The 142,763-nt window shown below is 48.5% G+C and overlaps 1 protein-coding gene across 2 annotated transcripts; it reads right to left on the bottom strand.

Moving 5' to 3' along the window:
• Window positions 1-25,407: 25,407 nt before the first annotated feature.
• ZBTB7C (zinc finger and BTB domain containing 7C) lies at window positions 25,408-129,501 on the bottom strand (the record flags this gene model as incomplete). 2 transcript variants are annotated; one of them, XM_084225122.1, is made up of 4 exons in its annotated part: window positions 25,408-26,044; window positions 31,478-32,671; window positions 99,285-99,342; window positions 116,307-116,358. In XM_084225122.1, the coding sequence occupies 4 exons, from the start codon at window positions 116,356-116,358 to the stop codon at window positions 25,408-25,410; spliced, it is 1,941 nt and encodes a 646-aa protein (XP_084081248.1). The 2 variants fall into 2 exon arrangements, with proteins under 2 accessions (XP_084081248.1, XP_084081249.1); XM_084225123.1 differs by lacking the exons at window positions 99,285-99,342; window positions 116,307-116,358 and adding an exon at window positions 129,434-129,501.
• Between the last annotated feature and the right edge of the window lie 13,262 nt (window positions 129,502-142,763).

Below are 142,763 nucleotides of genomic sequence, written 5' to 3'. Positions count from 1 at the left end.
TCCAATATTACACAAATCACTGTCATTTCAGACTGGGCTGTTGGAAGATTTCAAAACAAAGCCAAAAAAAAAAAAAAGAGGAATCAGTTCCACAATGAAAAAAATATTGACAAAAAATAAAACTTGACAGCTCTTGATATAAGCCTGCTGTGTCTGTCCTATCCCCTTGGCAAAGCAGACTTAAGAAAAAAACACTATTCAAAATAATAGGCTAAAAGCAAAGTTCTGCCTTTCTGACCCATCATTGCACAAACTGGTTGGTGTTTGTGGTATAAAGTACAGTGCTTTCATCAGATGGAATGGAGTTAGACATAATCCTTAGAAGTGACATCCCCCTTGAGACATTCAAAGCACAATGAGAAGACCTATATATCTGTTCTTAATTTACACTGTATGATTTTGATGAGTAAATTATTTAACTGCCTTACCTTAATTCCTAGTGCCTTTGTGCACATAAACCCAGTTGCCCTGAGTAACCAAAAGCGTAATAAATTGACAGACAACTTGAGCACAATCAGACACTCAAATTTTTAATTCCTTTGCTGCATTATCTGGATTGATTTTGTACTGAAATTGACAGGAAACTTTCATGCACCCAAATGGGCTTTTCCTTCCCCAATTCTGTTTTTCATTGCATAGAAACTTAGTGTTGCCAGCATTTCTGTTTTTCCTCAGATTATTCCTTTGTCCTTTTTTATTCTTCCAAATACTGCACCATTCATCTGCCTACATCCTTTATTTTGGATTAGTTGATTAGAAACACATTTATGGTAACCCCAAATAAGCCATCATTAAAGTGAAATAGCCTTGTTTACAAAGAGATTTACACAAGTTTATCTCTATTGACTTAAATAAACAAGTGTAATTTCTGAGTAGGCCTGGGGTACAATATCTTTGTTCCTGAATTAATGGTAGGCCTTGGTCCAGGAAAGATTTGAGTATGTGTTTAAATCTATGCAGTGAATAGACCAGTGGGACCAGTCATAGAAACAAAATTCAGCATAAATGCAAGCCTGGTAAGATTAGGTTTTTTATCATCTTTATTTCTTTTTTAGTTTGCTTTTTCCAGGAAGCTAACATTAATTCATTACACTGAAATCTGCAAAATAATCAAGAACAAATAGTTTGTGCCTCTCTAGGAAGGATCAAAATAAACCAATTTATGATGTGATCAGTTATTGCAATACAGTCTGTTTCTGTTTTACACTGTGTAAGATGCACTATGCTAATTAAGCATATGTTTGTATAGATTAGTCTCAATGAGATTTACCCCAGTTCTCTACACCATCTGTGCAAGATTGGTAGCCGAGTTGGGAGTGATCTCTGTATATATTGTCTATACTAGTTGAAGAAATGTTTAGAACACTTTGAGGTAGAAGTTTTCTTTATGTTATTATTGGTCTAACAAATCTTCATGGATTTTGGCCATTCTCCTTGTGTTTTCAAAAACTAGTGATGTATTATATTATCAATTTTAAAGTTTTGATTAAAAGTTATCGTCTTAAAAGATTTATTCTGATGGGCTAAATAAATCTAGCAAGACTTTAAAGGACCTGACAAATCCTTTCTTGCTTAGATTCATTTAGAGATATAAAACATATATTACTGTTAAGCAGGTGAAGATAACACAAAATAAAAGTGTTGCCATAAAAAAAATTAGGCCTTAAAAATATAGTGGAACTTTATCACTACAAAGCTGTCATGTTGTTTATTTTAGCTCTTGGCATGTATCATGATGAATAACTGATGCAAAAAAAAAACCTGTCTATCCTTCTCATGCTTGCAGCCAACTGATAGTTTTTCTGTGTAATCCCCAGGGAAGCCTGTGTCAGAGCCTCCATCCCTGGCATCCTGCATTACCAGGGGCTGATTTCCTTGTCTAGGGTGACAGGAGAAGGAGCTCCTTGCTCTGGACAGCCCTGGAGCAGTGCTGTGACAGCCACTGTGTTTATGAGGAGCTGGTGAGAACACAGGAGTTATCCCTGGCACTGCTGGATGGTGTTAGAGTCAGCTGGCTGTGTCCTCCCCCAGTTTAGGATCAAGCTGGGGGTGGGCACCTGTCCTCTCTCCAAACTCCACTCTGCAGAAGTAAGTTTTGCCCTGTTTTACATGTAGGAGGTGTCTTGCTGGCCACACAGACCAGATCTCAGCAGTATGTGGGCAGTCATTATCCTCATGCCATGTTCTGCCTGCAAGAGGTTAAAAATTAATATTTTACCAGAGTCTACAAGTTTACGACTAAGATGGAGCATCACAACCATTACAGTATGTTGTTCACTTCAAAGACCAAATAATTTCCCCAAAGGATCCCTTTTTGGGCCCACAACCTTTGCAGCTGTGAGCTGTTGCAGGAAAGGCAGCTCAGCTCTGATGAGAAACTTGGGCTGAGAAGGATCCCCTATCTGCCTGGTAGGTTGGTGTGGTGAAAATGGAGGCCTCTCTCTTTTATCTTCATGCCATCAAATCTTGTTATACCTTTTTGTTGGTTTTGTTTTGTCATACTGATGTCTTTACATACAAATCTTTATCCCATGTAAATATTTGGCTACTGGGAGTGAGACACCTCAGTGGGTCTTTTTCTTAAGTAAACACTCTAAACCAAGTTTCTTTGGTCTTTCCCTGCTAGGAGGATTTTCAGACTTCCAGGTTTATACCAAACCTTCTTTACCTCTTCAGTTTTCTTTTTAAAGTATGGACATTGAAACCGTGAACAGGCCTTTAATTAATTTACAGTGGTACAACAGTTCTCTGCCTTTGTTCAGTTGTCATCTGTTTATGCATTCAAAGGCCCCCTTTCCACTCTGGGCTACTATGTAAAACTAGGAATAGATACAGTGACCAGTAAATTCTTTTTAAAGCCACTGTTTTCCCAAACGCAGTCCTTGCTCTTCATGTTGAGATGTGCACCCCTGATTCCTTCAGACAGCTGTCTTAAAAACACCAATTCTGAATGACTACACTTACTGCACTGTGCAGATTGTTCTGTAAAAGTAATTTGTCAATATTTATGAAACATGGCAGTAAGAAAAGACTCCCAGCCTCCAGCCACAGGCAAGGACAGCTTTTGATTTTTCAGATCTCCATGCTTACAGGTGAGGAAAGGTCAGACAAAAATGAGAACTTAAATGATTTAGAGTGGTATTGCTCGTGGAAATGGAAATGGAGAGGTGTGTCTTCTGGTATATGTGACCAAACCAAACCTGAAACTGCAGTCTGGCAGAGTCAGCTCCTTCATGCAAGTTTGACACGGCTGCAGGCAAGCAGATTACAGATCATACAATTTTATGAAGCAGAGATAAGGAAATCACCGCATAGAGGCTGCTAAAGTCAGATTCTGAATTAATCAGCATGTTGATATGTGTCACAGCAGGGAGCAGGGCAAAAATGAGCTACAAAATATGAAAACCTTGGAAAACGCAGGAGATGACACCATGGACAATAAAAAGGAGCAGCATCTGAAATAGAGGCAGTGGTCTGCACAGGGAAAGAAACAAAGGAAGATGCTAATATTCAATGGTCCTGCTTTATGTGTTCATTCCAAGATACATTGCTTTCCAAGCCTGCACAAAGAGCAATCTGCAGCAATTCGGAGACTACAGCAACAGAAGAAAAACAGTAACAGCCTTCAGAAGGAGCATCTTGCTCTCATCCACTGGCTTGAAGATTAAAGCAAAAAAATCCAACCAACCAACCAAAACAAAAAAACAGTTTGCACCTCAAGCACTATTAAGACATTATATGGGAAATATTCCAAGGACATTATGTCTTCTTCGCAGAAAGAATGCAAGTGTCTTTCACAAACTTAAAAGCTAAATTTAAGATTTAGGTAAAGATTTAAAGCAAGTTTTTTATTTTGGACTCAAGGATCCACATTGTCCTCTGTGTGTAGTTCTGACATTAACTGTGCTCAGTGTAACCACAGACTTCTCCTTAGATAAGAAAGGGGATAGATGTTTGTGGTTTGCAGGGCAGAGGCTAAGAATTTTGGCCCAAGCACTCGGTGGGTGATTTTATCACAGTACAATGCTTTGGAGGACCTTGAATTGGGTGCAATTGTTCAATTTCGTGTATGAAGCTCAGCTGAACTCTGGCCCACCAGTGAGAAAAAAGTCCCTTAGAAGTTAAAGAAAACAGAAGAATCATCTGGAAAGCTGTTTCCAGGATTCATCTATAGTTTAATGAGAGTTGAAAACCTCTTGATGGAGCTCAGTATCTCAGGGTTTGAGTGCTGTAACCAGCATAGTGTGGAGTTCAGGGTTGGCTGGCTACCCAGGCCCTGGTGGATTTTGCAATGTACCAAACTTGGCAGGTGATTACACTGTTTGGGGAGGAAGAGAGTCAGGGAATGTCAGTCTGAACTCTATCCATTCTTAAGAAACACCATGGAGACATGCCTGGAGCAGGTTTCAGTCCAGCAGTCACTCTGTGCAAGGAAAGTGCCCAGCACAAGCCCTAATGACTCTGCTGATGGGCACTGACAGCCACAATGCTCTGTGTGAGAACTGCCCTGTCCTGAAAATGCTTAGAGAAGTGACAGCCAGTCACCTGGCCTTCTTTCTGATCATCCATCCCTGGATGCTATCTTCTCATCCTTCAGCTGATGTTCCTGCTGTTTCTCCTGTAGTTGATCCGGAGGAGAAGCACCTGCAGTCTCTCACCTGCCACGTGTCAGTGCCAGACAGCTGATTGTCAGCCTACCCGTGGAACTGTCTAGACACACTGATGTGCTGTCAAATGCACAAAGTTAACAAAATGATAGGGGAGAATATTTTCCCTGTGAATCCTCTTTCAGTCATGATCTCACAGGTTATTTGTGTCAGTGGCAAGTACAACATTTTCAGATGAAGACACAATTTGATGAATCAACTCTGCCTCTTTAAGATGTTCTAGGGTTTGGTTGGTTTTTTTTTTTTTCAAAAGTCCATCCCTGTCATCAGCTCCAGTTTACACAAATTCCCCAGGCACATGCAATGCTGTAGTTACAGGTAGTTTGCACTTATTTAACAGCTAATGTCAGTAGATAGTGGTCTCCTGCTGCTAGATAAAGCCAGAAGAAAATCTGTGACAATTTACACTCGGAGTACATTTAAAAATTAAGGCTAGTGGCTTGGAAAAAAAAAAAATTTAAACAGAACATCTCTTCTTAGCTTGCTTCCCAGTGAAAGGTGAGGAGCAGAGAAGAGTGAGAGAATTATCCCAGCACCATTTATGATCCAGATAGATAGGACTGTCCCCATGAATGAATCCTGCCATTCTCCTCTCCTGTCTTTTTGCCCTTTTCTGAGCACAAAGACTTACTGGCGTCTGATATGGCTCAAGTCTGTGACATGACCCAACTACAGCCTCAGCTGTTGGCGAGGCTGCCAGGTCTCTCACAGAATGCTTTACATGGACGATCTCTGTGCTCTGAGCCAGGAGCTGAGTTGCATGGCCGCTATCTGTAGCAAGAGCAAAGCCTTGAGGAGGAAGATCAGGGGAACAGGGCCAACCTCATTCCCATGCAATAATATTTGTAACAGGGTTTTGTTCTATAAGACATACAAAAAAAAAAAAAAAAGCTTTTGTGGGATTTACAGGCTAGGCCTGTGCTGGCTTTTGAGAGTGCCTTGAGGCTATCTCCAACACCAAATCCTAGCAGACAGATGGTTGGATGCACTTCACCAAATGTTAGAAGTTAGACATCAAAGTCCAAGTTACTCATCCTAAGTTTCTAGAGGACAGTTCATCTGGCCTGTTTTAGAGGTTGTTTTAGGGTGAGATGAATAATGATAGGAATTCCCTCTATTTTTCTGCTCTGACTATAAATGTAGCCTCTTAACTTTTAGATACCTCAGGCTACTTCTAGTCTGCAAGGCTGGCTCTGGACACACAGCAGAGCATGAAGGGTTTAAACCTGGAACCAGGTCTGAGGCTGGCCACAGCAGTCTCATTTTCCCCCTCCTGCAGCAGTGTGAGCAGATCAGCAGAGCATGGTGTAGGTGCCACAGCCAGAGACGCAGCCGGCGTGGAACCAGCAACACCCAGACAGAGCCAGACTTTCCGCTTTCCAAACAGGGCAAGCATGTGGAAAACGTTGCTGCAAATGGTCCCTGGCCTGACCTACATCCCAAACCATGCCCAAAACTTGTCTGCAAAGAGCATCTGGCTCAGGGCCCCACCTTTTCCTGGACTGCAGCAATCAGAGAGCATGGACAGCAGAGCTCTGTGTGTTGAGCTTTCTCATCTGCATCTGCTTGGTGCTGGGATCAGGCTGAGATGCCCCCAGGCTTTGGCATTTTGTTCTGCTGCACAGCAGACCTGACATCCTTCTTGGAGCCACGTGGAATTACCTTTCAGTAGGATAATACCTACCCTAGGCAACAGGCTGGGGTGCAGAGTTGGGGGTTTTGGTGTTTCTAAAGGTTTCAAGCTTGGGTCTGCTTGTCAGGTTTGGGACTTTTGTTTTGTTTTGATTTTTTTAATGTACCGAGGAAAAAACTTTGCTGTCCCAAGCATCCTCAGTACAATCACAAGATGAAGCCTCAGTTCTCCAAAGGCAGGCATGATAAACTCAAAAATTAAAATACAAATCTGTTGACTACCAGAATTTCTACCTGGTGTGTAAATCTCTGGTGTAACACCACCGTGCCCAGCATAGCTGTATGACAGGGTCAGGACAGCGATTGATCTGGAAGCTGTGGAATTCCCTTCCTTGCTGATCTTGCACAACATCACTGCTTGCCAGCTGTTGCCTTTGCCTCCTGTTCTTCATCCTACAAGTTTTTAAACAGCTTTTTAGATTATTGTACATTTGCATTTCAGTGTGTTCAGAAAGAGAAGACTAGGAAACTTCAGTAAAATTTTTTTCACCTTTTGGTTTTCTTTTTTTTTTTCCATTTTTGTACAGTTTAATATCTAGATGTCAGGTGTTCTTCTATAGGGGTCCTGTGGAGGAATTTCTGATTATTTTGCTGCCCTTCATGTCAGTGGACAGCCATCCCTATCTGCCAGCTTTGTCACTGACAGCAGCTCCATCCTGCACAGGATGAGGGAGCTGGTGTGTTGTTACACCTCATGTAGACCCCCCCCCTTCACAAAGAGCCAGTAATTGTTAAATAAATTATATGCTTTATTGTCCGCATGTTAATAACTCTAATCCCACCTCCAACTACCACGTTTAGAAATGTGATTAGGGAGGATTATACCTCACCTAATACCTAATCAGTTGTCTGTTCCTGGCTGGCCTTTTATTTCCACACACGCAACACAAGGGCTCTAATCAAACATCTTGCACGCACGGAAAATGCCGAGCGAGTTAAAAATCAGTTGAGTGAGAGCAGGTAGCAGCTAGAAACCAGACGTGACTGAAACACCAACCAGTGTGGTTACAGCTCTGGGCAGCACCCAAACTCACGCCCTGAGCATTTGTTTAGGCTGATGAAAAACCAAAAGGGCTGGAGGTACATCTCCACAGACTGGTTTTCTGGTGGTTTTTATTTTGTTGGGGGTTTGTTTTGTTTTGGTTTTGGGTTTTTTTTTGACAAAATGTGGGTTGGGTTTTTCCCCCCTCCTCATACAATTATTGGTTTTATTTTATTTTAGACAGGAAAACATCAATGCCTTTTCCAGCCATACTAATGAGCAGGCTGCTGAGTGCCACAATTCAGAAGCTGCCCCTACGAGCTGGTGCCTGAGCACAACTCCTTGCTCCCTCTCTTGATGTGAGGTTCAGTTGCTAGGATGTGGCAGCGAACATGAAGTGACATCCTGCTGCCCCAAAGTAAAAACTTGGGACCCTTTTTGTAGGTGAAGTTTCCATGGGTGAAACTGCAGTGAGGAGAGTCATGGGACTGGATGCCTTTCCCCTTTGACTGTGCAACCTGAAATCACAATCTATTCCACCTTACCAAGGAATCACATCCACCTTACCTTCACATCACACAAGCACCCAGAAATAATCACCTCTTCCCCTAGCAGAGACAAGGGCAGACAGGCAGCACCTCGTGGAGTATATTAACACCAAGAGAATTGGCTGAGAACCAGTAGGGTCTAGAAACCCCCTTCCAAAAAGATGAAGGACCAAAAAAACCTTCCCTGCCATAAATTGGCATAACCCTGTTAGCACTATGGGAGCACCTCAGTTATCCAACTGAGGTTTAGCTCCTCTTTGTTGGAGCCTCAGCACTGTCTGCTTTCTCCTCCCTTTGATACATCCCCACACCCAGCAACAGCTGGGTGGGCAGGCAGAGCCAAAGGGACCCAGCAACTGGGAACAGGGGTTAGAATTCATCTCCAGTAGCTGCAATCCAAGAAAGAAGGTTTGTCAAATTTGTGTACTTGCTGTGTACTGAAACATCAGAAGGACCTGGAGCTGCTGGAGCCAGTGCAGAGGAGGGCACGGAGATGCTGCCAGGGCTGGAGCCCCTGTGCTCTGGAGCCAGCCTGGCACAGCTGGGGCTGCTCACCTGCACAAGAGAAGGCTCCAGGGACACCTCAGAGCCCCTGCCAGGGCCTCAAGGGGCTCCAGGAGAGCTGCACAGGGACTGGGCACAAGGCACGGAGGGACAGCAGCCAGGGAATGGCTTCCCAGGGCCAGAGGGCAGGGACAGATGGGATATTGGGAATGAGGAATTGCTGGCTGGGAGGGTGGGCAGGCCCTGGCCCAGGATGCCCAGAGCAGCTGTGGCTGCCCCTGGATCCCTGGCAGTGTCCAAGGCCAGGCTGGACAGGGCTTGGAGCAGCCTGGGACAGTGGAAGGTGTCCCTCCCTACCCATTTGGAATGAGGTGATCCTTTATGTCCCTTACAACTCAACCGAGTCTATGATTCTACAGAGATGTTAAAATTAAAAATCACATTTTCAGGTGGTTTCACACTGCTGGCAGTTTTTGTTTCAATGAAGTTTGTTCTCTTTTGTTTTTAGTTTATAATTACAACACCGTGCTGAGATCTGAACTGCTGGGAGCCTTGGGGAACCTTGGTGCTGTTGGTTTGTCTAAGTGTTTGTTATCAGGAAAACCAGGGACTGTGTTTAGGGTAGAGGAAAGGAACAAATATTTGGCAGAGAACTGACATTATGTCCTGAACATCAACACAGATGCAAATCAAAGCATGATCATGGAGAAATACTCAAGGATTTAGCAATTCTGGCTTAGAAGGAGGATTTCAGCCATGTATTCCAAATCTCTAATCTTGAGTGAGCAAGTAATCTAAATCCACCTAATAATAATGAATGAAATTATAGCTTGGCTAAGTAATTACTCCCTTTTTGTCTTCATATCATGCAGAATAGATATATTTCATGAGCCTTCATTGGAGCATTACTTTACATTGCAGTGATTTTAAATATTGAATTTTAAATATTGAATTTTAAATCTGTTCTCCTGGTTGACTAAAACTAAACTTTCTCCCTGTTTTTGTTTTCTAGTGTTGAAAAAAACTGCACTGTATACCTGGGTTAATGTAACCCCAGCTGCTCCCCTACTAAACCTCTGTCTGTGAATTTGCCAACTTGGCTGCTTCAGAGCATTCCAGATGGGGATTGGGTTTTGAAAGGACACAGACCTGTTGTGGTAGAGGCTGCAGCAGCCACCTTTCTGATGGACACTTGGAAGTCTGATCTTACACAGTCCAAAGATGCTGTTAACGCCATTTCCACAAGGCAGCACTTGGAAATTCCATCTGAGGACAAGACAACACAGTGAAAGTGGAAGATGCTTTGCTAGTGGCTAAGCATGAGGCTGAGCTTGCTTATGCCTGGACACAAAGGTAGACTAAGTTCTGGAGTCATCAGAAGAAGGGGAATTGGGGCATATCTGAAGATGCCCCTTCCCTGTAAGTGCTCCAGGCCTGGATGGATAGGTTGGAGCAACCTGATCTAGTGGAACATGTTCCTGCCCATGGCAGGAGCATGGAATGAGATGATCTCCAAGGTCCCTTCCTGTGATCCTGTGAAGAGGGGCATGAGGTTCATATGAGGTGTTGTTGCAGCACAATGTAGCACCCTGTCAGCCGGTGGTGCAGCTCTGCCTCTCCCTCAGTGCAGTCCCACAGCACAGATGGGCTCAGCCCTCTTGCTGTCCCCTACATGGTCCTGAAGAGCCTTGGATGGATGGGAGCAAGTGGAAGCTTTTTGGAGATTCCCTGTGGCTGAGCAGAGAGAGGCAGGGATCAGAAAGGCACTGATCTATTGTGGGAAATTTAGGACTTTTGAATAACTGACTAATATAAGTAGAAGCCACTTATTGTTTACATTACACACGTATTTATAGATTCTACAAACTACTAAGTACACACTTCTTCATTGGTGCTTTTGTTTTGCTCTCTCATTTTCTGCTTCCATTTCTTAGCATCTGTGATTGGTTATAGTCTAGATGTTTCACACTTGTCTGTTATCTAGTTTTTGTTGGTTTAGTATTCGATTTTTTAGCTTCTTCTTTCTTAATTTAGCACAATTTATGTTCTAATAGCTTTGACGAATTCCTGAGGCTTTGATAACTAACTTAGAAGCAGGCTGGCTGGTGCACACTACGGCCTAACCCTTGGCAAATACATTGGAACACTGATCCGAGCCTTGCTAGGGCAGGCGGCCGCCTGACTCTGCACTCACTGCATTCTGGTTTATGCTGTGGTTTATCTCAGAAGTGATTTCAGTGTTAGGGAAGAAAAAAGAACCTGTAACCCCAAGGAGTCGGCACTCAAGGGCTGTGCCTGTGGCATGGTGCCTCCTATGGCCATCAGCTGCTGGGGAATCATGGAGTGGCTTGGATTGGAAGGCACCTTAAAGATGATCCAGTTCCAAACCCCTGCCATGGGCAGGGACATCTTCCACCAGACCAGGTTACTCAGAGCCTCACCCAAACTGGCTTTGAACCCTTCCAGGGATGGGGTAGCCACAACTTCTCTGGGCACCCTGTGCCAGGGCCTCACACCCTCACAGGGAGGAATTTTTTTCTAATATCTAATCTTACCCAGCCCTCTGTCAGTTGGCAAGCATTTCCCCTTGTTCTGTCACTACATGTTTCTGCAAAAAGTACCCCTGCACCAAAATCTAATACTGCAGTAAGCTGGCACACTCACCCTTGCCTCAGCCTGAAGCCCCTGTGCAAACCACAGCCTGCTCAGACAAAGAAAGAGAGGTGCTCACCCTCTTCCCTGTGATGATCCACTTCTCCCCATGCCCTCCAACCTGATCCCTTGGGGCAAGCTTTGAAGGCTAGAGTAAATGGGAATTAAAAATACTGGAGGAAAAACTGAGGTGGGGAGGCAAACAGCATGGATGAGGTCAGCAGACTTGGGAGATAGCACAGTTAAGAGTTTGGTGTTCAGGCCCTGACACATACCAAACTTTTGCCTCAAATCTGCTTCACCAGGACACCAGCACATCCTCCTGAAGGAGCCAGGAGTGTTCCAATCTTCCCATACACAGAAGATGGCTTTTAAGGCCATGTCCAGGAGGGTAGGAGAAGCTGAGGGCCAACACACTTCAGCAGCTGCGAAATTACCTCTTCTGTCACAGAAATTTCCAGCACAAAGACCATCTCACAAGCTGCCTGATAACTCTCAACACCAAGTAAGGGAAAGAGCTGCCCACTTTGTTCACTTCTGCCAGTGAAAAGTGCTCTCCCAACAGCCTCCAGGTCTGTCTGCTTGTGACTGATCCACAGGTGGCTTTTTAGCTATCATACTTTTTTTCCTCCTCTCTGCCTTTGCAGGAGACAAAAATTCAGCTGCTGGATGAATCCTGACCTGAAAATTTGAGAAAATGCATGGGGCAGGGGGCGGGGGGAGATCCGACACACTTGTGCCTTCCTTGCACCTGCAAAGAAGGAGAACAACACCAGCATACTTGTACTTTAAAAGAAAAAAATTAGAAAACAGAGAGATTCATTTTCCCCACTGTTATTTGTGTTTTGCTCCAGCTGTCTCTTGGATGTGAGGATGGGTGTTAGAAGCAAAGACCTTTGACGGCTTCAGGACACAGCTCGGGCTTGACCCAAGCGCAAGCAACACACAGCAACAAACACAGGGGCCGCACTTAGAGCTACCATAGCACTGCCAAATCAGGAAGCTGAATCCTGTTTTAGGTATCCACATCCAAAATCCAAGCCCTAAGTGTTATTTTTCAGCCAGGGCTGGCATTTGCCATCGTCTGTCAGACACTGGCCAAACCACCCGAGTCACTGCAGTGCCACCGTTCCCCACTGCCCCCTCCACACTCAGCACTTGTGCTTTATCTAGCTTGGGTTTCTTCTGCCATCCCATGGCCTGCTCACTCCACACCATGATCCCACTACTGCTTTTTGCTTTTAGTGACTCTGAAAAATACATGTACTCCCTGCAATTGCCCACCCACCCCTTCTGCGTGCTCTGAGAGGATTTCTGCCGGTGCTGGATGGTACAGAGGACACTCTATGGCAACTGGGACGTGCTGGTGACCTCCCTGCAGACTGTAAGGTCTGGATAACCAGCCTTCAGCTTGCATTCTTTGGAGCAGTGTTAGCTTCTGCAGAGGCAGATTAGGCCTCAGTGTCCTTCTCTCCTCACTCAGTCCGTTCTTTTAGCCTTGGTTTGATATCAGAGCCCTCCGTTCTCCAGAAACAGCAACGCTGGTGCCACAAGAAGGGGGCCATTCCAAGGCTGGAGCCTATTTCTCAGTTGGTTAAAATAAATAGATTTTTCTCCTAAGACATAACAGTTTCCACTGAGGGTGCCAGTGTCCCCCACAACTGTCCTTTCTTGGAAGAAGAGAGCTATGCAAGGGCATTGCTATTTGTCTAGCCATGTGTTTTACCTTCTCACTAATGAAAACCATCCCTGTTTTTCCTCTCAGAAGCTGACGGGCTCCCATCCCAGCTCGTCTTTGAAGTTACAGTTTCTGACTTTCTCTGTCTCTCCCTCCTACCTACCCTCCTCATTCTGAAGTGAGGGATCATCCAAGGGACACCAAAGTGTGCCTGACTGAGAGCCCTTCAGCTCTGCTCCAGAACGCAGGCAGACCAGACTGATAAACCAATATGCACCATCCATCTCCAAGGAAAAGGCTTTCAAGCCCACCCAGATCCCATCCTGGGACACAGCCCACAGCTGTGCAGGCTCTCAGGGAGGTGGGCAGGCAGCTGTGCCCACCTCAGGGACGGAAAAACTCTCAACAACAGCTCTATCCTCCTCGGGAATTTTTTTTTCCCCTGGGGCACAAATACTAATAATATCCCAAGTGCTCTTGATCATCCTTGTGTGTCTCTTCTAACTTAGGATATTCTATGATTCAAATACTCATCAGAAGCCCACAGCCTGGGGAAAAGTCACTTTGGGAAAGAAACTGCAGATTTATAGTAAAGTTTGGGAGGTTTTTAGTCCCTGATGCTCAGGGTATCTTTCTAAAACCTTCTCCTCCAGCTCAGCTAGGAGTTGAGTTGTGGGTTCGACACAGAACCCGTGTCTTGGCAGAGGATTTCATGAGCCACCAAAGCCAGAAAAACTGTCTCTGCAGTCAGTTGTGTGTTTTATTGTGCATTAGATGTTTGTCCTAGGACAGAATGGGTTATTCCTTGGGAAACCTCTCACCACCACACACAGAAGTAACCTAGATGCCAAGGCACCCTACACAGAGAAATTCCATGTTTTGTGTTACAGGAATCTGAAGAAATTATTACAATGATAGAAAAAAACAATAAAATGTTTGTCACAAACAAAGATTATGGCTCAGTCTTGCTCCCTGGACATGGAAGGAAGCAAAACCAGGCCTTCAAATTTCAAGGTTCTGGCGAATTTGTGACATAAATTATTCATTGTCCTAAACAAAGTAATTCCCTTATCTAACTCATCTCTACTTGCTGGAGCAATAAACATGGCTGTAATTAATTCTGGTGCAGAAGAGCCAATAAAATGAATTATGTCCCAGAAACCTTTCTTCTGCATCCTATTTTAAGACCAGTAACAAAAACACATTGTCAGAAGCTTCTTTCAGACAGACCATCATGAATTATAAAGACACTGGAAGACAACATGCAGATGCAGATGCAGATCCTCTCAGGCTTTGGTCCTGCACCAGCAGAGACAACAACAGCTCTGTTCTCTTGCCTTGACTGAGCTCAAGGCTTGCATGGGTAGGGAGGGACACTTTCCACTGTCCCAGGTTGCTCCAAGCCCTGTCCAGCCTGGCCTTGGACACTGCCAGGGATCCAGGGGCAGCCACAGCTGCTCTGGGCACCCTGGGCCAGGGCCTGCCCACCCTCCCAGCCAGCAATTCCTCATTCCCAATATCCCATCTGTCCCTGCCCTCTGGCCCTGGGAAGCCATTCCCTGGCTGCTGTCCCTCCCTGCCTTGTGCCCAGTCCCTGTGCAGCTCTCCTGGAGCCCCTTGAGGCCCTGGCAGGGGCTCTGAGGTGTCCCTGGAGCCTTCTCTTGTGCAGGTGAGCAGCCCCAGCTGTGCCAGGCTGGCTCCAGAGCACAGGGGCTCCAGCCCTGGCAGCATCTCCGTGCCCTCCTCTGGACCAGCCCCAATGGGTGTAGGGCCACAGCATGACTCATTTATCCTTATGCTCAATATTCCCCATATCTTCCTGAGCAAGCAGCTCCTTACTTTTCAGCAGGCACCATGGTGCCACATCTAGAGCCTGTACCTGCTCTCCTGACACTGAAATCACCTCCCCAATGCCTCCCTCCCCTTCTCCCCTTGCAAATCCCTCCACATCCTCAGAGCCATAACAGGAACCAGCATGCCAAACAACACAGCTAATGCAGCCTCTCACACCAGGCTCCCTGATCAGGGCACAGCAGAGTCTCAGATTAAGTGATAAGCCCCACCGCAGCCCACAAAGATGGATAAAGTCACCATTTCCATTTTACAAATAGAGGAGCTAAGGCAGAAAGATTAGCTGCCTTCCCTCAAGGAGCCTCAGGCCTGGACTCAGATTAAATGAGTTTCTCTCTAAGCAGGGAGATGGCTCAGGTTACAGCTGTGGGCTGTAAATCATGGAGAGCCTGGTATAGGCTGATGGGAGAGAACATATGATAGTTTATTAAATGTAATGAGGCTTAGGTCCCCAGTTTTGTTTGTAGCCAATACCCTAATTTGTCCAGATAAATTGAATTTTCAGATCACAAAGTGTCTTTTCAAGCATTTTCACCAGCCTCTTGCATCATGCTGATATTCTCTCTCTCTCACCTGTACTTGAGCTGCCAAAAATGCACAAAAACCCCACATTCACCCCCACAGTGTGGTGCAGATCCCACCCTCCTCTCTCCCTGTGCTGTGGTATTAGCAGCACACCAAACAACCCCAAGCTATTTAGGCTGCACCTGTGGATCTTCAGCTGGTGGTGTCCCTTATTAGCCCTTCACCCAGCACCTGAGAGCTCTGAATGCATCCACAGCCTCCTGCCTCTCTAACCTGCTGTTCCGTGCAGAGAATGTGTCCTTTCCTACCGGGCTGTATCCCATCCTGGGTGTTTAAATGTGCTGGGATCCTCAGTGGGGATTGGTGGAAGCTTTGAATGCTGGGTTCAGGGGACCAGGAGACTGATAGGCAAAGTGGACAGGGTATGAGCAGGGACATATTCCCCTCCTGCCAGTGCAGAGCAAGCAGCATTTCCAAAGTGTGGTTATGTGACCCATTCCAGATGTTTAGCTGGAGAGGGATTGCTCTCCCCTCAACTGTAGGAGGAGCTGGAGCACCAGTGAACACCTCTGTGAGTGTCTGACCTGGATGAGCTGAAACCCTTTCCTCCATCCACCCTGCTGCTGCCACCCAGGCAGGCTATGCTCCCAAAGTGCATCAACACCCAGCACCCCCTGATTTCCACCGTGACACTTTTCCAAGCTTGTTCGTGTCCTGAAAATCCACTTCATAATAAATTTTGTAAGTGCAACCTGCTGCCGAACTGCTTTAGAGAAACACATTGCCAAGTGCCAGTGGTGCCCTCCTACACCCTGTTAGCATCCTCCTGCCCAGATTTTAGCTGCTTTATGCCAGGGGCTCGTTTCAAAAGGCATGTGATGCCCTTCAGCATGCCCCCAACACCCTCTGGTCCCCTTGTGCTGCTGCTGGGCACAGAGACATTCACCCCACGCCATCTCACAATCGCCGGCGTCCTTCCCACACCTCCGGTCCCTATCTAAACCCTACCTGCTCCCACGTGCTGGGATGTCCCTTTTCCTCGCCTGGAGGCCCCCCAGCACCCCCCTGTGTGGATGGAGCATATGGCCGGGCATATGGGGCCTTAATGCAGCAGCTGGCACAGGCCGGCACAGGATTTCGCTGCAAACAAGGAGCCCGCGTGTGTGACATGGCCACATCCCCTGCTCTGGACATCCCTGCCCCATCAGGGGGGTTGGTGGCAGTGTCTGCAGCCCCTCCCTGCTGCTGGGATTTACTCTGATGCTGCTTATAGGGACGTCTGGGAAGGAGTTTCTTTCCCCACTGCCATTTGGAATGATGCTCGTGTTTCATTTTCCCTCGCTGTCGCACAGGTGCTTCAGAGCATCACCAGGGACGGGGGCGTTTACCTCTGGTGGTGGGATTTTTTCAGGGCTGGGCTGTTGGCAGAGTCTCCTTCACCCTCGGAGGCCAAACCTTTATCACAAATGAAGGACAGTCCTGAGCCAGCCGGAGCCGTGCGGGTCCCCGGCGGCTCCCGCTGCTCTCACCGCTCATCTTGGCATGGACTCCTCTCGGTTAAAAACGCCCTCTCTTGGTTACTTTCTTTTTCCCTCTTGCTCCAAATTTCATCCTCACCAGCCGGATAGCGATTTGTGCAGTGGCCTGCTGAATCAGACAGGGGTGCTGAGACAAGGAGATGGGGTTTCCTAACATTTAATTTAACACGCTGATGGAGCTATTGCCAAGGCCCAGCACTCCCCAGGGATGGTTTGCACCTGTGTAAAGGGCAGGCCAGCAGCACACACACAGATACCTGTGTGCTGCAAGGGCACTGTGAATAAATCTCTCTGCCTCCCTGTGCCTCAGTTTCCCCTCCCAAAGGAGAAATTCTTTTGTCTTCTATATAAAAGCTGGTGAGGGTAACAGCTAAATGCGTATTAGATATATGTACGTCTGTGAATGCATTCACACATATATAGGGTTGTATTATATTATTATATTAGCACGTTCATACATATATTTGGGTTGTTGAATCCATCTGAAAGTGTGTGTGTGTATATATATATATATATATATATATATATATATATATATATATATATGTACACACAGACACAAATATGTGTACATATATTATCCAGCCTGGCTGTTTCTACTCCAGGGAAAAAGCATCCCAAGTGCTTGAAGCTACAAATCTCTGTCACAGGCTGAGCTGATTGAACATAAAGAGCACTGGGCAGCTGCAGGAGGAGCTCATCTGCATTTGGTCTGCTGCTGCAGCAGTGATGTTTGCCCCTAGCTCACAGAATCACAGAATTATTTAGGTGGGAAGAGCCACTAAGATCATCAGATCCAGCCATTCCCCCAGCACTGCCAAGTCCACCAAACCCGTGTCCCCTGGTGCCACATCTAGACATCTTTCAAGTCTCCTTTAAATCCCTCCAGGGATGGGGACTCCACCACTGCCCTGGGCAGCTGTGCCAGGGCTGGACAGCCCTTTCATGAAGGAATTTTCCTCATATCCAACCTAAACCTGCCTTGGCACAGTTTGAAGCTGTTTCCTCTTTTCACCTGGGAGCACAGTCCGACCCCCCGGCTGTCCCCTCCTGTCAGGAGCTGTGCAGAGCCACAAGGGCCCCCCTGAGCCTCCTTTGCTCCAGGCTCAGCCCCTTCCCAGCTCCCTCAGCCTCTCCTGGGGCTCCAGCCCCTCCCCAGCTCCGTTCCCTGCCCTGGACACGCTCCAGCCCCTCAGGGTCTCTCTTGTCCTGAGGGCCCAGAGCTGTCCCCAGCACTGGAGGTATGGTCTCACTGTCTTCCCATGGGAGATTTTCTTCCATCTCCCACAGAGCTTCTGTTAATTCTTAATTTTTCTCATCCAGGTCCTGTTTGAATTCTAATCATCCTAAATTTGGGGGTGTCACAGCCTGGCTCACACCCCTGCAGCAACACCCAGGGCAAATCACTGCTCACCTTCACTTCAGATCCAGGATCTTGTCTCAGAAATGTTGTGAGGACTTTGTATTTCCAACTGATTTTTCAATGAATTTATTATCAAACCTCCAGAAACGTATTGCCAAAGCTGCCTAAATGAGAAGCCCATTTCTGAGAACTCAGAGGTGAAGCCTTAAATATTTCCCCAGCGATGCAGAACTCCAGCTAACGTTGCAGAAGCTGGTCCCACCGAGACAACCCTGTCCTGTTCACTATGGAAACTGAGTTAACAGCTACCCCTTAAAGACAGGCAGGTTTACAGCCATCCCTATAAGGATTTGCCAGAGGTTACCCAAGAGCAGAGGAAGGTTTTAGCTGACAGACAGGGTCTGTCCTTAAAAACCTCAGCCCCTGCCTGGTCTGGCTTTGCATCTCCTGCCTGCAAATTGGCTGCCTGAATTTCAGATGACCCCTGGGGCTCGAGGCACTGCATGAACTATTAGGAAGCCCGATCGGATTTGTGACATCTCAGTCAGTGTCATCTCTGCAGAAAGAAGGAAATAAAATAAAACTTCAGGGGTTGCAGTTCAGCACTGCTGTTTGGCTTCTTCCTTGGCATTTGCATTTATGGTTTTTAGTCTCAGTTCCTAAGGAAATGAGCTTTATATAATTGCATAAGATTTACATTTAAAACCCCTGCTTGCCCAAACTGAGCAAAATTATTAGTGGTACCAGGAGAGGAAGGGGAAATATAAGCTGAGGCTGCACTGGGCATCAGATGGTCCAGTCCTGGCTTTCCCTGCAGGAATAATTCCCTAAAAAATCAGGGTTCCTATGAGGCCACCAACAATTGTGGCACGTTCCCAGCCTCACTGGCCTTATCAGTGGTGGTTAACTGAGATGTAAAAAATTCTTCAGAATCAATGAATCATTTAGGTGGGAAAAGATGCTTAAAAATCATCAAATCTGACCATTAAACTCCCTCTGGATGTGGCTGAGGTTTGTATTTCCTCTTCCTGGCAAGCAGACGTGGCTGGGTGGGACGGGAGGTGGTGGAGGGTCCTGTGTGTCCTGGTGCTGCTGAGAGCCCCAAACAGCTCCCGGGTGGGTCCCAGCCCTCTGCGGTCCCCGGTGTCGCTCCGGTGGCCGAGCTGCCTCCAGGCCACCACACGAGGGCAGCCCAAGTTCGAGTGTGCAGGAGCCGAGCGAGCAGATGCGCCGAGACGGGGAGGAAACAAACCCCCAACAACGGTACCCACACACAGAGCATTTAATTGCCCCGCACAAGATTCCATTCGGTCGTCACGAGAGGCTGCTTCTCAGCCCCTGCACCCTCGTGGTGACAGCCCAGATGTGAAGGGTACCACGTGAAGGGTAACCCTGGAGGGCCACCACAAAATGCTCCATCATCCTGCTCATCATCATTCGATGGCAGAATCACTTATGTTGGAAAAGACCCCCGAGACCACCAAGCCCAACCAGGAATCTGATGCTGAAATCCGAATTCCCCAGCCCCAGAGCAGTGCTAAGGACACACGAGAGGCTCAGTACTTCAGGTAACAGTTTATTTTCTCCAGGGGTGTAAGATGTGCAGCAGGTACGTGTACAGGACCGCCAAGAGGAGTCGCAACCAAACAAGAGACTGGAACAAAGAAACCTAAACAGTATCCTGTCCTACAGCAAATAGTGCAAGTCATGTAAAACATTGGTTCAACATAGAAAACACGGGGTATTTCCAAGCCACAGGTATTTTCTCTCCCTCTGCTGGAGATCCCAGAGGTGGGGCTGGGAGGTGGCATGGGGATGAGTTCACTCGGGCTCGGACTACATAGGGTGTATCTTCTACAAGAAGGGATTTTTCTCAGTTCTTCCCTTTTTGTTTTTGGCTTAGAAAGAAACACAGGTGCACACGGTCAGAGGTACCAAAAGGCAATGGCAGATCTTAAAAACCCAGCCACGGGTGACCTGCTGCCAAGCACATCATTTTCTTAAAATGAAATGGCTGGGGTCTTGCTTCGTGTACTCTCTTACTTTAAAAGTTTCCTCTGCAACCACACAATATTCCAGCTTCAGGGCACCGAGACTGTAAATAAAGCACTAATCCCCTCCAAAATGGATGGAAAAGGACAGGGGGACATAGCAGGTCCCAGGGGGCTGCAGGCAGAGCACAAGCAGAGCAGAGACTGGGCAGCATTTGCAGCCTCACTGGTGCTGCCAGGAGTCCTGCTGACACATTCAAGTCTAAAACATTTTAGGCTGCGCTTTGCAAAATTATTCCCTTTATTTTTTTCCTGCAGGTGACTGCCAAATGGAAGAGCCTCTCACTTCCCACACTGCAGGCTTTTTCTACCCTTCTTAAAACACAAATATTTTTTTCTCTATGTAATTTCCTCCTGCACAACTGCAGGAAGAGGCTCTTGCAATGCTCAGCAAAAGGGTTTCAAGCCCAGGGAAAGGTTTGCCCATCCAGCTCCCTGCCCTCGTGCCAGGAGATGCTCCTTTGGCAGCAACACCTGGTCGAAGCAAACGCTGCTGCGTGCGCAGCATCACCCCGGTGCCGTTCCCCCTGCACAGCCCGGATGCTCCAGCAGATAACAGCAGCTGTTCAGGAGCAAGCATGTAGCCATATGTTGTTGCTAACAAGCATTTACTGAAGCCGGTTTCTTCCCATGATTCCCATGTGTCTGATTAATGCACAGCTCCTCCAAGCGATTTTTAGGATTTTTTTTTTTTTTACCCTCCCCTTGCAAATCTATCTCTTTTTTATTTTGTTGTTGTTGTTGTTGTTCTGGCATTATAAGCAAACCAGAATGTGAGCATAAAATGGGGTTAAAAGCCACAAGAGCTGAAAAAAAGAAGTTACAGGTGTATTTAAATAGCTAAAAAGTAATCCACACAATTTTCATATGGGGATTTTTGTGCTCAAAACCACACAGTTTATGGGCTGACCCTGCCACGGTCTCCTGTAGGCTGCAAGCACAGAGGAGCTGCTCAACAATCAGTCACCTGCCCTGATAGAGGGATTGGTATTTCTTTGTTCCCAAGTCACATTTCTTGACTATGCCTGCAGATCTGGACCCCTGCCTGAGCACCTGATGCTGTGGAGTCCTTCTCTGAAGTGTAAAGGAAGGAAAATGACCTGTGGCTGTAAGAACTTGGGAAGTTTTACTGGGATTGTAGCAGGGTGTATGACCCATGACCCTGAATCCCTGGTCCCCAGGCTTGGGAGGTTTGCTACAGACCTTTATTTCCCATAGTGTTCCCAGTTAAAACAGACTGGGAAGAAATCAAGCTGCCTGACCTGGGTCCCTGGGCTGTACCAGCATCCCATCCTCTTGGGAAAGATTTTTCCAGGGACTGTCCCGTGAGCTGAGCAGAGAGGAGGGAGCGGTGCTGGTGGGAACATCCCTCCCCGTGGTTAACCTTATCTCAGTGAGCTCTGGGAAAGCACAGCACGCTGGTAGGTAGCAGAGAGGTGCCCAAAGGTGATTCATCCCACCCCTGGGAGGTCCAGCGTAGGTGGGGTGAATCACCCTCCATTAGAACCTGCCTCCCTCCAGAGCCAGGATGGCTTCAGAGGCAGGCTGGAAATCACGTTGCAGGTTGCAGGACAACACGTAGGTGTCTCAATAGGCTCAGGGTACCTGTTTACTTCACCTCCAAATGGCTGAACAATGTGGGATCAGTCCCATCATTCCCAGCTGGAGCTTATCTTCCAGGCTTTGGCACCTCATTCAAAAACAGCAAAGGAATTCTGCAATTTCTGTGCGACCACATGAATTAGAAGGCTCATGTTTGTGTCATTTGTGTTCATATAATCATAGAATCATCAGAAGATTTGAGCTGGAAGGGACCTTTAAGGGTCAATTAGTCCCACCTCCTGCCACGTGCAGGGATACCTTCCACTACCCCAGGTTGCTTTAAGCACTGTCCAACCTGGCCTTGGACACTTCCACGGATCCAGGGGCAGTCACCATCTCTTTAGGCAACTTGTTTGAGTGTTTTGCCACCCTCATTGTAAAAAATTTCTTCCTTCTATCCCGACTGAATCTTCTTTCTTTCAGTTTAAAACATCTCCTCTTGTTCTATCACAATAGGCCCTGCTAAAATGTTTGCCCCATCCTTTTTCTAAAATGCCCCTTGAGGCCCTGGCAGGGGCTCTGAGGTGTCCCTGGAGCCTTCTCTTGTGCAGGTGAGCAGCCCCAGCTGTGCCAGGCTGGCTCCAGAGCACAGGGGCTCCAGCCCTGGCAGCATCTCCGTGCCCTCCTCTGCACTGGCTCCAGCAGCTCCAGGTCCTTGGGCTGTTGGAGCCAGGGCTGGGGCAGCTCTGCAGGTGGGGTCTCAGCTGAGCCCAGGGGCACAGGGGCAGAATCCCCCCTGCCTTGCTGCCCGTGCTGCAGCCAGGCCATGGGAGCCAGGGTGGGATGAACCAGAAGCCACCACACCATGAGCAGGGACAGAACTCTTGTCCCTCCAGGCCGAGGTTTGGTGCTCATTACACCCGCCCTGGTTGGGAAACGGGAGCAGATCCCCAGGAAGGCACCTTCACACTCAGCTGGGCTGCCACGTGGATACCTGTGGCCTGGACTCACCACACAACACCAAAACGGGAAGAAACAAGAGTTTTCTCTAATCATCCCTCTACACCCCAAAAGATGATCACTGCCAGCGCTCAGCTCCCTCCGGCCCTACCCAACCCAGCGCCAACGCGGGAAAATCAACCTTAACTCCATAATTGTCATCAGCATTGCAACGCCAACAGCCCCTCGGGCTGGAGCCCATACCAGCCCAATCTTTAATTAATAAGTGATTTTTCTGGCTTTCCAAAAGGTGCCAGACAAGCATCCACAGAGCTGAGGCCACATGGATGGCTGTGCTGGCAGCTCAGCAACCGCAACGGCTTTGCCTTCTCACCATGGCCACAGGCAAGAGAATCAAGTCCTGCTAATAATTTAAAAGCATCAATTAATACAGTTTAATAAATACATAAAATGATCTAGTCTCTTTTTTTTCCATCCGCTTTTTAGCATCAATCAAAGTTAAGGGTGATTGTCCCGTGAGTAACTAAGGCAAATTTGTTTGTGTACGTGTGTGTTCCTCTCTACTTTTTTGTTTTGATTTTTTTCCATTGTTTTGTACATAAAGCAATCACATAAAAATAGTTATAAATAGAAAAATTGCAAAGGTTTATCCCCACTTAGACATATAGGAAAAAAAAAAAAAAAGAACCCAACCAACCTAACAAACAAACCGAGACAGAAAAAACACCTTGCTTCAAGTCCTTGCAGATCATACAGTACTCAGCATCTTTGGATATTTTACAATGACTCCAAATCGTAGACAAAAAAACACCTGAAGGAACCAATCATCTGCAAAACGTCGCTTGTTTAAGAAGTTGATGTGGATTAAAAAGAAAAAGTTTGATGCAGTTTTAAGAAGATTTCTTTTTCTTCTTACTTTCTTTTTTTTTCTCTCCATTGACTTTTGTTGCATGTGGAGTCTTTAAGGATTTCTTTTGGGAGGAGGAAGCCGAGTGTTGGGCAGTTCCTTGGGACCATTCTGCTCTGGGTGGTCTCAGAGCAGAAGTCCCTCAACCCTGCTGAGGGCTGTGGAACTCCTGACTTCCCTGTGTCCCCTTCCTTGCCTCTGGTGGGCAGATTCTCATCCAGTCACCTTGTCACTGATGGAAAAACCAAAAACCTCATGAACCCGCGCTCCTTGCATTCCCTTTCATTTTGCTGACGTTAAAAGGTCATAGTAAAAAGAGAAATAAAAAGCCCCAATTTGTAACATTTACATTTCCAAGTGTTGGTTTTGTGTAAAAGAACCACTGCAACCCACCTCAGCCAGGGTGGAACTGGGATCCCACCATGTCTGCCTCCCATGGCTCCTCATCCAGGAGGAGCCATCAGAGGCAGCTGGCCACCAAAAGCCTTTATCCTTCAGAGCAGCTCATGGACTTGGGGCTGAAGGAGGTGGACAGGGTGATTCCAGCCAATTGGCCACTTTTTGTGCCCCGAGAGAATTACCAGATGGGCTGGCCAAGATGAGGTCTGCAGGGATGCTGGGGAGTCACCCCAAACCTGTTGGCCCCCGTGGGTGACTTAACTTGGAGTACCCTGTCATATGCCACCACCTTCTCTTTTGAAACAACTATAGTGAAGAAGTACATTTCTGCTTGCTGGCAAGTAGATGACATCACCATCAAGACACCACTAGTGAACTTCTTTTCCACAGAGATCCCTTGAGACAAGCAGCAGGGATATTTGCACACCCAAATTTTTCCCACCAACACTGCAGATTTGGGGACACGCGAGAGTTTTGTAAATTTTTCTCATCATTATTACGTAAGAATTTGAGGGAACTAAGGACAAAGCCCCAGACATTTCAGAATGGTCAGCGGCAGCGAATTCTGACTCTTTGGTTTGAAACGACTTTTTCATTTCAAAATTCCCACTGGTTCATTTTTTCAAAGCAAGGGTTTAATAAAAGCTCAGTATCGAAATATTACTGATTCTTCCAAAACTCTTCCTTCACCTTTTCAAGCAACTGAAGTTAAAATACTCAAAATAGGCTTTGGTTCTCCTTTTGAAACTTTGAAATAGCTAAAGAACCAAAATAAGTAAAATCCCCCTTTTCCACCCAGCTTTGTGCTAGGTGTTCGATCTCCTTTTTTTTTTTTTTTTTTTTAATTTTTTTTATGTTTTTAAGGTCCCAACTCATGCTGCAGGTCAGGGCTTTCACCAGCCCTGTAAATCTGATATACTGCTGGGAAAGGCAGTGGCCAGTATCCTCCCTCTCCCAGTAAGGCTGCTAGACCTCCCCTTTGTCCCTTGTAGAATAAATATTGTAGCCAGACAAGGGAATTAATTAAGAAGAAAAGAAAACAAAACCAGAAAGAAAACAGAAAAGTCCTTTTGACCAAAAGGGCCAAGGAATACAACATAACAGACCCAAGTCTGGACGGCTTGTCAGTGTCCAGTGAGCTCCTGGTGTGGGAAAATGGGGAACATTTCCCCCAGAAAAGCCATCTCATGGTGATGGCCGAGCCCCGGACTAAGGCAAGTGACATTTTTGGGGGTGTTGAAGAGAGCAGCAGTCCTGGCCTGGTCTTCCCAGACGGAGCCATGAGTGGAGGGATGGGACAGGGAGTGCCTGACGGCCCCAAAGCCAAGTGCAGAGTCTAAAGTGCCGGTGGCCACGGCGCACAGCACCTGCCCATGCCCTGCTCGCCCCAGGGATGGCCTCGTGCCCCACGTTCCCCGGCAGGCCATGGCAGTGAGAGGACAAAGAGCAGCTCGGGAACCTGATGATGGAGAAGGGCGGGTGGGAGCCCAGGGGAGCGGGCTGCCTTGCTGGGATGGGAGCAGATGCATGGTGGGACCGGGCGCAGGTTTAGTTGCTGGCCTCTGAGATGGGAGCCACGTGGCCAAGCCCCGCCAAGCCACTGAAGCCTGTGCTCCAAGGGTCAGGGAGAGGGAAGAAGGGTTGGGCAGTGAGGTTTTCATTGTGGCCCAGGGCGAAGGCGAAGATGCCCGCGTTCCTCTCCATGTCCATCTGGGCCCTCCTGAAGAGCTTCATCTGGGTTTCTTCAATTTGGCTCTCCAGCTCCTGCAGGCTGAAGGGGGTCTTGGCCCCGCTCAGGAAGTGTTTGGGGCTGGGGCCGGGAAGGCACATGGCCGTGCTGCCGAGGTGGCTGCTCATCTCCTCCAGCGTGGGCGGCATCACGAAGCTGCTCTCCACGGGCGGGCCCCCGGGCGCGAAGAGCAGGCCGGCCGCCCGCCACGCCGCCGGCTTGCGGCCGCGCCGGGGCCGCGCGATGCGGCAGCTCTGGCGCTTGATGTGGCGGTGCAGGTGGTCGGAGCGGGTGAAGCTCTTGTAGCAGAACTCGCACTGGTAGGGCCGGATGCCCGTGTGGATGCGCATGTGGTTCTTCAGGTCGTAGTTGTGCACGAACTTGGCGTTGCAGTGGATGCACAGGTACGGCCGCTCGCCCGTGTGCTTGCGCATGTGGATTTTGAGCTTGTCCTGCCTGCAAAAGAAAAGGCGCTTGGTCAGGCGGTGTGGGCCGGAAGGGTTTGGGATTGCTCTTTTTGGGTTGGGCTCCCTGGCTGGGATCAGGGTGATGGGAAGGTGGGGAGCTCATCATGGGGCCTCTCCCAATGGATGGATGGCCTTGCAGGCTGATGTTCGCATTCGCCTCCTCTTTCCCGGGCACTGAAACATCATACACAGAAGAAACCTGCACATCAGGAGTTTGCAGCCCATCCCAGAGAGTTCAAAACAGTTTAAATTGGAGGGGGAAAAAGACCCCGCTGTAATAAACCTAAAAACCACAGAATCATTAACACTGGAGAAGACCAAAGATCATCAAGTCCAACCAGCCAAGGCCACCACTAACCCATGTCCCCAAGTGCCACATCCACATGGCTTTTAAATCCCTCCAGGGATGGACATTCCGCAACTGCCTTGGGCAGCCTGTGCCAGGGCTGGACAGCCCTTTCAGGGAAGACATTTTTCCTGATTTTCCAAGCTCAGCTTTCTCTGGCTGTTCCCTCTTGTTCTGTCCCATGTTCCCTGGGAGAAGAGCCTGACCCCCACTAGGCTACATCCTCCTTCCACATATTTGTAAAGAGCAAGGTTCTAAATATGGGAATATATCTATACATAACTAAATCTGGGATTATTAAATAAATACAGCCCTGTTCTGGCTGGCAAATAAGGAAATCAGTTGGGATTTGAGAGCCTGGAAATGCAGGACAATACTGCCTAAATTCAGTCCCTCTTGTAGCCGTTTTTCCTCTCCTTTACTTCTTGCACTGACCACATGGTGTCTCAGGAGCTTTCTTTTGGAGCAGGAGCAGCACAGAGGGTGATGCTGCCCGAGGTGCAGCACCCAGGCATTCTGTCCTTCCCTGACAGGGGTCTCCAAGGCCAGCACACGTCCAACCTCCCACACAGTTTGGGGAAGTTTTTTAAGTCCAGCTGTGAAATAGTGTAATATCCATCCCAATGGCGCTTATTTACAAATATTTATATATGTATTTTTTAAGGGGAACATCTAAAAGCAAGAATATTTTCCCATACAGGCAATCCAATCACTGCTTTTTTCCCAAAAAAGAAATGTTTCCTTCTGCAGCCAAAAACCAAAAAAACCCCAAAATCACAGCTAAAGAGTATGATTATAAAAAGTGAAGCTGATTATGGCCTGACTGAGCTGAACACTGCTTCCCGAGTTGCACCAGCGGTGTACAAGTAAAGAGCAAAGTGGGAAAATTCATATGGCTTTCCAAAATTATTTCAGTAGGAACCCTCCAACATCCTACTATTGAGGCTAAAAATCTGCAGAACATGTGGAGTAATTTCATTATTAGATATAAAATATATATTGTATATTACAGGTATGTCATATAAAACTATATGGTGTATTTTAATATAAATAGTAAAGAACATATGATTTATTATTGGTTTAAAATATAATTATATTATAAATTACATAATGTAAGTATGTATTACGATGATTTAATTTATATAACCTAAAAACCAGACAAAAATCTGTTTCTTATGGCAGGTCAAGCCATCAAAACTTGCAAGGTGCTGCCTCTGAACTAGTTTTTGCCACCCAGCCCATACTGAAACAGTTTTTGATGACATGCCCAGCAGCACAGAGGTGTTGGCCACACCTGGGCTGGGCATCCCTGCACACCAGCCCCTCAGGATCAAGGATACAAAGGAGTATCCCTAGCAGAAGAGTGACTTCACCAGATGACGCTTTATTCCTCTTGGGAGACTGATCCCAGCCTGGCCCTGCACCTACAGATTTTTTAGGGAGACATGAAAAAAAGGCATCACTCAGTCCCTGCGCCAAGCTCAGGGCCACTTCCCACTGTGGCACTTTTAAAGCTGGTGCCACCCCGAGGTTTTCACAAGGGTGCATTGTCTCTGGAAGGGCTGGAGTCAGTGCCCAGCAGCAGACAAAGCAGCAGCAGGGAGATTTCACCCCGAACGGCGAAGTCGCGCACGGATGGGCGTGGGGGCTCGTACTGCAAAGCGGGGAGAGGTGTTAATAAAAAGCAGAGCTGCCGACCCCACCTATAATTTAATTTAAACCTCTGTAGGTAATGTTTAACCTAGCAGGATCGCTTTTCCTAATAAACACGCTGCGTGCCAGGACTGTATAATGTAAATACAGGCAAAGCTCTTTTCAGGCTGTTACCCATCTCCGGCAGCAGACGGGGAGAAACCCAATCCTCCCTGCCCCGGCAGCATCTCCGGGGAATGCAAGGGAGGTTTGTGGCTCCACCTGGAGCTGCTCAGAGGCTGGGGGGGTGCGGTGCCCTGTGGTGAAGCACCCCAGGGGGATGTGCCATGGGAACACGGGGTCTGTGAGCTGGGAGCTGGGCTGGAGGCTCGCTCCGACGGAGATCCGCACTCTGTGTGTGTGAATAACCTTAATGCAATTGCATTAGGAGAGCGATTAGGGCTCTGCGAGCTGTCACAACACAAATAATAGGAACAAATAATGTTAACCTTTCCAGCTGGAACAGTATCTCCTTGAGCACTCTGGGGTTGTCTTGGTGGAAAAGCTGAAATATTTGCAGCTTTCTCCGGCGCTCTAGCAGGGTGGAACAGCAGACTAGAAGATGAGCGGCCTTTGTTTAAGGAAAAAATAATTAATGAGCCATTAAATGAAGTCCTGCTTCCTGTGATCAGATGTCCGTGGGCAGCCGGAGGGGCAGGTCCAGGTGCACGTAGGGTCCTTGCTGGGGGATGAGAGATCCCACTGATGTGGAGGGGAAGGGATCTGCTGGGGAGGTTGGGGCATTCCTTACCCAGGAAAATATATCTTCTCCATTTCCCCAGCAGATTTTCACCTCCACAGTGCCTTAAATGCAGAAGTAATGCAAAGGACTGATTCATGATGCAATTCCATTTGGGAACCTCTGCTTCCCTGCACCCTCACTCCCTGAGGACCCCAAAAGGGACCACCTGAGCTTGCATCTCCCCAGTGAAGGCACTGTGGGTGCAAGTCAAATGCTTTCAGAAAGCATGGGATTCCCCCCCTCCCCCGAGAGCAAAATGCATACTGCAAGTGGCAGCACTCAGGAAATCCCAGTAGAATTATCTTTCTACATCTCAATCACTCCTCCTTGCTTAAAACTACACCTTTTCCTAAAAGAGAGCTCTCACACCAGAGTAATGATGAAAACAGCTAAGAAAACCCCACCCCAAACAAATTAGCTGCACGCTATTCAAAATCCTTCCAAACACATTTAAAAACAAATCAATATTTTAAGATATCTGCTTTGCTCAGGGTGCTAAAGATGGAGAAGACCCTCTAGCACCCAGCTCTGCACAGAGTGACCCACAAGACCAGTTTTCATCAGTGGTGTTGGGAGACTGCACTGTTGGGTGAGTCTCAGTTTTTTGATTTTTTTCACCTTGGATGAAGCCTCCCTACCCCTGTGCCCTGTATTTAGAAGCTGCTGAGCACATGAGGGATGTCAAAACTATCAGGTTTAGTCCTGTATTAGTATGGGTCCTGCTAGACCAGCTCTGTGTGGAGTTTTCAACCTCCACCACGCTGATATAACCTGTCTGATTAGGCGTCGTGCCTCAGTTTTTCCCCCAACTAAGTGAACAGCGCTGCCCTTGCCTGTAAAGGACTTTGGGAGCCCTCTGGGAGAGCTCAGCTCTATTATTCCTGGGAATACAGGGAAGATGTCAGTGACGGATCTAGGCAGGCTATTTCCTCATCAAAAATTAGCACCCACAGCAGCACGCACAAGAGAGTGACAGGGACCAAAGGACGGGGCTGGCCAGGCTGTCCCTCCAGCCCGAGAGGCCACCACACTCACAGGGCTGAACCCACCCCAGAGAGACAACAGTGCTAACCTGGGAATGCAGCAGCAGCAGGAGCCAGATCCAAATTCCTGCAGGCAGGAATTATCACCATGCAGTGGCCTTTCCCCTGCAAATATCAGGGTGAGCTGGCTCACGCTGCACATGCCCGCCCGAGGCACGATGCTCCCTGCATTATAATATGGTGTCTGCTGTGTTAATGGAGGGGAGCATGGAAATTTATTTTCAGGTCAAATTCTCATCATCTGCATATCTTCCATTCGAATATTATCATAGGGACAGGAGAAGAAAAGACAGGCTGAATGCAGGAGCACCCCAGGTGTCCGGCCATTGTCAGGAGCTCGCCTCTGCCTACTGTGCAGATTATTTTCCTCTGGTTTTCTCACCCCAGCTTAATAGGGCTCTCTCTCTCTGTCACATGCAGCCAGGAGCTGAAATACCATGCTCTTGTCAGAAAGCTTTATTATTATGGTAAAGATTGTTCTCATTAGATATTAATTATACTCAGCAAGAGCAGGTCCAGGAATCTATTTGTCTCCGCTCACCGATTAAATTTGCCCAGCTTTGCAGAGCACGGTTTCAGGCTGGAACATTAGATTTGCACAGCTAAATACAACTTGGCAAGAGAAGTTGCAGCTGCCCCATCTCTGGAAGTATCCCAGTCTAGGTTGGACAGTGATGGGAGCAACCTGGGATAGTGGATGGTGTCCCTGCACACAGCAGGGGGGGAACTGGATGAACTCTAAAGTAATTTCCAACCCAAGCTATTCCATGATTCTGTGAGTCCAGCTGTTCTCCCAGCACTGCCAAGTCCACAAAACCGTGTCCCCAGGTGCCACACCTGTACATCTTTTACATCCCTTCAGGGATGGGGGCTCCTCCACTGCCCTGGACAGGCTGTTAGAGTGCTTTGCATGAAGAAATTGTTCCTAATATCCAATCTAAACCTCCCCTGGTGACGCTTGAGGATGTTTCCCCTTATCCTGTCATTTGTTACTTTGGGGAAGAGACCTAGACCCCAACTGCACTACTAAGACATAATAATTAGAGCCACTCCAGCCCCAGAAAGCCCAGAGAGCCCAGATACTGTGACGTCCAAATGTGTGCAACTTGGTTGTGGTCTATACTGATGCCAAAATGTGCAAACCCAAACTAATTACATCCTGTGGCTAAATGGCCCTCCCAACTCAGTGCATCTCTCAGCACATTAGAGATGAAGCGTCCTTGGCTGTTTGACCATCTGTTTTCCAGCTCACTCTGGTCCCACTGTGGTGAACTATGGTGGGGTTGAAAATATCCTGTTACTTATTTAAGCTTTCGTCCAGCGAGAGGATGGATCCAGTGAGCTGTGGATGTCATCCACAACCCACAAAAATCAGTAGGTTCTTTTTCTTCCTCCACCCTCCCTTCCTCCCTTTTTATTTTTTTTTTTTTTCTAAAGGGACAGAGATCATGCCCTGCTTTCCTCCCTACTTTTATTCTGGGATGAAAACTCTGCTGAGTCTTCTCTGATGAGCAGCTGAGAAATCAGTCATGGGTTATGATGCGGCCCCTCCAGCCACCACCCCACTCCCCACACACAGCAGAGGTGACCAACACACACCTGGTAAAGCGAACTTCACAGATATTGCACATATAGGGCTTCTCCCCCGTGTGGGTCCTCATGTGCCTGGGCAGCTTGCCAGCTCCCATGATGACTTTGTTACAGATGGGACACTGCTGGGATGCCTTGGGCTTTATTTTCCTCTCTTCCTCCAGGGGCCAAGGGGGAAAAACTCCTCCAAACTGGGTAGCACTTAAGAAATTGAGATAAGCGCTGTAGTCAGTCTCTGCCTTAATATGCCCTAAGGGAGCTGCTGGGGTGTTGGCAAACATGTCCTTGAAGAAGTCATTAGGGAAAGGAGGCGGAGGCAGGTCTTCCTTCTCTTCCTCTTCCTTGATCTTCCTCTTTTTGATCACCAGATCCAAGGGGCCGTTGTCTACTTGTGGCTCCTCGAGCTGGGAGAAGGAGTTAAAGTCGCCGTTCCACAGGTGGGGGAAGAAGCTGGGGGTGAAAGGAGACAGAGCTGGCCTCCGTTCTGGGATGTTTGCCTTAGGGTACAAGTTTTCACTCAGCAAGGACTCTATGGAGAAGTCTCGTATCATGCCCAAGTGTCCAGAGGAGTTATTGGCTGGGAAGTGATTTGGAAAATCTTTAGGTGCTTCTGTATAAGCTTCTTCGGTGAGATCGGACTCAGAAGGGCTTTGGTGGCAGCTTACTTCTTGTACATCAGCTAGGTTCTCCTGATTGACAAAATCTTCAACTTCCTCCTCCTCCTCTTCCTCCTCATCTTCATCCTCATCTTCATCGTCATCATCGTCCTCTTTGTCATCTTCCTCCTCGGCCTCCCTGTCGGGCTCCATGATTTCAAGGCAAACGTTGATGATGCTCTGGATCTCCAGCATCTTGGCGGCGCTGAGGATGTGCTTGACGTTTGAGGTGGTGATGGTGAGGGTTGAGGTGTAGGCGAACTCGAGGATGGCAGAAAGTGCTTCAGGCTTGACAAAGTCAATCTCGTAAACATAGGGCTGGTCTGTTAAAGTGCCGGTAGTGAAGAGTTTTTTGAAGTACTTGCTGCAGGCAGCCAGGACGGAGCGGTGGGTGCGGTATTCCTGGTCCTGCACGATGAGGATGACATCGCAGAGGAGCCCGTCGTGCCGCTGCTCGTTCAAACCACACAGGACCTCGCTGCTGTGGTTTGGGAATGGGATCCCGATAAGATCTTCAATGCCATTGGCCATATTCTCATTTAGTGCCCTAGGACAAAGCACCAACAGCAGAGCGTTAGCAGGGGATTGCCAACTGATAATGCCAAAATGATGCTGCCTTCTCCCGGAGTCCTTCCCTCCTCTGCCTCACCTGCCGTCACCTCCTGCCTGCATGTCTCAGTGCATCTCTACGCCACCTTCAGCTCCTTCCATCCTCTGCTTCCCTCCCCATCTCCTCATCTCCCTCCTTTGTCCTCATCCTTCTCGATTCCCACCCTGTTCACCTTTTCACAATGTTCACAAGCTCCCTCTTCTCTTTCACACCCCTCCCCCAGGAACCTTGTGCAATGACTCCCTACCCACCACATTTCTCTTGCGTCCTCCTGGAGCCAGCATTGTTCCAGGCACACGCTGGATTTGCCCTGCCAGGAGCTACGTGGGGAAAGTGTGATACTGTATTGCTTCACACTGCCAAGAGCCAGCACCTACTCTGCTTGAAAGAGAAGAGCCAGGCAGTGCCCATCTCATCTACGGGATTGTTTTTGGGTCTGGTACAACTGCACATCTCAGAGAGGAGGGTCACGGCTTCCTGCTGCAGCAGGAGAGCAATCCTTATGGATCTTCAGTTCTACGTCACGCCTGGAAGCTATGACATGTCACCTCACATGGGGACATGCCATGTAGGAATGTCCTCCTGAGGGATCTGGGAATGGGGAGGAAAGCAAGGATTTGTGTCACAGTGTGTACCTGAACTCTGAGAGGAAGACAGCCAGGTAGCAAGGACCTGGCCAGACAGAGAGTGTTGTCTGCTATCTCTTCCCATGAGCTGAGCTCTCTCCATTCCCAATCCTGCTTGGACTTGTCAGCATGGTATCAAAATGCCCTGTGCATCTGGCAGACTTCTTCCCCTGCTAGAGCAGCTTTAGCTTCAAAGGAAAGCTCGGAAGCAAAAAGCCCACACCCAAGAGGAAAACCTGATTTTTATTTTTTTTTTTGCCATTTTTTAATCTGTAAGATGCTTCCTCTTTCACATGGCTCCAACAGCCCTTCCACATGAGAAATCCCAGGAAAGGAAAGCGATTTCCTCCAGCAGGCGACGAATACATTAATCCCCTCACAGACAGAATACATCAAACAGACAGAATAACTTTGAATACACTAACCCTTGGAAACCCCCAGGACACAGAGCATGTGTTCATGCAGTGTCACCTCTACCAGCCCTGGCCCTGCTGCAGGTAGACACTTGGTTCACAGCCAAGGGACAGAGCAGATAATTTTCAGAAGAACTCAGGGCATATGAAAGCAAAACTGCAGCCCCACTCCATCCCTTCTGCAAGGCTGACACCATCAGGCAGGCTCCCCAGTTCCACACCATGCCACCTCTGCAGCTCTCCTGGGACCTATTGCCATGTCCTGGCTATCCTTGCCTGCTCAGTTTCTGGCTCTGCTGATTCCACAAACCTCCTTCCAAGCCACCAGTGGGGACCTGGTTTACTTCAGCTGGCTCCTGCCCTCCCAGCTACCTCAGGGATGGAGAGAGCCTGGTCTGATGGAGGCTGTCCATGAAAGCCTGTGCTTCACCTTGGCCAGCAAACCTTGGGAAGCCTGGGAAACCTCTAGAGGGGATCAGCCTCTGCAGGAAACATTCCCGTGGGAAAAGGAATGCTGCCTCCCTTTTCCTCCCCCTCCAGGGAGACCTTGCAGGTATCTCCCCCACACCTAACTAGCGCTGCCAAAAATGGATGTGTGGGAGCCAGAGAGTGAAGGTCTTGGAGGATGTTGCAGCCTACAGGGAGGTGATGGACCACAGGCCCATGGGTAGCCACAGGGATGGGGGACAGCTGTCCATGCTCAGTGAAGCCTCACAGGAGCTGGAGGGCAGCCCCAGCCATGGGGAGCCCTCTCCAGGCAGCTCCCCTAGCTCAGACCTGGGCAGAGTGTTCCAGACTGCAAGGCAAGACATATTCTATTACCATCTGTATGGCAGCTGTCTTTTGTCAAGTGAGCAGTTTTCCTTATCTCTCTCTGAGTGATCACAATCACTCCTCCCTCGGGAGGGGACATCTGCTGATAACAGGCCATTGAATGCCACTGCACGGCTGATAAGAACTACAGCATCCCACTGGGAGATGCTCCACCCAGAGGGAGGAGCCAAGCATTCCTACCCAGATATAGTCTGGAGGTTCTGAAACACCAGCACAGCTTCCCACTGGATTCCCCAGAGCAGCTGCCTCTTCTTCCACTGGATCTTCGGAGGAAGATTCCACCCTTCTCCAGGATCCCTGCTCCAGCAGAACCACCCCTGGCACTGCAGGAGAGCTGCAGCCACATTTCCAACTGGACTGCGACCAGTGTCCTGACCAACAGGGTGTCAGGTTGAGTTCTGGCTCTGTCAGTGTTGTTCTAGTCTACTGCTGTACACTAGAACAGCAGTACACTAGAACTACTGTATTGTTTATTTTATCCTTTTATTTCCTTCCCTATTAAAGAACTGTTATTTCCTGCTCCCATATTTTTTGCCTGAGAGCCCCTCAATTTAAAATTTATAGCAATTCAAAGGGGTGGGGAGGGTTTACATTCTCCATTTCATGGGAGACTCCTGCCTTTCCTAGCAGACTCCTGTTTTTCCAAACCAAGACTCAGAGGAACCAGGAATCACACCCAGCTCCAGCCACCGACATTTTCAGCGGAGGGAGGATGCTCCAGCCCCTCATCCCATGGTGTGCCCATTACCTCCACGCTAATTACGTCTGTTGTCTGAAACAAATTGATTCATTACAGTGTGCTGTGCTTAACCATGTTAACCAGCAACGCTCCTCTGCGATCCTGACCAGCTCTGTATCAAATCCTCCTTGAAAATCGCTGATAAATGACAGTAAATCTAATACCTTCTCCAAGTGGAGTGTAAGATAATAAATAACCCCTGAGCCAGGGAGGAAAAGACAGCTTCCTTTCTAGGGCTTTGTATCCCGAATAATAAGCGTGAGCAATTAAATTTCTATTGCTGTTTTTATCATCTACTCGTTTATTTTTGTTTGGAAGGAGCCTGAGTGTTAAAGGAGCTACTTGCATGAAGGAACGTGTCTTCCTATTTTCATCTTTCACTGCCAGATCACCCTAAGTGCCAAAAATCAGAACAGCAGAATATTAGACTACCCTGAGAAATGTTTTTATAGGGGGTTTTTCTGGACACTAGGCTTCATTCTCCCTAATTAGTGGGTTATTTGCTTGACAGCAAAAAAAATTAGAATTGGGAGATTGGGGTGTGATTATATACGTATTACATATAATTTATATGTACAAAATATATTTTAAAAATTACAGGGTTTTGGTGGAAATTAGCTATTTTTCCTTTCTTATCCCTCCCTGGTCTTCCTGAGATGTGGTTCTGTTAACTGCAGCGTTTAGGCAAGCCGATAACTTTACAGGATGCTGGCAAAATTGAAGGTGATTCATGTCATTTAAACCGGGGGTGAGGGGGGAAGAGGGAGAGAAACAGCCCATTCATTTGCATGCATTTGCATTTTTTAAACTCTCAGGGTGGTTTGACAGCTCTGGAGCTCAGTGAGCTTGAGAAATGACCTTATGGTTCCCATGCCCCCGGGGAGGTTGATGGCCAGAGGCTGGAAGTGTGCTGAGGCTGACGTTTTCCTTCCTTCCCCTCCCTCCTCTCCCTCCTCCTGCACTCCCCCCTTCCCATCCCCAAGCCAAGGGTGGGGTCCTCAATAATAACAGGCTTAAAAATAGCATCTGATGGTGACAAATGTCACCAGTGCCTGCACACACACACACACACACACACACACACACACACAAATGCTGAGCAGGCGACACGGAGTAAAACAGACAAAATCCCATTTTATAATAGAAAATTACAGCATTGTTAAAATAAACTGGAGGGAGATGGTGGAAAGGGTGGAGGGCACCTAAAATAAATGTATTCTGCAGATGTTGTTGTGAAACATTGCATTTATGGTCATGCTTAAAACTCATTCATTACTTTCTTGCCAGGGAAAGCCCCACTTATAAAAAAATGATGGTGGGATACTGGACTGCTTCCCCCACATTCTGCCAACAGATTTAGACACCTGAAGCTGCAACAGGAAAAAAAGAGGGGTTGGGGGAGCTAAGCTTTGTCCCCTTTCTGGGTGAAAAACACCAGATACAAGCCAGGGACTACAGCAATTATCATAAACCACCTGCAACGTGCACTCCCTGGGTGACCCAAAGCTCATCCAGGCACTCTGCTGCTCAAAACCTCCTTTTTTTCCTTTAATAATCTTTTTTTCTCCAACCTCCTTCACTATAATACTGAAGGATCTCAGCATCTCCAAACCAGCAATGTAAAACTGAAATATCAGAGAAAGGCGAAATGCTGATATTAGCACCATGGTAAGTAAAAACCAGGAGTACAACCAATAGATTATAAAGACATATGCACAGAAAATAGATAAAGCAAACTCGTGTTGCCTCTGCTTGTTTGTAGGGGGGGAAATGGAGCACTGACACAGCCTGGAGCAGCCCTGGAAAGATGTGCCAGCCCTGGGGAGGGACAGGATCCTGCCCCCGGGTCTCAGTGTTGCTCAGTGGCAGGAGCAGGAGATCTGTGACCTGTGAGGGCTCCTCACCAGCACTTCCCTTTCCCATCTCCTTCCTCAGCCCCGGCGACAACGCCCTGAAAAGCCGAGCCCTTGGAGGAGAGAAAGGCTGTCAGGGGGAGCCCAGGCTTGTGCAATGTGCAGCTGCTGGTTCAGGGCTGTGTGAGGGACGGGGATGTCCCCTTCCCATCCATCCACAGGGACAGCGCTTCCCACCCTGCGTCTTGGCTGGGAGATGGCAATTTTGGCTTTTAATTGTTTGCTGGCACACAACATAATTGCTGTAACATGCAGCACTTCAATATTTTAATGCTCTAATATTTTAATATATTAATATTTTATTATTTGTATATTTTAGATATTTCTTATTTTGCATTAATATTGTATATGTTCCTATTTTATGTGTTTTTATTTTATATTTTGATTATTTGCATTGAGATTTTCTGAGCATCTCTTTTTAAAATGTGCATAGCTTGGCCTTCTCTTTGCTATGATTTTCCCTCAGGTAAGTGCTGGCTCCTGACTGTGTTTCTTTTTTCTGTGCCTACAGTGATTCCCTGTGGGAGCGCCCCCCCAAGATATGGGGGTGCCCCAGGGCAAGCAGGGGATGCAAAGCAGCTGCCCCCCCATGCCCGGCTCATTCTGCATTCAGCACAGTGGAGGAAGAAGCCTCAGGCTCTGACTGATCTCTGCCTGCTCCTGGTGTCAAAATGTCATTTTTCCGGGCAAAACAAGGTGTCTTCAGTTCCTCCCTTCACCCAGCCTGTGTGTGTGTAGAGGGATTCAGGGTGCAAGGCCAGGGGCAAGGCTTGGGGTTGAACATCCTTGACCACTGCTCCCCCAACCCAGCCAGCTGCTGGCCCCCCCCTTCCTGAGCATCCCTTGGTCCTCGCTGACACAAAACTCCTGGAGGAATTCTAGCTTTACCCCGGAAGCATGAGACCACCCAGCAAAGCATCCCAGAGGTGTCAGAACCAGGCTTTGGGGTGCTGAGCACACCAGGCCACCCCAGGCTGCTGACCCTGTCAGGAGAGGGAGTCAGAGAACCACAGAATGAATCTCAGAATGGTTTGGGCTGGAAGGGACCTTAAAGCTCATCTCCTTTCACCCCCTGCCATGGGCAGGAACACCTTCCACTGTCCCAGGGGGCTCCAAGCTCCAACCTGGCCCTGGACACTTCCAAGGACGGGGAGAGTCAGTAGGGGATCTCAACAGCTTTCCTCACCCTGATTTATTTTCTATCACCACCTCCCCGGCCCGGGGCACTCAGCACCCTGAGGCTCAGATGCTTTGGCTCTGCTGCTCTGCTACCTGCACCTCTTTCCCAATCCCTGCTCCAGGCTGCAGGAGCGGAGGCAGCAGCCAGGGTGGGCTGGCTGCTCTCCCTCTGCATCCACCCATGGATGTGCAGACCTGCCTGCTACATCCATCAGCCCATAAATATATGTGGGTTATTTTTTTTTCCCAGTTTTATTTGTGTCTCTTCATAATGAGGCAATTAAGATGTGCATGTGAGATCACCGTAATCTGTCAAAATATTACAGCTACTTTCACTGGGGTATGCTGGCCAGTGATTGATCACTCCTGCTCCTGTTACTTGGTGGAAAAACACTGGCACAGGTTGCCCAGAGAGGCTGTGGCTGCCCCTGGATCCCTGGAAGTGCCCAGGACAAGACTGGACAGGGCTTGGAGCAACTGGGATAGTGGAAGGTGTCCCTGCACATGGCAGGGGGCTTGGACACAGTAGTCACTTCAAACCCAAACCAAATTCTGATTCTATTTTGGTGGAATAGAGATGCTGAGGCTCTGTTCCTGCATCCACCAATTGCTCCACAACCTTGAGCAAGTCCCTTGTGCAAATGTCCCTGAGCAAAGCCACCCACACTGACACCCCTTTCACAGCTAGCCCCACAGGGACAGCACTGCTGCCTTGGCCAAGCACTTCACTCCAATTGGGAAGACCAAGAAAGACCTGGGATCCCCAAATGCCTATGTGAAGGCAAGCAGAGAGGTGGGATTGCCTTTTTGTTAGAAAAAGAAGGAAGGTGTAAAACCTAAAAAAGGTAACTATTGCCTTTATATTCCTTACTATGGGGGCACACCTCCCCTCTGAACATCTTGTCTCCAGAAGAACGTGTTATTAAACCACCCACCCCAGCAGCAAGCGTTTCTGCCCTCCAGCAGGAAGGTGGGGCAGAGAGCTCCTTGCCTTTCAATCACTTCCCTGGGATGCCTGGAATGATGAGGAAAACGTGGTGACATCGACCACTGCCTCCCTTGCAAGGAAATCACCGGGGCTCTGAGAGACACCACCCTCTGCAGACCCAAAGGTGGCTCGGAGGGACACCACCCTCTGCAGACCCAAAGGTGGCTCTGAGGGACACCACCCTCTGCAGACCCAAAGGTGGCTCTGAGGGACACCACCCTCTGCAGACCCAAAGGTGGCTCTGAGGGACATCATCCCTCTGCAGACCCAAAGGTGGCTCTGAGGGACATCATCCCTCTGCAGACCCAAAGGTGGCTCGGAGGGACACCACCCTCTGCAGACCCAAAGGTGGCTCGGAGGGACACCACCCTCTGCAGACCCAAAGGTGGCTCTGTGCGAGGGAACCACCTCACAGCAACACCACCAGGAACTGTGATCAGTCTGGGAGACACAGGGCTGAGCTGGGAAAGTCTGGGGTGTTCGACTTTCAACTGAGTTCATCCACACAGAAATGAGGACCGCGCCAAAAACCCATGGATTTTGCTTGGATCTGGACAGAGCAGAAGAGGGAAGATGGTTCCAAAGCTATGCTTTGGTGAGGAAGGATGCACAGAAGGTGGCACTCTCCTTGGGAGAGGCTCGCTGGCAGCACACATGAGTAGGGAGCCCCGGGGGTGGGGGCAGAGGTGGCATCACCCCACAGGTCTCCTGGCAAGGGAGAAGCTCTGCAAATGGAACAGGTCGGCACAGTTTGAAGGGATGCTCTGTGGGACACCAGGGACAAAGGCCAAGCAGAGTCCCTGGGATGCTGACACAGATGGAGACCTCCCTCTGATGCCAGGAGGAGAGGGGTGGCCGAGGAGCCCAGCCCTCCACAGGACACATGAGATGGAAAAGCCCCAGAAGTCGAGCATGGTTTGATCACATAATTAAAGTGGATAGGCTTCAGGGAGTGAAATCACAGGGGTGACCTTCACCCTGCTATTTCTTCATTACTTACTGGACTTGTCAGAATTCATACTAATCTCTGAACAAAATCCTTGGGCATACAAGGATTCATCCTTACCAACATCTGGCTGGCAAGTTGAGCCCATGTGAACTATTTATATTTGCACATACTATATAAAACTGACCTTTTTTCCAGCTGGAACTACCAGTTTCCTATAAGCAGGCCACAAAAAAAACCATATTCACTCAAGTCCCATCAGTGAGTCCAAAATAAAGTGCTTTAGAAACATCTCCAGAGTTTCCAGTGATCCCAACAACAACCCTTTCTCTTCCCAGTTTCCAAAATCCATGCAGGAGTTTATCCAGCCAAGCAGATCTGGGGCACATCAGTACTGGAGATCTGCTGGAATCTCTGGTACAACATCACTTGGGAAACTCCACAGGAACTATTTCCTCAGGAAGGTGGTGACAGGTGACACTCATTTGCTCACCAGGATATGGAGGCCAAAGCAGCTTCTGTGCCCTGTGTGAATCCATCCCAGGGAATTTTTAAACCCTCTTTACACACCTCAGCAAATGTACACCTTTGAACAAATCCATCCCTGCAGGCTGACTCCAGCTACCCAGAGCCTACATGAAGTACTCTGCACTTCATCACCTTTGTTTATGTAGATATGATCTGGCAAAACTGCAAATTATGAATCAAATCACCCCTCAGTGTGCTGAACAGTTGGGTGCTGCTGGTTGCAATGGGAATTTGCTGCTGCTCCAGAACCACCAGGACTTGACCCCGGTCCATGTAAGACTCGATCTTCTGTCCTTAATGCCTCTCTGGGGAGGAACCTGCGGCTGACGTTGAGCTCTTGGGTGGGACATGGTGATGAACAGGTTGAATTCATGGCAGGGTGTTGGGACTACCTGATCTTTAAGGTCCCTCCCAACCCAAACCCATCCTGTGATCACATCACCATGTCCCATGTCCCTCCCATTTCCTTGGAACCAGTTCTCAGCCCCAGATAAACACCAACACAAGCCCTGTCAGGGCCGGAATAGAATTCAGTGTCTGCTGTAATTGAAGGGCCATGTTTTCACTTTGGTTTCCTTTTCCCAGCTTCCTTAAATTGCCCATCACACTGCCCAGTTTCAGAATTTATATAAAGCTCCAAAACCAGGAGAGCCAGGTCACTTCTGGGTGACAGCTTGATGAAGTCTGCATGCTGCATGACAAATGCCATCTGATGTGCTGAGCAGGCCTTGGCAAAGGGGCATCCTGGTGATAAATGGTCAAATAAACATAAACAATTAGTGGAGCTACATCAAAGGCACCACCTGGCTCCAGATGGTGTTTTGAGGGCTTCATCCACACACAGAGCAGGGGCAAATTAATTAACCACAGCATCTAGGCAGGTACCAGAGAGAAGACTTTATAGAGTGGTCACACAGTGACCACAGTCTTTTCTTGCAGCCTCGTCCCCCTATTCAAGCATTTCCTTGGAGGTCTGGAGCTTGAGGGCGTGGTACTCTGGGAATCAGCTTCCTACTGCTACTCTCTGCCGAGGCTTCAGAAGGTGCTGCACGGCTGAAGGTGCTCAAGATCCTTTTTTTTTTCTTGAAACCCATTTTTTTTTAAACCCTTGAAACCCTGTCTACACAGCTCTGTGTGGCCTTGATGGTCTCCTGGCCGTGTTTAATACAATGCTGCTGGTACAGGCAATGATACTAGGTCAGTGCCTCCTCCCCACCCAAATCTATATGCACACACTCAAAACACATGTGGGAGGGGGGAATATGTTAAGTGAAACAGGAGGGTTTCCAGACATCCTCTGCAACCACCCCACTCTCATGGAAACTCATTCACACCTCAAGTGACACGCTCCCCCTCCCACACCACCAAAATGAGGAAAAAAAGAGAAGGCAAGAGGAAAACCCCCACCAGAGATATGCCCATGCAGGCTGAACATCAGGTTGCTGGTCTCCCCAGCAGCTCTGGCATGAGACAGATGAAGGTCCATGAGATATGGGACATTGCTGGTGGCATTTCTGTCCATGTGTGCGCAGCCACTCTCCTCCAACACCGTCCCACTGTGCCCAGACCCTGCTACAGGGAGTGACATAGGACACATATATATATAGGATACATCCCTATTAACACACAACATTACAATCCAATGAGCACATCAGTGGTAGGTACCTCCTTCCAGCACGGCCTTAAAAATAGCCAAAAAAGCCATTTCCTCCCATTCTGAACTCTCCTGGGAAAACATGCCAGCCCCTTCACTCTCTCTCGTCCTGTTCTTCTTCAGAGCCAGAAAAAGGAAAATATATATTTTTAAAAAGGCTCCTATTGAACGGCCTGCACACACTGGGTGGGTTTGCTTCCTGACAGAAAAAAAAAAGAAAAAAGAAAAAAAAAAAAAAAAGAAAAGAAAAACCAACCAACCAACCACGGCGGAAAAATGTGCCCAGCTTAACCATGGAAAACTGGTTTGGCTGGCGTCCCTCCGGAGTGGACAGGATTGCAAGGGACTTGGACTCGGATCCGGGTGAGGCTGTCACCAGCCTGCTCATGAAAACACAGCTCCAAAATAAATACATTTTTTGAGGGCTCCGAAAAAGAGAGCATAAAGGATGGGGATCCAGCTTCCCCTTCTCTTCTCCCCCCTCCCACCTCGCCCCCAGAGAGAAAGCCACCGACGGGAGGACTTTGGGAACAAAAATAAAAGGGTCAGAGCGCTCGCACATTAAATCAGAAGCAGATGTGTGCCTGCTCGCCAGCCTGAGTCACCGCGGGAGGGTGGGGAAGGGGGGGTTATCGCTATTTTGGTGCTGGGTGTGGGGTACAGAAAACAATGTGAGGAGAAGGCGGTGCAGTGTTTGAGCAGGCTTAATATCGGCTTGGGAGCAGGTACAGGCAGGCTCCAGCAGCGGTGGGGTGGGAAGCTCAGCTCGGCAGTGGCATTGGCAGCAGCTGCGCCCCATCCCCTGCCCGGGCAGGACTGCTCCTCCAGACCCTGCCCAGGCTCCCTGGCAGCATCACTGGGCATCCCCAGTGGCACATGTCCCTTTTTGGGGGTTTCTTGTTGATCTGCATTTAGTCCCCCAGTATCAAACCTACAGGAGGTGCGCCCAATCATCCCCATGCGCTGGTCGAGATGGTGCCAAGCCTGAGGTGTTTCCAGACTCACAGCAAGGCAGAGGCAGGAGCTTTGTCCTCTCTCTCAGGACAACCTCAGCAGCTCAGCACCTCTCTAAAGCCCTGCTTGCTTTAGGCCAAGCCCTGTAACATGAGCTCGGCTTCTCCTTTCAGCTCCCGCTGTGCCCTGCGCTGCTGACACCGTGTTGCCGTTCATTAGGCTCATAAATCCCACAGGTATTTAGGAGGAAGGTATCTCAGATTGGTCTATTTAACTCTGGCGTAACTCAAAATATTCTATTCCTGCTTGGCTCTCATGAGAGCCCTTGCAGCCTCATTGGTTTGTAATTGCCATTTCAGTCCTGGAGCTCTAAACACACGAGCTCCCGTGCTATGGCTGGGCTGGAAGAGTTCCCACATAGACATGAGGTGGATTTTGGAGAGGTGTGCTCATGGAAGGTGCCTCTGCTGAGGCACCTCATCCTGTAATGGCAGTCCAGCTTGCAAAGACACAGCCCCTCCAGCACCACCACCCCATCATCTGAACCATGGGCAGAATGATAAGTCATGGGCTTGTATGGTGGTGTCACAGTCAAAGCCAACACAGGATGAAAACCTATCTCAGAGAAGAGACCAAACAGACACAGATGTTACCTGTGAGTGTCTCCCCTGAGTTACCTACAGGCCTTGCCCCATCAGAGAGGGGAGCTAGGCAGTGAGTGAATATTGCATCTCTCCATCCTTTGCTGCCCTGAAGAAGAGCTTCACAAGATGCTCCATCCATGGAAACAAGAGGTGATGGCTTTAAACAGAAAGAGTGGAGATTCAGACTAGCTAGGAGGAAGAAACTCTTCTGATGAGGGGGGTAAAACATAGGCACAGGTTGCCCAGAGAACCTGTGGCTGCCCCGTCCCTGGAAACATTTAAGTCCAGGCTGGACGGAACTCGGAGCAACCCAGTTTAGTGGAAGGTGTCCCTGCCCAGGGCAGGGGGCTGGAACAAGATGACCTTCAAAAGTCACTTCCAACCTAAGCCATCTGATGATTCTGCAGTCCCATGACCATTTTTTCTGCAAGCCAACATTGTCCTGACCACAGTGCAGCCCCAGTGAGATGCATCACATCCCTAACCCTTGGGCTGGGCATTTTTAATGGAAATACTGCCAGGTTTCAGCACAGGATGGTCAGGGAAGGGGGATGAGACTTTCACCCAGACTTTTTATATGTAAACCACCCATCTAATGAGCTCTCTGAAGACCACAGGTAATATATGGGCATAACCTTATAGCATGGCCCAAGCCCCAAATATCCAGAGGTAACTCCCTGTCTTCCAGGGATGATTTAATCCAGCTCTCAAGGTTACAGAGCAATTTAACTGAAGATCTGGGGTCAGATTCAGATTTCATTTGTATCTCAGCTCCTTCTGTGTGCCAAGTCCCTGGTTTCTCTGCCAAGCTGGTTGCAAGCTAAACAGCAGCTGAGTCCTCAGCTCAGCCCTCAGCTCCTGCAAAGCCTCACCCGCCTGAGCAATCCGTGCGATCCGCCGGGGCCCACCCATGCCCAGCTTGGTAAATATAGTCAAAGCTGGTGCAGAACCAACAGAAAAAAAAACATTTGAACTCTCCCTGGAAGAAGGAAAAGAAAAATATCCACTGCTTAGATGTTTCTCTCAAAGACATGGAAAAAAAATAATACTGAAAATCAGTGGGATTAATTTTTTTAACTGACGCTTCTGCAAGCAAGAAGGGGGTCTGTGGAATCAGGTCTGTGGAATCAGCAGGCAAGTCCTGTGTTCTAGCTGACTCCTTGCACATGCCAGCTCACAGTCTGATCTGATTTAAACCAGCTGAGTTGTAAATGAGGCTTAAAATGGAATTGGCAAATGACCCTTCAATACAGCATCACAAACCGACAGCACTCAAAAATAACCAGGGGTCGAGTCAGGACTCAGCTCCCGGCCAAGGGTGAGTGCAGGATCTGGGATGCATCGTGCCACAGGCTACCAAACACCACAAGCAAGCAGGGAGAACTTCCAGCCTCTCCCCTCTTTAGAGGGGTGACCCTTCCAAAACAACAACAAAACAAAAAAAAAATAGGGAAAAGGAGGAGAAAATGCATCCCTGACATGTAGAGAGAGACAGTCTTGCCTGTTTGTGTTGGCCTATGCTGAACTCCAGGCAGTTTCCAACTGGAACCCAGAAATGCTGATGGTGTTTGGAGTCTTTCTGCATCCCTCCCATGACGTGAAGAGGCATTCAGGATGATGGGCTAGGATGTTGGTATTTTTTTTTCCCCTAACAACTATATTTACTGTTACATTTTGAACTCCCCATGCTGTCATTACAATGTCAGATGAAATTACATGTGTGATAACCATAACATTGACACATACACGAGTTCACAGAGGCTTTACAAGGAAACAGCTTCAAGGGAAGAGGGAAGCTGCTCACATGCCTCAACTCAAAGGGGATGTCCAAAAGAGTCATTGAATTACAGGGCACTGCCTACAGCCTCAAGTTGGCCTTGCTGGAACTGAATTACATTCTTGGGGGGCTTTTCTGGGTAAAATGTATTCTTATTTATCCTGGTGTAATTCTGGATTGACTCCAGGGATTTAACTGATGTTGTTCTGGATTTGCACCAGCACAAAGAGGATAAGCATGTTACAGTGGTCTGCAGGACAGACTTGCAGAGTGATCTGAATTGCACTGGGATTCTGTGCTGGAGACACCGTGGAGGTCACAAATCCTGGAATGGTTTGGAGGGACCTTGAAGCTCATCCAGTTCCAAGCCCCTGCCATGTGCAGGGACACTTTCCCCTAGACCAGGTTGCTCCAGGCCCCATCCAACATGATCTGGAACACTTCCCGGGATGGGATATGGGAGTGCAGAATGAAGATAGCTACATGTCTGAAAAACCGTCTTTTATCAAGGCACATGATCCCCTTTCACACATTTGCCCCTACAGAGCACTTCAAGACTGAGGAGAGGTGCTCTCTTCTGATCCAAGACGTGCTAGAGCCATGAGAAAGGAACCCCAGCTTCTCATCCACTACTAGGCCAGAGGTAACTGCTCCAAAAAGCTCAGCCTTTTAGGTGTTAAGAAAATCCCAATTTCTGCTAGGAATAAAAAAGCAATCAAATTTCTTCCAACCTGCTATGGGCAGCTGGGTGAAGAGAACTTGGCCGGTGGTCCTGGAGTGTGGTTCCAGCAGCAAACTCCAGAAGAGAGGCATATCTTCCAGTGGGGAAATGGTACAAGTCTGACTAGGCTGGTCCAGTTAAAGGGCTACAACTTCCAGAGAAACCAACAGGATGGTACAGATCAACCTTGCAGTGCATTGTGACATATTGAGACAGACAGAGAGAGCTGGAGATGTTTGGTCTGGAGAAGAGAAGGCTCCAGGGACACCTCAGAGCCCCTGGCAGGGCCTCAAGGGGCTCCAGGAGAGCTGCACAGGGACTGGGCACAAGGCAGGGAGGGACAGCAGCCAGGGAATGGCTTCCCAGGGCCAGAGGGCAGGGACAGATGGGATATTGGGAATGAGGAATTGCTGGCTGGGAGGCTGGGCAGGCCCTGGCCCAGGGTGCCCAGAGCAGCTGTGGCTGCCCCTGGATCCCTGGCAGTGTCCAAGGCCAGGCTGGACAGGGCTTGGAGCAGCCTGGGACAGTGGAAGGTGTCCCTGCACATGGCAAGGAGGGTGGAATCAGATCACCTAAATTCTTCAGTGATATCAACACCTCAGTTCTCACACAGATTATCCTATGGAGTAGCTGCTTTGCTCTTGCTCTCTTACACCAAAAAAAGAGAAAGAAGAGGGAAAAAAAAGCAGATGTCTAACACAACAGCAACACCAAGGACTTGTGGGCTGGAAAAGGGCACTGCACGTGAGTGGGGAGCACATGGCTGCTTCTTTGTATTCTTCCCAGGGTGCAGGTTTGATTCACTTCCTGAGCAAAGGAATGGAGGATGCTCTGGGTGTGTGTTTGTGGTTGGGCAATGTTCTGAGGAGTAACAGCACACATGTGGAACCACTCACACTATCCTAGGACCTACATTTTGCACTGGGTGAGAAAATATCAGTGTTTCACCCCACTTTCCCTGCCATCTCACTGCCTGTGCTTTGCATCTCCCCCCACAGCACAAATAAGACAGCCTCTGGTTAAATATATTGCAGTGACTACTCCGTAGGAGAGGAAAACTCCTCAGGTAAGGGGCTACAATAAAACCAGACACGTGGAAGCATCCACCTGTCCATTCCCCCGCCCCACCTCCCACCTATGGATCTCCCTAACCTACATGATGTTGTTCCATATATCCACCACATGAACAGAACACCCTTTGCAGCACGTTAATTTCTACCCTCCCCTTTTTGTCCACGAAGACACACTACCAAAAGGGGTGTGGATACAACCTCTTGCATAGCTTTAAATGCACAGATATGTATATTTTTGTTCACCCAGTCCTTCCCAGGGATGGGCAGGAGCCCAGCAGCTTGCTCACACCACACTTCAAAGCCCCGCACCAGCGCGGGATGAAACACCAGCACCGCAGCACGCCGGGGACTTTCCTTTTCCAAGCCAGCTCTTCAAAATATTTATAAAGGCACTTAAGCCCCGTTTTGACCACTGCCTGTGTTTGCAAGCCCTGCCCTGGGACTCATGTCAGGTCGCGGGGAGTTCCGCTGGCATTGCTGGCATACCTGAGGAGAGGCAGAGGGACTGGCTCCCCGCTGGCAGAACAAAGCCCCGAGTGATTGCAGAGCTGTGCCCTCCGCCGGGCGCAATTATGGTTAGAGAAAACCCTTGTTTATAGCAGGATCCTTCCAGCCGGGGAAAAAGAGATTTAATTACAAGGGAACGGTGCTGTGGGCGTGTGCACGAGCGCGGCCAAGAGCTGGGCTGCTCCCCCTGCCCAGGTGGCTGCTGGTGGGTCCCGCTTTTGTGGAGGGTAAAGAAAGGGGGGTTTGGAGTCTTCCTCCGTGGCTGTTGAAGGCTGAGCATTGAATCAGGGGAGGCAAAGCATGGAGAATTAAAAAGGTTCTTGTCTTACCGGGTGAGGAGCAACAGGGAGGGGATTAAAGGGAGGTGGATGGCCAAATTACCCACAACTTTTCTCTTTCTTTTTCCCCGAGTCATGGCCTTGAACTCAGGCTCCCCCAGGTAGGTCATGAGACTCACAGAGTGGTTTGTGATGCAAGAGACATTAAAGCTCATCCACTGCCACCCCTGCCATGGGCAGGGACACCTTCCACTGTCCCAGGCTGCTCCAAGCCCTGTCCAGCCTGGCCTTGGACACTGCCAGGGATCCAGGGACAGCCACAGCTTCTCTGGGCACCCTGGCCAGGGCTCCACTGCCCTCACAGAAAAGAATTTCTTCCCAAAGTCCAATCTAATCCTGTTCCCTGCCAGTTTTAAGCCATTCTCCCTTGTCCTTGTCACTATCTGCCCATGTGAAAAGTTGCCTTCCATCCTTTTTTACCATCTCCCTGTAAGTAGTGGAAAGCCGAGGTCTGAGATGGGTTTGGTTTCAACTCCCTTTTCCAAATGGTATTGCAGAATCAGAGCCCAATGTGAGCTGCTGACATTTTATACACAGAGATGGACTACAGGACATGGTAAGCCCAGGAGCTGAACCCTTATTAAAAAAAAAAACACCTTTAGAAGAAAAGGTGCAATCCTGTTGGACACCCAGAGCTCCTCAATGCTGTGTTAGCCAAGGTACGTGCCCATCAAATGCATGCATCAGAGAATATTTTTGTAGCCCTGTCTTCTGCCACTAATTTTAAGGAACAAAGTGCGGTTTCCTCTCCTGTGTTTCTCATATTTTGCTTAAAAATAAAATTTGAACCTAAATCAAACCAAACAGCTTCTTGCCCAAGGTGGTAAAAAAAAAAAAAAAAAAAAAAGCAAAGCCTCTTCTATGGTGAGCCCTTCAGGAAAAGGGAATATAAATCCCCCTGTGGTTGTGTTCCCCCAGCAGCACTCAAAAAAGCCCCCAAAAGCCAGTGCAAAATTTGCAGTGGGTCCTTCCTACCTCCACACACGACTTCTGGGAAACACATAAAACATCCACCAGAGCACAGTCTGATTTATACTTGGAGCAGGGCACCTTTAATGGCAGCAGGAGTGCGGGTGTAAATCTCCAGGCACGGAAAAATCAGACACACAGCCCCAGCCCTCTGGATCCACTCTGCTCCGAATGCCGCTGAATAAAAATGAGGCTTTATGGTAAAAAAAGAGGTACATGTCCTTCTGCTGGATAGGAGAGATTTCTAAGGGTGCAGTGCTATAAATAATGATTCGAGCCAGTTTGCACATGTCTTATGCAGCCCAGGATGAGACACTGAACAGGTATTGAGAACACCACAAAAATGACCAGGAGGATGGAGCCCCTGTGCTCTGGAGCCAGCCTGGCACAGCTGGGGCTGCTCACCTGCACAAGAGAAGGCTCCAGGGACACCTCAGAGCCCCTGCCAGGGCCTCAAGGGGCTCCAGGAGAGCTGCACAGGGACTGGGCACAAGGCAGGGAGGGACAGCAGCCAGGGAATGGCTTCCCAGGGCCAGAGGGCAGGGACAGATGGGATATTGGGAATGAGGAATTGCTGGCTGGGAGGGTGGGCAGGCCCTGGCCCAGGGTGCCCAGAGCAGCTGTGGCTGTCCCTGGATCCCTGGCAGTGTCCAAGGCCAGGCTGGACAGGGCTTGGAGCAGCCTGGGACAGTGGAAGGTGTCCCTGCCCATGGCAGGGGGTGGCACTGGATCACCTTTAAAAGCCCCTTCCAACCCAAAGCACTGTGTGATTCCACAGGGACCCAGGGGGTGGAACCAGAAGTGGAGTCCATCGTGCCCTCTCATCCATCACTGCTTCCCAGAACTGTAAGCCATCCCTGTACACATGCAGAACCAGGCACAGGTTGTGTCACATGTCCCCCAGGATGTGCCCACCCCACCACCATGCCACCCTACACACAGAGGGAGGTGGCACCCCAAAGCTGCCTCCTCTCCCTGCCCTTTGCACAGGAGGGTCATGGGGACAGCTCCTGTGTCAATGGGGACACTGCCACACTCACTCATCTGTCATGCAGGCAACACAACCCTAAAATCTTATGCCCATCCTGACTCCAGAACAGCACAAAAAAATCCATGAATATCCTCAGGAGCAAACAGGGATGGGCAGTGAAGCTCATGGTTGCCTCCACAGTCCAGTTTAATAATTCTCACTATTGCCAACTCCTGCTGTTCAGACAGTGTCTGCCCTGTCTGCAGAGCAGAGACACACTCCCAAGAGCCCTTCTCAAGTCCTAAAAGACTTCTTTCTCCTTTGACCTTCACCAAGGGCAGACTGGACCTCTGCTCTTTAGGTGCATTTGAGTGTGAAGGCACTGGAGGAAGACCCATGTGAGAACAAAGAGGAGACTGCTTCTGGAAAACCATGCTGAAATTAGAAAATGAAATAAACAGCCAGTCCTAAAAGAGAAAACTCCTGCCATAAAGTAGATTTTGAGGGGGGGTGGTGAAAGGAAAGAAATGGTTGTGCACGGCCCTGCTTTGCTAAACAGGCAGATGGGACCTGTATTTCTCTTCTGAAACTTTAATGGAAGGATATGATTTTGCTGCAAGCATATTTTATATGCCAGGCGATTAAAGAGGAAGGAAATGGCATAATTTATAGAATTGTGAAACACAGAGGATGGCTTTCTGGCTGCAGTGTTTCTTTATTTTCTTGTTATTCATCTTATTCTTCCTTTTGCTCCTAGGCTTGTGAAAGGTGATGGATGGGCAGTGGTGGAGACAGAAATCTTCCTATTATATTCACAGGGCAGGTACTGAATCAGCAACCACAGTGGCTACATGAGCTGCACCTCCTCTGAACAAGCCTGAGACCAAAAAAACAAGTGTTTCTGTGTGTCCTCATCCTTTCTACAGTACTTTCCAGCTCCTGCAGCTACCTCACCTCTCTGCATTTAGCAGGGCTTCAGTCTTTCAAAGAAGAAATTCGAGCCTTGCTTGGTTCTTGATGTAGATGGGAACACGACATGGCCAAGCTCTTGCCCCATCTGATCCTCCAGATCCTGCATTTTTATGGACAACCTGCCAAACCCTGCCAAGACCCTGGCACTTCCCATCCATCCCACCTCAGAGGAAGCAATTTGTCTACAGAAACCCACGTTTATCTAGAGACACACCTTGTAGACAAAGACGTGGGGGCCAAGAAGGTGCCCAGGACTCAGAGGCACATCCTTGCACTGAAGATGGCCAGGCACACACTCAGCTGAATAACAGAAGTGGTGCCCAGAGGTTGAGGGAAGTGAACCTTCTGTTCCATTCATCACTTGTGAGACCACAGCTGGAGGGCTGTGCTCATTGTGGAGCCTCCAGAGAGACACTGCCATTGTGGAGGCACCATGATGGTCAGGGAGCTGGAGCACACGAGGTGAGAAGCGAGTTTTGTTCAGCCCAGAGAAGAGGGCATGAAGAGGGAATCTAATTTTTTTCATCTACCTACCTGGTGTAAAACTACAGAGAAGAAGGAGTCAGACTGGTCTCAGAGCATGAGAAGCCAGGGGAAGAAGTTTCAGCAAAGCAAGTTTATATCAGACATAAGAAAAACATTTCTTAGTAAGAGGCTGGTCAAACCTTGAACCATGCAGCCAGAAAAATGCTGGGATTCGTATCCCTGGAGATGCTCAAAACTCAACCACACAAAGGCATGAGCCTGACTGAGAGGTGGAAGTTGGATCTGGAGTTTTCAAAGGCTCTTTCCACCAAAACCATTCCCTGACTCTGTGCTCCAGTTGTGCAGACAGGGAGCCAAGACACAGAGCAGATGAAATAACACAACCACAGGTATGCAGGCAACCTGCACCTGAGGCCACATCTCCACAGAGCAACCTAAAGCCCTACCCTCACTGCTTTTGAACATATTAAACCCATCACCACAGTCATGTCTGTGTGTGCTGGGCTTTCTGGGTCATCTGCTTCTCTGGTAGAAGGCTGAGCTTCTCCTCCTGCAAAGTTCCTTAGATTTTTAATTTTTTTTTTCAGCTTCAGGGCCAATTCAGCAACTCATCTTTTCTGCTAAGACTGTCAGTGAAAGCGTCAACTGCATGGCTGGTTCCTGTGATGTGGAACCATGCCCACCAAGACTTGGACCAGGTCTGTGCAACCCATTTCACATCAGCCACCATCCAGCCCACACTTGGCAGAAGACTGAAGACAGTATCAGCCATGCCTGCATGACTCCTGGCACTGGGCCATTTCTCTCCAGCCCTTTGAGCAGCCACGATATAAATCTTGCTCTTCTTTCACTAGTCTTTGCCGTGACAACACAATCACTTGGCTGCCCATGCCAGCTCTCCTTGGGTGTTTGTCAGGGATGCGTCAGTGGAAAAATGAACTCTGCACCCTGGCGAGGAGGGGGAGCAGCTCCTCATGAAGCTAACCACTGCTGCCCTTTCTCAGCTCACACATTTGCTGCAGGAGGAGTGCAAGTCCTCGTGAAATCACTGTGAATATCTACCGCCACCAGGAGCAAATCCATATTCCTCCCTCCCAGTGAATAAGCAGGAAGACCTTGCCCAGATAAATGCAGGGTGAGAGCTTGGCTTCCCCTCCAGTACCAGCACTCCCATGCCTAAATATCTCCATGAAATCTCTGTGTGTGCATGAGTACACATCCTTTGTTCAGAGCTATATTTACTCTTTAGAAAGAAGACTGCTTGTCCCATTGAAGCCAGAAAGAAGGAAGAAATTCTTTACACTGAGGGTGGTGAGGCCCTGGCACAGGTTTCCCCAGGGCAGCTGTGGCTGCCCCTGGATCCCTGAAAAAGCTCAAGACCAGGTTGGACAGGACTTGAAGCAACCTGGGATAGGGGAAGGTGTCCCTGCCCATGGCAGGGGGTTCAACTAGATGAGCTTTAGAAGTCCCTTTCAAACCAATCTATGATTCTGTGATAGGTCAGCCGAGTCTTCCTGTTCACCCCAGGAACGCTGCAACTCCTGGCAAAACAGAGAAAAACATTCCCTGAAGTTGTAAAACTGAGATTCTCTAGCAATTCTTACACATTGCCTAAACATCTGGGTTTGTTTTTTTTTTTTCACTGTCTGAAACCTCTTTAATTGAATCACTCCTAACTCTGTGAATCGCAGAGTCTGGTCAGGGGATGCAGGACCCCACTGCGTGCTGGGCAGTGTGAGAACATAAAATCCTACAGCCCCCTGCAGGGAGACCACGAGGCCAGCAGAGAAGCCAGTGGGGATGGACACGGTGTGGATTCAGCTCAGGAAGCTCACACAGTTACAAGGCCATAAGCACGGGAGGGTGGAGCCCTACTTCTGTCCAGAGAGAGGGAAGGGAGCCCATCCCCTGCTGAAAGCTGTGGGTGGACGTATTGCACTTGGCCAGCCAGAAGATTAAGGCAGGTCCCCTAATTGAACATTTCCCAATGGGAGGGAGACAAAAAAAGCAATTTGAGGGGTGGAAAGAGTGCAGGTAAAACATCATCTGGAGAGAACGGGGTGGGCAGGAGAGGCTCCTCACAGAGAGGGGTGAGAAGAAGGCTTGTGGGGCAGAGGAGGATGCTGGCTGCACCAGCCACTGCGTGCTTCAAACACGGGGAGCAGATTACACACAGATTCATGGAGCAGGGTGGGAGGAGGTGAAGGAAGCAGGCAGGAGAGAAGATTACGGGAGCGCAGGGAACAACAAAGAGGAGGGAAACGGAGAAGGAAAAAATTATGCAGGGCCTTGAAGGTCAAAAGAGTCAACTTCAAAAGGATTCCTTAAAGACATAGAGCAAATGCCTTTATATTAAATTATTTCATTTCCACACAAATCTAAATAGTATATGGGGGGAGGGGTGGGGGGATTGCCTCCCAACACTCTATTTGGCACAGAGGGAAGACAAAGTGGAAGGATGATAAGAGAAGTCTGGGACTCTTTGTTTTTCTAATGGACGAGACAGGGCTGGAGTTGGCAAGGCCCCCTCGCAAAGGATACAGAGTGAAGCGGAGGAGGCTTTTCAGGAGAGGAACAATGGGAGTGAGCACAACTTATTCTTTCTGGAAGTCAAAAATGTTAAAAATTTACTTGCTCAGCCTGAGACAAAATGTTTTCCTAAATTCCAGGCATCTGTTTAATCAAAAACACAGCAAATGTTGAGTTAAACAACCATGCTGCCTGTGAGAGTCAAGACTTTCACTTTGTAGATGCTGAAATGAAACGCTTCCATTTTTTCACAATTCCACCATTAATCTGACAAAACTGACCCAGACGCAGAGCAGTTCTTTTGTCATCAAAACCTTCACTTTGTACTGAAACGAATTTAGCTGAATTATCTCTCCCCACTGTACTTAAGGAAGCTAAAGTGAAGTACAAAGCCAGAAGAGTCGGCTCCTCTATCCTGGGGCGTTCAACCCATCGGCAGAGTTAAAATCACTGACAAGCTATGGCAAGCTAATGTCAGTAAAATGGTACCCAACAGGAGGTTTGAATCCAGCACAGTGAGCTCTACAATAAGTTCCAGTCCTTTAAACACCACGTTTAAGTAAAATATTACAGCAGGTCACGTTTTAAAGCAGACAGAATAGGTGAGGAAATCACTGAGGACCCATGAGGATCCTCTTGGAGGAGAACAGAAAATTTGCCTTTTTCATCTCCCTGCCCTAATCACCACCACTTTCCTACTGACTGCCTGTGCTTCTTTCCATTCCACACCACTTTTCCCACGTGCTTATCCAGTGGTGGAAGGCATCAGGGACTTGTGTCACTGAGGCAAAGACATGGTGCTGCTGCACCAAATATTTACAGGGCCACCACAGGGCCGACCAGGTGGCAACCACTCACACTGGAAAAAACACGGGAAGAAAGTGACTTGGTGAAGGCCATGAGGCAGGTCAGTCGAGGAGCCAAGAGTGGAAATCTTGTCATCCTGTTTTTGCCCACCTGTATCCCAAGTGTTTAGTACTTTCCTCTGTTCAGCTTTGACCTTACGAGTTCCCTTAACCTTCTCCTGGCAGTTTCCTAATGGGCAAATAAATCTCTGGAGAGTATCTTAAATTCTTTTTTATCACAGACTGTATCAGTGTGATAATAAGATCAGCCTTCAGACTCCCCATTAAGTCACAGAAGGTGTGGTCATCAGTCATGCTTTTTCCAGACTTAATTGCCAGACAGACACTTTAAGTGGAAAGTCCACCTAATGAGCCCAATCATTAAAACATCCCTGGTTCCCATTTGAGATGGAAAATTATATTACTCTAATAAGGGGGTTGCATCTTTGCCCCCCTATTCAATCATGCAGCACAGGAAAGGTGAGACTTCTCTGCAAGTTTGCCTTGGATGTGTTTCATTTAAATACGGCCCCCTGCTTCAGGCAAGAAAAAGTAATAAAACTCTTCACAGAAGGAAAGCTGGGTGGTTGGGGAAGTGGCAGCAACCAAAAGGTGAGCAAAGGAGTCAGCACTGATGGGTGTCACCACTGACACCAGGGATGCTCCTGAGAGCTGTCCAGGTGGAAGAGCCACCACAGTGGCTGTGCCAGGGTGGAGATGTGACATCTGTGGGGTGTGCTTCTTCAAAAGGCAATACAGGGATGCACCCAGTGGGCTCTTAACTGTGACATTTCTTTCCCAAACAGTTTGAAAGAAGTGGCTCCATTTGAAGAAGGAATTGGTTGTGCTGGCCACCCTCAGGACCTGCAGCATGTGGGAGAAGCAGCTGGGCAGCGGCCAGGACGTTGGGAAACTGAGGTGGAGAAGCTCACTGATTCAAAAGCCCTCACATGGGGCATCTCCAGCCAAAGTGCACAAAACAGGGATCAGGCTGCAAGCCCACTGCAAAGGGGTAATCCTCTCCTGCCCCATCCACTTCTGACAGAAATACTTTCCCACCTCTCCATCTCCCACCCCTACTCATCACGGAAAGCTTTGTTTAGGTAAGCTCTGTCTGAGAGCTCAGCCTAAGTAAGACCAGCCTAATAAAAATTCCTGGTGGTCTTCAGCCACACCAGACACCTTTGGTTAGAAGCCATCAAGCCCATGGAGGTGCCCCAGTTGGCCCTTTCCCACCCAAAGCACTGGCAGCGAGAGCTGCTCCGCAGGGAATCCCAGCGGGAAGCCCGGGCAAGCCTCAGTTCCATCCAGCGGCGGCTTTGCCAGGTGCTGGGAGCGCTGGCTCAGAGTGATCCCTAATAAAAACAAAAGAGGCACGGAAGGGCGTGTTCCTTTTGGGTAATAATACATCTTAGAGCTGCACGGTGAGGCAAAGACAGCGCCACACCCTAAGCCACCCCAAGGGTGTGGGCATTATACAATGATTCGCCCACACCCAGAGCCTCCGCCGACAACTCACATCCAGCGCCGCGCAAGGATCAGTAAATACCGAATCTCCAACCAGGAAACGACGGCTTTTTCCATGTGCATGGAGGAAAAAAAGCCAAACTGAAGATGTGTCTTAACATGAACGCCACCCCAGGCAGATCCGCACCGCCCCTGCACACGGTGTTTTCTGCCCTTCCCCTAGAACAGGCCAGCAAAGTCAGTGGCATCCATATTTTGAGTTATATTAAGCATCAATTTTGGAGTTTTTTCATCATTTCCCTCCTAAAGAGAAAAAAAACCCCAATACAACAAACAAACCAACAAGCAGAGGTGATGGACCTATTTAAATGCATAATTACATTTTGATAACAACAAAGTCATGCGAAGCACTTAATAGATAATAAAACGACAAGATCTCATCACACCCAAGCTTATTTTCACAGCTGTAAATCTACTTCTGGTAAAGTTGCCGGGAAAAGATTTTACTATTGAGTAATAATGGAAACAAAATAGCACTTATTAAAGGGAAATGGGAGCAAGAACTCATCAGATGTTGAAAGACAACAGAGAAAATCAGTTTGTTATTAGGAGACAGGAGAAATAACACTGTTCTGCTGGTCTGAAACATCAGCAGCGAGATGTGTTGGTTATTAACAGAGATCCCACTTTTTTTTTCCTCTAAACCACAGTGCATTTGCTGTGATGCTCACAAAAACAGCAATTAAAGATGCAGCTCTGGGGTTGCACCTCCAGGAAAAGCAAAAAAAGCAGCAAAATGAAAGTGTCTCCAGACTTATGCCTAATAATTTCCGAAGTCAGGAAATTCAAGTTGTTTTTCCAACATAATTTAAGTTATGTTTTCCAACATAAATCTGCCTGATCATTAAAAAAAAAAAAAAAAAAAAGAGATGATAACTGCAATAAATCTACTTTCTGAGTGATCCCAGGAAAAAGGCTTTGATCTGTAGAAGGATGGAGCTAGTGGAGTTACTGCGTACCTGCCTAAAAAAGGGAGGCTCAGAGCCTTCCTGGGGCCAGGTGGTGCTCCCAGGGAGGAATGGTTGTTGCAATATTAATGAGGGAGAAGATGGGACCGCCAGGGACAAATGAAATATATATTCCTGGCTGGTACAGCAGACACAGTTCGGGTAGCACAGGAACAAGGGGGTCATGCTGGACGTGGCTACTTGCCCTCAGGGCAGCCAACTGGGGCAGATCAGGAGATGTTTGTGCAGATAATAAAACTCCTGCTCCAATTTCTGAATCCTGAGAGGGGGCTGGAGAAAAGATGGATTTTAATTCTCCAGCTGCAGCACTGAGTAACAGGAGTGAGGCATAGCCCTACCGGTGCACATACAAGAAAAGAAATAAAAATACCCAATATTATTGTTTACTGATGGTGGCTCGGAGCATGTTCAGATCTGACTAAGTTTCTACTGGGCAAGGTTTTATTATCATTATTATTATTACTATTACTACTACTACCACTATGACAATTACTGTTATTATTACTCTTGCTATTAATTGTAGTGACCATTTTAACTGCACCAGTGTCTTATAGCTACAAGCTGGACGCTCATTCCCCTAAAGGCATTGTGTAAGTGAGACCAAGGAAAGAATAATCCATTCCTAAATGCTTGCGGTCTAAAGAAACAGTGGGAGAAAAAAAGAGAGTGCCTTTTTCGCACAGAAGAGGAACAGAAAGACTTGGTGATTTGCAAAGGCCATGGATGAAGCCCTTAGCAGAGCCAAAATTTGATGTTAGCTTTTACAAATCCCAACTCAACCATCTGTCTAGACTGTCAGCCTGAACTAGCCCTCATCTAAGGCTTAGCTTTATTCAAGGCCAGAGGCAGCCTAAAGCTCAGAGGGGCTCCAGGTCAGCGCCATCCCATGGGTTCTGATGGGGACAAAGTTCTCTTAGTAGGGTTGTTGTGATAGAACAAGGGATAAACTAAAGAAGAGGAGATTTGGATTAGGTATGAGAGAGCTTTTCATAATGAGGATGGTAATAGCCTGGCACAGGTTTCCCAGAGCAGATGTGGCTGCCCCTGGATCCCTGGAAGTGTCCAAGGCCAGGTTGGATGGGGCTTGGAGAAACTTGGGATAGTGAAAGGTGTCCCTGCCCATGACAGGGTCTCCCAACCCAAACCATTGAGTGAATCCCACATACCAGGTGGTTGCAATGTGCTGAACCTTGAGCCCACACCCCCTGGTTGGTGGAACCAGCCCAGAAGCCAGGTGGCTCAGCCCATCACTGGCAGTGTTTTGGCACCTGGTAAAGCCAGAAGATGTTCAAGCGCACCAGGACAGAGTAAATCACCCAAAGGGAGCTGGGATTGGCAAGGTTTGTGCTGGTGGCATCACTCATCACCTCCATAGTTCAGCTGGGATTTCACTGGGTAAAACCAAAATGGTGCGGCCATGAACGAAGAGTGAGATTCCAGGGAAAAACAGGGGTAATCAGAGAAGCTGGGAATGCCAGCTTGTCCCATCTACCACCCAGCCTAGCAGGATGCTGGGGAAAGAGCAGGACAGGGCGGCTTTTACATTCAAGCAGGGATACTCAAAAAAAATTACCAATAAAGTGAGGCTTTAAAAAATATAAACAGTTTTGGGGAACAAACACAAATGGCGTGCAAGCTAAAAATAAGCAGCAGAAAGTGAAAAAAGGGATTAAAGGAGCCCAAAAGAAATAGTGAACAGCAAATTGCAGGGAATTGTTCGGCAAACAATAAAACGCTCCTCGCCATCTCCCTGCAAAAGGCAGATGGTACTGGGAGAAAGCAACCCCCGACAAATGATAGCTGCAAAAGGGGTGAAGGAGGGGGGGGAGAAAATTTCAGACCTGGCAGATTTGTTAAGTGGTAATTTTCCCTCTGTCTGTGCAGAAGACAAAGGGGAGGGAAAGCTCCCCAAGACAGGGATTGTATTTCACTCCGCGGTTGAGAAGGCTTTCGAGTGTCTGCAGATAGCGGCAAGAAATGGTCCTAAAAAGATTAGAGCTCTTAAGGTAGGGCAAAATACTATATCCAGACAACACACTCGAGTTTTAATGACAGTGGGGAGAGAATTGAGTGAACCATTGTCTGCTGCCTCTAGGAAACCAAAAACTTAATTTGAAACAGCACAGGCTCGAGCTGGACTTTTCTCAGAGAAAGGATTTACTCCTGCCCTTTAAGCATCACTTTGTATCCTTGGCACATATTTTTCATTCATCTTTTTCCCATAGCCAACACAAGCTTAAGAAGGGCCTTCTGCGTTTTCAGAGTGATTTGGGTGGCTTGGCTTTGAGTATCTCCCTGTCTGGAATGCACCTCTTCTCCCTGTATCCCTCTTGCCAGGCCATTAACCATGTTTATGGACACCCACCTGAAGGATGAAGAAGGAAAGTGACTTCCCAGAGATGCATAGGGAATGTGCTGGAAAAGAAATTCACCCTGGGTTTCCCAAATCTCAATCCCCAGACTATCCCCTGCCCTTCCTACCCCTAATTCCACTATGGGCTTGCTAAGTGGGTGAAAACCAGCAGAGCTTCCACACAATCCATTTTACGTTGGGACCAAGACCAAGCATCACATCCAGCCTTAAATCATAGAATTGCAGAATCATTTAAGTTGGAAAAGCCCTTTAAGATCATCAAGTCTAAGTGTTAACCCAGTGTGGCTGAGGCCACCCCTGCATTTTGCCTGGATTGGGAGTTTTGTGCCTCCCCAAAAAATGAGGCTGATTGCTATAACCCCACAGTGGCCAGTTAGCCCATTAGGAGTTACCAGGATTCCCCTGGCCCTGCCTGGCTGGGGACATGGACAAAGCAGGGCATTGCTCTGCTGCCAGCCTCATGACTGCAAATTCCAGGGCACGGGGCGCAGCACTGTCATCCCCACCGGCCCCATCTCCCGCAGGTGACACTGAGGTGGCTCTGCCATCCCCCACCTCAACTCCAGCATCCCCCAGCCAGAGACTTTCGCTGCAGGGACCCCCCTGACCTTGCCCGGGGCTCTGTTGCTAAGAATAAAACACAGAGGGCTGCGCTGTGCTGGCGCGCGGTGGGATAATTGCAGGGAAGCTGCTGCTGTAGCCCAGCGACCGCAGTAATTGGGCACGGGCCATCCTGCAGCCAGGTTTCCCGTGCTATTATCCCCTTATTAATAGAAACCAAATCTACCTTTGCAGAGGCAGCACTGCGAGCCTGGAATTATGCGGTGTGGGGCTGCAGGGAGGCACCCGCGGCATCTCTGCAACAGCCTCAGCCCCTTGCCACCCAAGGGGTGGGTCCTGGCAGGATCCACAGGATGCTCCCGCCCAAATCGTGGCAAAATCCCAGCCACAGAGACCCAAGGTTCCCTGTGGTCATTGGAAAGGTGAATGTTAGACTCAACCACACGGCAGTTGCCCTCACGGAGGCAGGCAAGCGAGATTTGTTCTATTAACTAATTAATCCCAGCAGCATCCCTCCAAGGTATGGCAGGGAGTATTAATTTCATCGACCAAGGAGGAAAGCTGAAGGTCGAAAAGGCTTGAATTTCTCCTTGACCACCTGGATGGGCTATGATGAGGGCCACAAGCTGAGCATTCATGGATTTAGGGCTGGAAAATAATGCACAGCACCTCAGCTGGGATGGTCCCGCCAGGGTACCACAGGATGTTAAATGTAAAAGAGGCAAAAGTGACAGCATCATTTTAAGGAGAATCAACCCACAATGCCAGGGCTCTCTTTGCTGGAATACCTGAAAGCAAAGTGCTGATTTCTGAGACACCCAAGGACAAGGTGGAAGTCTCTGCAGGGGTTTCCTGGACTTCCATGTCAATGTGATCATGTGGCTTTCCACAGCGAGAGCTAATACAGGTACTTCTCCCCATCTCTGTCTTATTCCAGGCTAACTTCCTCTATGAAGCTCAACTTGGAAACAGTCCTGAATAAAATGTGTGCCCAGTCATGACATTTTCCCTGCCCAGAAAGCAGGAAGCAAGGTGTGACTCAGGATTAAAGCTGGAAAGTAGATTAAGTGCCTCTATCCAAAATGCAATCAACAATGAATAGAGTAAGGTTTGGCACATTTATTTTTTTCATGGAAGTTTATTAAGGTCTTCTGGGCCATCTGAATTTTATCTCAAATTTGAGATTTGCTTTGAAACTTCTAAAGTGGAGGTCTGGAGCACAAGTCTGATGGGGAGCAGCTGAGGGAGCTGGGAAGGGGCTGAGCCTGGAGCAAAGGAGGCTCAGGGGGGCCCTTGTGGCTCTGCACAGCTCCTGACAGGAGGGGACAGCCGGGAACAGGGACAGGAGCAGAGGGAACGGCCTCAAGCAGTGCCAGAGGGTGTTTTAGGTTTGAAATTAGGGTGAATTTCTTCATAGACAGAACTGTCCAGTCATTACATGGGCTGCCCAGGACAGTGGTGGAGTCCCCATCCCTGCAGGGATTTAAAAGCTGTGCGGATGTGGCACTTGGGGATGTGGGTCACTGGTGGCCTTGGCTGTGCTGGGGGCATGGTTGGACTTGATGGTCTTAGAGGGCCTTTCCAACTTGAACAACTTCGTGTTTCTATGATTCCCCAGCGAGGCTCACTTCTGCCTCCCCCAGCTTCCACGGCAGGCAAAGCCCAGCAGATGATCTCCTACAGAACAATCTTAACCATGAATGCCAATAAACTCAAGACTGACACAAGGATTTATCAACCCAGAGTATTTCCATGCTTCCCTCTTTCTCTCCACCTCTTCTTCACCCAGCTTTTTAGCATTTCTCATTTCAGCAATTAATTCAGCCTTTCTGAAGAGGCTGAATCCTACAAGCTTGAAATCATGTCCACACAGAGCCAAATCAGCACAGATGTGCCAGAGAGCAATGCAGTGGGTTTTTCCTTCCCCTAAAACTTGAGACTGCTTCTGCTCAGTGCTGTGGTGTTCTGCAGACTGAGGATGTCAGGAGCCTTCCCCATTTGGCAAGCGAGAAGTCACCCTGGGAAGATTAGAGAAGAGAGAGAAGACCTGGGTTCCCTTCTGCATTTTTCAGCCTTTCTCCATCTCTTTGTGAAAGGCTGGCGCTGTTAAGCAACTATGTAAGAGATGTGAAGAGTCAGGGGAAATAAATAATACATAGATGTTGAAGTGTGTTGCCAAGGCCACCTTCAGGATGGATCTGTACCCTCTGGACAGCTGCCTGCTCCTGCCCTGGAGAGATGTCACTGGGAGTGAAACGGAGCTCCTGGGCAAGACGTTGTTCCAGAGTGATGCGTCAGAAAACCTTGTGGGTGACAGAAACTGTAATTGCTGTGCTTAAACTTCACTGGCCCGTTGCACCCCTGTGAAACCCAGCTTTGCTGCTGATTTCAGCAGAAGAGGGAAAGATGTGCCTCTACCAGGGCAGCTGGCAGGGATACCTCTCCCCAAAGCCTGAGCAGAGGGCTTCTTCTACCCCTGGGGCCTCGTGGATGTTCTGCTTTCTATGAGGACCTGAACAACATTCTCCATCCCCCCCAAGAGCAGCTCAAACCAGATGCAGAGAGCCAGTAGCCTGAACAAAAAGGGATCTTAGACCCAGTGTCTTCCTGGGGTTCAGGGCAGCAGTGTCTTGTGTGCAGAGGCTGCAGAGACCCCAAGGGAGCTACTCTGCATCCCACCACCCCATCCCCAAATCCTTACTGCAACAGCAGCTTGGCCACATCTGCCTCTATTTTTCACAGCAACCCCACAAGAGCTCTATGGCTCTGTAGGAGTAAGAGATAACATATCTGACACTCCATAACCGGAATGCAAAATAAAAGGTACGTGGTGTGGCTGGATGCAGCCAAGACCATGATGTGAGGTGCCCTGACTCATAACACGGAGAGCTGGCTGTGCCAATAGTGCCAGCAGCCACTGAAAGGGGTCCTGTCCCCAGTCTGTCCTTTCCATGGGTTAGGAGGTGAGGCATCACCCCTGGAGCAGGATGCCTGTCCCTCAGCAATGACACAGAAGCACCCAGTCCTGAGGCACAAGGACATGAGGAGGTGCTGGCAGGTGATGGTGAGGAGTGCAGCCATTGGGGTGGCAGCTTCCAACCTTGCTGTGATGGAGAAGTCCAGGCACACCCCTGCCTCACTGCTGCTGCCTGGAAAAAGCTGAAATACCTCCAGCAAAGCACTCTGCAACCCACTAACTCCCCTCTCCTCTCCTGGGCCCCATGCAGAGGGCAGCTGGAGGGGCTCAGGAGACACAGCACAGAGGGATGCTGCAGGCACCCCTAAAATAAGGTGCACACAGAGAGTCTAATGTCTCTGCAAACCCCCCCCTTCCGCCCCCAACACACGTCTGCCAAGATCAGAACTGGCTGCGAAGACTGAGGATGTTTTTTGAGAAATATTAGCTGTAACTGTTTGCACGCATTCGCCTAACAAAGCAGCTGGGAGAAGAGGGGGGAAATATTATTCCTGTTTAGCACAAAAACATAGGTAACAATTATGAGGCAATAATTGATTCATCCGATAGTTTATTAACTGGAGTTGGGGTGTGCAAGTGACAGGCTCTGCAGCCAGCCTTTCATGTGACACGTTATTAAAGGCTCTTTTTCTGGCTCCGAAAGGCAGTGGCTGGAAGATCAAAGGTCAGACATTTCAAGAAGTAAATTGGTTTAATGTGGCTGCAGATAGCCTCACAAAAACCTAATAAATATGCAGTGAAATGTAAGGAGAGAAAATTGTGGACAAGAGAGACAATTACTTTGAAACCAGGGTAAGAGCAGCGCAGGCTCAAATTAATCAGTGTTCAGGCTTCTTCTCTCTGTCTCAAGATTTAGTATTCAGAGCAGGAGCCCAGCTGATGGTGGGATGTGAGCAGGGAGCATTGGTACCCAACACCACAGCCTGCTAGGGGAAGATGCTCACTCCAAGCCGCAGCTGGGGTAGTACTGAGAACCACCTTGGTTTTCCAGGTACACCTGAGACCCACAGCAAAGGATGTTCCTGAGCACCACAGGACAGATTAGCAGTCCATGGCTGAAAATTCTCCTAAGAGGACAGACTGACAGAGCTGGGGCTGCTCACCTGCACAAGAGAAGGCTCCAGGGACACCTCAGAGCCCCTGCCAGGGCCTCAAGGGGCTCCAGGAGAGCTGCACAGGGACTGGGCACAAGGCAGGGAGGGACAGCAGCCAGGGAATGGCTTCCCAGGGCCAGAGGGCAGGGACAGATGGGATATTGGGAATGAGGAATTGCTGGCTGGGAGGGTGGGCAGGCCCTGGCCCAGGGTGCCCAGAGCAGCTGTGGCTGCCCCTGGATCCCTGGCAGTGTCCAAGGCCAGGCTGGACAGGGCTTGGAGCAGTCTGGGACAGTGGAAGGGGTCCCTGCCCCTGTCCTGGGGGAGGCTGGAACCAGGTAATTTTGAAGGTCCCTTCCAAACAACTGTTCTGTGTTTGTATGATTGCATTTTATGACCCTGACGGGAGCTCTTGGTGTATCCAAGGAGGTTCATGGCAGCTCATCAACTCACAGCCCAAACCTCATTGTCCATGAGTAAAAAATGAACACAGAAGGGCTTAATTCAAAAAGTGATGCTTTAAGCTCATCTCATTTTTTGCTTGATCTCATTTTCAAAATTTGCATCACTTATTTTTAAACTCCAGATAGTGATATCTGAATTATGTGGTGGGTTTTTGTTTGGATTTCTTGAAATGTTTTAACTCTAACAACCTCAAAACACTCACAACACAGGATTTCTTCACTAAAAAGTCACAGGTTTGCTGCTTTTAATTACAGGTGAGAAAACACCCACTCCAGCTCTTTAATCTGGAGAGGGACTTCCCACAAGAAAACAGAGCATGATATTCCCAGCAGGGCTGGAAACAGGAGCAGAGGGAACCAATCCATGAAACAAAATGCCTGGTACCCCTTGGACAAGCAGATGAGGGTACAACCTCTTTGTATTCCCCCTGCAGGTGACCTTCCCCAGCCAAGTCACTGGGATCCACCATGGTTTACTACAGCGCCAGCAGACAGACAGACAAGGCTGGTCTGTGATTCAGCAGTGCCAAGCCTCATCTGCTCACCCTCACAGAGGCCTTCTGCAGGCACCTAAAGGTTGGGACCCAAGGGCTAAGCCACTCAGCAGAATCACAGAATCATTCAGGCTGGAAAATCCTGCTGAGTCCAACCATTCATTCCCCCAGCACTGCCCAGCCCAACACTGACCCGTGTCCCCATGCACCACAGTCACACAACTTTTCAATCCTCTCCATGGATGGGAATGCCACCACTGCTCTGGGCAGCTGTGCCAATCCCTGGCCACCCATTCTGTGAAGAAATTTTCCCCAGTATCCACCCTGACCCTCCCCATGTCCATCCTGAGGCCGTTCCCTCTCCTCCTGTCCCTGTTCCCTGGAGCACAGCCCGACCCCCCGGCTGTCCCCTCCTGTCAGGAGCTGTGCAGAGCCACAAGGGCCCCCCTGAGCCTCCTTTGCTCCAGGCTCAGCCCCTTCCCAGCTCCCTCAGCTGCTCCCCATCAGAGTTGTGCTCCAGACACTGCCTGAACACACTGCCCTTCCTGGGACATTGTCCTGCATCATCAGCCATGCTCTCCATAGCTGGACCACGGATGAAGGGGATCCCTCTGCCCACCACATCCCCATTCATGGCTGTACCCCTCTGCCCAGAATGGAGCTGCACCCAGGACAGCACCCACACCTCGTGAGAGGCCTTGGGGATGAGGCAGAGAGGGACAGCTGCTGCCACCTGTGTCCTGCTGGCCAAGGGACAGTTCAAAGAGAACCCACCCTTCACGGGTCAGCAACAAGGGGAACTGATGGGACCTCTGCATCTGCAGCCCACACAGGCAGCTCTTGCCCTGAGTTATCTGCGTGTGTATTGCTCTGCCATAAATCAGGAGCCCTGACACTGTAATTTGTATCTGGGGAACCTGGAGCAATTACAAAATCAGCCCAAACACCATTTGTTTCACAAGATTTTGCCCTTAGTTAGCACTGTCGTTCTGCTTTAATTGCACTGTAATTAATTGCAACAAAACTGTTTGGAAAGTGCATGTGCACAGTGGAAAGGCTGGAATATTGCAACCTGACTCCCCTGTTGCAGCCACAAGCATAAAATCTGTCATCCTTTTTCCTTAAAAAACTTAAAAGAAAGTTTCACTTTACCACCTTGTATCCAGAGGATCTCCAAGACCTCCCAAAGCCAGACCAAGACTCATGGAATGCAACTACTGGCTTACTTTATATCTAGGGAAATTAAGGCTCAGAGGAGTTAATCTCTTTAATTTCTCTTCAGACGTGACTAAGAGGGTATAAATTGCCCAAAGTAAACCAGGCCCTGTCCAGGAAGTAAATCACAGCTGTGCAACACTCAGAGGTTCTCATGTTCCCTTGCAGCTCCCAAAGCCACCCAGCACCTTGAAGAGGCTGGGATCTGCCTCCTGTCTCTGGAGGAAGTTGCCTCATCCATGAATTCAACATGAAGCAAAAGATCTCCCTAAAGACAGAAGCAGAGAGAGTTGGAAGTGATGATGTCCATCCCTGGAAGTGATCAAGGCCACATTGGACAGGGCTTTGAGCAACCTGGGGTAGTGGAAGGTGTCCCTGCCCACTTCAGGTGTGTGGAATAGGTGATCTTTAAAGTCACCTCCCACCCAAATCATACTACAACAAAGGAAAGCAATTCTGATCCATTTCTTTCACAATCCATTCCTCTTTAGCATCCAGCTGTGGCATGGAGGTACTAATCCCAGCTGAGGTGGGCTTCCAGAGCCCCCTCCCAGCTGGCACCCTGTCCCTCAGCACAGACTGCAACAGCAGCCACAGTGTAATTGCTGGGCAGCCGCTTGGAAATGAGAAGCCACCAAATCCACCCACAGCTGCCTTGAGTCTCATCCCCTGAACGATTATTTCTGTGGGGGGAAGGCAGCTGCACCAGGAATCTGCATCCCCACAAGGCTGGGGAGAAGCTCTGGAGGGACACTGGAGACAGGAGGCAGGAATGAGCTGATGTAGCCCATCCCCTCTGACACCCCCCAGTGAGGGGCCAGGACAGTGACTTGCTGCTAAGGCAGGAGGGGACATCTCCCGTTTCTAAACTGCCCAACATCCCTAACAAGAAACCCTTGGGGTTTTTTAAGCTAAACAGACTTGCAGAAAAACATATGCTCTTGCTTTTCCTCCCTCTTTGCTGTTTTCTTTTTCCATCTTCTCTTCTCTTCTCTTCTCTTCTCTTCTCTTCTCTTCTCTTCTCTTCTCTTCTCTTCTCTTCTCTTCTCTTCTCTTCTCTTCTCTTCTCTTCTCTTCTCTTCTCTTCTCTTCTCTCTCTTCTCTTCTCTTCTCTTCTCTTCTCTTCTCTTCTCTTCTCTTCTCTTCTCTTCTCTTCTCTTCTCTTCTCTTCTCTTCTCTTCTCTTCTCTTCTCTTCTCTTCTCTTCTCTTCTCTTCTCTTCTCTTCTCTTCTCTTCTCTTCTCTTCTCTTCTCTTCTCTTCTCTTCTCTTCTCTTCTTTCTCTTCCCTTCCCCTTCCCCTTCCCCTTCCCCTTCCCCTTCCTCTTCCTCTTCCCTCACAGAGCCACATGGTGGAGAAAGGGCCCAAATTTTGCATGAAGGCAGCAGTGCCAGCATAGGGGCCTGTGGATCCACCTCTCCATCAGCCCACCTGGCACTGTGGTGTGGCACATAAAGAAATTCCATGGCAGAGGTGAGGATGCACCTGCTTGGAGGAGCTCATGGCAACAGGAGGCAGCCAGGGACCGGGCAGGCAGCAGCAGGGGGTCCGAAGGCAGCAGCAAAATGACTGGGATTATCCCAGCAGCAGTAGCTCTGGAAGATCCAGCTGATCTAGGAGACCTCCCAGGCACATGCCTAGAGAGCCTGGGGTTTGGCTGAGGATCTGCTCCATCAGCTTCAACTCACCTTGGCAAAAGGTGCCCAGATACCATGGTGACGGGCTCGGCAGGGATAAACACTGAACATGGGTGTGGGTTGTTTGCATAGTTAGGAAGCTGGCTGGTCTCCATCCCTCCACCCTGCCTCCTCCATGCAGTGCCAGGACCTCAATCCAAAGTGGTCTCCTTCCTCCTCCTGGGCTGGCTCATCCGCAGGCAACACGGAGGCACTTCCCAAACTGGTTTCCTGCTAGGCAGGGCAGGGTGGGGGACAGCAGTGCTGGGCTGCTGCCTCTGCCTGGGAGGTGGAAGTCATTTGATGGTCCCAACATCTGCCTAAACCCACATGGAGCCAGCGCAGAGATTTCATGGTGTGGACATTCCCTCCTCCTCCTATTCTGCAGCTGCCAAGAACATCAAGTCCCTTGCAAAACCAACAGCTGGGATATGGCGGCCTTTTGCCCACCTCAAAAAAAAACCACTCAGGACCACCACACACCCATTCCTCATGTGCAAGGGCATCTTTTTGAGAAATAGGGAAGAAGGCAATCCAAGAGTAGAGAGAAATAAATCTATAATTAAGGCAAGCTGCTCACACGAGCGATACTTGAGACTTATGCAGACCTGTGAGCAAAGTTGCCATCAGGCACGCAGCTCCTCTCAGGCTTCCAGTAAGGAATAAAAAAGCTCTGACTAATATAAAGAGGCCTCCAAATCATTCTTGGCAGAAGCATCCCAGCCTCAGATCCCCTCCCTCTATTCATCACTAAAGCTTTCTCAGGCAAAGGAAAATAAACCATGCAGCTACCTCACTGACCTGACCTGCAGCAGGGTGAAGCTGGGTGCTGGCTGCCCCTTCTCCGACATTAAATGACAATGTAACAGCATGCAGGTACATTATGTTAATTTTTATATTGTATGTAAATTTATAACAGGTACTATATACAAAAAGATATATTATACAGGTGTATAAATTTATAAATATACTAATTTTTATATTGTATGTAAATTCATAACAGGTACTATACACAAAAAGATACATTATACTGGTGTATATATTTATAAATATATATTGTGTTTATATTTTATATATATATATATATATATATATATATATATATATATATATAAAAAGTGATACAAATATTAAGGGGAATAATGACATGCAGATGAGACCCATCTTGATTCCGTACTCCCATCTCCATCCTGCCAGGAAGGCAGGGGCAGTGGCAGGGGCAGGGATAAGTCTTCTCATAACTACCTGCTTTTCCAAGATCATCCACACACTCAATTTATTGTCCACACACTCAACAATATCATATTTCTCTGCGGTCTGAGCTCCTTCACCTTTTCTAATTTCTTCCAAGTGTATAAAAGCATTCCGCCAGGGACACTTAATGGGAAAAAGACCAGGACTTTGAACTGGGCAGGGAAGACACCAGTTTTGAAACTATTTTAATAACTTGTTATTTAATTAAGAGCAATAGCTCTGAAATTATGTCAGTGAAACTTGCTACTTATTTATTAATTAGAGGAGGAATTTCAAAGGAGGCTACAGGAGTTAGGTGCTGGACAGCCCCAGGCTTGCTGGAAAATCCCAGGTTTCTCCAGCTAATGCTTGCTCAGTGCTCAAACACGCTGGGTCTGACTCCTCACTGCCTGGCACCTGAAGTAAACAGTGTCAAGCACAGGCAAAAAGTGAGTGTTAAATGCTGCCTGTTCTGGATCAGGGGTTTGGAAAGTACTTGGTGCAGTGGTGGGAGTGATGGAAAGCATTGAAAGACCAGGGAGAGACTGCAGAGCACCTCCTTTACCTTCCTAGGAGTCTTGCTGGGCTGTCCTGGCGTGGATACATCAGGATATCTGCAGAGAAGCCCATGAAAGGTTTCTTCTCTGACGTGGGGTGCTAGAGATGCTGAAGGCACAAAGGGTTGACCGTGCCCATGGTATCGCTCCCTGCAAACAGCTCTCCAATAGACCCAGCAACGTCAAAATCCTTCCAGGAGGAGAAACCCCTCTCTGATTCCACTTCCACCAAGCAGAGGGAAGGAAAAAGTCCAATTCATCCCCCCAAATATTGCACCTGAGTGAACTGGAGGGGGGTTCCACATCCCCCTTCTGGGGGCAGAAGAGGCTGCAGGTCTTGGCACGGCCGCGCTGAGCGTTCCCGTCCACCCAGCGCGCTCTGGGAAGCAGCGCCGGGATGGCCAAGCACGGGTTCCTCCTCCACTGGGCACATTCCTCCCCTCCTGTTTTCATTCAGCCCAACCTTAAAACAAAACCACCGCTGTTGTTTTTCTCCGCGGTGCGGATCTGGGAATTGCCTGCATGGGGTCCGGGGAGCTGGAGAGGGGATTTGTGCTGCCGAAACTGAATTTCATCTCCAGAAGGAGCTGTTAAAAATGTAAGCGCTTACCTAGGGGTAACACGCTGCCTGCTGCATCCCGTGTGCCAGTGAAGAAGCAAAAAGTTCCCCAGATCGACTGAGATTTACACCCAAGCTCCAGATATGGGGTCTCCAGCTAAAGGAGCTGTGGCTTCCCCATGCAAGCCCCGCTTGCAGCATGGGCAGTGTGGAGCAGGTCAGCTTGAGCTGGGCTTAACCCTGCACCAAGCATCAACCTCCTCCCAACCACGCTTCCCAGTATGTCTTTAATCACAATTTTTCTGCCAGCATTAAATCTTCCAAGACATTTTAACTATTCAAGACAAGAATGGGATTTTTTTCTCGCAAGTTTTCCGCAAAGAACAACTTAAACAGAAACTCCTTTAACACAAATGCTAACAAACAAGTATTAAAAATACATATTAGAATATTATCTTGTATAATTATAAATGTATATTTCTATATGTTACATATTTCCATCTACTGAAATATTAATATATATTCCTATTCTATTCTATTCTATTCTATTCTATTCTATTCTATTCTATTCTATTCTATTCTATTCTATTTTTAAATATTTATCAACTGCCTCCTGAGATCTCTTTTGCCTACACAGCTGGACATACCGGCAGATCTGTTTTCGCACTGCTATTTCCTACCTAAAGCAAATCCACATATAACTAAGCTACACTTCTAAAAAAAAAAAAAAAAAAAGAAAAGCCCAAGCCCCGTGAATTGAGAGGTAGTATCATACAGGTGTTGATGTACAGCCAAAATCCCCAAGCTTGGTAAAGATTCAAGATACAAGGAAGGAAATCAGACAGAGATTCACGGGTTTGAGTTCAAACAGCAATTAAGAACGCATGTAAATGGCGATAGATTAGTACAGAGGATCGCTACGACGCGCCAAAGATTTCCAGCACGAGCATGATTAGCCTCCCAGCAATAAATTCAAGTGCCTTTCCCTCCCCTCAATATCCTGCAAAACCCCTAAAAGCTGTGGAGAAGGGGGTGGGGAGGATTTAAAAACTAAAAAATCACATATTTCAGAAGCCAAAAAGACAGCATCTGACCCACCTTCCCTCTCCAGGTGCCGACCCTCGTCCGCCCCTCGGCTGCCGTGGCTGCGCGGGGAATCCGGCAGCGTCGCTCCCCGGGTGTCTGCAGCCAAGCGGAGATTGTCATTGATTTGTGTGCAGAAAGTTAAGCCTTTCTAGGAGCGGTTGGGAGAATTCACTCCCACCACTCCCTCTAAACCAAAAGTATTTGGCACCAAGCCCTCCTCGTCCACCTGTACTATTAAGGTCTGAACAACACACGGGACACGGGCTGATATTTACCGGATCTGTTCAAGTTTCCTTTTTTAAACCAGCACAAAAAGTTCTTCAGAAAGAAAAACTTGGGGGTTTGCTGTGGTTTTGATTTTTTTTTTAATTTTTTTTTAAAGTTTTTTTTTTTCCTCTCATTTTTCTTAAAGCAGATTTATCTCATTCTTTTTGTTCTCTGCTCAGTGAGACAATCCCCTCCCTGGTCTAACTGGTGACCCCCGATTTGCCCCCACAGAGGTCACTCTGTGGTCGACTCTCCTATGATCTGCTCCACTTCCCCTCCAAACTGCACCCATCTGAGTTGGGTGAATGTGGGGAGGGGGGTGAAAACCACCTCCTTTGAAAAAATAACTGACTGTAATTCACTTAAAAAATCAGGTTTGCACATGAATGACCCAAACAAGCAAGAAGATGGAGGCAAAATATCTTCCCACAGGGAGGCTGGTTACTCAAGTCCCCAGCCACTGAGCTGTTCTGGTGACAAGACCCCAACCCAGGTGTCCAGTCCAAGGAATGAGTGACTGAAAAACCTTCCCAAGTGCCCAGTGCGAGTCTTCCAAGCCCCACCCCCAGCACTGAGGTTTGGAAGCCAACTCCTGGCCACCTCAGCTGCACCAGACGGCCAACAATCCCATCCTGCATGCACCTCCCGTGGCACCTGGCCACAAGGATGTTCCCAGAGGAGGATTCACCCCCTGGGAGCCTGTCTCAGCAGCCTGAGCAGCCTCGCCTGGCTAAGCCCAGCTCGCTGGCGTGCACGCAACCCCAAAGGGTTGGCCATCACGTTGAGTGATAAAGAACTGGGCTCCCTCCTCTTCTCTTCACTGGGCGCCCCAGGGAACACCTCGTTCTTGAGGTTCTGCCCCAAATTAAGCAGTCACACTAAATAAAACACTGCCTTACATAAAATGCTGGTTACTTTCTGGCACAGGTATAGTAACAACATAGGAAATAGAAGTTTTTTTGTTAATACAATAAGTTCGATGAGAGCAGCTGGACACCAAGTTCCATTTTACATGCTTTTCTGATGGTTTTCCTCTAAAGAGGCACACTAAAAAAAAACCCCAAATCACAACCAAAATTGTTTATACAAGGGAAATCTTTCTGAAGCACAAGGCAAAATCAAGTGTAAGATAGCCTGGGGCAACCTGGCACTCCCAGACAGGGCTTGGAAGAGCTCCGTGCTCAGCGCACGGTTACTTTTGAAACTTTTATTACACGCTTTCTCAGTCTGTAGGGAAAAAAACATTAATGCTGTTTCCATCCCCACACCCAAAGCACTATCTGCAGCTCCTCTGACTACTGGGTTTCTAAGGAGTGTCTGGGTAAATCAGTACATGAAGTCGGAGTGAACAATGTGTCTGGCCCCAGATAAGGGCAGAGCAAAACTTGGGCAGCATCCAGTGACTGTCAAAGTCGGCATGGAGAGGAACACCAATTGCCACCCACTGCTTTTCCTGGTACTCCTGTAGCTGGCATCCCCTGTGGGATGGGAGCACCCATGCAACCACCCACCCAAGCTCCTGAAGCACAAAACCATGCAACTCTTCACTTCCCACACAACATAACTCTTTCCCCCCGCCGCGCCAACAAAAGGATTTGTCTTCATCAATTCAACAAAGCCAATGTGTTGAAGAAAAAATTACATCTCTCCCATGCTAGCAAAGCACATTGTTCATGGTGCTGCTTCTAAAGATGGTTTATAATCAGGGTGTACAAATATGTCCTCAGCACCACGGAGGTGTCAGAGTGTGTCCAGGGCAGGGAACGGAGCTGGGAAGGGGCTGGAGCCCCAGAAGAGGCTGAGGGAGCTGGGAAGGGGCTGAGCCTGGAGCAAAGGAGGCTCAGGGGGGCCCTTGTGGCTCTGCACAGCTCCTGACAGGAGGGGACAGCCGGGGGGTCGGGCTGTGCTCCAGGGAACAGGGACAGGAGGAGAGGGAATGTCTTCTAGTTGCACCAGGAGAGCTTTAAACTGGATATTGAGGAAAATTTCCTTGTTGGAAGCATTGTCCAACGCTGCTCAGGGCAGTGGTGGAGTCCCCATCCCCAAAGGGGTTTCAAAGTTATGGGGATGTGGCACCTGGGGATGTGGGACAGTGGTGGCCTTGGCAGTGCTGGGGGAATTGAGGGCTGGTTGGACTTGAGGGCTTTTCCAGCCTAAACTATTCCAACCCCAAATTCTTGCAAGCCAAACACAGTACTTTAATACAGAAAATATCTGGGTGTGGACTGTGACAATTGAAACATCTCAGTGATAACTTTGAGTCAAAAACCACTACAGACCAATTAAGTCTCCACTGAACCCTGGAAATTATTTGCCCTTTTCCATATGAAATTAGCTCACTTTTTTTTTTTTTTTTGATCAGTGTTAATGGAAGGTTGAACAGGTCTCCTACGCTATAAATGAGAAGAAAATAAAGTACTTCTAAGAAGGTGTGAAATAAGAGCAGCAGGAGAAAAAGAAGAAAAGGTTGTGTCAGACCCCACCTTGATTTACAAGGACAACAGGAAACACCTAGTAAAAATATAATAGAAAAGGTTGCAATGATTGCTTACCACAGGTAAGGAAAACTCTAATTTCAAGTATATTGAATTAAAAACTTTACAGAAGACTACTTGAAGGAAGCTTGTCTAATCAGAAAAATAAATAAATGTTCATCAAATGTAAAGATTTTCATGGGGAAAATAAATTTTGACAGAGTTTTGGGGTTTCTTTTTGGTTTGTGAATTTATACAATATTCTCCTTTTGTACTTCAGTTTTCCAGGCTGATTTTAAACTTTCTAGTTGGAGCCCAATAATCAGCTTCAGTAAATACAGCTCTCTGAGAGCTAGAGGAAGATATTTTTTGCAACAAGACTTGCTGCATCAGTCACATTTTTCAAAGGAAAATAATTTTCCTCCTCAAACATCCCTATTTCATTGCCAAACTGCAGTGGTTTAAAAAAAAAAACAAAAACCACTACTTTTTTTTTTTTTTTTTTTTACAGGTTGATTTTGCTAGGAAATGGAACCCATAAAAATATTTTCCCCCACCACAAATCTCACCAAAGATGCTTGGAAATGGGAAATTTGGAAACGCCTGGGGAGTTTTCCTCCAAGGTGTCCATCCTACCCACTTGTACGTGTTTCCATTTGCAGCGTTGCGTGTCCCCATTAACTCCAACGTGGCAATAAAGTTAAACCTGGCCTAAGTGCTTCCAAATACTGGCCTTACTTTAAAGAGTATGGGGAAGGAAGAGATGTGAGCCAACAATCCTGACAAACACCTTCCTCGCTGGGGCACCAGCAGGGCAGAAGGCAGGAGGATGGGGACACCACACAACTTGTGTAAGGTCTCTGCGCCCGTGGTGCAGAGATGAGCTGCTGGTTTTCCAGCTTTAAGAGAGCTGTGGACCTCAGGAAAGCATGAATGGATAGAAATTTCCTTGCTAGTAGTCCCACACCCTGCAGATGAGGAGCACTTTCCAGCAAGAGGCTGAATTACCAGTTACCCCATGCCACAGACTTGGGTTAGGTTGTGTCCATATACAAATCCACTGCTGCCACAATACCCTCATCGAAAAAAAACCCCAAAAAGCTCTACAGGAAATCAGTGAAAACCAATGCTGATGAAGTGCTTTCCCTAAACAGCCTCAGTGATTTCTTATTTGAAACCTTAATGGTTGCAATCCAGATTGATCCTGAGGGATCCCCAGTGTTTGGTTACAGAAAGCAGAAGTCAATGAGGCTCCATCGTCTCCAGCAGAAGGACAGTCAATTATTCTACCCAGCCTTCCCAAAGAATGGAAGCACAGTTGGATTTCTTTCAAGGAACAGGGCTGGATGGAGCCAAGGTGATATTGAATGGGTGCATGTACACATATATTTACACAATACATGTGCAACTACACGGAAGGATTTCCCTACATCATATGGCTTCATTGAGAAACTCTTCACAGAGCTGTCCCCCTGACCATCCCTGACTGCCCCCCTGGCCTGGAAATGCAGCCAACTCGGGTCCCCCAGAGCTCCCAAATCTTTTGTGATCCACAGTTCCTGGCCTTTCTTGGGCCCCCGAAGTCTCAGGGTATGAGGAAGATCTCATCTTGGCAAAAACATGGCAAAACCTCTGCACAAACCTTCCATTAAACCTGTATTTGGCTAGACAACAAACCCGAAGGCAACATCCTGGTCAAAAAAATCTCAGAATGGCTTGGATTGGGAGGGACTTGCAAGACCATGTCTTTCTAACCCCCCTGTCATTGGGAGGGACACCTTCCACTAAACCAGGTCACTTCACTTGCTTTTAATGTTTCAGTCTTCCCTTTCTCTTCACTGAGAAAGACTTCTGAGTTTGCTTCAGTTTGTGTTGGCGCAGGAGTGGGACTGGGTGAGGGCAACTAAGAATAAATGGCGATAAAATGAAATTTAAACACAAATGGACACAAACAATAAAAGGCATGACATGGATCAAAGACCCCCTCTTCAGGGCTTGATGCATAATTTTATCAGAGATACCCCTCATGAGCCAGAGCAGCTGAAACTGGGTGAGATGAAAGCCCCCAAGGAGGTTCAGATCACACAGAGCTTCTGAACATTCACTGTACATCTGTCACCAGCCCCAATGCCAAAAAACCTCCCCAGCACCTCAGACCAAATTTGAGACAGGTGGCAAAACCCCAAATACAGTCTGCTGCAGGATGGAAGGGAGAGCATCTGCAAAGACTCACATGTAACTGATGCTGCGGAGAGCATCCTGACCTCCACCGCAATCACTTTAAACTTCCCTGTGCAATTCACAGTCCCAGCTGCAATTTTGAAATGCTTTCTCTGCCTTGTAATTTCTCGGTGGGCTATTTTTCCTTTGCTCTCACACATAATGAGCCACAGTTCCTCGCTGGGTCCACTCACACCATCCCACACGTGGATGGGCTAAGGACAACCAAGACAATGGCCCATGATGGCCAGCATTTCAGCCTCCAGGTGCTGGTAACCCTCTGCACAGATCTCTTGCTCTCCTTCCCAAACTGGAAAGTTATCCTTACCCGGGAACAGGAAATTCCACAGAAGCTCCCTGATGTAGGTGGAAACAAATCTCTTTTGCTTTCAAAAGCTGTGGATCAGGCCACAGCTCCTTGCAGAGCATCACGTTAATAGTGAGAGGCAAATGAACCATTTTACTTCTCCCAGCTGAAAGAAAAAAATAAAAATGCAGCTGACCTGATTTACCTTCCTGATAATGCATTTAAAAAAATGTTCCCGGGCTCAGGACTTTGCCAGCTGAGATTTCAGACGGAATGAGACTGTTTATGTCATGACCACAACCTTCTGAAAAATGCCCCTTTAGATGGGAAAGCTCACAAGACCCTCAGGTATAATGATCTCAGCTGTATCAATAACCACATTTCGGCAGATTCATTATCTGCTCGCCAGCCTGCCTGGCCGCACAGCGAAGCGTTGCAGCAGGATGGAGCGAGAAAGGAAAACATTGAATTCAGCCCTTCTTCCCACATTAAAAAAAAAAAAAAAATTGACATTGTGGGTCATTCTTTTCCTTAGCAAAAGCCAAGCTTTTATTTTCACCGCTTTCACGCTGTACTCGGGAGGGAGGACCTGAGCTGCACACAATATTGAACACGGCTGCTCAATCCCCCCTCAGTGGGTGCAGGAGGATTTTCCTGCACGGTTCCCATCTTTGCTCCCCAAGCATCCTCATCCCTCGCCATCCCAAACTTCACAGCAGAATTTTTGGGGTTTTTTTCCCATTATTAAGATTTTAACATCCATCACTCCGTCACTCAAGGTTTTGACATCCATGTTAACCTACTCCTGCATTTCAGACCACACTTCATAGGAAGTTCAGGCTACAAAACAAAGGTTTATTTCATATCAGTATTTTCAAGCAACAGGGACTGTTATGATCATCTATTCTGCCCTCCAGCTTCATACAAAATAAAATACTTCACCCAGTAATTTCTGCAGCAAGGCTCTCATTCCTGCCTGCCCTCCAGTATTTAGAAGCGGAGGCAATCTTGGCTGGAAGATTTCAAATTAAGGGGGCTTGCCCTGATCCTTTGGCAACTGCTTTTAGAAGTTTATTAGTCTCATTATAAAAAAAAATTGCACTTATTTTCTTTCCCACATTTAGCTCTTGTTCCTGAGCATCTCATCACACCAACCATTTTTCTGCTAAAACATTTTGACTCTCTTCCCAAAGTGGAGATTTGAAGGCTGCAATCCTATGAGTAAGTATGAGAGCTGTGAGCATCTCCCACAGTATCTCACAAAAAAATCCCAGAATGGTTTGGATTGGAAGGGACCTTAGAGCTCATCCCATTCCACCCCCTGCCATGGACCCCTTCCACTGTCCCAGGCTGCTCCAAGCCCTGTCCAGCCTGGCCTTGGACACTGCCAGGGATCCAGGGACAGCCACAGCTGCTCTGGGCACCCTGGGCCAGGGCCTGCCCACCCTCCCAGCCAGCAATTCCTCATTCCCAATATCCCATCTGTCCCTGCCCTCTGGCCCTGGGAAGCCATTCCCTGGCTGCTGTCCCTCCGTGCCTTGTGCCCAGTCCCTGTGCAGCTCTCCTGGAGCCCCTTGAGGCCCTGGCAGGGGCTCTGAGGTGTCCCTGGAGCCTTCTCTTGTGCAGGTGAGCAGCCCCAGCTGTGCCAGGCTGGCTCCAGAGCACAGCGGCTCCAGCCCTTGGATGCTTCATGGCCTCCTCTGGGCTCATTCCAGCAGGTCCACATTCTCCTCATGTTGGAGGTCCCAGAGCTGGACACAGGACTCCGGGTTAGAGCCTCACCAGAGGGAAGCAGAAGAAGGCCCTGGAAGATCTCTGCCCCACCACTGAGTGCATCTGCCCCCCGCCACAAGATGTGGGATTGATCCCCACAGCTGAGGAAACAGGAGGAAAGGAAAATGGCAAAGGTAAGATGGGAGGAAAAAACAGCAGCTCTGTCTTAGGTCAGGGGAGAGGGTAAGCTGTCACAAGTTGGTAGGAGAGATGAGGGCTTGTAGATCCAGGGATGATTAACCCAAAATCAGCACGGCAGCATGGAGATGGGGGTTGGTGGGTTGACATGTAGAATGGTCACCACTTAACAGAATTTCAGAAGTTTTGGGGGCAAATCTCATCCTTTCTGCAATGGCTGATGGTTTTGGAGCTCTTGGAGGTGGCTCTGCAAATTCCTAACTCCTCCTTAATGAGTGAAAAGCGATGGAGGGCAGAGAGAGGAATTTTCTGGTCCTCAGGCCAGAGTCCTACACGGTGTCAAACCAAGGAATGGCCCTCCCAGAAATGCAGCCCAAACAGCAGAGACTTCTGCTCTGTGCAGTCACAGAGCAAAGCACCCAACGTGTTCAGCTGCATAAGGGAAGGGATGGCCAACAATCCAGCCAATATTGTAATGCCTTTGCATAAATCAGCAGCGCAGCCTCAGATGGGGAGAAGAGTAACGATGCAGAAAAGGCAAGAAGTGTTCAATCAATATTTCTGCTCCACATCTGGAAAGAAGGCAGGATGAGGTGCTTGTATCACATGAGGAGGATGAAGTGCTTTCCAGCCCATTAGTAACCAAGGAGGTTGTTAAACACCATCTACCAGCGATAAACAATTTTGAATCAGCAGGCCGGGATAACTTGCTCCCAAGAGCCCTCCAACAGCTGGCTGAGAAGCTCTCTGGCCTGCTGATGTTAATTTTTAATAAATCTTGGAATACCAGGGAAGATCCAGATGGATGGAAGCATGAAAATACTGCACTGATCTGCTAAAGGGGCAAGTGGGATGGCCTGAGGAACAGGTTGGCATGCCTGCCATCAGTCATGGGTAAAATAATGGGAATCCTCCCAAGAGTCACCCAGACGAGGAATTAAAGGATGGAAATACAGCTCAGGTTTGTCAGAGAGGTTCTGCAGTCAACACACCATGCCAAACAAAGCTGATTTTGTCCTCTGAGTAGATTACAAGTTTGGTTAATAAAGATAATTGCTTAGAGATAATATACATATGCTTTGGTACAGAATTCGATTTATTAGGGCGTGGCAGGTTGATTTTAAAATGAGCATTGCATTACAAGAATAAAGCAGATCTGCAGGGAATTCAGAGGGGATCCCAACAAATAGATATCAGAGGGGAATCAGGCTGTTTCCAGGGGGATTTCACAAGGCTCAACCCCTGCTCTAAGATTCAGCATTTTCTTATCTGGAAGCAAATACAACATCCCTGCTGATTAATCAGCTATACACTAGACAAACAGGAGAGGCCAAGCCATTTGAACAGAGCTGAGATGAGGACAGCTCAGCGTCTGGCTGGGGTCATCACTGCACCTCAGAAGGTAAGAGGAAGGGAACAGTCAAGGAAAGGCAGAGAGAGGATGCTCAGAACCAGGGCAGCGATGCTGTAGCAGGCGGTGGCAGGGAGATGCAGACTCCAGGCTCAGCAGGGGGGCAGAAGCTTGGATGTCACACATCCCCAAGGAAACTTCTTGGAGTGAGTTTTAGGAGGTAAATCAGAGCCTGGGATGAGAGAGGTTGGGATGAATGGCTCCCTACTGCAGAACTTTGCATCTGGGGTTGGATATTCCCTAGGAATGACCCAGACCAGCCCTTTCCACACTTTATTCTGACACTGACCTTAGTGACCCTGAGGAAATCAACTATGACACCCCAAAGGGAAGTGCAGAGGTACCAGGCATGGAGTGACATCCCTGTGGGCAGCCTGAACACATGGACACCTAGGCCTTGTCTGCCACTCCAGACAAGAAAGAAAAGGTTCTGAGAAACCTTCAGCAAGTCTAAATGCTCAAACAACCCTACATGAAGCAGCTTTTCTGCATCATGTTACACCAGAATCGGTTGAACCCTTAGCACCCTCTTCAGCAACATCTCTTTTTTTTTTTTTCTTGAAGCATCAATTCAATTCAATTTGATTTTATTTTGGTTTACTTCTACTCTTCCAGCCTCGAAAACCAAAGGTTACTCATATTCACATGGGGCACATCGTGTTTAGGAAAAGCTGTTCACTCATCCTGGCCGTGGCCAGCCAACACCTATCCCTTGCTTGGGTGGATTTTGGAGACATGTGGGGCTCAGAAAATTCAAGTGAGAGTGGATTTCCCTGGGTTCAGAGCAGAAGAGGGCCCTGTGGGAGAGAGAAGGGTGCATGCTCACCAGCTCATGCGTGCTCCTCACTCTCAGTCTGGGGCAGGTTCATGTCTTTGATCTTCAGAGTATCACAGGAGCAAGGAGGTGATTTGGACACACAAAGCCAGGTCACAGGAGCAGTTTCTTACCCAACCTTCCCTTGTGTCTTCCTCTGGCTCTGGATAGACAGTCTGGCACCTCCTCTTCTTCCTGATGCTTCTGCAATTTCCTTGGAAGGGACCAGACTCTCTCAGTCATGCCAAAGATGAGAGGAAACCTCTTCATCTCAAGAGCCAAGAAAGCCCTGACCAGTGTCATGACCATATCAAGGTTAGGCACCCTCACTGGACCTCATGGAGGTCCCAGAGCAGCAAGGAAGGGGAGGAGGGTCTCACACTGGACTGGCACTGTGGCATTTCTCCTGGAGAGTGATGTGGAATGTTTGTTCCCTGATCCCAGCCTGAACCAAGCTCAAAGATTGCTCAGTTCCACATGCACCAACAGAGCAAAGGTGGGCAATGGTCCCTGTGAAACAGCCTCACAGGAAAAGATGGAATTTTTTTGATCTTATGTCTTTCCATCCTCCTGAATCCAGCTCAAGGAAAAATTTAGCTTCCAACCTATTTTTGTCAGGATTTGCAGAGAGCTTCTTAACACAGCACCTGTCCTAAACATCCAGTTTCCCATGGGAGCTGGAGATGAAATCTGGCTGAGGGCCAGGCTGGCCTCGCATTTCCATTTGACTCTGCCACTAACTGGTGATGAAGAGCCTGCTGCTCACAATGTTCCTCAAGGGCTCCTCTGACTGCTCCTGCTCCAGGGACAGAATGAGGTCAACAATTCAAATCCCAACTGTTTAACCCAAACAGGCCCCATCCATCAACACCTGAGCAGTGGATTAGAATACATTGTTATTGCTGAAGGTGAATTGAAGGGATGAGGCATTAAATCACAAATCTTACCTAATGCTAGACATTACAAATCATTTCAACCTTTGCCAAAAGGGGGGGATAAAAAAGCCAGTCTGTCATAAAATCACTCGATGCCGACCAACAGAGTTTTGGTGAGGTGATCCAAACCAAAGGTAAAGCCTTCTTCCAGAACACTGCAGCCACCTTGTTGGGCTGCCCAGAGCAAGGTAAAAAACAGGTGCCCATCCAAAAAAAAAACACCTGGGGTATCACTGTAAATGTCACTAGGAAGAAGCAGCAGGAACTGATCAAAGACCTCAGACACAGGATCATCTTCCCTGTTATGGCTCCCACTACCCAAACTGTCAGGAGCTCAAAAGAAACTTTATCTCCCCAAAGAGTCCCTAATTTTGATGGCCTCTTCTGTCTCACCTGAATGTATCTGCCTCCTCTCCAGAAACACTCAAGGTCAGGTTTGATTTGGCCTCAAGCAACCTGTTCCAGTGGAAGGTGTCGGAATGAGATGAGCTTTAAGGTCCTTTCCAGCCCAAACCATTCTGGGATCCTGTGATTCTGCGCACTAAAGGGGAGATAGGATCACCACAGCCTCGCTCCTGAGCATGCCTTTAAGTATCTGTGCCTGGCACAAAGCCCTCAGCAGGTGAGAGCCCTGCCAGGGAATGCCCCACTGCCTTGCCTGCCTCCCACCTTCTCTTCCACCCCAGCTCTGCACCCAAGAGCAGCCAGGCTGAGGAGCAGAGCACAACCACAAGTGCTCCAATCCCTTCAAAAAAGGTATTGCCTTCACTCCCACCTTCCTCCTCACCTCCAACTCAGGTCCCTGGGACAGAGTGTTTTTCCTCCACCACAGCCAGTGCTTGATGAGGCAGAACATCCCCCCCCGCTCCACTGATGCCCAAGGGAGGGTGCAGCCAGAGTAAATTACTTAGAAGAGAAGGGGCACAAAAAGTAAAATTAAATAACCACAGAAGACAAAGGCCTCTTGTCTCAAAACCCTCACTCAGCCAGCACACCAGGCAGGTTGGCACCGTGCTGAGGTGATGCTGCGTGGGCAGGGGCTGTGCTGGGGCTGCTCTGGGAGCCCCACTGCAGCACCACCTCCCTCCCAAATTCAGCAGCAGGGACCCCCAGTGCTCACCCCGGCACCCAGATTCTAGCAGCTGGGTAAAACCCAAGATTTCACATTTAGGGAGATGTGTATGACCCAAAGGGTTTGGGTCTGACTGCTCCAGCAGGACGTGAATTTTTCAACAGGTTGAACTTGTAATTGCATATTTTTCTCCCCTATATATTAAAAAAAAAAAAAAAAAAAAGAAAAAAAGAGAGAGAGAGAGGAGGAGGAGTAGAATGGACTCATTTATCAAGTGCAGCCAAACACCAGGCTGGACTCAGTCAGTGACACTTTGTATAATGGCATTCCAGTTTGTCCTCCTCAATAATTTGCATTCTCATGAGCCCTTTTCCTCCAGCAATAGTTTGTAGTTTGGACTTTCTCAGGTCCTTCTTTGCTTTAATTTGATTTTTTAAAATTTCCACTGCAATATTTTTATTAAGAAAAAGGAAAGCAGGCTTGCTTCCCTCCTGGCTTACATGGGAGCGGGTAATGAATCTCGGAGCACAGGAGTTGTGTCAGCTCCTATCTCCACGGCCTTGCTGTTCCCAAAGATACTCATTTAAAAAACTGAGATAATGGGAACAGAGGAGGTCGGCAAAGAAACAAAAAGGCAATCAGGATCTTAGGGGAAGCAGGGGAGCCCCATGATTTCCACCTGCTCTCCTCCTGCTGGGACAGGTCTTTAGGTGACGATCCTGTAAATGAGGAGAAGTTGCTTCACGGAGGGCAATCATGAGAGGTGTGCTCTACATCAGAAAGCTGTTTTGCAGAAGGCTTGGTCTTGCTGAAGGCTCCTCCATTCAGGTCATGCTCAGCTTGTGGCAGCCCAGACCTTGCACCCCACCCCGTGCTGGTGGTGGGGAGGCTGGGCCAGGTTGGTTGGGGGTAATTTGCATCCAAATTCCAGCTGCTCCAGGCCAAGGTGGTGGTCCTGCCTGTCTGTGGTGCGTCCCTGATCCTGTAGCAAATCTGTGTGGGCCAGAACTGCCCCCCATCAGCCACAACACAGCTGGGGTGAGGGCACTTCAGGCTACTTCAACACAACTTCTGACCCATCCCAACACCAAGCCATGCTTCCACCACCTACTCTGGGAGGCTCCTAGAGCTAGAAAGTGCAGTGGGTGGCTGTGAAAACCTCTACAAAACTCTGCAAAATAGAACCAAAAGTTGTGGCAGCATCTTCCCTCGCCCACTTCTGAACCCCATCACCATGAGCTCCTGCTCACGGTGCGGACAGTGGCACCCCCTCAGGCCAAGTGCCAGAGGAGGCCCTGTCCCAGCTGAAGGATGGAGCAGAGATGGCTGAAACAGTCGGGAGGAGGGAATGAGAGATGCACACTCAGGAGGAGAGAATGAGAGATGGTCTGGGCCCCACACATCCACTCCCCCGTGTGAGCCTAACGAGTCTCATTAACAGGGAGGACTTAGTTCTGCAGCTGGGTGGGATGTGTGTGGGGGATGCAGAATCCTGAACCTTTCAGGCCAGCAAAGAGCCCTGTAATGGTAACAGACTCTGGAGGGACTTGCAGCTGCAGCCAGGTTAAGGCTGGGGTGACATCTAGGACAAGGTGACCCAACTGAACACCCCCCTTCAGGTTCCCTCCCCAGCACTCCAGGGCTGTGGGAGAAAACAGCCATGGAGCAGTTAAGAGAGAGGTCAGAAAAGCAGCATCTCCATTCACACAGTTTCACTGGGAGACAGGATGGAGAAGATTTTATAATCAAGGTTATCCAAAAGGGAGGTTTGGCTTAAAAACCTTCAAAACCTCAGCAAACCTGGTTAAAACATCAGCCTAACCAGGCTCAGAGCAGCTCTCCCCTTCAGACTGGGGAAACAAACGTTACAGGTTTATACACTACTTTATTTCTACCCATTTAACAAATTAATGTGTCCTTCCCATCCCCCTTCCCAGGAGCAGCAGGCTCTGCAGCTCAGAGTCAGTGAAACTCCTACTTCCCAAAGCCTTGGAGATAGCAGCTTGAACTTCATTACTGCCCTGCTTTAATTTCCTGCCTCCCTTTGCTAACCCTCCCTGATGGAATCCTGCCAGGCTTCCTCCCTCCCTGGGGACCATCCCATGCTGCTTGGGTTCTAATCACCTTCTACTTTGATGCCTCCAATCTTTCACAGCCTTCCCCCGTGCTGTGCCATCTCACCGGCCTTTTTGGGAGCACCAGATGGACCAGCCAGATTACTCTTAGGAAATATCTACTCTTTTCTTGGTTTCTTCCCTGCCCCGGGAAAAGCTTCAAAGCTGCTCTGCCTGCTGGCAGGATTCCTCAGAGAAAAGCTCTGTGGACAAGGCCAGCAATCTCAGAGTCCCAGAATGGTTTGGGTTGGAACAGACCTTAAAGCTCATCCAGTTCTACCCCCTGCCATGGGCAGGGACACCTTCCACTGTCCCAGGCTGCTCCCAGCCCCATCCAGCCTGGCCTTGGACACTGCCAGGGATCCAGGGACAGCCACAGCTGCTCTGGGCACCCTGGGCCAGGGCCTGCCCACCCTCCCAGCCAGCAATTCCTCATTCCCAATATCCCATCTGTCCCTGCCCTCTGGCCCTGGGAAGCCATTCCCTGGCTGCTGTCCCTCCCTGCCTTGTGCCCAGTCCCTGTGCAGCTCTCCTGGAGCCCCTTGAGGCCCTGCCAGGGGGTAGAAGGTCTCCCTGCAGCCTTCTCCAGGCTGACCTCTCCATCTCCCTGTGTCCAAACAGCTTGGTATTATAACTTTAGGTGCCATCCAGGCTTTACCAATTGCCCTAAAGAGCCCAGCATCCACAGGTTGATACACCTGCAAACCACACTAGCCAACCCCAGCTGTGCTTCCAAGAAGGTGCTCTCTCAACTCCAAGTTCAAGATTGTTTTGAACTCCTGAATAAAGAGTAATCACTCTTCCAGGTTTCATTTATAGCTCTTGTTTTTGCTGCCATCCCCAAACAACATCCAAGCCTTATCTGAGTGTTAAATTCCCAGCTTTGGAGGCATCCCCTGCCAGTCACTTTCACAGGCTCAGCCCAAAGGGAAAGCATTTTCTCACGGACACAGCTGTTTCCTTAAACAGCCCTGTGTTATGAGATATGGAGACAGACAGTGTACTTTCTCTGGCCACTCATTAGTTTAGAGATCCCCTTTTCTCTGCCTCTGCTTGGCTCTAAGCCTCCCCCACAGCTTTTTCCAGCCTCTCTCTTGGTGATTTTTTCCTCTGGCTGGTAATTGTTCTCATTGCCCTTGGCTCACAGATGGTCCTCAGAGAGCTCGCTGCTGATGTGGTGCCAGCTCTGCTCCACTCCAGCTGCTGAAGGGCATGAGGAGACCAGCTACCAGCTCCCACTGCACCTCTCCTCTGCTACCCCTGCCCTTACACCCCCAGGCAGTCGCTGCAAAAGGCTTTGCTCACCACAGCTGCCACAGCTGGGCCATGCCTCAGCCCCATCCCAGCACCCAGGTCACCCTCCAGCCCCTCAGCCCTCACACTAAGCCTCCCCATTCCATATCTCCATCTCCCTACCCACCCTTCCTCCTTGACAGTCCCTCCTGCCGTGCAGCTGAGTCACTTCCCCTTCTCCAGACCTCTCCTTCCAGCATCCCCTTTGGCTTGGGAGCAACCCTGCAGGGTCACAGCAAACCTCTCCCACACAGGGGAGCAGCCCCTGGGATGAAATCCTTTATGCTGAGGGTGACAAAACACCAGCACAGGGTGCCCAGAGCAGCTGTGGCTGTCCCTGGATCCCTGGCAGTGTCCAAGGCCAGGCTGGAAGGGGGTTGGAGCAACCTGGGACAGTGGAAGGTGACCCTGCCCATGGCAGGGGGTGGAATGAGATGATCTTTAAGGTCCCTTCCAACCCAAACCATTCTGTAAACCCAGCTCCTGGGCTCCAGCCCCGCTCCACAGGGACAAACTAGGACTGCCACCCAGGCAGGATGGATGTGAGTGGAAGAAAACAAGGGGGGAAAAAACACGGCAGACCAGAGAGGAGGTGAAAGGAGGTCTTATTTTTCACCAAGCCAAGTTGTTTTTGGAGGCACAGACACTGGGTTCATTCATGAAGCAGCTAAGTGCAGGGTTTTCAACGGAAACAATGAATTAACAAGGATGAGCAGCAACAGGATAAATGACCTTTTTCCTGCCTCCCAAAGTGTCCTGTTTCTTTCCTAACCAAGCAGCCAACAGCTCATTTAGCTTCAAGGCACTCAGCCCCAGCAACCTGGTGCCTCTAGAGAAGTCCAAGGGCTTAGAGAGGAGCTTTCCAAAGAGGAACCTCCTTCCCTGTGGCTCCACACACTTCCCACTCAAAACCATTGGAGCTGGGGGCTACAGAGGACTCTACATGGCATTTGGGATGTGAAGCATGGGTATTGCCACCTGGCAAGGCAACAGCCACATGGCCAAAGTCAAGGCATCATGGAATGAAGCTACATCACAGAAATTTCACGCTGGAAATCAGGAACAGGCTCTTCACCCAGAGGGTGGTCAGGCACCAGAACAGGCTCCCCAGGTCATGGCCCCAAGCCTGACAGAGTTCAAGGAGCATTTGGATTACGCTCTTATGTTTAGACAGTCCTGCAAGTAGTGGGGAAGTTGGACTCAATGGTCCTCATGGGTTCCTTCCAATTTAGAATCACGGAATTGATTATATTGGAAAAGCCCTTTAAGACCATCAAGTCCAACCATTCCCCCAGCACTGCCAAGGCCACCACTGACCCATGTCCCCACGTGCCACATCCACATGGCTTTTAAACCCCTCCACCACTGCCCTGGGCAGCTGTGCCAGAGCTGGACAACCCTTTCCATGAAGGAATTTTCCCTAATGCAATCTAAACCCCCTCAGGCTGTCCCCTCCTGTCAGGAGCTGTGCAGATCCACAAGGTCCCCCCTGAGCCTCCTTTGCTCCAGGCTCAGCCCCTTTCCCAACTCCCTCTGCTGCTCCTGATGCTCCAGCCCCTTCCCAGCTCCGTTCCCTGCCCTGGACACATAAGATATTCTATGATATTCATGATTCTAAGATCAGTGCCCTGAATCCCAACCCACTGGGACGCACCTGAACCCATCCAGGGGAGAAAGATCCCAGTCCAGTGAGAGCCCAGCACCTTTCACCAGTGTGCAATTTCTCTTCAAAGACTCAGAAGGAAAGTGGTTTGACTCACAGTTTCTGCTATCTCAAAATCTATCAGAGGGATACACTACCCTATGCTAACATAACGGATTAAAGCAGAAGATAAAATGCTGTTCCATTATCTATTTATTAAAAGCACCACTTGAACTGCTTTTATTCAGTGTACATCTCCCAGTAAAGAGGCACTCCTTGACGGTGTAAATCAGTGAGCAATTGTGTTTTAACAGCCTTTAGAATGGCATTTCCCCACGCTTTTAGACAGAGTATCAGACAGAAAACCTCTTCCAAAACTCACTTATCCTAACAGGCGAGATCACAGAGCTCTTTACTGCTCCTCTACCACCAAGACAAATACAAAATGGGCTTCTAAAACTCACAAAGCAGAGATCATTCCCATTTCTGCTGCATGAATATCCTTAATGATGGGACAAAATAAATAATTTTGTTAGCAGGGGAGAACTGTGCAGCTCCCACTGACAGATGGGACTCCTGGTAGGTGATGAAATGCAGGCTGCAGCTCCCAGCCCAACGAGTCCTTTCCTCTGTGGTAGCTGTGGGTTTTGTGGGAATCAGCTCTTACTGAGCCAGAAAGGATGAAGCCACTTCGAATCTAGCAGGTCTCTGAGCAAAAGGGGAAGAAACGATGCCAAACTTCCAGCAAAAGATTTCAGGTGTGAATACAGCAATACATGTGAACTGCACAACAAAAGGGAGGTTGTTGGATTCTCTCTGCTTCACCAGAATAAATTAGGCTTTTTCTTGGTTGAGGATATTTTTCCATGCCAAGAAACATTCCACCTTACTTTTTGCCACGCTCTACTGCTTTGGTATTCTAATTTTATTTACAAAATGTTTCAATAAAGAAACCTGGAGCAAGAGCATTCATGAGCAGGTTGGATTTCAAATGAAATGCTGGTGGAAGACAAGCACAGAAAGCTGCACCCTGAGCTACATAAATCAGTGGAGTCTCCACTGTAGGCATGAGCAAATGTCAGATCTGACCGGGGGAAGAGGGAAGGGGATGTAGCCACATGCATGGGGAAGGATACCCATAGTCTGGAAACTGGATGGATGGATGGATGGATGGATGGATGGATGGATGGATGGATGGATGGATGGATGGATGGGTGGATGGATGGATGGATGGATCCTGACGACACTGCTGCCATCATAAGGACTTCAGCACCATGGCAGACTCAACACTGAGGCTGATGTCATCACTCCTTCCTTTCCTGTGGCCACCTGCATTTTACCACCTGCTGCAGATTACCTGGGGCACTGCCTTGCTGGGGAAGGCCCAGGGCCCAGCTGTGCCACCCTCCTTGGGGTGGTTCCCAGCCCCATGCATCCCAAACCTCTCGCCACTCTCACACGAGCTGAATTCTGATGGGGCTGACAAACCTGGAAGATCATTTCAAACCACAATCACTTCAAATTCAGCCTGTGACCTCCTTGGCAGGATCTCCCTTCAGCACAGCAGCCCCAAACAGGAGCTGACAGTGCTTGGCAACCTTTTGAACCAGCACTCAGGTCCCTTGGGTACTGAGGGGAGGGTTTCTCTCAACAACATGCAAGCTCCCTGGCTCTGACAGCCCTGCTCTTGGGCTGCCTGGGAGGGGACCAGCATCCCCATCCCCTGCATTCAGTGGTGTGAAAGGTCACTGGGGAAGGTGCACTTGTCACCAGGAATAAACCGCGAGGCACAAGTTGTGTCACGTCTTCTCTCCGGGAGGACGGAGCCAGTGAAGTCAGAGAAAATCCTCCCTGATGCCAGCGGGGTTCGGATCTGTCCTGGAGGAGCGAGCAGAAATGCCAAGCAGCAAGGAGCGAAACCTGTCCTAAATGGCATGGGTTATCAGCTGGCACAGAGGGAGACCCAGGGGACAGCCAGGGCAGCTGTCCCTTCACACTGAGGTGCCAACCAGTGCAGCCCAAACATCTCCTTAACACAAGTCACCCCATTACCATAAAGCTTGGGCAATGCCAGCTTCCCAGTCCGGCTAAATAAATCCCTTCCCTTTGCTTCCCCTGACAGCACATCTTATCCAGAGCTACTCTGAGACAAGAGCCACCAGCAGACCAGGCAGAACTGTGTTTGAGGGTTGTCCTGGTCTGAGAGGAAGTGAGTGTTTTGGGATGCTGTGGTCAAACCAATAGGTGCTCAGATTTGAATATTGGCACCTGGTGTGGCCACTGAGGACATGGATACACCTCTGAGAACACAGCGGGGTCAAAAGCAGAGAACTTCCAGGGGGAAGCTCTCTTGGATTCCATCGGTGAAAGAGGTCAGGGGCAGGGGAGGGAAAGCCAGGAGGTCTGAATGAGGTAGGCTGGGGCCTTGGACAGAGAAGGGAGGTGAAGGCCCCTGCAGGATGAAAGGGTGGAGGAACCCTGAGAGACATCAGGCAGCCCCCCTGAGAGAGAGAGAGAAAGAGAGAGAGAGCTTGTGCCACATTGAAATTCGGTATCATGTGCTGGCAGCACGGCCAGCCAGGAAGGAGAAGGGGGCAGCGAGAAAGTGCCCGGCAGGACGGCATGGGAGTTCTGGACAGGCAGAGCCTGATATTTTAACCCTTTTCTTGGATGATGGGAACCTTACAAATGCTGATCCTCCTGGAGCTGAATGAGGAGTGAGGGAGAGATGGAATAGCCAGAAATGGGCAAGTGTGATGAAAGTTTGTGCAAGTGAAAGATGTCCAAGAGAAGTTGAGAAGAATCCTAGGTGGGAGGAGGTGATGGAGTGGCCTTTGGCTGGACTTTTCTTGTATAGCCATGGACAGAACCATTTTTCCTGTGACACAGAGACTGCATTATGGGGGGAGGCAATGGCTTGGAGCCAAGAAAGTGCAGTGATGTGATGTGAAGGAGGGCGTGAACAGAGACGACGGGTGAGGAGGGTGGTGGTGGTGGTGCCCTCCAGGAAGAAGATCTCTGTTCTTGAGATCTCTCGGCCCCAGGGGGTGAATTTGGGGGGGACAGGTGTCCCAAAAGTGAGAGACTGTGCTTTTTGTTGGAACTGGGCAAAGCACCCTTGAAAAGGAAAACCCTAGAAGCAGCTCTGGTCCATGCACAGTGGTGAGAGCACTGGGCATGGAAGGAAGATGTCACGATGGCAGATGATCTCGGGGCAATGCCACGAGTGACCTGGAAACACAAGAGGTCTCAACTGTTTCCTAGGGAAGCCCATGGTGCAAGAAGGACTCCTCTCTCCTTGATGAACTGAGAATTATCTGAAGGGTGAAGATGGACTGAGAGTTAGTGATCTGAGGGGTGGTAACTGAATGGAGAATCCACAGTTTTGTCTTACAGTAATGTGTTGGAAATTTGGTGGTGGGAGGAGTAATGTTTGGAAGGTTTTCATCCCGAGTTCTGTGTGTTTCTTTCATATATTGTAGGTTAATAAAGTTTCTTTTCTTTTTATTCCTAAGCTGGAGCCTGCTTTGCTCTATTTCTGATCACATCTCACAGTAGACACTAGGGAGAATATATTTTCATGGGGGCACTGGCATTGCACCAGTGTCAAACCATGACAAGGGTCCAGCTCAGGAAAGCATGCCTGATCCCCTGTGCTCCTGAAGTGTTAAACTTTCCCAGATGAACCTCAGAGTTTTCTGCATTTTACTACCTTTATCTATCAGAATAATCTTAGAGCAGATTTTACTTCTCTCTGCAGCGGGTAGCGAACCACAAGCAAAACTACAGCAAGGATAGCCCACACAGAAGAGAAGCAAACCTCACCTGATCTGCTGGGAGGAATAAACCAGGGCCAGCTAGCACCAATGGCTTACCTGGTTTTCCTGGCTCAGCAACGTCCTAGGAACACAATCAGGGTCACAGACCCCCCGAACCAGACGTTCTGCAGGGGAGAAGATTGTGTCCTGCCACGCTCTGCTCGAAGCCCAGGAGAAAGCAGCAGAGCCCAGGGGGGTGATCAGCAAGGCCCACCTCTCAGCTCGCAGTGCTGGCAGGCAGGGGCTGACACAGGCAGGGGTGTCACCACATAAAGGGCTGTCGAGCCCACGTCCGGCCCCTCTGCTCCTCCCTGAAATGTGGGTCAAGCCACAAGGTGACAGTCAGTGCTAAGGGAGCCATCCCTGCCCACTAAGGTGCTTCCAGCACTGTATCAAAAACTAAAGCCAAGCAATAAAAATTAAAGGAGAAGTAATATGGATCATAAAACCCAAGCACAAGACTAAAAAGTCCCCGGACACTGATGCATCGTTAAGACAGGGCATGGAACTCCCCTCGCAGCACCGCCAGGTTTCCTTTCCATGAGAAATTATCCTGGTTTTCTGATTATTGTTTTTGCCAAAGATGGGTCTCCTGTTAAGGAACACTGGCTCTCCAGTGTTAAGGAAAAAAGGTGGTGGAAAGGCTTAGGACTTGTGTGTCACCCTGTACACCACTTCTTGTGCATCACCCACCCACTGGGCTTTGTGGCTGAGACCACCAGCTGCAGCCACCCTGGTCAGGAAGGATGCTATGGAGATACACTAAACAGATCCACACAACCATGCAATGTTTTGGGCTGAAAAGAAACTACTAAAGGCCATCTAGTCCAGCCCCCTGCCCACGGGCAGGGTCACCTTCCAGTAGAACAGAGTGTTTTAAGTCCTGCCCAACATGGCTGTAGATGGGACATCCACTACCCCAACTGGTAACTAGAATAACTAGCTCCAGCCTAACAAGGCTGCTGGGTTGAGCTCTGATAAAAGAAGACATTATTTTGTTAGAAATTCTGCTTCCTCCAGCCTTGCAATGACTGGTAACTCACAGGCATCCTCCCCCATCCCAATATCCCACTGTTTTCCCACTACAGAAGGTCCCACTGAAACAGCAGCCCCAGCACTGGAAATTTTATGGAGGTAGAAGTCCAGATTTTACTCTTTTGGACACAAAGCTGGGGTTTTAATCACCTCTGGTACTGAGGGGGAAAAAAAAATGGGAAACTCACTGCCCCACAACCAGTGCCCATCATCTCCATACCCCACTGGTCCAGCCCTGCTGGCCCATTAACATCCCCTTCTTCTTGTAAATTTTGCCTGAGCACTCCTGCCTGCCCTCCTGCCCTCAATTAACCATGGCCTGGGGGAGAAGCTGGTAAGAAAGCACTCAGATGTACCTGATCTCCACAGATGGTGAAATGAGACAAGCATGAGCAGAGGGGATGGGCAAGGGCAGGGCAAGCAGGACAGCAGAGCCCCTCAGGCCCAAACATCCTTGCCCAGCTGTCCTCATCCCCCAACACTTCATGAGATTTGAGGGAAGTTTGTATGCCACAAGGTTTGGTTCTCTGCTCTGAAGCAGGTTATCCTTGCAAACACAACCTGCCCTCTGCTGAACCCCAGAGCCGTCAGGCCTCTCCCATCAATCCCAAGGGGTGGATGTCCCACCAGCCACTCCCATCTCACGACACAAGGCAGAGGCTGAGCCCACACAAGCTCTGCAGCTCCCAAATCCCATGGGAGCCTTGGAGAACACTGTGTTAGGAATCAGTGCATCTCAGAAGCAGCAATGGAAGGAAACCTGTGGAAGGGCCAGGTTGGATGGGGACTTGGAGCAATCTGGTCTCGTGGAAGCTGTCCCTGCCCCCGGCAGAGGGTTTGGAATGAGATGAGCTATAAGGTCCTTTCCAAACTAAACTACTCCGTGACTCTACAATAAATATCTCAGGCTCCAAACAGCACCTCCAGCATCTGTGGGGATGCCAGAAACACAACTGGCACCTTCATCAGGGTACCCAGCTCCCACTTCCAGCTGCAAGGAGCCACAGGTCACCAACGAAGCAGCCCCAGCTTTACACAAAGGTGGTTTTGCTGGAACAAAAGCAAAGGCCACAGAAATAGGTTGATTTTTTTTTCCCTCTTTTTCCTGAGATATGACTAAACTCCAGGAGCAGGTAGTGCCTGGGCATCCTGCAAGCATCCTGCAAGCAGTGCTTTCAACATGAAGGAACAAAAGGCTGCGGTGGGGAGGAGAATGGTGGGAAACTTTGCAGGCTCCTGAGATTCATTTGAGACCTGGTGTTTGCAGCACAGGCTGTATTTCATCTTTTCATAAGTAAGTCTTACCAGGAAACATTACAAAAAAGGGGGCATTTCAAGGCAGAAAAGTTGGTCGCCAAACGTCATTTTATTTTATTTTTTAAACCCTTTGTTAGCAACTCTTCTGGGGAGCAAATCCAGCAGAGGCAATACAGTGCAGCGTGCACTCCTAAATTAGTTTCCAGGCACTTGGGATGCTTTATTATTCATTTCCTCCAAATATTAGGTAATGCCTTTCACCCCTTTCAAAGTCTATACGAGGGGTCTTTGATGCATTGTGGGACTTGAAAGTTTCAGGTCTAAAGAAGCATTTCTTTTAAGTCCTCCCTTTTATCAAGCATATTCTGTTCTGTTCGCTATAATGCACACAATGGCATGAGAGTCTTGACCTGCTTCATGTCTGATGAGTTGAAATCTCAGATGCATAGGATAAAACAGCCATTCCTAGCAATACAGCTTAAACACTTAGGGCTCTATTCAGGCAAATATTACCCAGGGGTCTGCCACGCCACTGAAAAGCTGCAGAAATTGGCTCGGTAGACGGCTGACCAATTCAGCAGTGAGAAATGACCCCGCCACATTAACTCCCCTTCTCATTTCACCCTGGGCGAGCCGGGGTCTGGAGGTAAGCGCGGCAGAAGGCGAGAGCCGGCTGAAGCCAGATTCATTTTCTTTATATAAAGTATTTTTGTGTGCGTGTGTGACCATGAATGTCATTATGCGGATCTGCAAGGGAAGGGAAGTAATGACATTAGGGCACGGGCGCAGGAATCGGGGAGGTTTTTGTCTTACAGTGACACCGGGGCGCTGTCACGTCTTCTGGACAGGCAGAATTTGCAGGCTTTGAAACACTGCAAATGTCTTAGAAAAGCAGGTCTCTGCCTCTGCTGAAGGCATGTGGACTCTGCTGGGTCACTTCACACCATCCAGCATCAGTCTCCTCCACGTGTTAAGCAGAATTAATATCTCTTGTTCCACAATAATTTACCCTGTTTATAGGTTTTTTTCGCCCTGTTTTTCCTTCTTCATACTGCAAGCTCACTTAAGAGATAGCTCCTGTCCAACAATACACTGCACCCTGGACAGGGATACAAAGTAATAAAGTTACTATTGCAAAAGCAAATATATTTTGTTACAAAATACCATGTTTTTGTCCTTTAGACAGTCACACCGACATGTTTTTACAGAAGTACCAGGTGTCTATTTTAGGTTATTAGTCTCCTCTTATAAGTCTCCTCTTGACAGGTTAGAACTAAGAAAAAAATTTTAAAAGGCAATCTGGAAATGCAGGGGTAAAATTCAATGTACAAGCTGGAGAGTTCCTAAATGGGCTGAAGATGCTGGAATTTGCCTTGCATGTTTTATACCCCAGGAGCAAAAGATGCCTCTAGAACAAGTCCGAAAACAAGGGTTCAGACTACATGGGAAGATGCTTGTAAAAGAGACAGGCCATGGTTTTCTGACTCCTCTTGCCTGCCCCAGTGCTACATCCTGGTATGACCTGCAATCCCACCCTGTCAGCCTGAGAACAGACTTGATAACCCAAACATTTCACTGGGAAAAACATTTCTTAAGCTATATAAAAAGGAAGAAGTTCATCTTGCATGAGTAAAACCCAGCTATGTCTTTCCTGATACTAGCAACATATCCAGCAGCACCTCCTGTAAAATGGAAATATATGCATCTGCAGGCCCTGGCCCTCGTGTGTGTGACTTTAGGATCAGCTCTAAAAGAAAATCAGATCCACAAGGATATAATCTCCCAACCCATCCACCTCCTTCAGGATACTGCAGACCTGGAGAGCACAAGCCTAATTTTTGAAGGAGGCTGAGCATCCCTCTCGCAGCTGGCAGGGCAGTAGCAGCAACAGGTAACAAAAATAGTATTATAAAGACTGGATAGACCTTTGAGCTACCTGGTATAGTTAAATATGGAATATGTTGCTTATTGCAGGGGGGTCGGACAAGATTTTAAAGGTCTCCTCTGACCCAAACTATTCTATTCTATTCTATTCTATTCTATTCTATTCTATTCTATTCTATTCTATTCTATTCTATTCTATTTATTCTATTCTCAGCTCTCACGTTACCCACCTGGCTAGGAGGCTTTTTAGGAGCCCTCTGAAGCATCCTTACTTAAAATACCATCAGGATATACATGGTTTGTGCCCCACATGTATGTACAGTGCTGGTCTGCCAGAGGGCAGCTGACAAGTCATCACTATGCATGCTACAAATCCTCTGAGCCAGTAAGAAAACTCAAACAATGTGAAGATTTATCAGTTTGCAGATGGAAATCCTTTCAGTCAAGACAACAATTCTATTCCTTTTGAGGTAAATGAAGAGTTTTTGCTTGGGGACCCTGTCAGGAGCAGAAGGCAGCACAAGGATGGGACCTATCACTCACTAGTCAGCAGAAAGATGCTGACAGAGGTGTCTGCACAAATTTTTAGGGAGCCTGAAACAGCTCCTTTGAGAGAGGCAGACTGAAGAAAAGAGGCAAAACTGCAGGAGAAACAAAATCTATTTGTAAACCCCAGGCAGAGTTGACACAAGGCAGCTGGCACAGGAGTGCAGAGATGATAATGGAGCCTGATGGATAGTTCAGAGGATTATCAGATACCCTCCAACTCAAATATGCTGAGGAACCAATTATTTAATGCTAAAGACAGCACAAATGGATGCTTAATAAGCTGCATGACTTCAGGATTGCTGGAGCTCAGGACTTACACCCACTGGTGTAAGTCTGGAAAGGCAGCATGATGAAATACCCAATGCTTCAGATACACACTGGCCCTCCCAGTCATCATTACCTCTGCCAGGAGACCAGGGGGCATGGAGGGGAAACAGCTGGAATTTGGGAGCAGATGGGTGCAAGAGAACTGCATGGGAAGCATGTTCACCACCCCAGGCTGACAGCACTCAGCTCTGCAGTAGCCTTGCTGGTTGCCCTGTTTACAAGAGAAGGGGTTGCTGTTCTCAGGAACAGTCTGGATTTTTCTTCTAGCTGATTGCAGAGAGGCAGCAGGGAAGTTGTAGGAGGTGTGGGAGACAGAAAGGAGTTTAGTCTGTGCTCCAGGCACTAATTAGAATCTGTTTTGGAGTCAGGAATGATTCCTGTGAACAAAGCACCCCTGCTCAAGCTCTTCTGCTGGCAGGGGTGTTGGGGGAAAACAGGGTCTCAGCACCTTCCCTGCCTTGTCAGGAGGTCACCCTGCAGATACACCATCCCCTCAGGATCCATTGCAGGGCTGCTCTTCCAGCCAGAGAAGAAGAACAGACTTCTGCTCACCCTCGCAAGTTGCTCAAACTAGATCAGATGGAACATGGGATAAAAACATCTCCACTAACTATAAAGGGCCCCTATGTTTTTAAATGTCTGAAGATTGCTTCCTGAAATCATACTGTGTTTCTCCCTTCATCTACACTCAAACTGTACTACAGCAGCTGAGGTGTGTCTTAAAAATCTTCATTTCCCCATGATCCAACCTCCACCAGCACTGCTCCTGTATTCCAGGTTACAGCAGAGATGCAAGAGTAGGTGCAGGAAAGAAATTTTTTATGATGAGGATGGTGAGGTCCTGACACAGGGTGCCCAGAGAGGCTGTGGCTGTCCCTGGATCCCTGGAAGTGCCCAAGGCCAGGCTGGATGGGACCTAGAGCAAGCTGGGATAATGGAAGGTGTCCCTGCCCATGGCAGGGAGGTTGGAATGAAATGAGCTTTAAAATCCCCTTCCAAGCCAAACCACGGTTCTACAATTCTGTGACAGCCCAGCACCAAGATGCTCCTCAGCATCTATCACACATGCACAAAGGAAAGACGTGGGAATTTGGTCCTTGAGGGATGGGAACCTGCGGGGGCTCACAGCATGGATCTGCTGAGGGTTTGGACAGTGTAAACCAGGAAGTTCTCATGAGAAGATGGTGAAAAAGACACCCAGCCTCCCACCTGACACAACGCAAAAAATCTCAATTCAAAAACATCAGCTCAGGGTCTGGCTCTGGCATATCAGCTAGCTCAGATGATAAAAAAAGGATTCTCCTTTCTTCCTGTTCAAGACCTCTAGGCACACATCCAAGTCACAGCCTCCTGTGTGACAGCTGCAGAAAACAGGTCTGGAGAGGACCTTGAAATGCCACCCAGATCGCAGCCTCGTGACTGGGTCTGGACGGGGCCAAGCACAACAACAGCCAAAAGCACTCCAAGCATTAACAAATATTGTTGCTTGGTGCACTCCTGTGCAGCTGCCAGCATATCTGCTGCCTGCTCCTTCCAGCACTCAGCACTGAGAACACACATATTGATGAGAGCATCTTCCACGGATTTACAGGAAGCAATTAGAGGTTTGGTCGTTGACGACAGCTGAGAATCGTGGTGGTGGTGGTAAAGATGATTTGTGCTGATCCATTAACACAGCAAACTACCTCCTCTCTCACAGGAAATCTCAATAACTGAAGGGCAGATCAGAACCCCAAGACCCCGGAAAGGTATCAGGACAACCACACAGCTCTCCCCAGACTGCATCCTGCTTGCCAGCTCTCCCCCCAAAGCTCACCCCGGTGTGTACTCACCGGTACCCTTGGTTTGGCTTCAAAATGGTGATGCTCCTTTCGCTCCTCTGACCATTTCCTAGGGAAAAACAGAGAGAAAAAACACAAAACAAAACCCCTCATCAGATCCAGGACTGATTATGTGGTTAAGAAGGGCCAGCTCTGGAGAAGCCTCTCCTGGGGCGATGAGAAAACAGAGCAAGGCCTGCTCCTGCTCTCCCACCACACGTGTTCCCAGGGTCAGTTCCTCTGCTCATCACCCTTTCCTGAGCCACAACATCACCTAGCAACACCGCGCCACAGAGGTGCAAGCCCACCCATCCTCCCCCCGTATCACATCTCCAGTGACAGCTGGGAGACGAACGCCCCAGGAATGGATCCCACTGGGGCAGCTCTGGGCTGCTCCACCCATCCCTCCCCCAGATCAACATTACACTTTGGCCCCTCAGGATTATCAGCTTATTCCTACATCCACTGTTCAGTCAGCAGTGGCAGCTCAGTAGTACCTGCAGTGCAAATCCACAACAAATCCACGTTCTGCACTCCTGGGATGCAGAGATGGAAGGTGTATGACCAACATCCTCCCAGCTCTGCCCACAAAAGTTCCCTGCTCCTCTTATCTTGGGAAAACCTTTTGGAGAAATGGAGGTCTACAGAAGCTCCTGGCCACTACTGGCACTTCAAATGATGGAGATGGGGGCTTGCATTTCCAGAAGCTGACATCTCCCTGCGGGAGGCCCAGCAGCTTGGCTGGACTCAGGGCTGATGAAGGAAATCAGCAGAAAGATGTTTTGGGGTGCTTTACTCCACTTCAGAACAATCTCAAGGTGTGAGAACCCCACCAGCAGGTAGCCACCATATCAACAGGACAATTTGGGGGGCTGGCCCAGGCCTTCTCCTGGTTGAGGACAGGGAGGAAGACCACTGTGGCTATTACAACACTGGGAACATATGATGCAGTAGTGCTCAGCTGGAAAATGCTCCTGTGGCTCAGCAGTCCGATGGAAATGCACTGTTTGCATGCCAAAGAAGCCATAATCTGGGGTATTTTCCCTAAATGGCACCACCAGCATATATCTGTCCTTGAACCTGGATTTGTACCTGAGTCCTGGCCAGGGTCAAGAGGTTCCCTCCTACTCATGGAAGCTGCAAATGAAACAGGATCTCTTTGCCAAGGCTGAGTGGTGTGCAAGGAACAGCCACTCATTGCGTGCAGTCTCTCCACTGGGCAAGGAGACACTTTCTATCATGGGGCAGCTGGAGGTGGAGACACTGCCTTCTCTTCCCCAGTCCCCCGAGAGATTCCTGACTGAATCAATCACCCAAGCATCTCTTTTTCTTCTCCAGGTAGCCCCTGAATGGGTTAACTAGTGCAGGGTCCACCAGCACTATTTCCCATTACTCATGACACAAGGAAGCAAATGGGATTCCTCTCCCAGCTTTTAGAAAGAGCCAACAATCTTCATTCAGCCTTTATGAGACTCTCATTATTTTCATGAGGAATTGTCAACAACATTTTCCAAGGCAGGCTGACACCTGGATGTCAGGATGAAGAAACCAACAGGCTCTGATCACCCTACCCAATCTATGACACTGGTAAATTACTCTCTGCACATACACTCAAGGAACAGAGCAAAACCATGAAGGGTAACCTTTGTGATGGCCCCTAACTCTCCTCCTCACATGTCTACAACCACTGGCCTGAGGACATTTAGGCAGTCTGAGGACATTCATGGAGCACATGTGATTGGTGAGGACATTTAGGCAGTCTGAGGACATTCATGGAGCACATGTGATTGGCGAGGACATTTAGGCAGTCTGAGGACATTCATGGAGCACATGTGATTGGTGAGGACATTTAGGCAGTCTGAGGACATTCATGGAGCACATGTGATTGGTGCTGCACGGAGTGGCTGCAGACCAGCCCCAGCCCCATAATCAGCCCCGAGAACTTCCCTGCAGCCAGTCAGTCCATGTGCTTTCAGGAGCATCTGGCTTCTGTGACCCTCCAGCAGAACCTCCTTCTTTATCCAGGGCCCTGTTCAGTTCATTAACTCACAAGGAGCCACCACTGTCCTGGACTAATGGCTCGTTTGCCACTCAACAGCCAAAAGTGATCAACAATGGGCAAAGAGCTTAATGCAGGCTCTGTCAACATGCCTACACTGGGCCAGCATTCATTTAGGGCAGAATTCACAGCGGAGGCTGCAAAAACCCTGCAATGGATCCTGGCTTCATGGCAGAGCTCATGAGCCCTGCTTGGGTCGACACACAACCTCCCCTGGCACCAAGGCAGGGGCTGGCACCACGTTTCCCTTGGGAAGTGCTGGGTTTCAGCTCTAACTTCTGCCTAAAGCCTTCTTCTCCCCACAGGTCCTTTACTGCAGCTGCTCCCCAGAGCAAGGGGAGCTCAGCTTGCAGCACAACACTCTGTTGTGTGCAGGTAGGGTTGGTGTCTTCTCACAAGCAACAGGACAAGAGGGAATGGCCTCAAGGTGAGCCAGGGCAGGCTGAGCTGGGATATGAAGAGAGATTCCTTCAAAGAATGGGCTGTCCAGCCATGGCACAGCTGCCCAGGACAGTGGGGGAGTCCTTGTCCCAGGAGGGATTTAAAACCCATGTGCATGTGGCACCTGGGGACAGGGGTTAGTGGTGGCCTTGGCAGAGCTGGGGGTATGGCTGGACTCAACAGTCTTGGAGGGCTTTTCCAACCTAAATGATTCTGTGATTCTATGATTCCACCTCAAACAATTCAAATCGCTCTTTGAGGCACAGAAGAATTCTCATGTGACAACAAATGGGAGTTCCTGGGCTAAGAAAAGGCTGCCCCTGAATCACAGTTTCATCAACGCTCCAAGAAGAGTGGCTGTGAATAAACACACTCATGATGCACCCTCTGAACCAGAAGATGCCCTGATGCTCTTGTAGCAGTTTCCAAAAGAGGATGGGCATTGCTGAGGGCAGCCCAGGCTTCATTCTCCCGTTCCCAAAACACACGTGCGATGAGAGGCTGCAAATCAACCAGGCTTGCCTGTGGCTTCCCCTTCAGCCACAAGGTCCCTTTTAGCTTCTTGGGGTGGTTTGGAGAATCACTTGAACACGCCCTCCTGCAGACGACATTCAGATTTCTAATTACCCTCCCTGAATACATCGCTGACGTGCCACATCAGCTCACTCGTGGGGCTGCTCCTCTCACCACGTGTCGCCAGCAGTGGAGCTTCTGCCTCTCTCCAGCACACTGACCTCCCAATCACCTGGCTGGGCTGAGCTGCTGGGCTGGGAGAGATGATTCCCAAATAAACTGGTGATGTGGAATGCTTGCCCTGCCCTCGAGGTGGAGCCCATGTGAAGAAACAACCTTTATCACAGAATCACAGGGGAGTTTGGGTTGGAGGGGACCTTCACAGGCCATCTAGTTCAACCCCCCTGCCATGGGCAGGGACATCTTCAGCTAGACCAGGTGGTTCAGAACCTTGTCCAGCCTGAGCTTGAATGTTTCCAGGACTGGGGCATCCACAGTTTCTCTGGGCAGCCTGTGCCAGTGTTTTACCACACTCCCTGTAAAAAACTTCTTCCTGAGAGCTGATCTAAATTGATTCCCCTTCAGTTTAAAACCATCACTCCTTGTCCTATTGTAACACACCCTGTTAGTTTGTCTCCATCTTTCTTCTAAGCCTTCTTGAGGCCCTGGCAGGGGCTCTGAGGTGTCCCTGGAGCCTTCTCTTATGCAGGTGAACAGCCTCAGCTGTGCCAGACTGGCTCCAGAGCAGAGGGGATCCAGCCCCTGGAGCATCTCTGGACATTCCGACAGCTCCATGTCCATGCTGAGGACACCAGAGGTTTCTCCAGGGAACAGCCCTGTCCTCAACAGAACTAGCACTCATGTATTTCTAGTGGCCTTCCAAGGCTGCCATCCATGCTCTAGCCCTTACCAGCCAGCAGCTGGAATTTTGGTCACCTGAAACACAGAATTGCCCTGGACTGACAGCGAGCACAGACCATGGGCATGCCCTCCCTAGTGTCCAGGCCTGGAGGTGACACCCAGGGACAGCCTGATAAACCTACACCACTCCCTGGCACACCAGGCAGGGGTCAGCTTCAACTAAGGCATCTCAGGGGGGTGCCCACACAGATCCTGGCTTTAGTTGCCTTAATGCAGGTTCTCATTGCTACACTGGACTCCCCAAGCTGTCCCAGACCCATGCCTGGCTTTTTTGGGTAAAACCTGCATCCCTCCTGACTGACAGATGGAGACTAAGCAATGGGTCCTAGAGTAAAAATGGACACTAAAGCCAGCAGCTGAATTGTGGCCATATGTGGGGCGGCTGCCCCAGCTCTTACTGCAGCCCATGGGGATGCAGTTGGCACCACTCTGGGTGTTTGGTGAGCCATTCAGTAACCCAAACTTCAGCATCTCTCTTGGGGTGTGAAACACCCTCTAGACTCCACTGTCCAAACATCCACTGACCCTAAAAGGAGATTGAGCACCAAGTTAGTATTTTTATCTACCACTGCAGCCTACTTCCAGCTCCTGGTCTAAGTCTCAACAGCTCCTAAATAAAACCTATTTGCATGGAATGGGGATGCCCTGCAGCTCTGCACCCTCAGGCCCCTGCTGTGATGAGCAGCACAATCCTGGCACATCCACACTTCCAGGATGGTTCCAGTGCTTGTGCATAATAGGACTGAAACAAGTAAATTTGACAAAGAAAGGAGAAAGAGCAACTGATATGCAAATCCATGCCATAAATCATTCACCAAATCTGTTCTGCAGTTTTGAAATAATCTTGGAGGGTGCTTCCCAAGTGCTGTCTGCAAACCCTCTGTTAATCTGGGAAGCAGATGCTTCTACAGTATTACAGCATCTTCAAGAAATCCCCATCAAATGTTACTTTAAAATGCCCATGACTTTTGCAATCAGTTCTTTTTAAATCTTCTTGGTATATCTGAAAACCAAACATCATAAAAAAAAACCCCTTTGCTGTGATTCATCTGTAACAGGTCTAAGCCTGGGGAAGAGCTCATCTCACATCTTTCATACCTAGGTGATCCCCAAATTCCTTCCAAAGGCCTCTGCCCATTCCCTTCATACACTCTAAAGAGTCTTTAACTTCCTCAAACTCTTCCTGAGCTTCACTGAAAGCCTTTGTTTCCTCAAACAGGGCAGTGCCCTGGAGATGCCCTCTAGAATCACAGGAGCCAAGTCACCCACACCCCTGCAGAAAATCCCACACAGAAAACATACTCTGAAAAGGCATTTCTACCATGCCCTGGCACAAACGGACATTTCATTGCCTAGGAGAGTGTTTGGGATGCTTACTGTTGGGTTTTTGTTTTTATTGCCAGGGACTGTTTCTTCCAGAAAAAAAAAAACAAAAAACACCAAACAAAAAACCTGCCCTGAGACAGATCATCCCTCCCAGCCTGGAAAGAAATGAGTGTGTGGATCGTGCTCAGAAGGAGTGACCTGGCTGCATCTTTGGGCTGACATCCTTTCCAATCTCCAATGCTCAGTTTTCCCCTTCCTGTGTGAAAATGGAAACAACAGCATCAGCTGTGGCTGGAAAGGGCTTTTGAAATCCACAGGTGAGAAGTGTAGGTAAGACAGCGCTGCACCCTTCTAGAAATGGGGGGAGAGGGAAAGGCAGCATAGGGGAGAAAACCCCCACACAATAAATAATACTCTACAAATTACATAAAATGAACGCATTAAAAATCCAATCCTCCAAGAAGCAGCTGCTTCATTCTTTGCTGTTGATAGGATCAATATAAGAGAGGAAATTACCACCTTGTGCTCTGAAACACATCACACCGACTTTCCTTTACAGACCCTAATGTTCCTGATTGCAGTGTCAATTTAAAATTTACCATAAAATGCAGAATCTCATAAACTTTACAACCTCAATCACACTCAGCCAGTGTTTTCACTCGAATCACATGCACAGGCACCCACTTTGCTCTCCAAGGCAGACACACATCCACATGCTGCTGGCAGCAGGTGGGAGAGCAGAGCAGGGCACCACAGCTGGGATCTGCCTGTCCTGGGTAGCCTGGATGAAAAGAGAAGGAATCAGGGGAAAACAAGATGGAAAACATACCCTCAGATTTCTGTGAGACAGCACATCCCATGTCCAGCAGGATGAAGAGCAGGATGATTTATGATGAGGGTGCTGAGGCCCTGGCAAAGGGTGCCCCGAGTAGCAGCCCCTGGATCCCTGGAAGTGTCCAAGGCCGGGCTGGATGGGGTTTGGAGCAACTTGGGTTAGTGGAAGGTGTCCCTGCCCATGGCAGGGGTGGAATAGATGGCCTTTAAAGGTCCCTTCCAACCGAAACCAAACCATGATTATATAATCAAATACAGCACGACCCCAGGTGCAGCAGCTGTGGTGCCCTGAACACGCTGCCCTCGAGGTGCCACCAGCACCCCACGATGCTGAGCCAGCCTCCTTGCACTGGGAAAAACTTAAAACAGAGCTGTTTTGCAGGCTCTGATGGAAAACCCTGAGCTATTTCCCTAATCCTTTTCTGAAGGGTGTCCTTCAGAAATGTAAGCCCACCCAGCTCCTACAGAGAAGCTGGTGTGAGTTTTTAATGCAGGGAAGGAGCATGCAGCTATGCCCGTGCCATGAGATGACCACTTGCTTTTGCAGCATGGGTTGCACTCAAGGGTTGACAAGGAAAAAACTAATTAGGCTCCTAATTTTGCTTCCTACATAAATCTAAGTCCTTTTGCTGTTGTCACTGTGACAGAAAACCCATTTCTCTGCAGGGCACAAAGGATTTTGGCTGAAGCATAAGAAAAAGATGCATATTTCAAGTTGCCCTTTCCCAAGAGCCATAAAACTCTGCTCAGTGTCTGCAGTCTGCATGTACCCTGTAAGTTCTGGCTTAAAACTCTCCCTCAGCTCAAAAATCACAGGATATTTCTGCCGGTAAATGGGAATTTTTGCAATCAGGTGTTTGCCTTTGTGACTGACTGAAAGTGTGATCAGACAGATGCTTAAAGATACAGCAAGGGTTAAACCTTGGGAGAGGACAGGAGGACTTGGGGATGAAGTAGTTGATCAAAGGGTGGCTCAGAAGTTATTTTAAAATAAACCAAAAAGTAGAACTTCCCAGCGGTTGCCACTGTAATTACAATGCAGACAACGGAGCCCTGGTGCTCTTAAGGTTACTGGATTTTCCTAGCAGCTGTGTTTAATTTACTTAAAACATGCAAAGCCATCAGGTCAGATCCCATTAGCAGAATCTCTCCAGAGCGCTGCAAGAGCCCGGCCAGCCCAGCAGCAGAGAAATGCTGAGGGGACAACACAAGTGTAAAATACCCCTGGAGGAGTAAGACACCAAGGTGGTGCACTGTCCTCCTCCCTGCCTGCAGAGAAGCTGGGTGCTCAGTCCTTCCTGCTCATCCAAGGACCTGTCCCCTCATACTCCCATCATAAGCCATCTTCTCCTAAGATCACCAGAAACAGAAATCCATGCAAATACCTTGACTGGCTGTGATGGAGAAGGATTTGGGATCAAGCATTTAGGGAAGTCCTTCGAGTGTGTGTTTGCTGCAACCAGGTTTTCTGGGTGTCCTACAACTGCACAGTGTCTCACCTGGATCCTCTACTCCCCAAGCATCACCCTGACTTCCATGCTGCATTAGAGAGAAGACTCTCATGTCCTGAGTCACACTCAGAGTCCAACTCAGAGATGGGAGCTTGGTGGATTTGTGAGTCAGGATTCCCTCCCCCTCCCCTGAAGTTTTGTTCACACATATATAATTCAGGACCACACAATTCATCAGGAGTTTTTCCAAAACACAGCTACAAAAATTACAACGTTCTTGTCAGGAAAAAAAAAAAACTTCTAGAGATACTTTTCTGTTTCTTTTTTTGTTGTTGTTGTTTTTTGTTCTTTTAACACTAGCTCAGCCCTCTCTCCGCTGAACGGAATATCAGGGTTTCATCCACTGTTTGTGGCCCCTGCCAGCTCAATTCTCTTTCTAAAATTAGCATCCTGAGAGATGTAATTGCTAGAACAGGAGGTGTTAGGTCATGTTTTGGTCCCTGCACATCAGGCTAAGTGCTTCTGCTGCCACCTACAACCACCTCAGAGTCTGAACCTCAAACGTGCCCTGCTCCACTGAGCCCAGCAGAGTGATGCAGCTTTAATGGGTGCTGATGCCAAAAAAAAGAGAACTGAAGACAAGGAAAGATAACATACCACAGGCTTCCATCTGCACATGACCCCCATATACAGTCATTCCTACAGAGAATGGGCAAATAAAGTAAAATAAAATACTAGAAAATACAGGAAATAGTATTTCCCACGTAAGCTGTAACTGCTCCCGGATCCCTGGAAGTGTCCAAGGGCAGGGTGGATGGGGTTTGGAGCAACCTGGGATAGTAGTAGGTGTCCTGCCTATGGCAGGGGGGTGGAATTAGGAGATCTTTAAGGTCTCTCCCATCCCAAACCATTCTGTGATTCTATGACTCTAGAATACAATAGAAAACAATAGAACAAAGCAAAAATAATAAAATAAAATAAAATAAAATAAAAATACAATAATAAAATAAAATAGAAAATAAAATAAAATAATCCTAAGCAAAACACCACAAACAATAAGAAAAAATGTGAAGGGATAGGTTTGTTTATGGGAAATCTGAAAAAACATCTGACCAAGCTGCATGACCCTCATTTCCATCACAACCCCTCTTGAAATTAGCAACTCCTGCCACAGTGTGCAAGAAACCCCAGCCTGGCCCTGGAATCCTTGGAGCAGTTTAAGATTATTCTTCCAACATAAAACTCCAACATAAACTCATCCCTCATGTCTTAGAGAGGTGTGAGACTTATTTGCATAATAAATGACAAGGCAGGAATATAGATTTGTGTCAGATCACCCTCCCTTCCCTTTGAAAGAAATCTATTTATTCTGACTGAATCGTCTCTTCTCCAAATAAATGGTGTTTGTAGTCAGTTTAGCTGGCACGATACGCATTCTTTTGCATGCCTGTAATGAATTTTCACAGCCAGAGCCCTAATCCAGTCTAGTCATGGAGGGTTTATCACGACCTCTTATTTTATTTCTGCCGGTAAATGGGAATTGCTTTCCTTATCGCTATCTAGAAGCACCTGAGTGATTTTTGCTTCATATTTCCTATCCCACTGGAATTCAGGATGCAGCATTATCTGATGCTGTACAATTGTCACTCATGTTAGCCGCCTTTTCATTTTAATTTGCCGGATTTATTGCTCTTTCCTTTTTTTTCTTTTCCCCAGGAGATTTTACTTCAGATCTGAGTTCCTCCTTGCTCTTTTCCATCTTCCTGGTCAGATTTCTTGGGTGATCCTCAGGAGGGCAGAATCAAGGCTTGTCTTGCCTTCACCTGCCTGACGCCTTTGAGCAACCTGGGATAGCGGAAGGTGTCCCTGCCCATGTCAGGGGATGGAAGAGATCAGCTCTGAGGTCCCTTCCAACCCAACCCATCCTGTGATGCCTTCCCTTGGCAGAGCACAGAACCTCTGGGCTTGCCCCAGTCCATCCCACTGGGGAAGCAAAAAACTGTGTAGTGACAAGAAGGAATTTTCCCTGACTTTGATTCCAAACAAATCCATGAGAGCAAGGGCTTGCCGACATGATCTCTACGGCTGCTGCAAGCAGGGAGCAGGTATACAGCTTAGAGCTCCAGGAAACTGGACCTGCTGCTGCTGGAAAGGCACAAGAAGACCTGTAAATCCTGCAGATAACACTGTGATGGATCAGTAGTGGCAAGACATTAACCTTCACTCTTGAGGAGACACCCAAATGATAACACCTGTAGCCATGCCACTCCAGAGTTATCAGTCTTGTCGCTGGTGAAGATAAATCTATCTGACCTGAGCCATCATCCTACGCCACTCTGGTTTCCTTGCTCAAAATCCTTGTAGATACCAGCAGGGATCAGGAAAATCACACCTAATAATCAATTGAGAGTGTGCAACTATGCTCACATGGAAACAATTCCCTTCAGTATGTTAAAATAATACTGCAGAGAAAGGAAGAACATGGTAGGCTTGAAAGCTGGTCTGCAGGGAAAGTGCTACATGTCAGTGACAACTGTGGAAGGGCAGAAAACAGCTACTAAAGCCTCAAGGAGCTGTCACACAGAGGAAAATGTAAGTTAATTAAAGCCACTTAAACAAATACATCTGGGACAGGGGCATGGGATGTAGGGAGGGAGAGTGAAGTGATATTAAAAGCTCAGATACATGGTGAATCCCAGACAGGAGGCAAAGAAAACCTATTTGGCAGAATCCAGATGAGCCCCTTGCCCTGGAGCTGTGCCAGAGGGGGCAGTGAGAGCCCCCTCTGCCCCAGGGATGTGTCTCAGCTTTGGGCACAGCATTGTCCCACAGTCCCACAGGGAGGCACAGGCTCAGCAGATCCACCCCTCCTCTGGGAAACAGCACCCAGGCTCCACTGATGCTCTCCTGGACCAAAGAGTGACAGGCTGGAATTATAAATCCAACATTCCCCTTCCTAATGTCTTCCCTCCTGTCCCTACCCCAACATTCAGCTGAAATGAGAACCATGGGCAAAGCATCCCTCTGGCAAAGTGTAAGGATGTAAATTCACCTCAAACACACCACCAGGACCAACATCAACTCCACCTTCCCCCACTCCTTCTCTGAGCACAGTCTCCCCTGAGCTCCCAGAGCTGATTTGCCTCCTACCACGCTCAGGTGATGATGAGCACAGGTTGATCACACCTGCCCTGCTGATATAAAACCACAAAAAGAAATATTTGGATAGGCTCTGTGTATTTTTTTATTGCAACCAGCTCCCCGAGAAACTTAAAATGGTGGTTCCTTATATATTCCTTTGGGCATTGATTCAGAAGTGGAAACAGAACACCTACACAGGGCTGGGTCATGATGGAGATGGTGAGCTGTCCTCTTGAGATATTCCTGCTTGAGAAGCAGGGCTGGCCAGCCTTAGCATGAGGCTAACAGGAAGAGAAACAGGAAAGCAAATCCATCTGCACACCATCAAGCCCCTGCTGCAGGATGACAGCCTGCAAGACTGCTGTCTGCAAGAGGAAGTCTTGCCATGGCATCAGCCCGACCCAGTTGGAGTGCACAGAAACACAGATGGAGTGAGGAGGATCCAGGCTTCCAAAGCAGCTTAGCTTCCCACCCTCCCTTGACTGCTGGGATGGGGGTGATGCAGCAAACCCAACACCAACCCACGTGCTCCTCCAGGAAAGCTGTGAAGCTGCTGGAATCTGGCGGTCCTGGTTAACAGAGAGCTGAAGGACGGAGTTAGTGAAGGACCTGGGTCACACAGGACAAGGTCTGAGATCTCCTTCACCCCTCAGCACATTTCCTAACTCCAAACCAGGCTTATATACAGATCTTCTATTGCAACCCTGGATGAGATTAACTTGTTAGAAGTCCCATGGCCCCAGGGACACCTCAGAGCCCCTGCCAGGGCCTCAAGGGGCTCCAGGAGAGCTGCACAGGGACTGGGCACAAGGCAGGGAGGGACAGCAGCCAGGGAATGGCTTCCCAGGGCCAGAGGGCAGGGACAGATGGGATATTGGGAATGAGGAATTGCTGGCTGGGAGGGTGGGCAGGCCCTGGCCCAGGGTGCCCAGAGCAGCTGTGGCTGTCCCTGGATCCCTGGCAGTGTCCAAGGCCAGGCTGGACAGGGCTTGGAGCAGCCTGGGACAGTGGAAGGTGTCCCTGCTCATGGCAGGAGTGACACTGGGCTTTAAGAGCCATTCAACACAAACCATTCTGCAATTCTAGGGCTCTGCAGACAGCACTAGAGCCTTGTCTGATGCAGCCCAGGACCGCAGCCCCCTCTCTGCCTGCAGCTCGGGGCAGGCATCCAAGGCCCCCCACCCATGCCATGAACCCCTTCCCTCCTCAGGGTGACTTCCTTAGCACAGCCCAGCTGCCTGCCCCCACCCAACAAGGGCTGACAGATTTGTGCTGTCCCCTTAGGGTGGGGTAGGTACATTTATTTCCTCTTCGGAAAAAAAAGGAAAGAAAAAAGGAAAAAAAAATATGCAATTAACCTTTTCCTCTCCTCGCAACTGGCAAGAAACTTCCCTGCCACAGGAATAGTTTGAGGACCAAGATATCTGTTCCCACAGCTGCACCAATGCTATTCTGGCTTAGCTAAAATTAAAGAGCTGAAGTTGTACGTGGGCCTTCATGAAATTGTCATGGGGACCACAAGATTAGAGGGCCAGATGGTGACCTGGGAGGCTGAGGGCTATTCTCAGCTGCACCAAGGGATCCTCATGTGTGTCAGAACATGTTTCTCCACCCCTCTTAAATAAGAATCCTGAAATGGTTTGCATTGAGAGGACTTTAATATCCAGTTCAAACCCCTTCCCAGGGCCAGGGAAACCTATCCACTATCCAACCCCCAATCCAAACTGGCTATGGACACTCCCAGGGATCCAGGGGCAGCTGCAGCTGCTCTGGGCACCCTGTGCCAGGGCCTCAGCACCCTCATCATAAAGACTTTCTTCATCATACCAAGTCTGAGTCTCCCTGCTTTTCATTTAAAACCATCTACCCTTGTAGTCTCTACAGGCCCCACTAAAAGCTCTGTCTACATCTTTCTTCTAAGCCCGCTTTAAGAAAGACCAACATATCTTGCCTGGTCACCTCCAGCACCCATCCAAACACTAGCCAGAGATCCAACAGCACTAAAAAAACCAGGAAAGCACAGGACAGTCCCAACATGCCAGCCACCATCCATCCCCTCTCCCACCACGAGCAGTCCTGTGCCAACAGCTGTTCTGGCTATTGTTGGCCACATAAAGCCCAGGCCAGTGGCCCCGCTGTCAGCATGCAGCTCATTACTCTGCCAAGGGCTTTGAAACGTTCAGAATACGAAAGGTGCTCCATCAGATCAGATTCAGCTTCGTTTGCTATTACAATGCACTGCATTTCTTTTGTCTGCGACTTTTGATGATGTGCAATTGTTCCCCTCAGTCAGTATTTCGGAGTCATTAGCTGGAATTAGTAAAGTTCCTGCTGCTGGACTTTTCCAAGGCTCTGTTCTCGGGCTACAAAGAGTCGATGAGGAGTTGTCCTGCTTTCACTGAGCTGGAGGCACAGCAGGGAGCATGCTGGGGGGAGCAGGCAGTGCTCAACTCCACTTTTCCCCTGCAGGCACCGGGAAATGCACGTGCAGGAAAGATGCTGTGGGTGGTCACAACAGGGCTGGTGCTTCCCAGCCAGCAGGGAACCTGAGTCCCTCTCATGTGGTACCTCTGCTGGGACCAGGGGAAGAGGTACACCTAATTGTGTCCATATTTAGGAAGAACATCCCCCAAAGTTCAGGTTTCTATCCCAGAAATCCCCCACTTCAAATCTAAAGGCATCAGCCCTGAAAAAGTCATGTTTCTCTGGGTGAAGGGATCTCTACTTGAGATAGAGACATCTTCCTCTGTGAAAACACCCGTATGTGCCTGACCTTGCCCTCCTCTCTCTTGCTCGTGTTACACCCTTCCAGCTATACCAGAAGGGCTTTAGTACCAAGACCCTTTTTCCTGAAGGGATTTATATATGGAACATCCACTTCTCAGGGCAATCTGTGCCCAGGCCTCACCCCCTGTGTCACAAAAAATTTCTTCCTTCTATCTAGTCTGCATCTCTCCTTCTGCTGTAAACTATTCCCTTTTGTCCTGTCCCTCCCTGCCTTGTGCCCCGTCCCTGTGCAGCTCTCCTGGAGCCCCTTGAGGCCCTGCCAGAGGCTTTGAGCTCTCCCTGGAGCCTTCTCTTGTGCAGGATGAATGCCCCAAGCTCTCCTGGTCTGTCCTCTGATCAATTTTGTGTTTGTCTCTGATAGAGGATCCATTCCTATTCATGCCTGAGGTGGTCCAGCAGAAAAACAAAGCGATGAAGCTCCATGAGCTGTGCCCAGCTGATGTCATTGTCTGGACCCAAGGACACAGCTCAGGTCTGGGGATCACAGCAGCTCCAACTCACACCCAACCCACCTGTGGGTGGAAATTCCAACCTGAATTCCCAATTCCAGCCATCCCACCTCCTTTTCTGGATGCAGTGTGGGTGTTTGGCCACTACAACCCTGAAACAAGACTAGGAGCAAACCAAAATTATGGGGACACTCTTGTGGAGAAGAGCTCAGCACTGAACCCAGCTCCTTTAACAGCTGGTCACCTTTCACATGGGACTGTACTTCCATCCCCTAAGGATTTCCCTGAAATTCGCCTCATAGATCATCCCACCCAACATTAACAACAGCATTTCCACTGGGACACGACCAAATGCAGACAATTCACACCTCTCACCTTACATTTTTTAAAGTAACAGGCTACAATAAAGCAGCCTGCCTAGATTCCAGCCTAATCTAAAAACAACTTTATGGCTTCTAATTTTAGCACTAATCTTCCTTTGCTATGGTTGTGTGATTTCTAATTATTTTATCCCCAAGCCTTGCTTTGATGGATAGTTGTACCTTTTCCAATGCCAAATGACTTGTAAAGTGCCTTTAAAAATTACGCTGATAATTTCAGGTTCATTTCCAGTTCCTACACAAATAACATCCTCATGTATGGCTTCACTGCAGAAATATTATTATTATTATTATTATTATTATTATTATTATTATTATTATTATTATTATTATTATTATTATTATTACTACTACTATTACTACTACTATTACTACTACTATTACTACTACTATTACTATTATTGTAATAAAAGCAATACAATTTAGAAAGGAGAGCTCCATTCTTTAGGATGATCTCAATGTGCTCCTGCAAACACTGTATTTTCTCTTAAAAGCTGATAAAGACAAAAAAAATCTGTTATTGAGATACGGATCTCTTAACAATTCAGTGCCTTGGCTTGGCATGGCTCCCAGAACATTTTGCCTTTATCTATCCCTATTTTCAGGCTACAGCTCAGGGAAGAGCAGTTGGCCACACCAAAACCTTCGGGGGACTTTGTGAGGGGCGATGTGCAGTGGTGGCAGAGACACATTTGCCTTGATGCTCCCCTGGAGCATTTCCTACCCAAAACTGCTGAATTGAAAGCAGCAAACACCAGCCCTCAGCCAAAGATGTGTTGCAGGGAGTTAGGATGAGCCTCCAGCCCACAGGCTGGTGTTCTCTCACCTTCCAAGCTCACCTGAAGCAATCTCTTGGACCCTCCTAATTGCTGACCTAGATCAAATCTGAAACCAGTTCTTACACAGAAATTTACTGGGCAAGGGATGCTGCCTGAGGACTGTTTCAGGATGCTGAGGCAGCTGCCTGCCTGTGGCATGTCCCAGTAGGACCTGCCACCAGCAGCCAGCACCTGAGCAGGGGACACAGGCACAGGGGTGTTTGTTGGGTTATTTCCTTCCCCAGGATTTATATGGAGCTACGGTTAATTGTAAAACATCCACTTGACCTGCGGCCTTTTTGTTTTAGTTATTCTCCAAGCTTTGACAGCAGAGTTTAAACACAAAGCATATGACTTTTGGCAGTGAGGGAGAACCCCATTCCCACAAATTCTGCGTGGATATGGAAAAACATCCCACTGCAGCCCTGATGCTGAATGTAGTCCTTCTTTCTCATTCTTCATTTTCCTCTCTTTCACTTTCGGAGCCTGTTTCACGATCTGTGTATCCTCCCTCCCCACTGGAAACATGAGCTTAGCTCCCCAATGCAATATTCAAGGGAGGAGGACATGGGATGTGGTGTTCTAATTCCCTGCACAAAGCTGTGTTACAGAGGATTTGAAATGGAGACTGTCAAAACAGGAAACAACCCAGTCAATCTCCTCCTGCCTGAGTCCTGAAAATGTCACCACACAGGGCTGCAAGGGATGGAGAAAAGCCCTCTGCTCCTGCATGGACAGAGGATGCCCTGGGACAGGGGGCAGCAAGACCCTCTGCCCTCATGCCACTCTGATCTGAGAGCTGGGCTTCAGCCTCTGCTGAAATCAGTGTGGAGCTGGTTTTTATTGACTTGGGGAAAAACTCAGCAAATCAGGTTAAAAATTATAACCCTCTATTCACTGATACTTCTATCAGCGTGAAGAATTTTGTATGGAATGTCACCTCACTCAGGAAGTCAATCCTACAGGATATCCTTCATCCTTAGTGCTTTGGAGTAACATCCACAGCATCCTGCTTCCTTCTTACTCCCCTTAAAAGCCATCCCTGGGAGCCTCACCTCTCCAGCTCGTGCTCTGTGTTTGAGCTGGCCTTGCTGGGATAAAAGCACAAATCTTGGGTCTAATCCTGCCCACACCCCCCAGGCAAAGCACCATCTTCATCTCCATGAAGATGCAGAGCAGGACAATGCCAGGCCCCAGGCTCTTCCATTTCCATCTATCCACCTTGGAGCAAGGATTTAAAGATCCTCAGAGGCACAAAAGGGAGGTCAGGTCTGGAGGAGAGAATGAAGCTACTGTAAACCCAGACAAATAAGATGCTGAGTTTATTTTAGAAAGAAGGCTCCTGCAGCTGTAGGTTTTGAGCAATTCTTAAAAGCCTGATCTGAACAAGCATCCTTGCCAACAAATATTGGTATTTTAAGCCTTTGACTGCTTTTAATGGTAGCAAACACCTTTTTTTGATATTGACTGCTTGTTTTTACAGCTCTCTGCAAGTTAACTTCAGGAGAACTTCCCAAGCACCACAGCTGGTGACCACTACCAGATCCAGCAATCCCAGGATGCTTCCCCCCTGGAAATCTTCAAGCTAAGATGGATGGGACTCTGAGGAACCTGGTCTAGTTGAATATGTCCCATTACAAGTGGCTTGGATTAGATGATCTTTATGGCTCCTGCAACACAAACCATTCTATAATTGCCCCTCTGAAAGCAAGGCTGGTATTTTCCTTTATATTTGAGGGATCAGTGGTTTTATTGTAGTGCCCAGTCACTGATCTAGAGTGACAACCTTCAGCAGGGAAAAAAAAAATCCACAGGTTCATGGGAGAAACAACTAGAAATGTCATTTCCGATGGTCCAGATAGCCCAGGACAGCAAATTTTCCCCATCATCCAGGCAAAGAATTAGAATAATTACCTAGAGCCTGATCCTGAAAGGTGCTGAGTGCAGTCAAGTGGTCTCTGCTCATAGAGTTCAATATCTCAGGGGCTCTCAGCAGGGTCAGCCTTGGAGCCTGAGCAAAACAAAATAGGTTGGTGTTAGTCCAGCTATTTGTAAATAAACCTATGCAACCTAAGAAAAATAACCCCAAAACCATTCCAGCTCCACAAGCCAGACACATTTTCCTGCACAGGGAATTAACTCAAGGGTCACGCAGAGCGTGGCTGAGGAGATGCTCTCCAACCCACAGGCCTTCTCTGCAGATCAGGATGGATGCCTGCAGCACACAGGAGAGAAATTACACCTGGATGTGTCCACAGAGCCTCAACCCACATCCAGGAGCACCCACACCACATTCCCCAGGAGTGCTGTGTTACCCAAGCCACCGCACCTGGACACGTCACATTGCCACACTGTGCCAGGGCTCACACACCTTCCTGGCAGGAGACAAACCCCGGGGCTGCCTCACCAAGCCCGCAGGCAGCAGCAAACCTGGAGGTAAGAGAAGTTAGCTGGGTTTCCAGGGAGGAGGACGAGGAACATTCCCCTCCCCGTGCTCCCCGGCCGTGCCAAGGGCAGGGTGAAGGGAGGGAAGGGGATGGCGGGGACAGGATGACGGAATCCTCCTCCACGCAGCCCTTTGTTTTGGGAGCTCCCCTGGGATGCTCGGCTCAGGGTGGCCAAGTCCTCCTTCTTCCCCTACAAGGGGAACGGATGAGGGGAGGAAAACAATGCTCTCTCCTCAGCTGCCTAATGGAAGAACAAAAGCACAGCAATGCCTTCCAAAATTGTCTTTTGAGGAACAGACCATCGAGCCCGAAGGCCCAGTATTTCTGATGTATTTGTTTTTCAACCCCAGCCTGGCAGTGTCCTTCTGTCCTTCCTCTGGGCTCTTTGCAGGACCTGCCCAAAGCCACTGGGGTCATGCAGGGCTTGCACAGACCTCAAAACCCATCAGGAATTTAACACCCAGCGCCTGGTAGAGGTGACAAAACCAAAGGTTCCTTCACAACAAACACACCTCAGCCATGGGGTAGAAGGGGCAAGGCCAGGTTGGAACAACCCAGTCAGGTGGAAGGCGTCCCTGCCCATGGCAGGAGGTGGAATTGGAGGGTTGAGAGGTGCCTTTCAGCCCAAACCATTCTGTGGTTCTGTGACAGCCCTGTTTCAGCAGGATGCATTTGGCAGGAAGGGTCTGCCCCAGCCTGATCCCACTGAAAACTGGGACCAAACCCCACTTAAGCCAAAACCAGTACAAAAAGCACCTCTGATTGTTGAGCAGTGATGGCTGCTAGGGAGCAGACGGGGATTTCTGCTGTGCCGATTGCTCATGGAAAGTCCCTGACTGGCCCGCAACCATGGAAAAAAGGGAAAATAGAACTTTAATACCAAGTTGGTGGCAGGCTGTCTATTTTTCTCTCCTGTGACTAGTTACCATGGATAGATTTCTGAGGTCGACCACACAATTGTTCACTGCACTGCTCCTATTAAACAGAGGATGAGCAAATCATCCCATTTGTACCGTACTTTAATTTCCAGAAATTCTTTGTTCGTTTGTTTGCTTAAATTATTTCTCTCATTTGAAGAAACAATGCAGTCTTACGAAGCGAGGGCCCAAATCTCCCGAGTCACCCTGCTGTGGTTCATTACTTCCACACTAGTTAACAAGGCCAGTAATTTCCCTAAGGTTTAATAGAAAATCCTCTTTCCGGAATGCAGAGAGACAGGACATTTTAACAAACTCACTGTATCCTGGTTATGTCGTAGGTGAGGGATATCCTGAACAAGGCACAGGTCCTCCTATGGGTTAGCATAAAAAACCAGGTAGCCTAAATGGAGCCTTTTTCATCCCAAATTACTCCCTCAGCTGGAGAAGGGAACCAGGGGGCCCCACGTGCCCTGCTCAGAGCATTAGCTGCAGCTCCACTGGCAATGGGCTCCTGAAGCATCCCAGTCCTCATCCCAAAATAATGAGTGGTTGAAGTAGATGTCACCAGAGAGGCAGATCCAAGATGTACCTGCGGTGGGTACATCTGGGGTGGGTGTGGAGGAAGAGGTGGGCCTACAGCCCATTTCATTAAAGATATGGATAGCAGAGCACACGAAATACCAGCCAATAACCTGCCCATAAACTGCCCTTCTCCCTGGCTTTGCCAACCTATTTCCATGACCAAATCAGCAGGAAAAAAACCTAAAAGCTGAAGTAAATACGGGGAAAGAGCTTGTGAAAAAAAGGGCAAATACATAAAACATATATACATATATAGGAATAGCAGAATAATTTGGGTTGGAAGGGGCCTTTACTAAAAAAAAAAAACTGAAGTATTTTATATGTATACATATGTGTGTGTAAAACAGCCCAGTAAATCTCTATTGAGATGCACACGCAGGTGAAAAGCTGGCAGCGCTGCCTTCAGTCACGAGGGTATTTACTCCACAACAGCCTCTGCAGCTCCTTAATATTATTTATACAAACAGGATTTGTCAAGCAACAGCTACAGATGTTTGCAGTGAGTCTTCCTGCTTATCCACTGATAATACCGTGCGCCTGGGACAGCTGAACAAATCCTGCCACGTAAATAATAAATACACGTCTGGGCTAATCAGAAAGAGGCGGTGAGGAATCTGGAGATTCCCACAGACTCCCTGCCGCGGGGAAGGAAACAAGAAAATGCCCTGACCTAAGCAGGGGTGAGTCTGGCATACCCACAGATCACAGGAAGATCACAGGAGCTGTTTGCAGATCACTTACGGAGCATGAATAATTCAGGCAGAAGCGGCTGGGAGTATGAGAACAGATAGATGGGAGCCCACTGCCGCTGCTTTGGCAGGTTTTATTTTATCCAGCAAGGAAAGGAAACCACAAGACCCAGCAAAAAATTTTTTGCCTAGCTTTGCCAGTGTCATGGCCTCACGACAATCTCGTGATACATGGCATTTTACAGATCCCCAGCTGATGGTGAATGACATCTCTCTTTCTCCTTGAGGCATTTTTGTGATTATCTGGCCGGACAGGTATGACAAAACAATGCTTGTTTAAAAAAAAATGTCCTTAGTACTGTCCTGCACTCTACTGCATAATTACACAGCTTACAGAATCACAGAGTGGTGTGGATTGAAAGGGCCACAGGCAGGGACCCCTTCCACTGTCCCAGGCTGCTCCAAGCCCTACCCAGCCTTGAACACTGCCAGGGATCCAGAGGCAGCCACAGCTGCTCTGGGCACCCTGGGCCAGGGCCTGCCCACCCTCCCAGCCAGCAATTCCTCATTCCCAATATCCCATCTGTCCCTGCCCTCTGGCCCTCCTCTGGAGTTCAGCTCTGAAGGAGAAGGATGGAAAAAAGAAAAAACAGAAAAAAGTAGGGGGAAGAAAAAGAAGGGCTAAGGGATATTCCCTAATCCTTACTCCAAAAGGAGAACATAAGTAGGGTTGCTCCTGTTGGGATATATTAATAGTCCACACCGAACACATTAGCAAGAGGACTGGAAGCCAGAAAGCAAATAAAAAAAAGAAAAAAAAAAATTAAAAAGACACATAAGGAAAGGCAGAAGTGGTAAAGACAGACGGTGGAAGTTAAACACTGCTTTGCTGCAACCTGAAGACATCCAAAATTCATCCTGCTGAAAGGACACTGCAGTTGGTTTCATGCCAAAGGGCAGAGCCTTGTTGTCAAGAATAGAGGGGCAGCTGTCCCACACGGGGTCAGAAATGGGAACCCAGTTCAGTGACCACCAGTGAGCCTGGGAACACCTCAGCCAAGAGAGGCAGAGGGGGCAAGGAGGGATTTGAAAGAGAGGACCCTGCCTTAGCAGGACTTCTGTATGTTCCAAATGGCAAGACACGCTCCAGTGCCTGTGATGTGCTCTGGAATTGGGGAACCCTCTGGGAATTCCTGTACTGCACCTACCTGTGCATGGTCCTGCTTCAGCTCACCCCTCTGCCCTACTGCCAGCACTGGATTTGGCCCCAGAACTGCACACCAAGCTCTTCTCCAGCCCAACTGCTGTGCATGTACACTGCAGCACAGTCCCCTCACACAAAAACCTATTTCTTGTTATCGCACAAAATAGATCTGATTGAAGACTCACAGCAAAAGACATTCACCCAAGATCAAAACACAAAAATCCTAGTAAATCTGGCTCTCAGTGTGAACCACATGAGAAGCATCCAGGCAGCCCCAGTTCAGGAGTGAAACTTGGTGCTACCAGCTAACAAATTTACACCTTAAATTTTCCTTCAACATAAAAACATTGGCTCTCTCCATGCTTTCTTCCATTCTTGAACTACTTAAACTTAATATTCTTAATTAAAAACTGAATTTAAACATAATTCAGCACCACTGCCAGTAGCATCTTTACCTTAGAAAGCTCAGTTTGGAAATGCCATCTCTGTGGTGTGTCTATGACACAGGCTCCTGTGCCCACATCAAGAAAATTTCACTTCAGTCTTTAGCATAAACTGACTATATCTAGTAGGAAACCTGTTTCTTGCCTTTATAGACTGAGCATAGGCCATATCTCTGCATTACCCCAAAATAATTACTTGGCCACACACCTCATTGGATCCTCGGGGCTTTGGGTTCTCCACCCTCGTGTTTACATTCCTTGCAGAAAAATTAACTAATTAATATACGTCTGACAGATGTTCTTTGAAAGAGATATCATGCCTTCAAAACACAAGATGATGAAAGGAGCAATCGAGTAGATTAGACTGACCAGAAAAGCAAGGATTGTAGCATGACAGTGGAAAGCACAGCTTTAAGTCTTTCTTTTGATATTTATATGGTTTTATTTGCATATCAAACTATATGCCAATTAGCTGTATATAAATCCATGATGAAATTATGCTGTGCAGCTCTCCAAAGTGAAGAAAAGCCAGGGCTGGGCTGCATAATCACCCTTAACTCTGGCCCTGCAGGTGTTCCCACTCCAGCTCACTCCTAATGACCATGTACTCCCAGTAACACAACCGTACAACGGGAATCTTCTGCAATCACACACATGTATATGCAACATTTCCATACATTGTAAGCTGCTCTGTGTGTTCTTTCATTCTCCTCCAGCCAGTTACTCCTGGAGAAAAGAAGTCTGAGAGGAGACAGACCTTCTCTCTCCCCACAGCTCCCTGACAGGAGGGTGCAGCCAGGGTGGGACTGGGGTCTGCTCCCTGAAAACAAGGGTCAGGATGAGAGGGAAAGGCCTCCAACTGCACCAGGGCAGGTTTAGATGGGATACTGGGGAAAATTTCTTAGTGAAAAGTGTTGCCCAGCCCTGACACAGGCTGCTCATGGCACTGGTGGAGTCCCCATCCCTGGAGGGATTTAAAAGCCATGTCGAGACACAGGTTAGTGGTGGCCTTGGCAGAGCAGGGGGGATGGCTGGACTCAATGATCTTTTTCCCATTTTAAAGGACTCTGTGATTCCATGATCTGCCTGCTGCCCCTTGTCTCACACTGCAGGGCAAGTTTTGCCTCTGCTGAGGCTTTGTGTAACACTGCAGGAAAGTGGGGATCCTGCCTGAAGAGCTGTAGGCAGCCCTGGATGGAAACAATGCCAGAGATGTATGCTCTTATTTTAAATATCAACTGGAACGTGGGAGTGCAGCAGCCTGGTCCTGGAGCACCACTTAGCCAATTGTGCTCTGGAAGGGGTGTGCACTTGCAGTCAAACTGGCTGCCTTAACGAGGTCTTTGTGCTCTGCCAGGTATCTGCAGAAGGCATCATGCAAAGCTGGAGCCTGCGGGCCCATCTGCAGTCACAGCTCACACCAGCTCCAGCCAGCACTGCCTGCAAATCAGGCCAGCCACCCTGCCCATGCAGGCAGGGAAAGGCCTGGGGAGAAGGGATTTTGGACACCTTGCACGATCCCAGGTTGCTCCAAGCCTTGTCCAGCCTAACCTCGGACACTTCCAGGGATGGGGCACCCACCACTTCTCTGGGCAGCCTGTGCCAGGGCCTCACCATCCTCACAGGAAAAAATTTCTTCCTTACATCTAGTCTGAATTCCTAGATTCTAGTCATTCCCTTCTTCAGTTTAAAGCCATCACCCTTTGTTCTATCTACTAAAACTCTTTTTCTTTTCTCTCGTATGCCTCCTTTAAGTATTGAAAGGCCACAGTAAGGTCTCTGGAGAGACCTTAGAGCCTTCTCTTCTCCAGGCTGAACAATCTCAGCTCTCCCAGACTGTCTGCACAGGAGAGGTGCTCCAGCCCTATCAATGAGCCTGCATTGATTGGGACTATATGTTTGGGCTCAACTGCAGTCACAAGTTTGACTAATTTGAGTGACCAGGCACATATTCAGACATAAAACATTAATATGGGAACAAATCAAAAGCAGTCTGGCTGGGCTCCCACTTTGAAGTCATTACATATATTGAAAAAGAAAAAAAGAATAAAAAAATAATAATCATTAAAAAAAGTTTTTCTCTTTTCTAGAATGTATGAAAAGGTATAAATTCCTGACTGACTGCAGCACCTGGGCTGGCTGTGCTGGTAATTGGAACCAGCGTGCTTCGCTTCCCAGGCGTCCATTCACAAGGGAGAGAAGGAAACATTCAATTTTTCAATAGGAAATTTCATCGCCGGAAAACAATCCACCTTCCCTGACTCCAAGGAAGAGCCTAAGGCTGAGTTCTCTCCTCAACCACAGCTTCAGCTTTACTGCCAGCCCTGGCCAGAGCTGAGTGCTCACACCATCCCAAGCCCATGAGACTGCCTTCAACACTTCCAGCTCTTTTTGTTTTTTTTTTCCCCTCTTCTAACATATTGTTTTTCTTTTCCTTTGGGATTGCTCAGAGGTACAGTTTGCAACTTTTCTTTCCACAACCAAATGGGCTAAAACAAGCCTGGATTTTGTCATGACAGTTTTCCTTAGATTTTTAGCTTTCCATCCAACTGCAGATCTGGGACTTCATGGAAAGCACCCAGGTGTAGCCGTGGGCCATGCTAACATCAAGGGGATATTTGTGGGACATTTGTGAGGCAGAGCACACTTTAAGTGGGTTTTTTTAAATGAGCCTAGAACCCCCAAGCCATATGGGACTGAGCAAAAATCATGTTACACCAACAGCTTTTCTTTAATAGCATTTTTGAACTCATTTTTCATTCCTAAAGCTGCTGTCTTAGCACAGAGTGGAATAAGGCTTTGAGGCCACAAAAACCCATCAGACACTCCAGCAGGACTCAAGAAAGCCAAGCAGCAGGCAAAGGGTCTGAGCAGAGTGGTGGCAGATTAAGTGTAGCACCAGTTAACATAAAACCAATGTAAAAAAAAACCAAAAAAAACCTGACAATGGTCCCTGTAAGAATTAAGTTTCAGGATAAATAGACTCAGAAGAAACCATCCACAGCTCAAATTTAAAAATCAAAGTTACTTCTCCTTGCAACATTTACTTGGAAACTTCTTTTTCTTCTCATTATTTATGTTCCCACCATAAGAGCTAGTTTATGCGCTTATAGAAAAGTTGAATTATTCGCCCTCTTCACGTGCTTTCTGAACCATCCCTGACTCCCTCCATCTTGGTACCTTTCACATCCAGGAACCAAGAGGGCTGAGTAAGAAAGGTATGACAGGCAGTGCATGGAGGAGCGCCTCAAAATCACACCAAGCTCCATCTTCACAGGTTTACTCCCCCTAAAATCTCTGGAAGAAGGTTGTCACAGAGCCATTCTTGACCAATGAAGACAAACAGCCTTTTAATACCCAGTGCAGCACTGTTAGGGTACTTTTAGTTGTACTCTGGGTACTTTTAGCTGCCTTGAACTGATCCCTTGACAAGGGGGATTTGTGAAGCAGAAAATTTGAAGCAGATTTTTGAATCAGAGTCCCTCAGACTGGGAGGGCAGACCTGGAGCAAGACCTGATGGCAGAAGGGGCAGGAGATGGGCATGGCTGAGGGCAGCAGCACAAGTAAGATGAGTAAAACTTAGCACAAAATCCATATGGAATCACATGGAATGCTGGATGTTTTGAGATATTTCATGCAATGGAGGCACTTGCTGTTTCTCCACTGCAGCAAAAGATGAGGAGTAAGAAACCACGGCAAAGTTTCCTCAATCTATGCTGAGTTAAGCATGGGATGCCTGACACTGCCCCAAGGAAGACAAAGTCTGCAGCATCCAAGTACTGAAAGAGCCCTCAAGAAGCCTCCTGGTTCACCCCCAGCCCCAAGCAGGCATCCCTGAAGACACGTAAGAAATGTCCATGCAGTCCAGGACTGCCACAGATGGATTCACAGCATTGACAGGACCCTGCTGTTTCACCTTTCACCTCTTCTTTAGTGGACCTGGTATCAGTGTAAAGACCTTTCACTGGATCCTACCAATGCCTAAAAAAGCCAAGAAAATCTGGCAACACTTACCTCTGCTGGATTTCATCCTGGCCATGACATGCAAGGCTTGGACCCTCCGGCCAGACACAGACTCCGAGTCCTAACCCAGACCTGGACACCAGATCTCACTGTTCTCATTCAGCTCCAAGGATCACTCTAAACCCCAACAACTTCTGGGGCAAATTAAATGCGTCTATTTTTTTAAGGATCACTTTTGTTGAGCTGCCACTGAAGCTTTTCTTAGAAGTCATTAACCATGATGGGCAAAACACAATTCCATCTCGCTCCCCTCCTGCCTCTTCAAAGGGAGGATGGCAGCACTTGAGCCACTGCCTCACTGATTGTCCTACTGTTCCACAAAGTGGTTCCTCTCCAGCAAATTGAACACTGAGAGCCATCACAGAGCCCCAGACAAAGGGCCCAGTGACTGTTTCTGGGATTATTAGAGGGAAGCAGAAAGAAGCCTATTACAGGGTCTTTGTGGCACTTAATGTTGACAGCTGAAAATAATGGATAGGACAAAACAGAGCAAAGATGATTTAAATTAGGCAACTCTCGGGAAATGGTGCTCACGCAGGCTTCCAAAGGAGAACTTCCATTTATAAGCACTGCTAACCCCCAAGTGGGTGTGCATTGCCCCTCTGAAGCCCATACACACGCACAGACACAGCCCTTTTCAGGTGCTCTGCAGAGCTTTTGCTCAGTTTGCCAGTGACCACTGCACCCTACCCATTAGGGGATGGAAAAGGTGTACAAAAGAGCAGCATCAGCCACAGCCCATCAATCCTTCAACAAAAACAGCCTTTAATTCCTACCCACTGCCACAAGTTCAGGGACCTGCAAGGAGGGATTTGCACACCCACACTCCAGCAATTGTTACACAGCTCCTCCAAAACCACCTGGAGGACAGCAGATTCACTCCTGCTCCAGGGGTTTGACGCAGATGGAATGACAAAGGCACAGACAAAGCTCTAGTGCTACCTCATGCCAGTCCCAGCTCCATGTGGGGCTCATGCCACTTATACACCTCATCTCTCCAGAGGACAGCAATCACAGAGAGAATCACAGAATCATCTTGGCTGAAAAAGAGCTCCAAGATCATCGAGTCCAAGCTGCACCAATCCCTACATTGTCACCTGTCGAGAGCACTGAGTGCCCTGTCCAGGCCTTCCTTGGACACCTCCAGGAATGGGGACTCCAACACCTCCCTGGGAAGCCTCTTCCAATTTTTTAACCACCTCTTGTGTGAAAAAATTCCTCATGTCCAACCTGAACATTCCCTGGTGCAGCCTATGTCCTCTCCTCCTGTCCCTGTTCCCTGGGAACAGAGCCCTTGCTATCCCCTCCTGTCAGGAGCTGTGCAGAGCCACAAGGTCCCCCCTGAGCCTCCTTTGCTCCAGGCTCAGTCCCCGCAGCTCCTTCAGCCTCTCCCCACAGGACTTTCCCTCAATGCCCAAGCCATTCTCAGTTTGGACAGGAAAGCACAAGAGAGGTGGAGAAACACACGCATTGCACATGGTGAATTTGTTGGCTGCCTGGGCTCTATAGATTTGTTTATGCTGTGGCAGCAGTCTGTCTTTCCAGGCACAGCACTTGGGTTTTATGACCTGAAACACCACCCAAAGCAGCTTCTGAACATCTGAGGATGCACCCCAACCAGCCCTGCTCTCATCCTGCAGTGGATAGAAGACTTTTGAAAATGGGTCCCTGTGCAAGGAGCCTTCTGAAAGCACCTTCACAATTATGAGGTTTCACACCTTTCTTGTACCCACAGGTGTAAACCAGGAGATACAAGGCTGCTGTCCTGTTTGGCCACCCAAAGCCCTGAGACACCCCAGCAGCAACTGGAGGGTGACAGTGGGACTGATCCTGGCAACAAACACCCCTGGGACGTGAAGGGAGGAGCCTTCAAAAATGCTCCTGGGGGTCCCACAGCACCAGTCCTCTGCTGGGATGCTCTGGGGTCTCCCTTCTACAAAAGCTGCCACTGCCATGCAAGGGGAAGAGAGCTCTGGCATGGGAAAAGGGTTGTGGACAGTCAGAGCTGGGAATGTCACTCTGGATTTGTGCTGCATCTGGATCCTGCAGCAGCACCAGCATGAGGTAGTGGTTGTGACAGAGGTGGAGTAGGAGGAAGAAGAGAAGGAAGGAAAGAAAAGAATGAGAGAAAGGCAGGAGAAGGTGAGGAAGGAGGGCGAGAGGGGAAGAAAGGAGGGAAAAGAAGGAAAAGGTGGAGAGGAAGGAAGGGGTGGAGAAGGCAGAAGGCAGAAGACGAGAAGGAGAAAAGGAAGAGGAGAAGGAAAGGAAGCACCAAAGGAGAGGAAGCAGAGGCGGACGAGGAGAAGGAGAGGAAGATGAAGGGGGAGGAAGAGAAGGAAGGAAGCAGTCTTTGAATTCATCATGGAGCTTTGCCTGAATCCCCTGAATCCATCTGACAGAAAACGAGACCACAGCATTGTTTTTCCCCCAGACAGTCAGCAAAGCAGCTCACCTCCTGTCTCCTGCTTGGCAGAGATAACCGGCATGGAAAACCCCGGAGAGGAGAAGCACAGACACATTACAGCAGAGAGACGCTGCAGAAACACCGACCACGCGCTCTCCAACAGCAATGTGCCAGGCAGCACGGCAGGGAAAAAGCTACCTGCCCCCATGGACATGCCAGTCTCTTCCTTTCAATCCCTTTTGTGAAAAAAGGTGACTCAGGAAAATTGGAAAGGAAGCCAGGGGTGGTGTGAAAGTGGAAAAAGACACCATCTGCTCTCAAGCCTCACAGCTGGAAAGGGCATAACCTGCCCTTGGCGTGGCTGCAGGGGACACTCTGGCCCAGAGAGGACTTGTAGGAGAGGACAATGCTGCCTGCTGGGTATTCCTGTGCTGGCATTCACCCAACACACACAGACACCCCATCACTGAGGCTTCAACCTGCTCCCAGCCCTGCCCATGAACCCCCATGCAACGCCACATCTGGAAACATCTGCTTAGGGTATTCACTGTACACTGCTCAAAAAGACCAGCCACCAGGTGGTTCAAGATGTGGGCATGAACCACCTCTTAAAGGCATATCAAAAGGTGAATGTGCTTGCAATACTGCAGTGGGGAAATCCTTATTTGCAATCCTCATCTGTTTCTTACAGTGTCACATCTATTTCTTACGGTACCACAGTCCTCACTGTGGATTTGGAGTCGTACTTCAGAGCTGATGTTCATGAAGTGCAGATGAAAAGGTGAGCAAGCCCTCAGTTCTACTTGTGCTCCACTGGAAAGAATGAAAGGGAAAGAACAGAGAAAAATAAGATAAATAAAAAAATAGGAAGCAAAATAAAGGGAAAACAGAAAAAAAAACAGGAGAGAAAGAGGGGAAGAGGGAAAGAAAGAGAGAAAGAGAGAAAGAAAGAGAAAGAAAGAGAGAAAGAGAGAAAGAGAGAAAGAGAGAAAGAGAGAAAGAAAGAGAGAAAGAAAGAGAGAAAGAAAGAGAGAAAGAAAGAGAGAAAGAGAGAAAGAGAGAAAGAGAGAAAGAGAGAAAGAGAGAAAGAGAGAAAGAGAGAAAGAGAGAAAGAGAGAAAGAAAGAAAGAAAGAAAGAAAGAAAGAAAGAAAGAAAGAAAGAAAGAAAGAAAGAAAGAAAGAAAGAAAGAAAGAAAGAAAGAAAGAAAGAAAGAAAGAAAGAAAGAAAGAAAGAAAAAGAAAGAGGGAAACAAAAACTGGGTAGGAAAGGGGAAGAAAAGAGGGAAAAAAAAGGGGTGAAAGAAAAGGGGGGAAAGAAAATGGGGGAAAGGAAAGGGGGGAAGAAAAAAGGGATGAGAAAACAAAGTGGGAAAGAGAAAGGGAGAGCAAAAAGTAAAGAAAAAAGGGTGAGGTTAGGAAAAGAAAAAAAAAATTAAAAAAGAAAGTCAGCAAGCAAGAAAACCTAGAGAATCGATACTTTCCCAACCCTAAAAGAACAACTTCAAGTTACTTTTTTTTAAAGTCCAAGCCCTTCCTAATAAGATGCCCAACAGGCTGTGAATTATCCAGCCATAAAACTTCCACTTGCATGTGACATTTGCTGGTAAGAATAAATCAGGGCGAAGAAAAGAGGAGCCGCTTTGGAGTTCAATGAGTATTATCCTAATTCTAAACGTATTAGCAGTGGTCTGAAAGCAGGACATTGTCATCCAGACAGACGGACAATGTTCATGACCAATGGTAATTTGTAGGACGCATAATTTGCTACTACCAAAATAGCACAGCATGTGGGGTTTTTTGCCCTTTTTAGTCTATAGCTGTGTCGTTTCTTTTGGCTTGTTGAAAGAAATCTGCTCTGCACACGCGGAGCAAGAGCTCAGACCTTCAGCAGCTCATAGAAAACAGGTGGCCAGGCATCGGGGGAAATACAGCCTTTTGGAAAAAGCTAATAAAATAAGCAGATGATTATAGAAAATGGAGATGGAACTGGCTTCTTTTTCCCAAACAGAAAGTCAGAAAAAAATAAGTTTAAACTGAGCAAATGCTGACTGAAAACACATCCTGCCACCGCCTCTCTGAGTTTTAACAACACCAACAGAGCTTTCAACTAAAATAAAACCAAAAAATTTAGGAAAATAATGATCATCCCCTCAGGGCTGACCATCCCCAAGCCACAAAGCTCAGCTTCCCCAGGCTAACCTGGCTGTTGGCTTAACACCAAGCAGGCTGGGGGCTCGGGAAAGTCAGGTTAAGACAGTAGATTGCTGTCTTAAGACTTCATCCCTGCCATCCTCATCTCCCCATCAGACAACAGCACGCAGCACTTACATGAAAGTTGAAATTTGGTCAAGTCCCAATCCTTTAACTTTCCATGGGGAGAGTGTTAGGAGGTACCTCTCCTGCACGCTCCAGGACCACTTGCTTAAACTGTCTGTCGGTCATTTCATGGTGGAGATTAAAAAAAAAAAAAAAAAAAAAAAAAAAAAAAGAGAGAAGGGAAAAAAATAAAGCAAAAACCCACCCCAGAAAAATAAATGCCTGTATCCCTAACAGAGCAGCAGGGTGGAGCCAGCACACCCTTATATTTAGCTGCAGGCAAAGCCTTAAAGTTGTAGTGCGTTTATTTTCCGTCAAGCACATCCATGTACAAGATAAAAAACTCCCCAAACTCCTGCTATTTGCCCCATTCTGTCTTTCATGGGGCACACTGGGATTGTTATCCCTGTTTTATTTTTCTTTTCTGAACTCAGGAGCCTTGGGATGTATCAGAGATTTCAACAAGCTCAGCTGAAGTTACCTCAAGCTCAAGTAAGTGCAGTTTCCCACAACCCTGGGAAAATAAATTACCAATTTATTTTTTTTTTTCTTACAGTGGAAAAAGGTAGTTACCAGGCATAAATCAGACCTCATATTTAGAAAATGCTCCACGGGCTGAGCAAAGGCTGCAAATCCATCCCATCTCTACCTGCCCCAGCAAAGTAAGCCTGGGTGGCAGCCAAGGTCAAAGCCCATCTGCAGAGGGCACAATTTGCCGGGACATCCAACACAAACAGACATGGGGGAAGAAGGGAAAAAACCGGGATCTGCTCCCAAGCCCTGCCGAGGCCACATCCAGCCCCGCTTGGCCCTGCAGCTCCCTTTCATACCCTGCCAGCCCCCCGGGCGCTCCGGCAGATGCCGTGCGTGGAGCTGCAGCCTCCTCTGCCAAGGCTGGGGGACGGCAGAAGGCTCGGCCAGCTCGTAAAAAAAAAATGAGCATCTGCACTTTGCCACTCGCACAGCTGCACCGTGACAGCAGGGCCTGGAGACGGGGCTGTCTGCGCTGGGGGAAAGGGAAATGAGTCCATCATGCTACTGCAGGAGCTGCCACTGACCTTCCAGGGAGCCTTCCTCGAGCTTCAGGGAATGAACTGAGAGGACTGATTAGGAAATTTCATCTTTCTCGGCATTTTCCTTTAAACTGCCCAGCAAAGCTGAACACAGAGGAGCATCTGAAAACCCTCAAGAGGAGAAACCAGTCATCTGCTTTCCAAGCAAGTGCCTACAGAACTTGTTTGGAGAGTCACCTCCTCATTTGCTCTTTATTCCATCAGAAGGGTTGTTCCCCCCAGCAATCCTAACCTCTGAGAGGAGGACAACCCACAACCCACTCCATGAGGGTCTCCACATGCTCCAAATGGGAGCCACCACTGGGTCTTGCCTTGGACCACAACATGAAAGCTTCCACCACGCCCACGCTCTCCCATGAAATCCTGCCTCCACTGATGCTTCAGCACTATTGACCACAAAGTCTGTTTTTATGATCTATCTTAGGAAAATTTGGAAAATATTTCTCCTCAGGCACTCTGTGAACAGGAACTGCCATCCTTCCCACCCCTCTCACTGGGGGACAGGGAGGTGCCCTGAATAAAGGCAAGAGGTTGTTGTGGCTTTGCCCCCAACTGCATCAATTCCTACATGAGATGAGTAGGTAGGAGTGAAAACCCATTTTTCCTATCCATCTGAGATTTCAAACTGAGAGGCCGTCTGGGATCTTTTCTCCTCCTGCACTCTGTAACAGAAGCTGACATATATCCAGTGGCAAAGAAGGAGCATCACCATGGACTTAACAGCATCAGATCAGCCTCTGGAATTCTGCTGCCCAATCCATCCTCAGGAACAAGCTGCCCAGAGAAATGGTTCATATCCCGCACAGGGAACACTCAAAGCCAGGCTGGATGGGCATTTGAGCAACCTGATGTTGTTGAAGATGTCCCTGCCCATGACAGGGGGATTGAAATTAGATGCTCTGGAAGATTCCCTCCAATGCAAACTCTTCCATGACTGTCCTCCAAAGCACTCCAGAATTCTTTGCAGGAGGTCCTTAATAGAAGATCATGGAATGGTTTGGGTTGGGAGGGATCATAAGGATGATCCAGTCCAACCCCCTGCCACAGGCAGGGACACCTTCCACTATTCCAGACTGCTCCAAGCCCCATCCTAGCCTTGGACACTTCCAGGGATGGAGAAGCCACAGCTGCTCTGGAAAACCCAGAACAAGGAGCTTTTTCACCAGGTTTCACCACATCACAGTGACAAACAGGACATGGCCTGTGAGGCAGCCACACCAGATGTGATTAGAAGCTGGTAATTAACTCATGATGTACACAGCAGAGCAGCTTTTCTCACTGCACAGCCCAGCTCTGGAGGGACACCCTGAGGAAAAAACCTTACTCTGTCAATGTACAGGCATTTGGAGACAGCCCAACAGCAGATCTCTTGACTGAAAAGGACATTTTTTGTTTGTTTGTTTGTTTTGAACCACTGGTTGCCAGTGCAGGACCTCACACTGGGCATCTGTCCTACCATGCAATTTGCATGACAGATGCTCTTTCGTCTTTCTAATTCTTGAAACAAAGTGGGTACAGAATGAGGGCCTTTGAGGCTGGAAGGGGCTTCAAATGGAGTCAGCGTCCAGCTAATTCTGCAGGGCAGTGTCTCCAGCTTCCTCCACCCCCTCTCTATTTATGTTACAGCCATCCAGATCCATTTTTGCTGACTGTGTCCTTGCCCTCCCTCTGCCCTCTGCAGAATTTCATTAGTCCCACTTTGCTGGCTGTGGGGGGGACAAACATTCTCTTATATTTATTTAATTCCTCCCCTCTCTCCCCCTGGCTTCAAAACATCTCCAGGGATCTCCCCCAGCTATCCATACACAACATCCTGAGGCATGACCCAGGGAGAGGCAATATTCTGGGGCCAAATGCTTCTGCTAGATCCTAAAGCCTGGTACCAAACCCGCAACATTGGAGCACACTGAGCATTTGCCACCTGACTGCTGAGGACCAGGAGCCCAGCCTAGGACCAGCTGGATCTCACCAACACCACAGTACAAACCACTTCTAGGGAAGACACAGCCTTGAAGGCAGCAGGGTTAGAAGCCAGAGCTGCCAAAATAGAGTTCAAGTCCTGCAGTCACACCGGGGTGAGCCAGTTCTCGAGGAAAGCTGGGGACAGATCTCAGCATCCTCCTCATCCGGCACCACCTTGCTCTGCACAGCACTAGCAAGATGGCTTTTCCCAGCACACGAGCTCTGGGGTGGTGTCTAAATGCTCCCAAGTACCAGCAGGAATGGCTGTGAGGAAGCCACCCAGGCTCCAGCTGCCTCCTCTCCCCACACAATCCACCATCAGCAGAGACACGCTCCAAGGAGTTCGTCAAAAAGGGAATTGGAAAGAATAACATGCTCAACTCTTATTTACCTGGGTGGGAGTTCAGCACTTCACGCCATCAGTCCTCTCAGAAATTCCAGCTTAACTGCTACAATGAAAAGGAAATATTTTTCTACACTGGGGTTATTAGATGTTGCCATAGTGGCATGCGTGGGTGTGCACTTCGATATTAGCTAAAGGCCCAGATCTGCAAAGATGCACATAAATCACTTGACTCCCATGAAAACAGCAAGAACAGTCATAAAATGACCCGAGTGCACAGACCAGATCCACCCAGACAACTTCAGTGTGTGCTGCCGAGGCGTAAAAGAGGGAGAGAGAAAAAGAAAAGACTTATAAAATTTTTATTTCACCTCATGATGTTTCTGCATCAAGTATGTTTTTCTGTGCTGATGCAACACTTACTAAACTCTCCTTGACTCCTCACAGCTGTGATGGAGGGATGTGGATGCTGGCTGGGGCTCCCCACGCTCAGCCTGGTGTCCCTGTCTCCCCTCAGGGCAACAGCAGGGATCTGACCACTCACTCCAACAACTGTGATGCCTTTCCCAACTCCTTCTCTCCTCTTTGCCCCTTCCCTCACCCTCCCAAATAGCTGCAAAACAAATCAACACGTGATGTGCAAGCAAAGAGGTGGGGCTGGTCGTGGAGACCAGGGGTTTAAGCAATAGCAAAGTAGGAGGCACAAACACATCTTTTCGTGGGATGGAGTGGCTGGGGAGGAGGGAAGAGGCTTTGCTGAGAGATTTGAAGGCTGCCCGGCCTTCACCTTCCACCCTTGGGCTCTGTCACTGCAACCTGGTCTGGTGGAAGGTGTCCCTACCCATGGTAGGGGCATGGAACTAGGTGATCCTTAAGATCCCTTCCAACATAAACTATTGTAGGGTTCTAGGATGGCTGGAGAAGACATTGGGAACTGCTGTAGGGAGGAAGTTCTTGACCCTCTCTGTGCCAGTGCCCAACTTCCAGGGCAGCCCTGGGGACCTGTGGCTCAGCCCACGTGTCCTGCAGCACTCAGCTGACAGGGGTCTGCAGGCACACAGACAAACTCCCACCCACCAGCACTTACACATGGGCTCTGTGCCAGCCACACGGCACACAGCAAGATTGTCACCAGCACATGGTATCTCATTTGCCACAAAATCCCTCCACATAAAGCAAATGTGTTAAAAAAAAAAAAAGATTTGAACCACAGCATCCCAGGCCAGCTCCCTGCTGCAGCTGCTCTGGCACCAACAGTCCTCACAATAAAAGCATCTGAGTCCTGGTTTTATATTTTTCCTAAAGTGATGCTGGGCTTATCTACTCCCTCCCACCCTACAAAGCTACACCTTACACACATCCCCTCTGACCGCCTCCGTAGCTCCTCCATGTGCTCTTTATGCAGGAACAATTAAGCTCTGCTCAACTTTTCCATTAACCCAAGCAGCCCTTAGTCATGTCTAACAAACTCACAAGTTGCTGTGTTTTTTAATTGGATCCAAGACACACGTCTGCCCTTTCAGACACATGCAAAAGGTCCAGCCCCTCAGTGCCTCAAACACCAGAGAGGCTGCTCCCCGTCCCTGCTCTGCGGAAGCTGGATGACTACATGAGATGCCAGACAGCTCGGAATTAGGCCCAGGATTTATCCCAGGAGTGTTTGGCTGCATAGAAATTGCAGGCACCCTCAGGATTAATTTGTTTAAAAGCATCCACCCATCTGCAGCTGGGTGGCAACCGCATGGCATGGCTCTACCATCACTGGTGTGTCTCATACTGCAGATGTTTCCTCATTCATTAGGGTCCCTGGCAAGATATTTATTCTGAAGAAATCTAGGCACTTCAAATTATTCCTAGTCCTCCAACAAACCTGACCCTTACCCACTTCATGGTTCAACAATTACTGATGGGACAGAGAAAGAGCCAGGTCTCTGATTTGTTTCCTTGAGAAGCCAGATGAAAAATGTTACGTGCAAACATGGCTTCAATCAATTAATTGATCATGCAATCAGTGCAAACATGGAAAAGTATGGTGCTAGAAGGCTTTGGGAGATTTAGAATCATAGAATCAGAGAATTGTCTGGGTTGGAAGGAACCTTAAAGGTAACAACCCCCATGCCACCCCTTAGTCCATTCCCTTTGTCACTTAAGGCACCAAAATAATCATCAGGGGGAAAGTTAATCAAGACCAATCAAGGCAAAGTCACCGAGCTGAGCTCCCTGAAGCATCTGGTGAGAGGAGAAGTGCTCACACATTATTTTACTGTCTCGGGCTACCTGCAGACTCAGGGAGGTGCTGCTACGCTTGGATTCATGGAGATAATTTAGCAGTCACAGTCGTTAGGGATTCATTTAGAGCTTGCCTTTGTAAACCAGAGAGCTTAATAAAAAAAATGCATGCAAGTCTCTGCACCTACAATTTTCAGTACATCACCTGCCCAGGGCATCATCTCCACTCTAGTTTCAAAGGGAGGCATGATGATAGGAATATATGAAGCTCATAAAGTCTGCATGAAAACAAGGGACCTCATCAGTGAGAGCAACTAAGTGACATCACTGTATGGAAAGCTGCAATGGGAGCTGACACCTGACAATACCAGGCAGGAACCCCCTCCTGAGAGCTGCTACCAGCCCTAAGCCAGCTCCATCCTAGCACCTTGCCCAGTATGTCCCATATGGTATGAATAACCAGGCCAGAGCTTCAAAGGATTTGCTCCTTCATGCACTGAACGCCATGTCCACGAGGATGCTTTACAGGAGTTTGCCCCAGTCTCACCCTCAGCCAGCAGAACACAATCCAGCCCTTCATTAATGACCTGAGGCTGCATGGGAAACATCAGGGCATGAACGAGAATAAAGTCAGGAGGAGATGGCAAAAAAGAGGTGACCAGCAGGTGTTGCACCACACAACCTGCCCAAACACGCCTGGAACAAAGAGATTCAAAACCCTGAATCTTCCCCCCCTTCCTCTGCCTTACCCCACTCTGATCCTCTCTCCCTTGGTCTCTCTCCAGTCTGCAGCATGTGGTGACTGTAATTATGGTTCACCTCACTGCTGCACAGCCACACCACCTCCAGGTACTTAACTTCTTTTAATCTTGCTTCATGTTTCAGTCTCTACAGCCCACTCGTGATGTCTGCTACTCTTCTTCCAACACCCTCAATTCATCAATAGCCATGTCAGGCTTTGACCTCCAATTTTCTAACTGCTCAGTTAAACCACTCTGCCACTGGCCCCGCTCTTGCCTTTGTTAAAAACGAGGGGGGAGCCTCATTTGCTTTCTTATTTGATCATCACTTCACTTCTGTGGCGTGCACTGTTTCCCCGTCTTGAAAACCCATCAACCAGCCCCATTCCAGACTGGTGCTGGGGCTGTTGTTACCTTTAATGAGAGGAAATTATGGTTAATGCCTAATTTTAATTTTTCCCTCTCCTTTAATTTTTTTTCAATAGCTTTCCCAGAAAAAGCAGCTTTGGCAGAGCGCTGCCACCTGAATGCTAATGAACGCCGAAGGGACCCGACGTGTCTGCCTCCCTGCCAGACATCAAATTGATTTTCAAATTGCTTTGATGACATAAGGTGGTTTCACAGTTTGGACCTGTGTGATTACCTGAGCATTTATCTCAGTGGGCTCTTCCACTTACCTGCTTTAAAATAACCCAGGCTGCTGGACTGGACCTTTGTGATGGAGGTTATCACCCCCCAGGCTGCGGCCAGATCACAGGAGCCCAGTCTGAATTTGGATAATTTGGATATGCCTGAGCCCCAGCAAATGAGTGTGGAGGCCAGTTTGCAGCTGAGCATCAGCTAAATCTTTAGCCTTCCAGTTCTGGAGGACAAAGAAGACCCCTAAGAAGGTGGCTGTCCCATCCCTGGAAACATTCAAGTCCCGGTGGGATGAGGCTCTGAGCATCCTTGTCTAATGGAATATGTTCATGCCCATTACAAGCACACTAGATGGCCTTCACAAACCAAACTATTTTATGATTCCAAAATATAAATTTGGTTCAGTGCTAGGAAAGAGTTTTGGATGTCTAACGAAATTAAAAAAATTAATTTCACTTGGGGAATTTCAACTGTTGTGCGTGGGCTGGGACAGCATCTGACTTACTGGCTGATGTTCACTCCTGGGCCAAAAGCATGAGTATGAGGAAGGAAGGACAAGCAGGGAGCTAGAGGATGCTCTGAGGAGCCAGGAGCTCCCCATGGAGACATTGCAGAGCTCAGGCACACTCATCCCTCCTTCCAAAACACTCACCCTCTGAGTGGATGCTGGATGGGAAAGAGGTGCGGCTGACAGAAGGAAAACATGATACAGGGGTGGCTGAGACTCTCCTCCATGAGCAAAGACCCAAGCCCAGGAGGAGAGGAGCAGTGTTTGACAAAGAGAAACCTGAGCATCACATGGTGCCAGGCAGCAGTTTCAAACCCATGGGAAAAGGTAGCAAAGCAAGGCCGTCAAAAACACAACCTTGCCCCATTTTTAGGACAGGTGAACACCCAGGATTCCACTGAGCCTCAGTCTACTGCCTGGTGAGCAGAGACCAGGTCAGTGATTCTGCCCAGGCCAGAGGGATGCGAGACAGCCACTGTGCCAGCTGGCATTAGGACTCAACTGAGATAAAGGCATAAACTGCTGCAGGCTGAACTCAGCCTCCAGATCAACATGGATCAGAGACTGGATTAAGGGGGAGTGAAGAGAAATACAAACCACTCGCATTAACCTGTGGGTAACATCAGCAGTGACCCCAAAGGTAGTATTTCTTTTATTCCCACGCACGGCTGTGTCTCGGTACACACAACAGCTGGAATGTAAGAGGCTGGAGTGCAATTTATGGAGTGCTTTGTGATGACAAGGGATGAGGGGAACAGCAGGACAGTATTTATTACTACTATTTTACATTAAAAGGAGCACAGCTCATCGGTGGTTTACATTTCTGGGGCACCTTTCATCGCAAAAGATAACAGAAGCATCCAGCTAACAAGGGATGGGGGGTGGGTGAGCCAAAGTCTCACCACTGGATCTATCCAGGCTAATAAATAAATAAATAAATAAATAAATAAATAAATAAATAAATAAATAAATAATTTAATATATATTACATATAACATATATATTAGTGACTAGAGAAATTCAAACTACCGCCTTTGAGTGCAGCCATTTACAGAATCACAAAAACACCATTCTCCCCAGACCTAGGGAGTGAACCCTTGCTGTGCCCACATGAAGATGGAATCAGCACTTAGCAGCATTTCTCTTCCTGCTCTGTAGTGCCACACTCACCATTTGCACTGTATAAAGAAAAAAAATAAATCACAGGCACCCTAAATAGGCTCTAGGGTGGGTTGTTGGGTTTTTTTTCCCTTCAGCCAGACAAGCATGTGCTCCTGTGGCACAGATCCTGCTTGGTTTGGAGAAAACTGTGGCACAGGTTGCAAGAGCAAGCCCTGACCATCCTGAAGACGCTGCTCAGTGCACGAGCTGATGGATGGGAGATCTCAGAGTCCATGAGGGCTTCACACCTGCCTGTGGGTGTGTGGGTGGAAAATGCTCTTAACCAGATTTATTTGGTTTATGTCACCAGACTTTTTTAGTTGCAGGGCTGGCTTCTGTGAGCAGCTGCCAGAAGCCTCCCCCATGTCCAGCAGAGCCAACACCATCCAGGACAGACCCCAAGGCCAAGCCCATCCGGAATGATGGTGATGCCTCTGTGATAACAGATTTAAGAAGAAAAAAGCTGTTGCCCAGTTTTAATTATGAGCACAGAAGAGCAGGGTGAGAACAAGTGAGAGGAACAATTCTGCAGACACAAAGGGCAGTGGAGAAAGAGGGGCAGGAGCTGCTCCAGGTGCCAGAGCTGAGATTCCCCTGCAGCCCATGGAGGGCACCAGGGTTGCAGAGAGGCATCTGCAGGCCCTGGAGGAGCCCACACCAGAGCAGGGGATGCCTGAGAGAGGCTGTGACCCTGCTGAAAGCCCATGGAGAGGGAAGCACATGCTGGGGCAGGTAAGGACTCCAACTCCTCTCCCTGAGCAGCAGCAGGACCATCATGTGATGAACCGACCCCTGTCTCCTTGTGCCACTGGGGGAGGAGGGAGGGGTGGAAGGAAAGTGTTTTAAGATCTGCTTTTACTTCTCATTATCCTGCGCTGATTTTGCTGTTAATCAATTCAAATAATATTCCCATGCTGAATCTGTTTTACCCATGGTGGTGTCTGGTGAAGGATCTCTCATGGGTCTTACCTCAACTCATGAATTCTTCATTGTATTTTCTCTGCCCAATCCAGCTGTGGAGGGGAGTGAGAGAGCTGCTTTGATGGGTGCCTGAAATCCAGCCAGAGTCAACCCACTACACCAGAGGATATATGAAGAGATATTGCCAGCAGGTCAAGGGAGAGGATTTCTCCTTCTTCTCTGGTACCACCCCATCTGGGTCCCACATAGAGCTCTGGGGTCCTCAGAACTGGAAAGATCAGGACCTGCTGGAATGAGTCCAGAGAAGGGCACAGAGATGCTGCCAGGGCTGGAGCCCCTGTGCTCTGGAGCCAGCCTGGCACAGCTGGGGCTGCTCACCTGCACAAGAGAAGGCTCCAGGGACACCTCAGAGCCCCTGCCAGGGCCTCAAGGGGCTCCAGGAGAGCTGCACAGGGACTGGGCACAAGGCAGGGAGGGACAGCAGCCAGGGAATGGCTTCCCAGGGCCAGAGGGCAGGGACAGATGGGATATTGGGAATGAGGAATTGCTGGCTGGGAGGGTGGGCAGGCCCTGGCCCAGGGTGCCCAGAGCAGCTGTGGCTGCCCCTGGATCCCTGGCAGTGTCCAAGGCCAGGCTGGACAGGGCTTGGAGCAGCCTGGGATGGTGGAAGGTGTCCCTGCCCATGGCAGGAGATGGGACAAGATGGGCTTTAAGCTTTGTATCCCTTCCAATCTAAGTAATTTGATGGTTCTGTGATTCTCTCCTCGCTGTGCAAAATGGAGACATGTCCACCAACACAGCTGCAAACCCTGGTGCAGGAGGGACCTGCACAAAATAGCCCAAGGGTGACAATTCAGCCTTGTTTTAGCATTAGGACCACAGCAGCTAAAGCAAAACAACAGCCACCATGCAGAGCAGGAATACTTTTACACCATCAGCTACCCAAAACACTTCTAGAGCCCATCCAAAGTTTGCCACTGCCACAGAAAATGAATTTTGCCTTGCACCCTGTAGCAGAGAGAGCTGCAGGTTGCCTTTTCCAGACACAGCTGCTTGCAGCATGAGTAACAGAAAATGTGTTTTCCCCACATATGGGCAGCCATCTGAAAGCCCTGCTACACCAACCTGACGGCAGAACCAAACAAATGTTTGGTGACATTTCCCTATTGCTGTCTCGCAGTTAAATAAGCTTTTAAAAAAAAAATCCCTTCCTTTGGTGCTGGCTTATTCTATTCCAACAGCACGAAAATCCTTCAGAGCTCAGCAGCAGAGACTGAAGTAAGCCAGGTAAAAGTAACAGGAGAAGAGAAACATAAACCCAAGCATCTCCCCTCTCCTCCAGAGAACAGCAGTGCCTTGCTGTTAGCAATTAAAGAAACAAAAGCTACGAGGCTGCTGCCATCCCCCTGCACACAGCTCTTCCCAAACCTCGGATGTGGATGACAGCTACTGGATCCACACTGTGCAAAATGTTTCTCCAGAGGTTTACGACCTCCATCTCGCCTGCCGCAGCGTTGACAGCTCCCAGTCGCCAGTGGGCACAGGAATTCTCCGGCAATTCCAGAGGGATCACTCACCCTTCCACACGTCCCAGCTCTCTCTGCCTCTCCCACCACCACACACTTGCTTTTGGGTTGCATTTGGAAGCTTAGCCTGTTAATTAGGGTAAAGGAAGTCAGCGTTTCCAGCCCTGACCTCCAGTGTCCTCAGCTCCTCGGTTTGGTGGTGCTGTCCCTGCAGAAAGCCAGAGAGTGTTTGGGCAGGACAGGGCTGCTCTCTGCCCCATGGGAGCAAATGATAACACAGCAGAGAATTACAGCCCCCAGACTGCCGAGGGATGGTTCAAACAGGGGAGCAAGGTGCAAAGGACTTCATGCTCTGGTCTGAAAAATCAGCAGCTTTTTCAGAGTAATTTCTGGATAACTCTGTGATTTCTTTTTTTTCCTGATTTCATCTGTTTCCTGCCTATTGAATATTGCACAGTTTCCTCCAGAACGCAGAATAAAATTAGTTGAGACTCACTGCGATTGGAAACTCTTTTTTCATACCAATTCTTCAGACCCAGGGGAACGACTACAGTGGAAAGGAGCTGAAGACAAAAACGAGCTGGGGGCTGATCCTCAAAGACCAATTAAGCCTCTGGCATCCTTCATTTTGATGATGCTCCTCCCTGGGCTCCAGCAGGCAGCATGATGCATCTCCTGCCCAAAATGCTAAGGAAAGAACACACATTACTGCCTGCAAAGAAGGTACATCAAGATCAATGGCTCACTGCAGACCCCAGCGTGAGCATGATGTCACTCCACCTCCAGACGCGTGGTAACGAGCCCTACAAAGGAAAACATCTTGCATCACCCAGATGTCTGTCGAGCTTACCCTCCAAAATAAAAAGGGCCACTGACCTGAAAACATCACAGACTTTGCTTTTAGGAGGGTGGGAAGATGGCACTGAGAGAGAATGGGCAGCACAGTAGCCCAGGATAGGAAAATCATAGCAGGTTTGGGTTGGAAGGGGCCAGGCAGTGCCGCTCCCTGCCATGGGCAGGGACACCTTCCACTATCCCAGGCTGCTCCAAGCCCTGTCCAGCCTGGCCTTGGACACTGCCAGGGATGGGGAATCCACCACCTTGCTGTGCTGGGCGGGCTCAGTCAGGACAATGCTCCCTAAGCTGTGGTGCCAACTCCCCAAGGTGTCTCCTCCAGCCCTGGAATGATGCCTCAGTAACTCCTGCCAGTGGATTCATCAGGGCCTCACCTGCTTTACTGTGGAGCCCAGGATGGCCAGCGAGAGCTGGGATGCTGTCCTGGGCACCATGGGCAGCCCCATAGCCCTGCCATGAAATTCTGAATTTAGGATCACAACATGTAATGGGATGTTTATTCCTGCACGAGTTTTCCCTCAGTCATTTTCACAAATTCCAAACCAGAGCATTCCAGGAGCTGGAAGAGGTGAATCTTTTTTTTTTTTAAATCTAATTAAGTGTCCTACTTGTATTAAGAGTAAGAGGAAAATACCTTGAATCAATGAGAAAAAGATCTGGGGGGAAGTGAAAGAGATTCGGAACCACAGAAAATAAATAAAAGCTTGCCACCGCTCCAAATTTTGTTTGAATCAGAACTAAATTACTTAGGCCACTATTACCAAGACTTGTTTAGGTTAATCTTTCCTCCTTCTAACTGTTAACTGTAATTCCTAAACAAAAAGTTGAAAAGCTTCATTGAGAAGCTGTCAAAAAGAAAATGTTTTGGCATTTCCAAAATGACACATTTCATTCTGACATTTCACTTGAAATGCCTGGACATTAAAAATAAATTAGCTCCCCCTGGGGATTTTCAACATATCCAGTTGCCAAATTCAATTTAAGCTTATGAATAGCCCAGGCTTTCTGAAATCCAACATTTGAATTCACAGAATCCCAGAATGGTTTGGATTGGAATAAGCCCTAAAACTCATCCCATCCCACACCCTGCCATGGGCAGGGACCCCTTCCACCGTCCCAGGCTGCTCCAAGCTCTTCCAACCCGGCCTTGGACACTTCCAGGGACCCAAGGGCAGCCACAACTGCTCTGGGCAACCTGTGCCAGGGCTTCACCACACTCACACTATAAAACTTCTTTCTACTATCCAGTCTGAAACTACTTTAATTAAATTACACTGGAAGTTCAGTTCAGTTTTGGTCCAGACAGTGACGCTGACACCCAAAACTTGATCTCCAGCCAACATCTCAAGCCCAGAAATATTTATACCTTATGAAAATATTATATA

The sequence above is a fragment of the Fringilla coelebs genome (genome assembly GCF_963513975.1).
Source record: "Fringilla coelebs genome assembly, chromosome: Z".
Taxonomy (NCBI): Eukaryota; Metazoa; Chordata; class Aves; order Passeriformes; family Fringillidae; genus Fringilla; species Fringilla coelebs.
The sequence above is the reverse complement of the archived record's forward strand: the minus strand, read 5'-3'. Positions and strand labels throughout refer to the sequence as shown.